This window comes from Nesoenas mayeri (assembly GCF_963082525.1).
Source record: "Nesoenas mayeri genome assembly, chromosome: 24".
NCBI classification, from domain to species: domain Eukaryota; kingdom Metazoa; phylum Chordata; class Aves; order Columbiformes; family Columbidae; genus Nesoenas; species Nesoenas mayeri.
This window is the reverse complement of record NC_137546.1, coordinates 4,781,003-4,917,847: the sequence shown is the minus strand read 5'-3', so window position 1 is coordinate 4,917,847 and position 136,845 is coordinate 4,781,003. Positions and strand designations below refer to the sequence as shown.

Below are 136,845 nucleotides of genomic sequence, written 5' to 3'. Positions count from 1 at the left end.
CAGCTGCTCCCACCCCACCAGGATTTCTGGAGCTATGTGCCATTGCAGCCTTATTATTTTTCCCTACACCGACGAGGAAAATGGGATTCACCCCTGCTGAACGTCACGGTGCTGCGTGTTCAGTGCCAGCCCTAGGAAGAGGACAAATCCAGGGCTGCTGTCACAGTGTGTGACCACAGAAACACCGGGACAAGGCAACACTTTCACCCCATCGCCATCCTCCCCTGTGAAGCTCAGTAATAGTACATTGAATCTTTCAAATCCTTCCTATACTGGGCATAGGAATTATGTGTACATACGGTTCAGCAAGCATCATGGGCAAGGCGTTCTCTTGTATTTTAGACGGTCTGTTGAAGCCCATGGCATAGACTCCTTGCAAGAGCTGTGGCTTCCTGAAAACAGAAGAATTCTCATACCGTGACCTATTAAAGTACATTTGGTTTTCATTTGTGTACAAAAAGCTGAGAAAAACCCTTGCAAGCAGACCTAGAGCTGCCTCTTTCTAATCGCACCGGTGAAGCGACTACGATCAGTGCCTGGAAGCTACAAGTGACAGCGGAAAGTTAGCAAAAACCCCTTGGTTTGGTAAATCAGCCTTTCACATGGAAAATCGGCTGTCACAGCTCAGAGGCAAGTGCTGGGTTCTTGTTCTAAAGCAGCTTTCAGACAATCCTGGGAATCCCAGAGCAGAGAACATTAATCCCATCCTTTAGGCCAATCCCATTTCCTCAGCCATGGCTAATCTCAGCGCCAAAATTATCACTCCTTGAAGACCCAAATACAGGACCGAGCGACCTCAGTAGAGGAGGAACAGAGTGAAATGTAATATCGTGGAATCATTGCAAGGATTTCAGTAAGTCATGCTGGATTCTGTAAGACAAACTGACATCTTAACACCAGAGCGATCTTGTCGTAGCACACAAAACCGGCAAATGAGCGATAAGCTTAGTTTACTGTGACTACACCTGTAGTTATAACCCAGCGCTCAAACCGACGCGTGTCCTCAAATGCTTTTTCTCAAGGCAGCTTCCTCGTCTCAGCAGATACTTGTGTAGACAAGGAGATCCAAGAACAACCTAAAATTCAGGTTATGGTGCCAGCAAACTCTTAGCCGATGACCTCCCAGCGCTCACTGGAGTGCTCTCAGTGCTGCTCAGTAAGGGCTTTCCTTTCAACACAGGTTACAGGTTTCCTGCCCACCATTTTTCGCTGTTAAGAACTTCCTATTCAGCCCAACGTGCTTTTTAAAAATTGTATATTACTTTCAGACGACGGCTGGAACAAAAGCTCTTTGAAAATGTAACCTTGTGCTGCTCAGAAGCAAGGACGTACAAAGCCCAATGCTGCAACAGTTGCCAAGGATACATCAAGTCATAACAACAAAATGAAGACTCAATTAGTCTGGCTCCCCCCATCATTAACTCACTGGGACTGTATGGCTTTTGAAAGACAGGAATTAGTCTAACAGGCACTACAGGACCTCAGGGGTTTTTTTGTAGACGTTCAGCCACTACCATTAACAAAGTGAAACGACATCCTGACATTTCACAGCTCCCATTTCCCTGTGGAGCTTGCAAAAGAACAACAAAACCGAGATCATCAATATAACCAACAAGAGTCCCAACAGCACAGGCTCTTCAGCACATAAAAATATATATATAAAAATCTGTCATGCCTTAAATACAGCTATTGTCACTCAAAAGGTCCACCGGTAATGGTATTCAATACGAAGGGTCAGAAAATACCAACACTAGTAGTACATAAATCCAGTATCGCCAGCAGAGAAGACATAAGCTTTTCCCTTCGGACTATTCCCTGCTGTTGGACCTTCACAAATAACTCTCAGAGAAGAGGAACAGAAGACGGTTGTGTTCATTACTTCTGCCAGTAAAACAAATCTCATGTTTTCCAAAACACCGCCGTGCTGCTGGAACACGTGCTCCAAGCCTCCCACATCTGCTGGAGAACCAGTGGCCACATAACCACACCTCCGACACAGAAAAGGTCTCACTTTGATCACACACGAGTCTCACTGTACATTTGAAGACCAAAAGCCATACATTAAAATCCAAAATAGTGTTGCCAGAGCTGATTCTAGAAAGCGATGCTACCTCTATACAGACCAGGAATTAAAACAAGTTGTTTCAGGGGAAACCTTCACATAACACCAAGATAAAATAATTCCCCTTGCATTTAAATCATACAATAAATGATATGCCAATTTATTAATGACAAATTTGCAGTAACTTGAAAGAGAACCCTATGCACTTTTAAGCATTATCATCTATGCAGCCAGGAAATGTAACGGGACTTACAGTCGCAGCTCCTCAAAAGACTTCACGGAGTAGAGAGGGGACGTGGGATCCCTCTGCAGCACCTCCACTTGATTCGTCGTGTCCACCAAGTTACTGCGGATCAGCTTGTTCAGCAAGGACTGGGCAGCTCTGTCCTCTGTAGAAAAAGGAGGGAGGAGAAAAAGGAAAAGAAATAAAATCACGGCCTGTGTCAGGTGTTGCTCCCACTGAAATGCTGCATGACTGAGCCAGTCAAAGAGCACGAGATGCATCAAAATATTGAATTCTCTGTTAGAGAGCAATGGCATAAAAAAGCCAAAGCTTCCTGAGCGAGACTTCTGTCAGGATATCCCAGAGATTCCCGTTTCATATCCAAGAAGACAAAGCAAAGCAAGCAAGACCTTAACAGATACAGAACTCTGCTTATTTAAGATATTATAGCTTAGCTTCTGCCTGGCAGGTGGGACAGGGTTGAAAACCTCTTAAACCTCACTATTATCTGACATGTGGGCAGCCACTTTTCTGTTTGTTTGTTTTCTTTTTAAGGGAAGTTTGAGGACAAACGGTACTTTGAAAGATCCCAGGGCTGAAACACAGCAAGGCCTGAGGATCAGCGAGATCGAAACTGCTGTGCTTTGGGGTCTTACTAATAAATCTGTTTTCTGAAGGCACCTTCTGAAGGATTTAGAGCCGTTACCCACCTCTTAACAGCCATTTCACACAAGCAACGTGTTGGTTGCTACAGGAATTCCAGCTCCAGGTTCTCCAACCGCTCCTGTATCCCATCCTGCCCTTGAGGACACTGCTATTCCCTTATTTCTCTCCACTCTAATCCACGACTCTCCCAACTTTTTACAGGCTTTAAAAACATTACGGAGGAAGGACAATGTCTGATAATTAAGTCCTTGGGGCAGGAGACAAGATCATCCATCCTGAGACATAAGGCAGACTCACTTAAATACATATAAAATTAATTTTCTTCAAAACTTTTCTTGCCAAAGCGTTTTTCAAGGTGGCACTTACCCTTCTCCTCATCCTCCGTCTTCTCTACGTTGTCATCCGCCTTGATGACAGCACCTTAATTAAACACAGACATTTTTGGGGGGGTCAGGCCTCAGAAGCAGCCCACACTCACCACATTTTACCTATTTAATACTGTGGGAAAAGCTACAAACCAGCTCATTTTCCTGTTGAGAACTCTGTTCTATCAGCGCGCAAAACAAACCCAAGTTACCGCGTGCTCTGTCCGGCCAAACTGCAGTTTATCAACCACACCAACAAATTTTTGCCCGCAAAGCTCCTTGAATACAGCAAAACACGACTGAAAACAAGCACGCGAGCCAGATATTTAGTCTACGCCGCTGTTTAATCCCAGCTTTATGTTTCAGCAGCAGCGTTCCAAAGCCCACGGGAAAACATCGCGCCCTTTGTAGGACCATTTCAGCGGCTGTAACTCACCGTTGGCATCTGGTTTGGTTTTCTCGTCTTTCAGGTGTAAACTGCTCAACTGCAAGTGAGGAAAAACACAAAATCAGAGTAATTCAAAGGCTGCCACACCAGCATTTTACTACTGGCCGGGAAAACCGGCGCTTTCACCAAGGTTTCCAGATTTTACCTTTATTGCACAGTGAAAATCTGTGCTCTTGTTTTCAAGAGTTTTAAAACAAATATCACTTTTTCTCAAGTGTAAGGGTGATGGGGAGAAGGGGGTTGTTTTCTGGCCCTGTATCTCTGCTCTGTAATAGTTCATCTTGACTGGAAATGAGAGAAAAATGTACATTCCAGGATGGAAACTGGAGCCAAGGGCCGTCCCAAAATGCGTTGGTTTTACCCCAGAAATACGACAGGGAGAGCCCTGAGGGTCTCACTGCACGTCCAGGGGCTGAGTTCATGCTCTCCATGCTACAGGGCAGCACTTGAGCATCACAGGAAAATAAGAATACCCACCGCCTTAAAAAAATATAGATCTTGTCACCAAAAATTGAGAGAAAATGGATATTTTTGGCCTCTGGATGAATACTTGAATGCTCAGTGATGTGTTCTAAAGCGGGGCTGTGTCTGGACATGGGGTGAGGGGAAGGACAGGGGCCTCCCTGCCCTTTGGAGAATCAGAAAATGAAAAGAAGGGGGAATTATCTTTTTAAAAATAGGAAGAAAGGGGTTTTTTTTACAACTAAAGAAAGACTTTAGGCCCAGGGACACCCCGAAGCGATGCTGCCACCAGGGCCCCGGGCGAAAGGGAAGGACAGGGCCCTCCCTACCCCTTGGATGCGACAGAAAATGAGGAGAAAAGGGGTTTATTTCGGCGCTCGCTGTTTCCTGTGAGGGGGCGGAGGCGGCAGCGCAGCCCCGGAACCCGCGCCCCAGGCCGGGCCCCCCGGCCACCCCCGCTCCCCACTCACCGACTCGGCCGCCGCCTCCTGCTCGTCCACGGCCAGTGCCCAGGAGTCGGTGGCCATGGCCGGGCCGGGGGGTCGGTGGCACCGGGGCTCACCGGGAGCAGCCGCAATGGCGCCGAGCGCGGGGATCGCGCCTGCGCCGCCCGCAGTCACCGCCCCGGCCCGGCGGGAACCGCGGCCGCGGAATCGGCGTTCCGGGAGCGGCGCGTTCCGGGGCCACGAAGCGCTGGTTAATAGGGGGTGCTGGGCCGGTGCTGGAGCGAGTGGAGAGAAGGGAACGGAGCTGGGGAGGGGCTGGAGCACAAAGTGATGGAGCGGCTGAGGGACCTGGGGGTTCAGCTGGAGAACAGGAGCTGAGGGGAGACCTTCTGATCTCTGAACTGCCTGAAAGGAGCTTGGAGCCAGGGGGGTCGGGCTCTGCTCCCCAGGAACAAGCGCCAGGAGCAGAGGAAACGGCCTCAAGTTGCGCCAGGGGAGGTTGAGGTTGGATGTGGGAACAATTTCTTCCCCAAAGGGCTGTGGGGCATTGGAACAGGCTGCCCAGGGCAGTGCTGGAGTCACCATCCCTGGAGGGCTGGACAGACGGACATGAGGTTCTCAAGGGTGGGTTATGGTTGGACTTGATGGTCTCGAGGAGCCTTTCCAACCAAAATGATTCAGTGACGGGGTGGACTCAATTAAAACACAGCACAAAGGTGACACAAGCTCTGTCACCTCTCACCATCACTCCAAGACACAACCAGGGGATGCACAGAAACCCTCCAGCCCCCACCTTGTGCAGGTTCTCCTTGTACTCGCTGCTCGGCTCCCGTCCCAGCGCCACCATCATCACTTTGTTCTTCCCGAAGAAGATCCTGGGGGTAGTGTCAAGGTTGGGTTAACGGTTGGACTCCATCATCTTGAGGGTCTTTTCCAACCAAAACAATTGTGTGATTCTATGGTGTGGGGCCTGGACCCCTGTGTGGTGTGGGGCTGTGACATTTGTGAAGGAATTGCAGCTCTTTCTGTCTCCGAAACAGAGATTTAGGTGAAAAAACAAGTTTGTAGAATGAGTCACAGAGGTGTTGAAGTGGCAGGAACATGGAAGAGTCGTTTTAGTCCCGCCTCTTGCTGGAGGGCAGGAGCCGGCTTAGACTCAACATCAAACCTGGTCTTTAAAGCCCCTGGAATAAAGGTGAGAAGAAGGGGAAGCAGAAATGAAAGATGTGTGGGAAGAGCCTGCGGGATTTCCTCGCTGGGCTGTCATTCCCTGCTCGGCATCTGTGCTTCCTTGAACCTTGCGTGGAAGGAACAGCCCTCAAGGAGGGTTTTAATTTGTATTTTTATGATATGCGGCAAGACTAGTAAAATGGCCAAGCCCGTAGGCGTCAGCCAGAAGTTCCCTGGTGATGGTGACTTCCTCATCTCAATACTCACCCTCCAGTTTAATGAAGACACGGAACCACTTTCTTTGCTCCCACAGCCTGAAACTTTCTATCTGAGCTGTTATTTCTTTTTGTGCACCAGAAATCTTGTCCAGACCTCATGCAGTTTTGCTGCTCTTGGTGCATTAACCCAGGCAGGACCGGACCCTTCACTATTGCATTTCTCTGTGATTTTTTAACTTTTTCCTTCCAACTAAAACCTGTGATTATCCAGTATTATTGTCTATTGCTTTCCCCCATCCATCTAATTCCTTTTCAGAGGTGAGAGGGTTGGGATCCCCCTTCCCAGCCACACATGGGAGCTTTGGCATCTGACAGTTTTGTTTGCAGAGGTGACATCACGGCTTTTCTTTCCATGGCAACTCGTCGTGGCACCCAGGAGGATGCTGAACGCAGGAGCCGAATGTGAGGGGATTTTCAATGGGAACAGAGCAGGCAGCCGAAAGCGAGTCTGAGGCATTAATTAATTAATTAGGGTAAAAATAAAAAGGAATATGAGAAGTCCCAGAGGCAAATGGGCACTTTAGGCACAGAAAGAAAGAGATGCTCGTGCTTCCCAGTGTAATGTTTTCTTGCAGGGACACACACCTCCCGTGGGAGTTGTCATGGGGATTAGACCCATTTTAGAGCTGGGGAAATCAAGGCACAGGGAACGAGAACTGCCCGTGGTCAGGCAGATCCCTCCAAACCCTCCTTTCTAATCCTCTCCCTCAGCTGCCATAATTTCTGGGGATTTTCAAGGATCTGGGGACTGTTGGAGGCACAAGCGGCTCTTTTGTGTTGTGTCTTCTGTACATGAAAAGACTCTTCTCCCTCGGGGGTGGGTTCTCAGTGCGTGTGCTCAGCCACCCGCACAGGGTCCTTGATTTTGCTGGAGATTCTGCTGCCCTATAATGAAATATATATTATTTCATATCATAGAATCATAGAATCATTTTGGTTGGAAGGGACCCTCAAGATCAAGTCCAACAGGTAACCCAGCACTGTCACTAAACCATGTCCCTAAGAACATTTCATTTAAAACATGAAATAAACATTTGGATTAATTTAACATAAAATAAATGCTTCATTCCCCTCCCCGGTGGGTGTTGGCTGTGCTGGAACTAAAGCTCTTGGCAGGGCAGATGTTGCACTTTGGAATTTCATTGGAATTAACAGTGGTTCTTACCCACCAAATAGGCGCTTTGTCCGCACACGTCCCTGCTGAGCTGCACGTTATCCTTTTTTACCATCACCATCTCCCAACAAGGCGATTTAGTTTGTTTTTCCCACAGCATTCCAGCATGAGGAAAACTGCATTTACACACAGAGATAATGAGAAGTGCTCAGCGCTCTCCATCTACCAGGAGATTTTGTTTAGGATTGGTCTTTTTTTGGTCTTTTTAAACGTTTTTATCATGCCCAAACCTCCCATTGACGCAGGCTGTGAGCAAACACCAGAGCACTGAGCTCATGTACTCGTGTAATATTGAAGCGTGAGTGAGCTGAATAATGAGAGGGCTGGGAAATCCTGTCCTCTGCTTGGCCACCGCCTGCTGGATGCCCTTGAACTTGTCCCTAACTCACCTGAGCAAGTCCCAGTCATGAAACAGGACTGGAAATACTCCTCTGCGGCACCTCACTGTTTAGAGATGCTGCACACCACCAGTTATTATCAAACCCTGGGTGAGTAAAGCCATGAGACGGGACTTTGGTGAGCTCAAAGTCTATTTTTAGCTTGTCCTCTCCTCAAATCCGTGTCTCATTTATGTCCCTGCTGCAGCACATCTGACTTCTGAGCTGCTGCCACCTGGGAGGAGGTGGCTCTTATTGATGTTGGGGTTCATAGAATCAGAATCACAGACTAGTTTGTGTTGAAGGGACCTTCCCAGCTCCCCCAGTGCCCCCCCTGCCATGACCAGGGACATCTTCACCAGCTCAGGGTGCTCAGAGCCCCGTCCAGCCTGGCCTGGGATGTCTCCAGGGATGGTTCATCCACCACCTCTCTGGCCAACCTGGGCCAGTCTCTCACCACCCTCAAGGCCAACAATTTCTTCCTCGTGTCCAGACTGAATCTCCCTTTTAGTTTAAAACCATCACCCCTTGTCCTGTCGCAGCGGACCCTGCTAAAAAGTCTGTCCCCATCTTTCTCATTGGCCCCTTTTTAGTACAGAAAGGCTGCAATAAGGTGTCCCTGGAGCTTCTCTTCTCCAGCTGGACACCCCCAGGCATGGCCAAGCTGGAGAGGATGAGGAGGAACAAAGACCCTTGTGAGCTGCACTGTTGAACATGACACTGATGCCCTTGGCGATGCAGCCTCACCTTCAGCACCATTTCTTCCCCCTAAAACACCTCTGGTTCGGTTCTCCCAAGGTCTCACATCTGCCTCAGCCTCCATGTCCAATCCCTCTCTGTTTTACAAATGAATATTCCCCAGCCACCAGATCTGTTGGTACAAATCCCAGGATTTTTCCTGACATATGTTATTTTCTTTGTAGGAGCCAAAAGCCATAGTAAGCAAACATTTTACCAGGCACTGGAAACACGGCACGTGGGCTTCTCCATGGCTGACTTATTTGTCTAGCAAGAACCATAAATTCTCAGGCTTCAGGGCTTAAATCAGCCCCTGGGAGCTGGGCTTAAATCAGCCCCTGAGAGCTGGGCTTAAGGAAAAGACTCTTGACTGGGTGTCTGCTCGTGGAGTTTCTTGCCATTTCCCCTAAGGCACGTCCTCCTTGGTGAAGATACGATGGTTCATTAGGGACATCGTACATCTGGTCACCCCGGTTCTCCTACGACACGGACGTGCCGCTTAGAGACGAGGAAGTGCAAGAAAATGCTGTGGGTTCATCTGAATGCAGACAGAAAGGGGCACACGGAGGAGATGTTTTGTCACAGAGCCCGGTGGGTGAGTTGAGGTGCTTGATCTGCCAGTGGATTTACTGGTGAGACACAAACCAGACAGATTTGCAGGTGGATCCGCATCTCTGCGTAGGACGAGGTGGGGCAAAAATCCTCTGTCCCACTGCAGGTCCCTTCTGCGCTGGAGAGCTTTCCCTCTCGAGGGAGACGGTGATATTTTCCGTGCTAGCGAGCTGCCTGGCAGCAGCAGCACCTTTCACACCGAATTTAGGTAGCAGCAAGGAGGAGCTTTACGCATCTGCGTGCTCTGAGCCAGGCCCTTCCTGCTGCCTCAGTTTCCCCTGTCATCTACATGTCGTTTTTCTTGTGTATAGATGTAAACTGCTTGGGACAGGGACCATATTCCGCACAAGCACATCCCGCTGTGACAGCATCGCTCCCCTTTGCCCGTGGGGAGGGTCCCCTTCAGACCGAGGGGCTTTGGGAGGAAAGGCTGGATGAGCAGAGAAGACAACAACAAGGGGGAAAAGAGGGGAGATCTGGCCTAGGGTTGCAGAAAATCCGGATTTTGGGGGGCTTTAGGATGCTTTCCTGTTTTTAAAAGAGGAAGAGGAGGACAGAAGTGAGAGGTGATGGGTTTTCCAGCAGCTGCTGCAGAAAATCTCACTCCGAGGAGGCAAGTCGTGGTGATGGGTTAGAAGAGTTTGTATCCCCCATTCTCTGCCAACTCGCCCACCCCAAGGGCATCTCCTCTGCCCCAGGGGCGGCTTCGCCCCTCGGCCCTTCCCCAGGAGCAGGAGAGGAGGAGGCGGAGGAGCCAGCGGTGTGTGTACAGGGTGATTGTCATGGTTACCTCCCTGACAAAACAAATGGCTCCACTTAATGATGGTCACCCAAACAGCTCCGCAAAGTGCGCGGTCAGCAGCGGAGAGCTGGCTGCTCGCTCCGGGAACCCAAAAATCCTCCCTGGCTCCTGGGCAGAGCTTCGGCACGGGGGGGCACGTGTTGCTGCGGCTGGGTAGGTAACCCCCTTCCCCACCCCGGACCCCATGGACCACCCCAGCATCCCTGGAAGCCCCAGCATCCCTAGCAGCCCCTGCATCCCTGGCAGCCCCAGCATCCCCCGCCTGATGCAGAGGTCCCAAGGGGGGGACACAAATGCCACAGGTCGCTGAGGTGGCTGTTGTGCAGTGCTCCCCACCCCAAGCCCTGGCGCTTGCTCTCTCTCCCTCCTTTCTTTTTTTTTTTCCCATCTCTCTCCTTATCTCCGTCTCTCGGTGTCTTTCAGAGACAAAAGCAGTCTGAAGCCGTGCCTGCTGCCTTCGGGATTTCTCCTGCCCCCCCAAAACTCAGCTGCGGGCAGTTGCAGGGACGGGCAGGAGTGGGTGAAGTTGCTCCATCCCCCCCCATCCCTTTCCTCCTCCTCTTCCTCCTCCTCTCTCTTCTTCCAGGAAAGGTAAGAAAAAAAGCAGTGGCTACTCTCCAGTTGCTCCCGCACATTTTTCGCAGGCTGGGCTGTGTGTGCTCTGCAGGGGTGTGTGTCTGTGTGTCTGTCTGTGCGTGTGTGTGTGTGTGCGGGCTGTTACTTCCCCAGGCTGTGCACAATCTCAGCACAAAGCCGCTCTGTGAAAAAAATCCTTGTCATAATATTTCTGCAGGCACAAGCCCACACTTTGCAAGCTGCTGCTTCCCTGCCTTGCCTTTTTTTTTTTCCAGCTGGATGATGAGCCCCTGAGCATCCCTCTCCTCCTCAGAATTTTACAGACATTCATAGCGACTGCCTTCATCTCCCTGCAGGCAAGGGACAGGGAAAGCAAAGGATGGGGGGGACAGTCCTGGGGGTGACGGGCTTTTGCTGTCTTGAGCAGCCGGGTGGGATATCCCAGCCCTTCCTTGGGGAAGGAAGGAGGACTCTAAGCCCCCTAGAAGGGTGAAAACACCAAGGACCTGGGTTGCAATCACTTGGCTGGTGCAGGACAGGGGTGGATTGAGAAGGGCTGTGCTCTCTTGGGTCCCCAGCGTATCTCTGGACGTGTCCCAGGCATGGGGTGGCTCTGTGGCATGTTTAGCCCAGCCGAAGGGTGTCTGGGCTAAAAATTCCCTCTCTGGCTCAGCCCAGAGATCTCCCACGCAGCCCAGCAAAGCAGGGGTTAACTAAACCCTGTATCATAAATGCTCTCTGCCCAGTGTTGTGATTGACGGCTCTAGAAACAGGAATTGTGGTCCTTGAGACCCAGCTCTGGAGCAGGACTGACAGCCCAAGGCACCTGCCGGGGGTGTGATTGACAGTCCCCAAAATCTGGTTGTCAATCACGCCTCAACCTGGCGCCACATCACCCCGGGAAGGGGCAGCCAGGTTGCATTTTCTGGGTGCCCTCTCAGCAGGGTGCTCCCCCCAGTCTCCATACCCAAGGCCTTGGGGTGCACTGTCCTAAAGGGACATGTCCCTCTGTCCCATTGTCACCGTGGGGTACCCCCGTTGCCCCCCACAGCAGCTCTGGGGTGAAGCACAGCAGCTGTTTTGCTGCTTTTCCCAGCAGATGGGACACCCAGCGCTTGTGTTTTGAGACAGGAAAACAGCTCCTGGAGCTTTTCATGAGAGGTTCCCACATGGTGGATCCGCATCTCTTCCAGGACGTGCTGCACTCAACCAGCAAATTCTCTCCTCCCTGCCCTGTGCAGGGGCTCAGAAAAGCCAGCTTGGACAGGAGAGGGCTGCGTGTGCTGTTTCAGACCCTATTTGTTCCTATTACTTACTAGAAATATTTTGTGGGGAACAATCCCTGTCCCCTGGTGAGGCTTGAGCCCTGTGTTTGGGAGAGAGGGGCCGGAGGGGTCCCACTTGTCTTAGGTATGTCCTGTGGCTGATGTGGGGTGAAGTCATGGGGTCCTCCAGCTGAGCTGCCGCTGTGAACTGGGGGGAAGACACCAAAGTGTGGCTCTACCTGAGAGCCCCAAAAGCTTTTTGGGAAGCGTAGGGCTTCTCCTGCCTAGGTTCTACAAACAGATGGGAATTTGCTTCCACGTGTATGCAGCTGAGCAGGTGCTGGAGATGGTGATGAAGGGGTTTGGGGTGACAGTTGAGAGAAGGGAATGGAGCTGGTGAGGGGCTGGAGCACAATGTGATGGAGCGGCTGAGGGACCTGGGGGATTCAGCTGGAGAACAGGAGCTGAGGGGAGACCTTCTGATCTCTGAACTGCCTGAAAGGAGCTTGGAGCCAGGGGGGTCGGGCTCTGCTCCCCAGGAACAAGCGCCAGGAGCAGAGGAAACGGCCTCAAGTTGCGCCCGGGGAGGCTGAGGTTGGATGTGGGAACAATTTCTTCCCCAAAGGGCTGTGGGGCATTGGAACAGGCTGCCCAGGGCAGTGCTGGAGTCACCATCCCTGGAGGGTTGGACAGATGGAGATGAGGTTCTCAGGACATGTGGCAGTGCCAGGGGTGGAATAACAGTTGGACTCGATAATCTTGAGGGGCTTTTCCAACCAAAATGATTGTATGATTCTATCACAGGCACCCTGCCAGCGGCCGGGGTGGTCTGTCTGTCCAGGGCTGTACATCTGCCCGTCCCCGCCAGGCACGCCGGCTGTAATCATCCTGGCAAGCCACTGGATGTCAGTGTTGATTGATACAGATGAAGTGGAAGGAATATTTTTACCCAGCTGCTGAAAAAACAAGTCACCCCTGAGCAGTGTGGCTGTCACCCAGGTCTGGCTTGGATCTGGAGGTGACATTTCCCAGGGAACCCAGTTGGGGCCGGTGAGAGGATACAGCAGGGGGGTGCAGCGATTCGGCAGCCCCTGTCACAAATTGTGGCACCAGCGTTGGTTTTCACACAGCGGCATTTGTGTTTGGGGGGAGCAAAAGCAACGGGGGATGCCAATGGACACTGGGGCCAGGTGGGGCTGTGCCGCCCTTTTATCCCAGCTGCCAAGTCTGATTTGGGTCTTACTGGCCCATTGTTGGCTGTGGGTGCCAGGGATGCTGTGGTGGTGACACTACTGGGACCCTAACCTGCTTTTGGGAGCTGGGCTATGTGCTCATGTCATGATTTGCTCTGTTCAACACATGAAAATACACCTTAGAAGAGCGTTATTCTGCCTCTGTCTTTACTACATGTGCTCAAAAAGCAGATTTTTTGGAGGCTTTGAGACGCAGACAGGCACCCAGGCAGTTCTGAGCAGCTCTCCAGGCATCACACCCTCTTTTCAGGCACTAAACCTCCCTTTTCCAGCCCAATTCTTTAAAATCCAGCCCCAACCTGTGTGTTGGGGCAGGTGGAGCAGCCGGTGCGAGCTCCAGGTGAGCCTGTGTGTTGCAGTGGGTCTGTGCTTCAAATCAGAGCTCTGTACATCACCAGGACCGTCCATAGTATCAGTAAATCCTGCACAGAATTTGGCCGGGGGTATAACCTGGAGCGGGACGAGCACATTTCCAGTGTCATTCCCTCCTCTGTAGCCACGAAGAGGAGTAGATTGTCAAGGAAAGAGTGTTTACAATGCAAGGGGAAAAAATTACAATGCTGGTAATTTTGGGGATGTGGAGTCCCGCCTGTTCCCATCCTGAGGGTCCAAGCCCTGATCAGAGACTGGTTGCAGGTCCCAGAGGAGCAAAGGCAGGATGGGGAGATGCTGAGGGGGGCTGTTTCAGGCTCCTGGGGGGCACAGGACAGAGATGCCAGCTCTACCCCTGCTCTCATCCCCTTTCCGTGCTGCAGTCACTTGATGGCGTTGCTGACACGATCTGCAAGGAGCAGCAAAGGGAGAAAGCAGTGAGGAAGAACTCTCCCAGTCCTTGTAGGATGGTTTTTGTAGCTCCTGTAGCAAGGAGGGCTGGTGCAGGTCTTGTCCGAGCTGCAGGAGAGGTGCAACTCTGCTGCTTTGCTTTATAGAGCACACAGCTCAGGGCTCTGCATCCCACCCAGGGTCCCTTAACGCTTATGCTGGTCTGGGGGATGCAGAAATCCTGTGGGAAGCACGTCCTGAGCTGCTGTGCGGGCAAGGAGGGGCTGCGATCCCAACTGTGGCTGTGCCATCAGCCACCAAGAGAGCTGTCAGGCCAAAGTCATGCTCCTGGAGCTCGAAATCACCTCTCAGACAGCCCCATAATGAATTCCCCCTTGCACCTAGCTGGCAGAGAGCAACCTCCCCATGGTATTTCTTGCTCCCTTTCTTCCCTAAGTCAAAATAATCTCCCCCTCCTTCTTCCTCCACCTGGCATTTAATCACTTCCCGATATCTTGATGGCCTCTGCCATGGCTCGGCAGTGAGACAACCTTCATTATCTCTCCCCGGAGCAGGTGAACTCCTGCCAGCTGCTGACTTTACAAGCCCCGTTAACGTGGCTCTGGGCATCCCATGCCAGAGCAGCCGAACTGGAAATGCTCCTGCATCTCCTGAGCATCCCCCGATACCCCTGGGCAGCTCCTGGCATGAGCACCCTTTGCAGGGGAAGGAGAGGATTGAATCAGGTCGTTGACTGGGAATCGGGAGTGTGCCTTGGGTTACAACCCTCCATCTTCTCCTCCCCTGTTTCATTTGCTCGGGTGCCCTGGCTGCTCTCTCTTGTTCTCTCTTTTTCCTCCCTTAGACCCATTTTCCTGCACATACACCCAGTGAGCTCATGGCCTCGATGTCTGCCGTTCGCATCTTCCGTGGCGTTTGCATATAAAGGTGGTTTTAATAAGGCAGGACAGCTAGGGAATGAGAAACTGATGTATTTCACTGCTGCTGGCTCCTCCTGGGCCTTGTAAATCATTGCATAAAGCATCGCAGAGCCAGGCAGGGAGAACTGCTGCCTAGCAACTTCTTCTGCTGCCCCAAGGGAGCTGGATGTGGCCCCAGAACCACCTGAAAGGTCTCCTTTGAAAGCCCAGGTCTGGCGGGAGATGAGCTGGAACTGAAAAAACCTGCTTGGGGGGAAGAGTTGCAATGTAATTGGCAGAAGTAGCCGCTTTTTGCATCTGAATGTCTCGGTGAAGGGAAGGGAGGGATGAGTCAGCCTTTGGGGAAGGGATCTGGAGATGCAGGGCAGAGCTGTGCCACCACCCCGAAATGCAGCAAGGAAAACTCTCAGGGTCATAGTCTTATCCTGGAGAAAGTTGTCAATTTGGAGGATAATGACATGCAGGAGAGCCAAAAAAATGCCATTAACCCATTCTGCCCAGGTTTAAGCAGTGGGTGGGTGTGGGAGCTGATGGGATGTGGGATCCACTACGGCAACATGGACCTCTGGGGCTGCCTGTCCCAGCCAGGTGGCTTTAATCTGAGCCCCCTGCCAGCTGCTGGAGGGGACATGGGGCAAGCATTTGCCTTGTGTCTTCCCACAAGGGTCTGCTCTCCATCTCCACCAGCGAAGCCATCAAGCCCAGGTCTCCTCCCATCCTGGGTCTGTCACCGTTCTGTCCTCAGGGCTGCAGAAACCAAAATGAATTGGCAGGGGCACACAAGCATTTTGGGGTCTCCTCTTTCATTCTCACCCTTGCACCTCTCTCCAGCTCTCTGCAGGTGACCTCCCCGTCACCGACAGACTCCCAGGAAGATGCCAGGGCTGATTAACCGGACAACCCGCTCCCCGCTCCCACTCACCGCGTCGGAGGTGACATCGTGTGTCAGCGGCTATGCCTTTGGGATGACAGCGTCCCTCACCTACCGCAACCCAGAAACACAGGCTGTTGAAGGCAGGTTCCAAGGGGTGAAGCTCCAAATGCCAGAGCTACTATGGGAGCTTTAGTGCCAGGGATATCATAGAAGTTTTGGTAGGAAAAGACCTTAATTGAACTAAACCTTTAACCCAACACTGCCAACTCCACCTCCACACCATGTCCTTAAGAACCTCTTTACACAGAATCACAGATGGTTTGTGTTGAAGGGACCTTCCCAGCTCCCCCAGTGCCCCCACTGCCATGAGCAGGGACATCTTCAGCAGCTCAGGTTGCTCAGAGCCCCGTCCAGCCTGGCCTGGGATGTCTCCAGGGATGGTTCATCCACCAGCTCTCTGGCCAACCTGGGCCAGGCTCTCACCACCTCAGGGCCAACAATTTCTTCCTCATGTCCAGCTCAAATCTCCCCTCCTTTAGTTTAAAACCACCACCCTTTGTTCTATTGCAACAAGGCCTGCTAAAGTCTGTCCCCATCTTTCTTATTGGCCCCTTTAGATGCTTGTGGGCAGAGCAGCCAAGGGCATTGTGCCCTCAGTTATACCCTTCAAAGTCCAAGGCTACAAGTTTTTAAGCAGAAAAAATCCCAGGAGCATACAGGGAGGAGCCAAGAGGGATCTGCCCTGCTGGGATCAGGGCTGGCGGGTCTGGACAAGTGCTCATTTTTGGTAAAAACCCTTCTGCTGGCAGGACTGTTCGTGTATCCCTTGGATGAGTGCACCACCGTGGTGGGGTTCGAGGCGGCTGTGTCGCGACGTGCCGTGACGGTGCAGATCAAAGACAAAGCCAAGATGGACGAGACATATTTTGATGGCTGCAGCCTCGCTGATGGAAGAGCTCGCGATGGAAGCGGTGAGGGGGTCAGGGGTGTTTTTGGGGGTGAAAACCAGGGGAAGAGGGATGGGGAGGTGGCAGGGGGTGACATATGCCATGGCATGGAGGGGGCTCCTTGTGACAGGCTGAGCCTTGGATTGTGGTGCTCGTGTCCTTTCAGGTTCTGCCAAAAGTGGTAGTTAAATCTGTTTTGGAAAATGCTGTTGCTTCTGGACAAGTGAAGGAGTGATGCAGGGGGCTGGGGGTCTTTAGAGAAGTGCTGATGTGTGCAGAGAGGGCTGGTTTGGGCATTTGGTCCAGGGCTGAAATGGTCACAGGATACCCAGAGTGGAGCATTGTCCATGGTTATGACCCTGCATCTCCCTGGTGTGGTCCTCTGTCTGTACAGGAAGGATCATGATGGATGAGGACTTGGAGAAGATAGTTTTTGTAGCTAACCTGGGCATGATTCCTCCCCTGGAAAGCGTCTCCATCTTCATCAGCACCTCCTCTGAGCTGCAGACACTGCCCAGCGGGGCCGTGAGGGTCCTTCTGCCAGCTGTGTGTGTCCCCAGAGTCCCCCAGCCCAGCCTGGAGAATGCCAGCAGCCTTTCCAGCCACCAGCTCCAAATGTACGAAAACCCACGGGACGGGGTCTGGCTGGGATGGAGCTGGGGGGATGCAGGACTGGGGGAGCAGAATCACAGAATCACAGGATGGCTGGGGTTGGAAGGAACCCCTGGACATCATCCAGTCCAACCCCCTAGTTCACCCAGAGCAGGTTGCACAGAAATGCATCCAGGTGGGTTTGAATATCTCCAGAGAAAGAGACTCCACAGCCTCTCTGGACAGCCTGGTCCAGGGCTTTGGCACCCTCAAAAAAACCAAAGGTTTCGCCTCATATTCGGATGGAGCCTCCTGTGTTTCAGTCTGTGCCTGTTGCCCCTCACCCTGGCATTGGGCACCGCTGAACAGAGTCTGGTCCATCCTCTTGACACCCATCCTGGAGATATTTATAACATAAATAAGATCCCTCTCAGCCTCTCTTCTCCAGCTGAACAGCCCCAGCTCTCTCAGTCTCTCCTCATCAGAAAGATGCTCCAGACCTGTCAGCATCTCTGTGTCCCTCTGCTGGACTCCCTCCAGTAATTCCTTGTCTGTCTTAAACTGGGGAGCCCAGAACTGGACCCAGTACTGCAGATGGGGCCTCACCTGGGCAGAGCAGAGGGGCAGGACATCCTCAAAAGCGTGAAATTGCTATGGAAGGCTGGAGAGCTGCTGCAGATCTGCAGTTCCTGGTGGGGTTGACTGGGGTTCGTGCCACCGGCAGGGACAAACGCTTCTGCAGATCAGGGAGCCCGGAGCGAGGGAGCAGGTTGTGCCTGGCTCAGCTGCTGGAGGACGAGGCCACCAACCCCTTCGAGTACGAGTTCAGCTTCCACCTGGAGATCCGAGGACCGTGCTTGCTGGCAGGTAGGAGCACCAGGCTGGGCTGTCACCACCTCAAGGCAATGGCCACATTCTTCCACCTTCTCTTGCGCCCCATGTGGAGTCTATTTTGGCAAGATAACTGTGCTGGGGTGGATTTACCAGTGCTGATGTTGATTTGGGGTGTTGATACAGCAGAAGCAGCACATAGTCTTCTTGTTTCCTGTCCTCTGCCATGTTGCTGCCTCTTCTAAGAACCTTGTGGTTCTTAGGGACGTGGTTTAGTGCAAGATTTAGGTTATGGTTGGACTCAGTGATCTTAATGGTCTCTTCCAACCAAAATGATTCTATGATTGTCCCTGGTCTTCCCCATCCCTAACTGTACCTTGGTTTCCCCGGGCAGGTGTCGAGAGTCCCACACACGAGATCCGAGCAGACGCTGACCCCTCCGCTCGCTCTGCCAAGAGCATTGTCATCACGTTGGCTGATAAGCACACCTTCGACAGACCCGTGGAGATCCTGATCCACCCAAGCGGTAGGTGGGCTCTACGTCCTCTCTGCTGCCCTTGCCCCTTCCTGCAATCTGGCTGGATTAGCTCTGGTTTTGCAAATATATCAGATGTTTCCTAGGAGATAAAAGGGGCCTGTCAGAAAGATGGGGACAGACTTTTTAGCAGGGCATGCTGTGATAGGACAAGGGGTGATGGTTTGAAACTAAAGGAGGGAGATTTGGGCTGGACATGAGGAAGAAATTGTTGGCCCTGAGGGTGGTGAGAGCCTGGCCCAGGTTGGCCAGAGAGCTGGTGGATGAACCATCCCTGGAGACATCCCAGGCCAGGCTGGACGGGGCTCTGAGCACCCTGAGCTGGTGAAGATGTCCCTGCTCATGGCAGGGGGGGCACTGGGTGGGCTTGGAATATCCTTTCAACTTAAACTATTCCATGATTCTATGATAATCCCAGCACCTCTCAAGGTTGCCCATGCTGCCCAAGCTCAGAGGTATTGCTCTTTTTTCCACAAATGGAGGTTTCTGCATCTCTCATAAACCTAAAGTTCAGCTCAGGCTGTTCTTCACCCGATTCTCTGCATTTCCAGAGCCACACATGCCTCATGTCTTAATGGAAGAAGGTGATATGACGCCTGCAGAGTACGAACAACACCTGAAGGGGAAGAATGATTTCATTAAAGGCACTAAGAAGGACCCCAGTGCTGAGAAAAAGGTGAGAAGCAAAAGCTGCAGGGGTTAGTTGAGGCTTTCCTTGGAACTGGAGATGTGCAAGTAAATAATTCCTTGCTTGCTTGCTTGCAGTACCAGATATTACACTGGCCCAGTGAGTTCTGCAGCATCCTCCCTCAGAGAGGTGCGTGTGTGGAGGAAGAGAGGAAAATTCTGCAGTGCTTCTCGTAAACTGAGTGTGGAAGAAGCTCTGAGATGGTTTTTGTGTGTATAATTAGTGCTAGTCTAGCATAGCACAATTAGATAGGTACATTGTTATAGCATTAAGGGTATTATAATTATTGCAGTGACATAGAATAAAATATTCTTTTAATTGCTTGGTAAATGTTTACTGTTTCTGGATAGCTGTCAGAGAGAAAGAAGTGATTTTGCTTGGAATAATGAGCTGAGCTGAAGACAAGGTAGGAGAAACTTCTCTTTGTTCTGCTGATCAGCAAATAGGAAACAAAAAGTCTTCTCTGGGATTTGTGCTTCGTCTTTTTGGCAATTCTGAAGTGATGAGTGACAGCAAATGCTTCTGAGCTGCCACATCAGGGTGTCTGGGATCCAGGGAGACAGAGCTCTCCAAATTTCCAGGGTGGGCGTCTCACCCACGGCACTTGTGTGACCGCAGCCCCGGGCTTTATGTGTCACGTCTCTGTTTTACATATACCCGGCTTCTCATTTGTGACCAGGGATGCTCAGTTCCCCCTGGCAAACACCTCAAACCCGCTGCGGAGCTGCCTCCTCACACTGCCGTGATTTCTCCTTTTGCATCAACCCATTTTTAATTCCTTTTCGCCCTTCGCTTTCTCTGGCAGCGCGACGCGGGGATGGGGACTGTGCTTGCTTGCGCAACCAGCGTCTCCTCTAATTGTGTTCGGCAGGTGGAACGAAAGGAGACTCCCACGCTCTGGCTCAGATGGCTCTCTAATTATTTCTGTGTCTTTAGCACGTCAAATTATCTGATGGGGGTATCATTCCAGAGCCGTTTCCCTGCAGGAAATCCACCTTTTTTACCTCAGGAAAGCAACTGCGTGGAGAAGGGAAGAACCGGACAAAACGCTCTGAATATCTGGGGGGGGATGATGGGCTTGAATTGCTGCTGCTCGGAGCGTGAACACTGGGCACCTCTCAGCTTAAATTAAATTAGCCCAGAAATTTCAGCAGTAAATGATAATTAATTCTCCTCCCTCGGTTTGTTATGCAAAAGCCTCAGATGCTTGGCAGCTAGCAGGGTGCTGGGGACGAATGTGCGCTGGAATCAGCTCTCGGTCGACGAGATCTGATTAGTTTACTGTAATTGGATAAGGGGTGATGGGGAACGGAGGGGAGGAGGAGAAAGGATGCGGGCGAGATGTTTGCTTTGCTGGCTGACCTGCAGCAGCGGCTCCAGGGCTGTTGATTGAAGCCTTTGCCTGTAAAATTTACACTGAAGGGAAATCCAGACTATGGGCTCATCCTGATCACGCTGGGATTTTGTGTCTTGGGTCCCCGAGAGCATCCCAGGGAACCCTGCGGTGGGTCCAGAGCCACAATTCAGTCCTTGAACAGGGAGACATCACTCTAGTCTGAAATGTGATAAACCTCCGTGCTGGGAAAGATGTTAAACAAAATAATGTCACATGGCTGGAGGAAAATGGGATGGAAAAAGCTCTTCCAGTTCCCAGGGACTGATAAATTTTAATTTATACTGCAAAGCATGAGAGGGAAATGCAGGAGGATGCGCGAGAGCTGGGGTGACAGCGAGGTGCCTGTTCCCGTGATTGGAACCGTCATTTCACAGGGGTCAGAGAAGCAGCACTCAGTTGATGTGTCGGTCCACAGGGACTCTTGAATTTAGTGATTTATGGAAAATAAAGGTTGGTCATTAGATCTAGGAATATGACTCAGGGCTGGAGAAAACAAACCCGGTTATTTGGGGTCTGGTTTACTCCCCGTGAAACTAGCAGCTTTTGAAAAATGAGGAAAAAAGGCAAATAAAGCCCCCGAGGACCGAGCTGCTTATTGCAGTAGATGTTTCAGCCCTGCAGACCCTGGGCTGTGCTGATGGAGTGTCCCGGGGCTCCCTGAAGAACAGCAATGGGCTGGGACCCTGAACTAGGGACTGATTTATACACCCGTAGCAGCAGATTTTACACCCATCACAAGAGGGTTTTTTTCCAGTTTAATTTTGTCACATTTTTAACGAAGATTGAAACTTGAACTAGAGCGAGGCAGAAAGCATCAGAGCTATGTGCAGTATAGAGACATATATCATGCAGGTTTGTATCGAACTGTGTCCTCAGCGGCCAGTTTGGCTTCGCAAAGCGTTTTGATCCGTACAAAGAAAAATTATAAAAGAAAAAGACAGGAAAAAAACCCAGCAAACCGGAGGCAGCGGGAATGAATTGAAGTGGTGAATACAGCACGCTGAGGGCTGTATCTGTCACTTCATTATTGAGCAACCACGGACAAAACCTCTGGTGTGCCTCTCTGGGGAATTAAACTCTGCTAATGAACCATGGTTTTGGGGAATCTCTTGAGTTCTCTCCTTTCTTGCAGACGGAAATCATCAGGAAGCGGCTGAACAAGGACATCCCCCACCACCCTGTCATTATGCTCAACTTCTGCCCTGACTTGAGGACCGTCCAGCCCGACCTCCAGCAAGCCCAGCGGGAGTTTATCTTCCTCGTCGACCGCAGCAGGAGCATGAGCGGGGTGAACATCACCCGCGTTAAGGTATCGCGCAGGCGGGGAGGCGCCTGCATGCCAGCCAGGGATGAGTGTTAGAGAGCAGCGGTGGCTGTTGAGCGCTGATGAGTGTTCATTAGGAGGGGATGGGGGGTAATTATAGGCTGTAGCTTTAGTCATCTCAATCGTGTGGCTTGTTAGGTACCTGCGGTGAAGCTGACTCTCCCCCGTGCTGTTCCTTTTCCTCTTTCTATCAGCACATCTAATGCAAAGATGTTTTCTTTCCCCCCTCTTTGCTCATCTCCTGCATCTCTTCTCCAGTTCTCCCCATCTCCGAGAGCTCCATGAGACACTTCAGGGCCACGTGCTGACCATGCATGAGGTGACATTTTGCCCATGGGCAGCTCTGTGCACCTGGAGAAGTTGTTTGAACATGATCCATCCCTTTTTCAAACATGAATGCCTGTGGGAGCTTATGAGAGGTGTGCTGAGACCTCTGGATAAAAAATGGGTGGTAGAAAGGTCTTGTAATGATATTTTGTGGGTCTGAGGTTCCCTGGTCAGGTAAGACCCATGAGAGCCGGGCTTGGCTTTGTGCTGCTGCCCAGAGGGGCTGGAGAGACTCCTGCCTGGAGCCCACTGGGGACCACCCTGTCCAGGAAAGGGGAAATCACTCCAGTAACTCGTTAATTATCGTTATCCCTGCCTAATGCACTTTGGAGGCCAGGTTGGTGTCCAGCTGGCAGGCCTTGGTGAGAAGCTGCAGTCTCTGTCAAAAGCATTTTGGAAAGTTTATGTCTTGATTTTGGGGGCCAGGTAAACCCCAATAACAATATTGCATCCATGTGCCGCCCTGTGCATCTTTGCTGAGGACAGCGAGGGAACTGCAGAGGCAGGTTCATCACAGGGGTTTGGTTGCATTTGGATGCCCGAGAGATTCACCAAGCAGCTGGTGTCCTGCTCACACCCTTTCCTAACACAAGCGCCACCCAGATTTGGACCCAAATGCTCCCCTGGGTACGGTTGCACCCGCTTCTGCAGGACTCGCCGCCCAGGGAGCATCTCGTGGTCCATCTCCTTGACCATCTGCAGGTGGACTCGCTGGCAAAGCACAGCTAATAACTGGGAATTGACTTCTCTGGAGGCAAACATCTCTCCTTGTTGAGCTGCTGTATAGATACTGAGTGCAATGGGATTGAGATCAATATTTACCACAAGAAGCAATAAATCTTTCTGCTTGCTGAAACAGAAAGCAGGCATCGGTTGCCCACTTTGGGAAGTGCTTTAAGAGAAATATTTTGAAATTATTATTTTATTTTACTTGTAATTAGTTCCAAGAGGGGATGTCAGCACTGAGATTTGGAAGAGCCGGCATCCCAGGAGCCATCTGGGAAGCCAGCGGTCTAAATATACTCTCGCCGGTTTGAGAGAACAGCTTGGTTTAAAGTGCTGTGGAGCCTGCGAAAGGGCAGCCCTGTCCTCGTATAGTATTTTGCAGATTTGCAGCGTTTTGCTGATTCTTATGGGGGTCAGGAACCAGGCTGACCTCCCACCCATCTCTCACCCACCCCCTGCGATGACTCTTGGCCACCACGTGTGACAAAGCAAAGATGCTGCTCTTGCTGGTTTGACCTTGGCAGCTCCTCTTTCGGGGCTGGCTGGAGGGTTTTTGCTGCCCCAGGCAGCCTGGCAGGAGTTTGCCTTCATCAGCACATACACAGAAAGCACCGACCTGCTCCTGAGCGCTGCCAGCACTTTTTGCTTTTAATTGACCTCCACGCTAATTGCTCCCACTGCCCCTGCAAGTTCGGGAGCTCGTTGTGTGGCTCTTGCCCTGTTGCTGCTGACACGAGCTCCATCCTGGAGCCCCATCACATATGCCTGAGACAATTCAAATTGCTCTTCTCTTATGTAAAAACCAGGAATAGGCAAGTTAGATAACCACCTCTGCTAAAGAAAAGAGCTTCAAACTGTCTCTCCTAGTTATTTTAATTGATGCCAGCTATGGATACAAGAGAATTGGGGATGGGGGAGGCTTTTCCTTTTGTGTAACTTGGAGCTGTTTGTTTATTTTTCTGCGGGTTTGGACATTGAGATGCATTGCGTGTCGCACTTCTCAATTTCACACTCTGCTTCTCACCCACCAGCTCCGTGCCGCAGCACCGTATTGCGAGCACAAATTTAATCAGCTAAAAACAAACAGAAAAATTTGTTCAGCTCTTTTTTTTTCTTTATTTTTTTTGAAGGCTCCCCATTTCCCTCCCTGCTTTAGGACTCAAATATCATTAAGGGACTTTGGGAAGAGCAGAGTAATATGCAGGGCTTTCTCAGTGCGGTGCACATGAAGGAAGTGGTTGTTTTATTATCAAATGCAGGTGAGAATAAGGTGTGATGGCTGTGAGCAAAGCTTTTTTACTGGTGAAACTGGGGCAGGCAGGCAGAGACCTGCTCTGCCTGATGTCCATTTGCTTCCAACCCTCCCAGGAGGCCCTGTTGGTCATTCTCAAGAGCCTGATGCCAGCGTGTCTCTTCAACATCGTTGGCTTTGGATCCACCTTCAAGACCCTTTTTCCTGCCAGTCAGACTTATTGCGAGGTGGGTGACGGGGGAGACACATGTCCCTGGTGCTGGGAGGGGGCTGGTGCTCCAACTGATGATTCTCTTTTGGGCAGGAGAGTTTGGCCATCGCCTGCGAGAGCATCAAGAATATCCGGGCTGATATGGGTGGCACCAACATCTTATCGCCTTTGAAGTGGGTCATTCGACAGCCCATCCACAGGGGCCACCCCCGCCTGCTCTTTCTGCTGACGGACGGAGCCATCAGCAACACGGGGAAGGTTCTGGAGCTGCTGCGGAACCATTCTTGCTCCACCAGGTATGGCAGCAGTGTAGAATCATGGAATCATAGAACAGTTTGTGTTCAAGGGACCTTCCCAGCTGCCCCAGTGCCCCCCCTGCCATGACAGGGACATCTTCAGCAGCTCAGGTTGCTCAGAGCCCCGTCCAGCCTGGCCTGGGATGTCTCCAGGGATGGTTCCTCCACCACCTCTCTGGCCAACCTGGGCCAGGCTCTCACCACCCTCAGGGCCAACAATTCCTTCCTCATGTCCAGCCCAAATCTCCCCTCTTTTAGTTTTAAACCATCACCCCTTGTCCTATCACAAAAGCCTGGCACAATAGGGGACACGCTTCTCCTCCAGCACGGCTCCATCTCACAGACATTCCCCCCAGGAGAGAGATTGCTGGTGTGGACCATGGGAGAACCTCAAAGGGTTTGGAACAGATCCCAGAAGTTCAGATGCTTTTTAAACAATCAAAAGCAGGATAATTGGGCTGACAGCTTCACAGGCTCTTGGCTGATGCTTCCTGCTAGGAGAGATTGACACATGAACAATCTTCCTTGCCTTTTATTTTTTTAATTTTTTTTAAAGCACATCTGGGTCTGGCCCCAGCTGCTTCCAGGATGGGGCTGCGCAGAATTGAATATGCTGAAAGAGAGCAATATAAAAGCAGCTAATTTGTGCATCAAGCTCCCAGCCTGGTTCCCCAGCCCTGATGCAGGCTGCTCTGGCTTCTCCTCTGCCTCTTTAAGGGGCATGAAACAGAAGAAAAATGTAAGAAAACCGTGTTCTTCTCGCATCCTTCAGACTTCAGGGCTTATCAGGGAAGCTGCTCTGTCCTTTTTTTTTCACCATATGGAGGTTTAACTGTTTAAGGCAACCCATCCCTCGCTCTGGTAGAGGCACAGGGGTGGGCTAAGCTAAATGCAGTCAGTTACGGCATGGTCTGTGTGTATGTGCCCTTGGTTCAAAAGAAGATCAAAGCTTTATTTAGGAGGGTGTGAGGCTGAACTCAGATTTGCAGCCAGATGGGGATTAAAAACCTCGAAGAGAAAAGCCCCTCATGGAGATGCAATTTGCTACTGGTTTCACCCTCAGCTCTCAACTGCCCTGGCTGAATGCCAGATCCCATCCACAGAATCATAGAATCGTTTTGGTGGCAAAAGCCCCTCAAGATCATGGAGTCCAACCGTTCCACACCCCTGGCACTGCCCCATGTCCTGAGAACCTCATGTCCGTCTGTCCAGCCCTCCAGGGATGATGATGCAGCACTGCCCTGGGCAGCTGTTCCAATGCCCCACAGCCCTTTGGGGAAGAAATTGTTCCCCACATCCAACCTCAACCTCCCCTGGCGCAACTTGAGGCCGTTTCCTCTGCTCCTGGCGCTTGTTCCTGGGGAGCAGAGCCCGACCTCCCTGGCTCCAAGCTCCTTTCAGGCAGTTCAGAGATCAGAAGGTCTCCCCTCAGCTCCTGTTCTCCAGCTGAACCCCCAGGTCCCTCAGCCGCTCCATCACACTTGTGCTCCAGCCCCTCACCAGCTCCGTTCCCTTCTCTCAACTCGCTCCAGCACCTCTAGGGCTTTCTTGGTGTGAGGGACCCAACCCCATCTCCATCCCATCCCATCCCATCCCACTCCCACCCCATCCTTCAGCCCAACCCAAATCCTGACTCATTTCCCTCAGCATCAGGGGAGCATCCTCGCCTGGCTGATTCCTCCCTCCTTCCTTGAGAAAACATTTATTTTAATTGTGAGCAGAGATAATTACTGGGTCTTTAGTGCTATTGACCACAGGCGCTCAGCAGGGAAAAGAGCTGAGCTGGCAGCAAAGCAGCTTGTTTGTCCTTGCAGGGAACACAGGGGCTTGGGGTCCCGCTGGGGAGGCCCCGAGCATCGTGGCTGGAGGCTGCTCTGCGGGGAAGGGTTTGGGGTTTGCTGAAAGGAGGGGGATGCTGGTTCCTGACCCTCCTGGCAGCCAGCTAGAAGAGGAGCTCGTTTATTTTTTTCCTCCAGACATGCTGGGCAACTGTACAGCAGTAGGATAATGTAAGAAAATATAGACAACCAAATAAATGAATAAAATAACAAATATTTAAAATTAAAAATAAAATTAAAATATAAAACTGTAAGGAAAAATAGAAATAAATATATAGAAAACATAAATAAAAATATAAATTATAAATATAAGGTGGGATCTTCTGCCTGCAGGGAGTGGGTGAGCTGTATGGGGCTGGTGCTTTGGATGGCTTTGCCCCCGCCACATTCTGACCCTCCCTGTCTCTTTGCAGGTGCTACAGCTTCGGCATTGGGCCGAACGCCTGCAGGAGGCTGGTGGGGGGTTTGGCTGCCGTGTCCAGGGGTATCGCTGAGTTCCTGGTGGACGGCGAGAGGCTGCAGCCCAAGGTAGGACCAACTTTCGAGGCTCTGAGGATGCTCCAGTTCAGCAAGGGGGTTTTATTCCTTGTCCTGGTGCTGCTCTGCCACCTCCCCCTCGGCAGTGGGAGGCGATGAAGGAGCATCTTCATCTCCAGCTGTCAGAGGATGCGGGGGGGGTGTTCACTCTCCGTGCTGAAATGGGTAGAAGTGATCACCACGATAACGGCGGCTTCGCCTTCAAAGGCAGCTGCTGCCTCCAACACCGGCGACAGCAGAGGAACCGGCATCAAAGCAGCCAATTAATTCTGAAGTCAGGCTCAGCCCTGGCTTTGCTCAGGCACAAAGTACCGAGGGTTGGAGGGGGGAGGAATCCACGGTGACAGCTTTGCTTATTAACTTTAAAGCAAAAGGGGGGGGCAGCCTCTTCATTTCCACTCTCCCCATGAAGACTGAGCGAACCAATGTGCCTCAAACATGCCGTACGAAGGGCTCTGTCCCGCGGTGAAAGCGCGGAGCCTGGTCCGTCATCCGCCGGATGACTAAACCCAGGGACAATTGGATCTTTAGCTCCTAAATATCTCCAAAAAGCTGGCTCCTGCGTTCTTGATCTCCAAAGGAGAAGTTCAGAAGTCCAGCCCCTCTGCAGGAACCTGGAGCACACAGAAACCTCTATGAGATAGAACAGCATCAGCATTTCTGATGTAAATTAAAAGCAAAGACAGTGAAAAGAGGTGTTGTTTTGTTTTGGTTTTTTATAGAGCTATTAATAAAGAGCTTTGCGGGCTGTGCAGCAGTCTGAGGCATCAACTAACGGCCTTATAAAACACAGCCTAGTGCGTCTTCCTGAGCCTGTGAGAAAGCAGTGAACAATAGAGAACGTTGGAGCTGTTCTGCCTCAAAATCAGGTGTTTGCTTCCCCTGGTGCACAGGGAAGCTTTTTGGGTGGCTCCCTGGTAGGTTTGTCCATGAGATATTCATGGATATTGGTTTTCTCCACATGTGTAATTGGTAACAGCATCACTGAGCAAGGACCTGTTCTCCCCTGGCTCCAAGCTTCTTTCAGGCAGGTCAGAGATCAGAAGGTCTCCCCTCAGCTCCTGTTCTCCAGCTGAACCCCCAGGTCCCTCAGCCGCTCCCATCACACTTGTGCTCCAGCCCCTCACCAGCTCCATTCCCTTCTCTCAATTCACTCCGGATCTGCTCTGCTGCCCTTGGTACAATCGCACCCCTCTGCTCTCTGCCTCAGATGATCAAGTCGCTGAAAAAGGCGATGGCTCCGGTTCTGAGCGACGTGTCCGTGGAGTGGGTCTTTCCTGAGAGCACCGAGGTCTTGGTTTCTCCCATCAGTACCAGTTGCCTCTTCCCTGGTGACCGCCTGGTCGGCTACGGCATCGTCTGCGACACCTCCCCGTACATCTCCAACCCCCGATCGGTGAGTCCCCCTGTGCTGGCTGCTGGGGCTGTCCCGGGAGTTGGGGGTGTCCATGCGCACAAGAATTACAGAACAGTTTGGGTTGGAAGGGACCTTCCCAGCACCCCCAGTGCCCCCCCTGCCATGAGCAGGGACATCTTCACCAGCTCAGGTTGCTCAGAGCCCCGTCCAGCCTGGCCTGGGATGTCTCCAGGGATGGTTCATCCACCACCTCTCTGGCCAACCTGGGCCAGGCTCTCACCACCCTCAGGGATAATAGTCTCCTCCTCATGTCCAGCCTGAATCTCCCCTCCTTTAGTTTAAAACCATCACCCCTTCTCTGTATCATCACAAATGTGCATCTCAACTCTTTGTGCATGCTCAGGAGATGTCTCTTGCTTTTTTGCTCTGCCCTCAAGTGAGATGGCAGGCGAGACATGGGGGAGAAATAGGAGTTCTAGGGGTCTGGTGCACAAACAGTCGCTCCTCTTGGCTGGGAGCCGGCTGACAGACACGATGGCAGGACCTCTTCCCTCTTTCTGCTTCCCCCCAGGACAAGAGGCGACGTTACAGCATGATGCGGTCCCAGGAGTCGGGCAGCTCCGTTTTCTTTCACTCCCAGGAGGAAGGAGCAGGCATGGAGAGCTGGAACCACTCCAGAGACTCGGAGAGCTGCTGCCCCGCTGAGCGTGGCCCCGATCAGCTGGTGGTGGGCAGAGATCCCGGGGGAGAATCCGACACAGACACCGGTCAGATTTTCCTCTGTACAAGCGTGGGTGTGATGCCTCTGTCTTTTTAATCAAACTTCTGTGCCAATTTGCTTGTCTGACAAATAAATCGCTTTGGCTGTATCTCTGCAAAGAGGTGGAGAGGTTTGCAGGAGGGATGACAGATCTCCCGAGGCCTGAGCGAGTCTATTTGGTTTGGATGTTTCATCCTAACCTGTCAGGAAATCAAGAAAAGCCCTAGAGAACTGGCTTCCTTGGAGATTTTCAAAGCAGCTCTGGCTTTGGCCACAGAATTATTTACAAGCTTCCCAAGCAAATGGGTGGCCTGTCCTCACACCTGGAAAGCTGTTGCTTCCCTGCAAGTCCTGAAGTTGCAGCTCAAGATCAGGAGAAGGGGAAAATGGAACCAAAGCCCAGGGTGTCACCCATCTCCATCACAGTTCAGCTGTGTGAGCAACACGTGGTGTAAAGCAGCTGCTTGCACCCCAGGACCGGTTGCACCCCATAACCGGTTGCATTTCCTCACAACAGAGAAACCTCTGTTCCTTGTGGGATGTTCTTCCCTTATCTTCAGCGAGGAACTGTGCTGCGCATCCCCCCAACCTTGTCAAAAGCAATGAGAAGTCGTGCCTAAAATGAAATTTTACTCTTGCTCTGACAGGAGAATGTCTGCGCTAATGAAATTTCATTAGTAAACGCTTTGTCTTCTCCAGGGAGGTTTAGGGAAATGCAGTCTGAAAACCGCTCAGACAAAACCTCCCCAATCTGCTCTCCTGACTTCCCCAGGAGTTTTGAGAGTAGGCTCTTATTTCCTTTTGTGGTTTATGTGCTTTGCTTAAAACTATGCAGGGCCAAGGCTGGATGGTGCTGGTGTTGCTCCAGAGTGGAGCTGATCCTCTCTCCCAACATACAGGCATGGACGTCAAGGTTTCCTCCAGGAGACGGGCATTCAGCACCCCCCAAATTGCCGACCACGAGCCTTGCAAGAAAGTGCCCACAGCCAGTGATCCCAGCAGCACCTTGGTGAAAAACCCCCTTCGGAAAACCCACCGGCAGGACCTGCAGCAGGTCAGCCCTGAGCCCTGGCAGGTGGATTTCCAGGTACGTGACACCCAGAGAGGCTTCGTCTGCAGCAGGAATATTGCAGATGCACAAGGGAAAGAGCCTGGCTCACACTAGTCCTCATATAGAAATATATGTGCCCATGCTTTGTGCTGCAGCACGTCACATCATCTGAGGGCTGAGACAGCTCTGCTGTGGGACAGGCTGAGAGAGCTGGTGTGTTCAGCCTGGAGAAAAGAAGGCTCTGGGGAGACATTATTGCAGCCTTTCCATACTTAAAAGGGGTCGAGAAGAAAGATGGGGACAGACGTTTTAGCAGGGCCTGTTGCGATAGGACAAGGGGTGGTGGTTTTAAACAAAAAGAGAAGAAATTGTTGGACGTGAGGGTGGTGGGAGCCTGACCCAGGTTGGCCAGAGAGCTGGTGGATGAACCATCCCTGGAGACATCCCAGGCCAGGCTGGACGGGGCTCTGAGCACCCTGAGCTGGTGAAGATGTCCCTGCTCATGGCAAGGGGGGCACTGGGGGAGCTGGGAAGGTCCTTTCAACCCAAACTGTTCTCTGATTCTGTGACCTCCTGAATGGTGTGATGTCCTTTGCCTGCAGCAGGTAGCAAGTGAAATTTGGGAAGATTTTTCAGCTGTGGAGGGGTAGGGATGATTTTCTCCCATCCTTGGCACTGCCAGGATGCTCCGCTCTGCAATCAGCATCTGCAGGGCTGGGAGGACCATCAGCACTCTGGTTCCCATGGAAACTCTGAGCAGGGAATGTTGGGGGCTTTCATTTCTCTTCCTCTGTGGGTTAGAGATGTGCTGGGTGATGGGGGGCTGGAGGTGAGGCAAGGTGAGGGGACCAAAGGGGATGAAGGGCCAGTGTTTCACAGGGAGGTATGAGACCTCTGCTCCCTCCGGATGCAGTGCTGAGGGTGAACAGCATCGCTTGACAAAGGGCAACCAGTGGTGGATTTTAGGGCTCCCTGTGACCTTGACAGCATCACGAATGTCCCCAGAGCATCCTCCTGCCCACAGGACGCTCGGTGCAGAGGCAGAGATGGAAACGACTCCCTTCTAGGGGGCAGTAAACAGTTAACAGCATGCATCCTGCTCTTAATTAATTGCAGCCTGGTTTTGCCATCCCTCCTGCTTGGAGGGCTCCCAGCGGCTCTCCCAGCTCCCACACCAGCTGCTGGGGCTTGACATTTTCAGGAGTGTGAACGTGAGCCCTCGGCTCATCTCTGTGCTGGGAAGGAAAGGTCAGCATGGGCGATGGGCAGCTGAAATCCTCAGCTCCATTCCTGGCCAGGTTCTTCTGGCTGAGAGGAGGGCTTGGGCAGGAGAAGGGGCAGGTTTTGAATGGAAAGGGTCTGGCAAAGGCTTCTGTGACCAGTTTGCTTTTAAGTATCTCAGTCCTGGCTTAGTGAGTAGCTCCTGGAGCTGCGTGCCTCCTGTTTGTGTGGTGGTTTCATAAAGCATCAAAGATTTAGTGGTGATAGAGGCCGTGTTCTTGCCTGCCACCCAAAAAAGCATCTTTCCATCTGTCACTGCAACCCACTGCTTTTTGCCACCTCTGTCCCTTGCTGGTGTTATGCTGGGAAAACAAAGAGGCTGTTGGTTTTAGAGACCTTCCCACAGCCATGAGGACAGGGACAGAAACAGCCAGACCTTGGGAGAGAGATGTCCATGTGGGATGTGGCACTGGAGATGCTGGAGGAGGAAATCATGTGTCCTGAAAGTGGAGAAACAGTCTTGTTAAAAAAAATAAAGAGATAAAAATTCCCTTCTTCTCATCTCCTGCGCCTCTCTCCTTTCGTTACTAAGCAACTGCTCCTTGATCTTTCTGTCTCTCTTCTTTCCTTTGGTTCCCAAGTGAAGTCATTAAAATGTCTGGAGGAAGAAAACTCATATTTTACCTTCTGCCTGTCTGGGGAAGGAGCCCCTGAGGCCGAGGTCCCTCGGGGACACCCCGCAGGTCTGATGGAAAGGGGGCTGAGCAGAAAGGGACCCACGTGTTTCATAGAATCTCAGAACCGTTTGTGTTGAAGGGACCTTCCCAGCTCCCCCAGTGCCCCTCCTGCCATGGCAGGGACATCTGCACCAGCTCAGGGTGCTCAGAGCCCCGTCCAGCCTGGCCTGGGATGTCTCCAGGGATGGTTCATCCACCACCTCTCTGGCCAACCTGGGCCAGGCTCTCACCACCCTCAGGGCCAACAGTTTCTTCCTCATGTCCAGCCTGAATCTCCCTCCCTTAGTTTCAAACCATCACCCCTTGTCCTGTCAAACAGGCCCTGCTCAAAAGTCCATCCCCATCTTTCTTATCAGCCCCTTTTAAGTCTGGAAAGGACACAATAATGTGCAAGCACACATTGCCAAGCACAAGTACCCAGTATCTCACACTGGGAGCGGCAGGGAGCAGACGGGATCTGCAGGGACAGAGCAAGTCCTTACTGGTTCCATCCCTCACACTTTCTCTTCTCTCAGTCCTTCGCAGCCACCTCGCTCATCTCTGCCACAAGGATCTCTGGCATGGGTGCCCGGAGGCCATCCCTGCTTCCCCGCAGCTGTGTGTCCTTCTGCCACGACGCTGACTCCTCACCGGTGCTGGACGGGCTGCAACAAGCAGATCCGGGAAGGGGCTTAGGAACGTTCAATGCCAGCGCAAGCCTGAGGTCTTCATCAGATAGCCGGAGCCCTGGGGAACTGGGTAACTGGGGACAGAGGGAGGCAGGGCCAGCGTCACCTGTCCGTGCCGGGGTTTTGGTGGCGTTGCATTGCTTTCTGTGCTTTCAGCTCCCACAGATCTGATTAATTATCTGCCTCTCTCCGCTCTGCAGACTCTGCCCAGCATCCTTCCTTCACATTTGAAACAGAGACCTCCTCTGACTGGGAGCCCCAGGACTGGGACTTTGGCTCTGCCCGGGGCTCCCCGCACTCCTCCAGGACCCTCTGCAAGGCGGTGGTGAAGGGGCTGAGGAGCAACGAGCCTGTGCAGTGGGAAGTCACCTTTGATATCCGCCCTCTCTTCCGAGAGCGGGAAAACCAGGCGGATGGTGACGCAGACCTGTGGACCGAGACCTTCCACCACCTGGCAGCCAAGTCGGTGATCCGGGACTTCGAGCATCTTGCTGAGAAAGAGTGTGAAATAGAGCATGGTAATGCGTGGCTCCTAGCCAGCCTGCGAGCTCCCTGCCCTGCCCCGGGGTGGCTTTCCAGCAGCTTCCCACGTTAATAAAAGGGCAGGCAGTGGTGGGATGTTAGGGAATGTCTCACCCAGTTCCCAAATGATGGCACCTTCCTTGAACTTGTCTTCTGCTTCTGCAGCCTTGGTGCACATTACCACTGTTAACTCATTGCATCTTGAATCCTGGGGTCAGTTTTGGGCTCCTCACTCCAATAAAGCCCTTGAGGTGCTGGAGCAAGTTGAGAGAAGGGAATGGAGCTGGTGAGGGGCTGGAGCACAAGTGTGATGGGAGCGGCTGAGGGACCTGGGAGGTTCAGCTGGAGAACAGGAGCTGAGGGGAGACCTTCTGATCTCTGAACTGCCTGAAAGGAGCTTGGAGCCAGGGGGGTCGGGCTCTGCTCCCCAGGAACAAGCGCCAGGAGCAGAGGAAACGGCCTCAAGTTGCGCCCGGGGAGGTTGAGGTTGGATCTGGGAAACAATTTCTTCCCCAAAGGGCTGTGGGGCATTGGAACAGGCTGCCCAGGGCAGTGCTGGAGTCACCATCCCAAGCATGGAGCTGTGTCTGGGAGCTGGGTCCAGAGGGTGGATGGAGCCCATGGAGCGCACAGCCTCTAACCTCGGTGTCTGTCTCGTGGCAGGGTCTGGGCGGAGGTACCATGTCAACGCTGTCCACACCAGCAAGGCCTGCAACGTTATCAGCAAGTACACGGCGTTTGTGCCGGTGGATCTGAGCGCCAACACCTACCTGCCCACTGTTGTCGAGTACCCCAACATGGGTAACATGGGGCTGGTGGAGGGGGAAACCTCACGGGAGGGAGGGTGTTATCTGAGAAACTTCGCTCAGAGCAAACCCCTCCAGACATGAGGAAGGAATTGTTGCCCTGAGGGTGGTGAGAGCCTGGCCCAGGTTGGCCAGAGAGGTGGTGGCTGAACCATCCCTGGAGACACCCCAGGCCAGGCTGGATGGGGCTCTGAGCAACCTGAGCTGGTGCAGATGTCCCTGTCATGGCAGGGGGGGCACTGGGGGAGCTGGGAAGGTCCCTTCAACCCAAACCCTTCTATGTTAGGTCTGGATGCCCAGAGATAACCAAACTCATCCATCTGTGGGCTTTGTTGCCATCGTGTGTGTGCCTGTCCCTCTCTAACACTGGCAATTCCCTTCCCTCGTGCCAAGGGGCAGCATCCAAGCAAGGCAGCCAGAGGAGCCAGAGCTCAGGAACCAGAAGACATCGTGGCTTTTCCCAGGGATGTCCCCAGTCAGCCTGTGGCCAGAATGGGGACGGTGGATTTTATGGCATGAGTAAGATTTCTTGGGGGTTGTCTCCTTCCTGGTGTGGTTTAGTCTATAAAAGGGACATATTCCCTGCTTTTTTTTTTACTTCTGCCTTTCTCTTTGAATATGGTGCTTACCAGACACTTGTCTGACCAGAGTTCACCTCCTTAAATGGGGAAGAAGCTGCAATTTCACATGAAACTCCCAAATCGCAGGCAGTGGCTGCTGACAATACTTGGAAGTTAATTGGCAGCCATAACACAGATAACGTGAGGGGTGAAACTGGCTGTAATTAGGGGCAAGGGGATGCGAGACACTTTCTTCTCGCCAAATCCTCCCCTAATGAAGATGAGTGGGATTGGACCTTGTCTGGCATTGTCGGATCTGCAGCTGTGTTAAAAATGCCCCTGATCAGGCTCATTAACCGGTTAATGCCACGGGGAGGGGAAATGACCGTGCTGCACCGTGCGGTGACATGGTGGCGATTTTGGCTGGGTCGCATTGCTGATGTGGTTCCTCCATTGCAGATGCTGAGGAGAGCAGCCTGACACCTTCCAGCACCCCATCACCCCATGGCGGGGAGCGCTGCGGTCTCCCCGAAGGTAGGGAAAAAGCTGATGGTGTTCGCCAGGATGCAGGTGCATTTAGTCTGTGATTTGGACTCTTCAGCAAATACTTCTACTGAGTTTTGGGGTTTTTTTATAAAACCTTATGACTTTAAAATTAGCCCTGTGAGCACAAGACCTGACTCCTTCCAGGGGTCAAAAGGACAGAGCCAGATGGGGCCTTTGCTGTCGGTTTCCCCCCAGGATTCATTTTTGAGAGGCAAGGGAATTTCATTATCCACATAGGAAAAACAGGGCAAGGAGGGAGGAAGGATTTTGCCAAAAACTCAGCAGCAGAACAAGACACCCCACGTCCCAGCACAGACTCTGCTCCCTTTTGTTCTCCTGTAGCACTTTGTTTTACCACAGCTTTGTATTTCTTCCCAGGGCTGTTACAGAGCCTGTCTGCTCCCTCTGCACAAGCCCAAAAATCCATCGAGAACCTCTTTGCTGCAAGGTATGGGCCAGCTCGACCTTCCTCTGCTCTTAGCAGTTGTCTTGCACCTCCATGGGTCCAACAAAAACACAAGTGAGCCGGAGAGGAAGGACTTAAATGAGGTTCTTAAGGACATGGGTTAGTGCCAGGGTTGGGTTAATGGTTGGATTCAATGATCTTGAGGGTCTTTTCCAACCAAAATGATTCTGTGATTCTGTGATTCTGTGATTCTACAACACCCCAGGGTTAGCAGCTGGAGCCAGGACCAAGTGTGATGCTGGTGGCTGGGGACTGATGATGGTTTCTGGAGGGGAGGGTGGGCATCAGGAAGGGACACAGAGGTTTTGGCCACCTTTTTGTCCTCCTGCAGGTTGACCCTCAATAAAACCAGGCTGCTGACCCGAGCCGCCAAAGGGTTCATGAGCAAATCTGCAAGCAGAGCAAGCGAAGCCAGCTCCGAGGGTGACAATGAGAACACCGACTACCTTCCTCTGGTGAGCAGCTCATTCCCAGGTCCTGCTGGGGTTGTGTGGTCACTGTGGGAGAGAAAAGGGCAGGAGAATCCCCCAGATCCTGCCTCTTGCTCTCTGGTGGCCACGTTCAATGGTCTGCTTAGAGATGGAGACCTGTTCCATCATGCATGCCTCTTTCCTGAAGCAGCTGGTATCTCAGAGCTCTCTCTGTGCCCACTGCTCCTTGCAGGTATCTCTGCAGCTGGCCTGTGGTGCCTTTCTCCTCAACTCGGCCTTCTGCAATGCCGTCAACATCCCCATGGAGAAGCTGAAGTGGACATCTCCCTTCACCTGCCACCGCCTGGCCCTCAGCCCCTCCAGCTCCTACAGCTCCAAGAAGACCAGCCCCACCGGGGAGCACAAAACCCTCAGCTCCAGCCGGCAGCTCCTGGTTCCCGATGGCCACGGGAAGAGTCCCACCACCAGAGACATCACTCTGGAGGGTGCAGAAGACACTGGCCGCCTTCGCCACTTCTCGGGCAGCGCAGTGGAGAGCATCTCCAAAGCCCTGAGAGCTGAGAAGGAACTTTCCCCACCAGCCATCACCATCCGCCGCTTCTCCTCCCCAGAGAACGCATCATCCTTGGCTGAATGGCAAGGTGACAGTGTCCGGGGCTCGGAGACAGATGGTTCTGAGGTCCAAGCGTTGCTTTTCGACATCGAGTTGCAGCAGCAGACGGAGCCGGAGGGGATGTTGTGGGCCACGGCAGTGGCCTTGGCTTGGCTGGAGCACAGCTCAGCATCCTTCTTCATCGAGTGGGAGCTGGTGGCTGCCAAAGCCAGCCTGTGGCTGAGCCACCAGGACTTCCCGCAGGGATACAGCCTGGCCACTGTCAAAGCTGCAGCCCAGCAGCTCTTTGTCCTGCTCCGGCACTGGGATGAGAACCTGGAATTCAACCTACTGTGCTACAACCCCAGCAGTGTGTAAGGAGGACAAGGAGAGGGGCTCGGGCAGCGCAGGAGCAGGGGTCCATCCCTGAGGAAACACCTCCAAGGAGCTCAGCTCCTCTGCTGCAGGAACAGTGTGTTTATCAGAGCAAACCCTGCAAACAGAACCAGCCTGGATGAAATTCTGCGCTCAGTGGTTGGTATTTTACCCCGGGAGGGCACCTGCTGCCTGCCTGCAGGAGGATGCGGTTTATTTTTAACTGAAGCAGCACCTCCAGCTACAGCAGATCCTTCTGATCCTTGTTTCTCCTGGTTTTCAACCCTGTTCCAGGGCAGGTCTTTCCTGCTTGGCTTGTCCTGTTCTTGCTTGGCTGCCTCTGCCCAGCCCCAAATCTCTGCCAAGCCCCTGCTGCTGTCCCCTGTCCCTGAGCTGCTGCTCTCCTGAGGCTCCTGCCATCTCAGATGCCTTTTGGTGATGGTGAACATCTGACAACACACTCATGTCATGGACCAAAGAAAATCCAGGCTGGGATAGACCATAGGAGCTGGAGCACAAGTGTGATGGAGCGGCTGAGGGACCTGGGGGTTCAGCTGGAGAACAGGAGCTGAGGGGAGACCTTCTGATCTCTGAACTGCCTGAAAGGAGATTGGAGCCAGGGGGGGTCGGGCTCTGCTCCCCAGGAACAAGCGCCAGGAGCAGAGGAAACGGCCTCAAGTTGCACCAGGGGAGGTTGAGGTTGGATGTGGGAACAATTTCTTCCCCAAAGGGCTGTGGGGCATTGGAACAGGCTGCCCAGGGCAGTGCTGGAGTCACCATCCCTGGAGGGCTGGACAGACGGACATGAGGTTCTCAGGGCATGGGGCAGGGACAGGGGTGGGGAACGATTGGACTCCATGATCTTGAGGGGCTTTTGCAACCAAAATGATTCTGTGATTCTAGGATGGTCCGTGCCAGCACATGCAGAGGATGACTCTCAAACTGGTTGCCTGGGACACTCCAGCAGGCATGGGGACACTCACTGTCACCACCTGCAAGGAGCTGGGTGCCCTCACCACCACTCCTCCTAATTCTCTGCCAGCTGGGGAGGCCCTGAGCTGGCTGTCCAGCTCCAGCAGCGTGAGGTCCTGCCCGGTGCCCCCCAGGACAGGCTTTTCTGCAGGATCCAGCTCCGCGGATCAAGTGCCTACGAAGGGAATCACCCATCATCACCTCCGGCGTGGCTGCAGCGCCCGTGGAGCCCATCCGAAACCTGTTGCCTTTCGCCCCCCTGCCTCTTGCTGTGTTTCAGCAGGTTTCTGTTTCGTGTCTGTGTGTCTCAGGGGGGAAAATGGGAGGGAAATTTGTGCTGGGGACCACGAGCATCCCTCTGCTCTCTGCTTGCGGTGTCACCTCTCTGGTGTCCCCAGCGCGGTGATGCTCGGTGACGTTGCGGGTTTGCCAGCCAGGTGTCTGGGCATGGTTGTGTTCTGTGTTGCAGAAGTGTTGTTGTCCCAGTAAATCACAGCCTGCTTGACCGCCCAGTGCTGGTCCTTTCTTTCAAGGTGGGGGGGTGGTTTCCCTTGTCCCCAGGGACACCCCAGCTGGCTGGAGCATTGTGTGACCATCCAGAAAAAAACCCCAAAATCCCATCCTAATTTCATGTATGAGTCAAGATCAGGATTTCAGAGGGGAAGCAGCTTCCATCGGGTTCTGGGGAGCTGTGTTTTGCAGACTCCAAATTGCACTTACGCTTCGTAAACTGATGGATCTGGGGATTTATTAATAAAAACCGGGGGCAAGCAGATTTAATTCTTCTATGAGGCAGAGACAAGGAGCAGAGAAATCCTGCTGCCATCTCTGTCTCCAGAATCAGAGATTTCAGCATTTATCCTGTCACCTGGGCCATCAGCAGGATGCTGAAGTTCTGCCTTCATCCTACACCTTCCTTAATTACTGTTGTTATCATTACAGGCATTAATAAAGCATCCATCGTGTTTTCCAGCCTAACTCAGGAGGTAGGAGCTATGTGATCCCTTATGTTCAAGTAAGGACTTGCTCCTGTTTCCTCTTGCCTTTGATGACCTGTGTATATATACACATATTTTTAAGAAATAGGCAGTTACAGCTCGATTTGCCCCCTCTGGACCAGATTAGAGGAGTCAGATGTTTCCATCTCATTCCCCCCATCTCTGCCTTCACCCATTGGGGAAGGGCACTGGGCCAGGAGTTGGTAATTGCTCTTTAATCCTCTTTTCCTTCCCAAATTCTCCCTGCTGCTCCAGTGCTGCCCATCTTTGCTGTTCCATTTGCAAAGCCAAATCAATGGAAAATGCAGTTTTCCCCATAATTTCACCCAGGACTGAGTTGAGGGACCCACCGTGTGCTAAAAAAATGCCCGATCCTGCCTTCCTGCTGTGCTGTGGCACCTCTTGGTTCATTAACTGCCTTTCAGTTAGCTAATTGGGCTGTTAGTGAGAGCAGGAAAGGCTGGGATCACCACCTTCTCCAGGGATGGAGTGGGGATGGGTCTCTCACATCTCTGAGGGTCCCCCTCACCATCCGAGGGGATTTTCACCCCATCAAGTCGTTGTCTTTAAGACATGGGTGCTCCGATGCTGTTGCCAGGGTGACTGCAAGTGCCTCATTAGGAGAAATTAGTTTGGATACAGTTGTCAGCTCGAGCTTAATAAATAAGCCCCTTTATACTGTGTAAATAAATATTTGCATCTACACAGGGAGGGAGAAGCTTCTCAGCCCCACTATCAGTGCCGAGGGGTGTTTTGGAGAGAGAGGTGCCCAAATTGGGGTAACTCTGGTGCAAAACACCTGGCGTGGGTGTCAGGGGGGTGACAGCAGGTGGTGGGACCCCACAGAGACCCCCAACCTGCCCTGACATGGGGAGATTCTGCTGCTCAACATCCCTGCCAGGGCTATTAGCCGCAGGGGCTCGTTAGCCAGCACCCGACGGAGCTTTTTCGTGCTTCGCAGGGTTATGAAACCTGTCGGAGAGGGGGAGGACAGGAGAGCTTAAAAAAGACCCGTCGTGTGTGTGTCCCCCACACACACCCCACAGCCGAAAAGGGCTGGCGACGTGCCGCAGCCATCCCAGCACAGATTGTGCCTCTGCCCCCGTCCACCCGCCAACGGAGTGGAGAACTTTGCTGGAAAATGAGCTTTTTTCATAGCGTTTGCTGTGTTTTGTGTGTTTTTCCCCCCCAATTTCTGCCGAGGAAAACGGGGAAAGAGGCCACAGTGCAGTGACAGCCCCCCAGGAGCATCCGCAAAGTGGTCCAGGGCTTCTCCGGATGCTTCTTGCTCCTGATTTCTCCGATAAGACGCAGCAGAGCAATATAGAATCTACCTATGATGCTTGAGGTCGGCAGCCCCCAAACAAGCCCTCACCCCCGAAACCCAGACCAGGTTGCAGCATGGTGTCATTTTATCTTAACTATATGTATTTTCTTTGCTTTGAGGATGTTTTTCCATTTGATTCTTTTTTCCCATCCCAAGAGCTCGGGGGATGCGGCCGGTTGGTGCCCGTGGGCTTCAGCGCTCCCGAAATAGAGCTCAGGGGCAGCTTTTTGGGTGTTTCAGAGGCATCTGAGCCGAAGTCATGAGGATGTTATGCAAGACTTGATGATAGGTTGTAAACAGCTATTAAAGTGATTGACAGGCCCAAGATGAAGTATTAAGGGGCGGGGGGGGTGGTAAAGAAGAGAAAAGATGAGTAATAATGATTAAAATAATTAGCAAATGGAGATGTTCCATAAATGAGGGGAAAAGTCGGTGAGGATGAAGGTGCAGCGAAGAAATGGTGTTTGAGCAGGGGGCTGGGTGGATGAGGAGGATGTTGGGGCTGATACTGTGCACAGAAAAGTTTAGAAAAGGGGCTTTTTTCCCAAGTTTCTGGGTGCCAGGAGGGTTTTGCTCCCTCGAAACCAGCTCAAAAGCAATTCCAGCCCCAATCTGGCAGATTTGGGTTCACGGAGTGCTGCCAGATCCCGGCACCCCCAAAACCCAAGGGCTGAGCAACGCGGCGAGCGCAGCCCCGAGTTAATTAGGAGAAACAAGCAGATTATGGGGAAGACAGCTTCTATTTATATATAAATACTCCAGTAATCAGCAGCGAAGGGCAAGGGAAATCCAATAGAAATATGTGGCTGTTTAAGAAGCTTTTGGAGCAAAACGTTACACAATCGGTTGCGTTTGTCTGGCTCCATCTCCAAGATCCAGAAATTAAGGAAAATAAAAAAGAGAGTAAACCCATGCATGAGGAAGGAGAAGGGATTTCCAGAGGGTTCTGCCCATCAAATAAGGGGAAACAAGGGGTCCAGGGAGCCCCTAAATTCAGCCCCCATGGGATGGAAGCTTCTGTACACCCAGCAGCTCCTTTTGACCCCAAACTCCCAAGCTTTCCACCCAAAACCAGCCAGCCCCACACCTTGCAACTCTGCTGAGCGCACAACATGGATAAGGTAGAAATGCATATATACATGTGGAATTTAATCTATAAAATATGCCCAGAGCTTTTGCTGTATTTCTCAGGGGTGCTCGTCACACAAGAAGCTGCAGGAGCAGAAATAGTTGCCAGTTGCCCCTAATTTCACACACCACCTTTTTTGCAGGAAAATAGGGGTTTTAGTGGGGTTTAGTGACCCCACACATGCACTTTGCTGGGCATAATCTTAATTATGTGTATTAGTGGGAATCACCTGGGCTGGAAGCTCTTTAAACACCTGGAGTTTGGGCCGTTTTGGGTTGTGGTTTTTTCCCCCTCCCTCTCTATACTCACACCCAGGACAGCTGCTCTGAGTTTCTTGGTCCCAAAGGTAATATAAGACCTAAAGCAGAGGTTTGGGGGGTTTGCAGGAGGGATGGGTGTGTGGGGAGCCTGTTTGTGTCCTCTTTTTGAGATGTTTGCACACCAGCTGGTGCTGTTCTTGGGCCATTCCCCAGCTCAAATGGGACAGGAGGATGGAAGTTTGTCCCTTTATGCTACAAGGAGCTGCTGTCACCACCCAAGGGTCACTGGTAAGTGTTTGTTTTGGCTCCGGGGATGCTGGTGGCTTTGCACTGTTGATTTTGGGTATTGCATTTAAATTGGTAGAATTCTATGCTCTGTGCAATGGCCTTTTCTGGTTTTCTGCTCTTTTATGCCACCTCCAAAGTCACCTTTGCCAGGGGCAGTGTGTGTCAGGTTGGGATTTACACAGGAGCACGAGTCCTGTGTGGTCCCTTCAGTTGTTCATGTCATTAAATCTCCTGAATGTGCAGATATTCTAGTGTAGATGTGCAAAAAACTCAGCTAAAGGTCTGTGAGCTCCCTGCCCATTAAATTAGGGGCTTTCTTGGCTTCTTTTTGTCTTGTTAACTCTTTCCATGCACAAAGAAGGAAGGCAAAGGGATGTATGATAAATACATGTGGATGCGCAGGGTTGGGGGAAATTTACACCTGGAATGTGGGGTGTAAATGCCTTTGGAAAGGTGGTCGGGTTGGGGCTGCAGCTCCTTGCAACCCTCTCTTGCTTGTGCAAGGTGAACTGATGCCAAAGCACCGTGATGGGTAGAAACAATATTACTTTGGTGCATCAAGATGCAAAATTACTGGGTGTTTTGGCCAAATGCATCTCTGTGTTGCTGATGTGTATGTTCCTGGGGTGAGGGCTGGGGGTCGATGGCTGCTGCTCAACCGTGTGTTTGCTGCCCTGTGGAGCCTCCCCAGGAGCGGGAGATGCTGCTCCCAACCTTCCCTGTCCCACACCCCTTCATGTTTGGTTAAAAACCTTTAAAAACTGGTTTGTCTTTGGAGCTATTCCCCAATCCCATGGCTTGAAGTGGCGGCAAGCGAGTGCTGGATGCTGCAGGGCTGATGTGCGTGCTGTTCACTGGCTTTGGGGGTTTCGGCAGCTTTTGTCCTGGGTTTGAGCTGCGGCGGGTTGAATTCCTCATTTATTGGGTCTCCCCGGTGAGGATGATGAAGGGATGGGGTTGGGGATGTCACCGCATTTAGGCACAACTGTCCCTGCTGTGGGACCCATGAGACAAGCCGGGCTCAGGCCATGGGTCCCACCCCGCGACGCAGCTCTGGGGCCGTGGGTCCTGCTGCTCTTTCCTCTCTCCTCGGGGCTGTGCGCACTGCTGCGTCTTATGCAAGTGCTGGCAGCCTTGTGTAACAGTGCTGCAGCCGGCGGCGCGGGGGTGAGCGGCTGCGGGGGCCCCCGGAGCATCCGAACACCCGCGAGCATCCGTACACCCGCCTGGGCGCCCTCCCACCCGCATCTGCCCGGCATGCATTATTTGTTTCCCTGGTGCTCAGGGTGAATGTTTTGAAGGTTTTGTGGCTGTTCGCTTCTGGCTGGAAAGGAAAGGTTAAACTGGGAAGGCTGAGCAGGAACTGTGCTGAGCGGTGATGGGATGGGGCGCACCTCCCCAAACCTCCCAATGGGGGTGTCCTGGGGGATGTCGCTGCGTCGTGGCCTCAGCTTCCCCTCGCGCTCGCTCCCGGCGCACTGAGATGCGAAGTTCTTTATTTATTTTTAATTATGAAACCTCGTTGTTTTGCTGTGCTGGGTGTCCTTTGGAGCCCCCTCCTCGCCCCTGCTTCCCCGGCACCCGCCGCCAATTTGGAGCTGAACCCTGTTGCCATGGAGATGGGTTGAGGATGCTGAGGATGCTGCGGGTCTCGTCCTGCCCGCGGTGCAGGGCCGCTCACCCTCTGCCATTCCTCACCTGCGTTAACCTGGGTGACCAGGCTGGGATTACCCTGGCCTGGAGAATCCCGGGAGGTTAAACCGCGTGGGTGGTTAAGCCTGGCTTGGCTTTGCACCATGCTAGATCTTGCTCACCATGGCACACAACATTTGTTTGCTCTAAGAGGCTCCCCCCCATTTATTTGTCCAGATCAGTTGAAAATAACCCCAGGCTGGCTTTCCAAAGGCACTCCTTCCCAAATAAACCCTGTTTCTGGCTCTTTTCCGTCCCGCTGGGGATGTCATAGGGTGCTGTGGCTTGGGAAGGGCTGGGACTGGCTTGCACCCAGCCTGGTCCCAGTTCCACCAGCACCCACCACCCCTCGCAATGGGGGTGTCCCAGTCCTGGTTCTTCATCCATCCCCTCAGCCAGCACCGGGCAGGGTCTTGGCTCCGTATTTTCTCCCTCTGCACACAACCGTGGGGAATTAGTCGGTGCTTCAGGTTTAAAACGATGCTAAGCTGAGGAAATGCTAATTAATTAGAGCTAGTTGGAAAATCCTGAGTGATTCCTTGTGGCGAGAACCTCCTGGGTGTGTGTCCCCCTCCAAAAATACATTTTGGTTTTTTAAGAGCCCCTTTAATGCTCCCCAAGCCTGGCTTTTGCAAAACGCTGGTGTGTCTGGCCCCGTTGTTGGGGATTTGGGGATGCCGGGGGGGTTAGGAGGGGCCACCACCATCTGAGCCCCATTGTGTTGTCTCTGAATCGCTGCCTATTTGTTTGTATTTGAGCAGGTTTGGAGCAAAACTGGGAAACGGGGGGTGTGTGGGGGGCAAACACAGCTGAGCGCGACTGACTCAGAGCTGGATTGGCCCCATCCCAGCACCGTGAGTCACCACCGGGTATTTCAGGGTGTTAAATCACACGGGCTGGTGCTGGGGGGGGGGGTGTATTTTTGTGCCTTGCTTATTTTGCTTTGCTTTTCTTCTGTCCCCCACTCTGGAAAGGGGCTGGTTGTTCCAAGCCATGGACACAAAGCTCTGGGGACCCCAAGAGATGCTCCTGGCAGCTGCTTTTCTCCCCTTCTTTCCATGTTTGCTCATCAAACAATAGGAAAGGATGAGTGGGATGGGGAGATGTTAAAAAGCCACCAGGAACAGGGGGGTCTTCAAAGCAAAGGGCTCGTACAGGTGTCACACACGCATGTCTGCAAAATTTTATATATATATATATATATATAAATTAATATATATTAATAATTGCAATGCCACAGCATGGAGAGGGAGCCCTAATTCCACAGGTTTCTTTTGTATCTGCCCACTGAGTATGTGAAAATGCTCCTGAGTTGGAAAAATATGAGGTTGTGCAGGCATCCCCCCCAAATAATAAAAATAACCCCCCTCTAACCTTGAATATTTAACCGATAAAACATCAGTAGGGTTGCAAACCCCCTCTAATGTTGGATATTGAACCGGTGGGGTTGCAGAGCCTGGTGCTTTGCTCAGGTTTGGGTTTTATTTGAGCATCTGCTTCTGCATTTAGCTCAGACTGAAACTTTTCTTCTTTTATTTGGTGAGGTGTCTCCCACTTGTTATTGTAAAGCAACAGTTTGACACCTTGAGCGATGTATAAATGAAGATGTCTGATGTTTCGCTTAGTCCTCATTAGCGGGAGCAGCTGTTGTGAATATCCTAGAAATTTTAACTCCAGGCTAAAAAGAAAAGAAGGAGCCTGGGGAGAGTGGCAGCTCCGCTTTGGGGCTCCCAGAGACGGGCAGCAGGAGGGATTTGGGGTGAAAAGCAGCTCTTTTAGCATCTCCCATGCAGTCTCTGATGCTCTGGGGGTACCAGTGGAGATGGGAGATGAGCCCCAAATTGTGCTGCTTGTGTGTTAGATTATTTTTCTCCCATCCATTTCGGCCTTTTGGGCGCTGATGTTGTGTCCAAACGTCCCGAGTGGCTGAATCGGGTGGGATCACAGAGCCCCAGTGGCCTCTAGTGGCTGTGGGACAGAGAGCCTGGGGATGGGGGACCCGCAGCACCCCAAAATCCCCCCAAAAAGTGGCGGTTTGGCCCCATCCTGCAAGAGGCCCTTCTCCTGGGGTGAACCCTAAAGGCAGAGAGAAATTCAGTGGAAAACAAATATTAAAAAGTCAAAAGAATGCCCAAGGCCTGCATCACCCCACACAGAACTTGGAGCTGAGATGGCGCAGCCGCTGGGTTTTTCTTATTCCCGTGTTAAAAAAGCGAGGGGAAAATAAAATAAAATAAATAATTTTCCTGCAGGGCAGAATTTCCTTCATGTTTTTGCCCATTTTTGCCCATTCTTCTATTTTCCTAAAGCGTACGTTATGTCGGTGGCGCCGCAATATGAACCATTAACGGTGCACGGCGGGAAGCAGCAGCGGTCTCGAGAGAATGGATCAAAGCGGGTTTGAGACCGTTAAAATGACCGGTTTCATGTCTTTTTCCGCTGAAATTCGCTTAAACCGCCTCCTTCTGAGTCATTGTGGTTTGTTGTATTTATTCTCAACAAGAGGAATAACTGACCCCATTTTCTTCCCCAAAACGGTGGCGTTTGGGGTCAGGATGGAGCATCCCTGTCCTGGACACGCTGCTCTGCGGCCCCCCATGAAAAATAAATCACTTTGCAGGGGAGCGCTGGCCTAGTTTAACATGCCCTAGTTTTGGTAGGATGAACAGAATAAAGGAGGAGTATTTATTTTGGGCGGTTGCTACATGGGCATCCTTTTGGGTGAAGCACTTTGGGGGGCTCTCCTGCTTCTCCCTGGCTGCAACCCACTGCCCTTGATTTTTGGGGTGTTTTCCTATGGATTATTACAAACTGATATGGGAAATGAGTGGCGGGGACACTGATACAGCCCCAAAATGGGCATCTGTGATGCTGGTATCATCCCCATGGGGGTTTACATGATGCAAAGGGCTGATGATGCGAGGGTTTAAATCCTGCAGAAAATGTGATGATTTTGAGATGGATAAAAATACCCCCCATGGATTTTGGGTGTGAGGGGTCAGGGTCGGGTTTGCTGGGGGAGCAATTGTTTTAGCACCTTCCCCCTAGTGCCAAAATCCCCGGGAATTTGGGCTATAAGTGCCTGTTTGGGTGCAGCAACCGCTCCGGGTGCCACCAGGACCTTTGCACCTTTGTCCCTCCACCACCTCCTCCTTCCAAAGGTGCCAAGTTTCAGTAAATAAACCCACAAACAGCGCTTTTTTTTAAAATTATTTTTAATTTTTCCTCCTTTTTCTCCCACCGCTGCCAAAACCAGCAGAACATATGGGCCAGAGTTGGGTGGGTGAGGATTTTGATTTCTTTTGTGGTTTCCATGGGGATTTGGCACTGGAGCTGCTGGGTACTGGCTCCCTGGGTGCTGGGGGGTGTTTTATTGTATTTTTTGGGTTGTTTTTATATATTTTCCCCACTGGTCCCGGTAACCAGATCCCGGCGGTGACACCGGCGTCTCCCGGCCAAGGTCACCGTGGAGATCGCAGGCAGCCGCCTGCCGGCGCTGGGCCATCTGTTAAATAATGTATGCAATAAACTCCTGTCCCGCGGCCGCCTTAATCCTTAAATCCTCCTTCAGAATATCATCTCCTGGCGATGCGTGGCTGGGGGATCCCCAGCTCAGCCTCTGGGGTGCATCTTTCCCCCATATACATCCCGCAACCCCCTTTTTATTGCTCCTCCATCCTCATCCTCGCCGGCAGCCGCCGCGTCGCTGCCCTCTCCTGCTCCATTATTGATGTGCTGTGCATGAAAGATGCAGATAAAAGAAGCGGTTTATAATTTAGCAGAATCTCCTCTCCTTTCAGCTTCCCTTCCCCCTCGGCTTTCGGGATTTTTCTGCTCCCTTCTGGGATGTCGAGGGGTTTTTTGGGGGGTTCCTGGCACCGCATCACTGCAGCACCTGGTCTGGTGCAGCTGGGTTTTGGGGTGTTTAGGTTGTTTTGGTGTTTTTATGTATGGGGAAGAAGTGGGTAATTGGGTCTGGCAGACCCGTAGATCAGGTTTTAATGCAAAACTGGGGCTTTTTGGTATATAAAAGCCCATGGTTATGTGTCTGAGCTGCTTGGGATGCAGGATGCTCTGCTCCTCTGTGGGCTGCGGCTCCGCACACCCAGCTGCTGGTTGGGGTAAAAACCACTAGAATAGGGAAAAAGAACCTTCCCTCAAGCCCATCTCGTGCTTTGCAGGTACGTGGGGTCACCCAGGATGGAAAATCCCAGGGCCAAATTGTTGGTGGTGTCACCCGAGTCCAACCCCTGGGACCTCGGAGCTGAACCCAATGGGCAAAGAATTCAAGTATTTGTTGTGTTTTGTTTGGTTTCATTTTGGTTGGTTTGGTTGTTTTTCCAGGGAGCGCTTGAGCAAATCTCCCCATCCCATCCCCTACCCGTGAGAGGCTGTGGGGGTTAGAAATGGAGAGATAAATAGCAAAGGAGCTGGAGCCTGAAAATGGGGGTGTTTGGCCAGCGCCGGCTCCCCATCCCACCCCAAAATTATCAGTTTTCCCCCTCCAGCCATCGCCGTATGAAGCAGCGCCGGCCCTGCTCGGCATCACGCTGCTTTTATTGCAATACATTGCTTTATTTGCAATAAAACCCTGTCCCCAGGACCCGTTTCCCATGGAATGATTGTATTCCCCCCCACCCGGCACAAAGGTTTGGTGGGAGCGATAAGGGCTGATTAACGCTGCTCCGGGGCAATGATTAACGATGCGATCGCGGGGAACCGGCCGAGATTTGGGTTTGAGTTTGGGATGAAAATCCCATTTCTCATAGGTTTTCCCAGCCGCAAAGCCGCCTTTTTGTGTCCCCCTCCCCATCCCCAGCAGCCGCTTTTGGGACCTCGCGTTGGGAATTTGTGCCCTGGGGGCGTTTTCCCAGCAACCAACCAACCACCAAATCGCATAAATTAATATTAATTATAATTAATTATTCAGGGCGCAGCATGACCCCAGTGGCGGGGGTCGTGGAGAGGTTTTTTCTGGTGTATTTTGGCGTTTTTGGGGTGGGATGCTGGCAGCGCTGGGCCCCGCAGCACACGGGGAAGCACGGCACATCCGCACTTATTCCTTATATATATATATATATATGTATATATTTTTCCATTTTGTTTCATTTTTCCTTTTTATTTGGACATTGCAGAAATAGCCCTGTGTAGTGGATAAAAGTGCAACATACACAATATTTAAGAAAAAGGAGGAAAGGAAAGAAAAAGACCCTGCCTTGAGGTCTGTTTTAGAGTCGCAAACAGGAACAAGGAACCGAACGCTGGCGCGAGAGGCGCTTTCTTTTTCCCCTATTTTTTTTATATGCAAGTCATGCAAAATAGTTAAAAAGAAAGATTAGAAAAGAGAAGTTAAAGAAAACCCCACGAGAGACCGACCGAGCCCTAGAAAGAGCAGAAAACCCCGAGCGCTGCTTGACTCGGGGAGGGAATCGCTGCCCTCCGGCATCTCCAAGTGTTTGGCACTCTTGTGATTACATTAGATTATTTCTTGTATATATATATATATGTTTTTAATACAATCTATTAAAGAAAGAAAACGGCCACAATATAAGAAAAATAAAACCAAGAGCACTCACAGTACAGACCGCATGGTGGTTAGAAAAGCCGAGCGTCCCCCCGCCCCCCCGTACATATAAAATCTGTCCCTTTGCTCACAGCAACCGAGAAGTACAAGCTTTAAAAAATAAACCAGCAATTCTTCCTCTAGGCCTTTCCTTTATAAAAGTTTTGTTTCTGTTGGTTTTTTTTTTTTCCCCTCGAGAACCTTAAAACGTGACTAAAATGAAATATATATATATATATTTTTATATATCATTTCCCAACATCCAAAGACATCAACATAAAAAAGAACGGAAGGAAGAGGGGAGAGCGTGGTACATCCAAGTGCACGGATTCATTTTTGCAAGATTAAATAATGTAAACAAGGTGCCCGCTGGGAACAACCGTCCCGGGGGGACCCCGGGGCCGCCCCCCCTCCCTCCATCGCTGCCCCTTTCCCTCTTACCCCCCGTCTCGCCATGTTCATCGCACCGAGAAAAGAAACCGCGGGTGATTCGGAGCCGCGACGCCTCCGTTTGTAGTCAGCGGGTTGGGGTGTGAGGGCGCTGGAGCGGGTCATTACTTTTCCAATTGATTTCTTTTCTATTTTAATGTATGATTTGATCTGTCGCCGGGCTTCGTCTCGCTCGCCGCTTTCCCTCTGCGTCTCCCCGAGGGCAGGATGTGGTGCTGGGGGCCGCGGGCTGGCGAGGATGCTCACTCGGTGCGGTGCTGCGGGGGGCTCTGATTTCTTTATTTGTTGCCGATAACCTGCGCCGTTGTAAAGCGACCCCACCACCACCACCCCCTGACCCCCTCAGCTCCAGCCGAGCGTCCCCGGGGAGGCTTTAAACACCAGGAGGGGCTTTTTCTGTGAGATTTTGCAGCACATCATCAATTCTATCGTCTTCAATAACCACTGGAAAGCAGAAAGAACAGAACGGTGATGAATATGCTGCCGCCGTGCTCCTCTCGCCCAAGGTCACCCCAGGGTGGTGGCACCTCAGGGTGGGCTTGGGGGAGTTCTGCATCCCTGGTGAAGCCTGGGGGGTATCGGTACCTGGTGCACGGTTCCTGAAACCCCCCAGAGTACCCAGCACATTGTGCCCCATCCCTGGGGAGGGTACCTGGTACCCCAACCCCGGTGCTGGTGCCTTGTCCCTAGGGAAGGTTCCTGTGCCTGGGGTACGATGCTTTGTCCCCAGGGACAGTCCCTTCTCCTCTACACCCTGGGGATGGTCCTGGGGGGACAACGTCTGTCCCTGGGGAAGGTCCCTGCTGATTGACCCTCCGGCAAAGTGCCCAGGAGGGTCCCCACTACACAAAACCCCTGGGGAAGGTCCCTTGGGCGTGTTGCCTGGTGCATCGTGCCCTGTCCCTGGTGTCCTGCGTGCCCAGAAAGGGTCCTGGTCCCCATGCCCCCCCGGGTGCCCTGTGCACCGGGGACGGTCCCTGCATCCCGGGCAGGTACCAGGGGACACGTCCCTGGGGAAGGTCCCTTGGGCACGATGCCAAATAGACCGCGAGGCGCCCGGTGCACCGTGCCCTGTCCCTGGGGACAGTCCCCGCTGTCCTGCATCCCCGGGAAGGTCCCTGGGGCACCGCGCCCGACATCCCGCCGGGTACCCGGGGCCGCTCCCGTCCCCGGGGAACCTCCCGCTGCCCCCCGCCCGGTCCCCCCGGCACCCACCTCTCTTGCTGCGCCCGATCTGCCCCAGCTTGGGCGGCCGCTTGCCCTGCCCGCCGGCGAGGAGCCCGTCGGGGCCGCCGAGGCGGACGGGGAACGGCAGCTGCCCCACGGCCGCGTCCCCCGCCAGCTGCCCCTCGCCGTAGGGCGGCCCCTCCGACATGGGGGCGGCGGGGGGGGGCCCGGGGCCGCCGCCGCCGCCCCCCGACAGCCTCCCGGGGCGCGGGGCCCGCGGGCCCGGGGCAGCGGCGGAGCGGGGCGCGGGGCGGCCGCCCCGTCACATCCCGGCCCGGCGCTGCTGGCGGCTCCGCGGCTGCGGCGGCGGCTCCGGCGGCGGCGGCGATAGAGGAGCGGGGGGCGGGACCGGGAGGGACGGGGCGGGAGCGGCACAGCCCCCGGGAACGGGACCGCCCCTCCCGCCGGGGCTGCCCCACGCACCCCGGGGATCCCCGCGGCTGCCCCACAGCAGCCCCGGATGCCCCACAGCCACATCTGGGGAGCCCGGAGCTGCCCCACAGCGTCCCCGGCTGCCCCGCACCATTCCTGGGGAGCCTGGACCTTCCCCACAGCATCTCTGGGGTACCCCACGGTATCCCTGTGAAGCCCACAGCTGCCGAACAGGCACCCCTGGGGAGTCTGGAGCTGCCCCACAGTATCCCTGGTTCCCCGGAGCTGTTGAACAAGGAGCCCTGCGGAGCTTGGAGCTGCCACACACCATCCCCAGTGTGCCCCACGGCATCCCCGGGGACCCTGGAGCTGCCCCACAGCCACATCTGGGGAGCCCAGGCTGCCCCACAGCATCCCTGGGGACCCCAGCACTGGTCCCCAGGGGACTCAGCCCCACATCTGCCCTGCAGACCCCAGCAGAAATGACTTGTCAATGGGCTTCTGGCACTTTTTGGGGGGCTGCGACATGGGAGTCGGTCTGGGCACTCTCGGTCTCCAGGACATGTCCCTGTACAAGCCTTTCCTGGGGACAGTGGGGTGGCTTTGGGGTCTCTGTGAGCATTCCATAGAGTCTGCCCCAGCACAGACCATCGGGGTTATTTCCCAGCAGTCAGACAGCTGGGGCTTCCTGGGAAGGCTGGGGTTACCATTTTGGGGAAGACCACAGCTAATTTGGGGGGTTCAGGCATTCCTGGTGCATCCCTGCGAAGCAGAGTTGGGGAGACAGTGGAGACAGCAGCAAAATCCACATTTGCGTGAGGCTGGTACAACATCTTCACCAGTGGATTTCTTCCAGAAGTTGGAGCCCAGATCATTTTGGGACCAAGCGGGACAGGGACATAGGGTCAGGTCCATCTGCCCCGGGGCTGTTCCCACCCCAAAACCCCTCGTTTGGTGACATCCTCAGCTCCCAGAGCCGCACGAGCCCCAATCCCGCACACCCCCGAGCTGTCAGCTCCTTACATAAGGTTCCATCTCCGCCCGAGATATCGCGGGGGAAAGCTTGAAAACAGGAGGCGAAAGGTAGCGGGGAAAGTACAGCCCCCAAAAAAGGGTATTTTTAGGCTTTACATGACAGCTCCATTCCCTGGGGAAAATGCTGGGGCTTGAGGCCGCGTCCCGCACTGTCTGCCTGGGGGGTGACGTCCCTGCTGTCCCCATCGAGAGAACGAGGCTTTTTGGGGTGGTGGGTCCCCAGAAAACCGCAACTGGGGAGCGAAGGGCAAAACCTTGGTATGGTACAGGGAGCGATAGGCAGCAATACTCAAGAAAATAGTCTCTAAATATGATTTTTACAGCAGAAAATTGCTTTTAGGGAAAAGAATCGGGGTCTCGGCTGGTGTGGATCTTAAATCCCGGCTGTCGGGATGACAGGTGTGATTTGGCAGAGCCCATCCCTCGGGGATTTCTTGCTCTTTGTCTTGGGAGTTTCTCGTTTGTTTTGGGGGTTTTTTGTGCTGATCAAAGGAGATTTTGATTCCCGGCAGCGGCGGGAGGGCATGAAGAGCGCAGGAGGGTGATAACCATGGGGACAGCAGGGAGATGCCTCCGCCAGCGAACCCCAGTTTGGCTTCTCCCCGCTGGGATCCCTGCTCTCCCCCCGCAGGCAGGGCCGGGCAGGCAGCCTGGCTGCGACAGGCAGCCACTGCCATCTACAGCCGGCGGGCCCTTCTCCTTAACGTTCAACGAGGAAATAACCCGTTTCCTTGTTTAACTCACCATTTTTTATTGGAGCTTCATGGAATATTGTGTATTTTTTAAACACGTGGGAGGACGCGGGTGGCTCTGCCCGCCTGCAGGCGCCAGATGGGGCGCGGGGGGTTCCCCCCGTGTCAGTCCTGGGTTTTTTGGCTGTTCTTGCTCCAGGCTCCCAAAACCAGGGGCTCCCCTCCCTGCTCCTGCGTGTCTCTAATTGAAAACTCAATGCCGCCACAGCAAATGTTAATTAAAGCATTGTTAATTCTCTCAGGTGCCATTACCATACGTGATTTACGGCAGAACGGGGGAGTTGGGGAAGGGAATTTTCCTCATCTGGGTGAATGTTTGGGGTTTTGGTACCACCTGCATTACATACAAGGGGACAGCAGTGTCTGTCACAACCGGTGTCAGGTTTGGTACATCCCCCTCACTACCCCAACTCGGTCCCCACTTGGCGTGATTTACGTTCCTTTGGCGTCGATCCGCGCATCATGTGCGCCCCGGGGAGCACAGATCCCGTCACCCGCCCAGGGCCACGGAACGATCCACGACAAACACGCTTTTCATCCTGGTTTATTCCTTCACATCGCATTTTCCACCCCAGCTCAAGCCAAGCGCAGCAATCGGCCGCAGCGTTTTCGCCTCCAGGTGTGACACGGTCACAACTCGATTTTGCGGATGGTCACAAAACTGATTGTGTTCACACAAGCTCTCTGAAAACTCCCCCTGCTCTGTGGCTCCTCAGAGCCAGCTGGCAGCATCACCCCAATTCCGCAGCCATAATACATCTTTATTTTTCCTCGCAATATTTTTATAAGGGACCACAAGCTCAGTAAACCACGACACAAACCCCAAGAGTCCAACTCTTAACAGAAGAGCTTAAAACAGCGCCTCCCAGCCGAGCACCGCGCTCTTTGCGAGGACTCCTCATCTCTCACCCCCCAAAAAACCTCTGGAGCTTCCCCAAAATCAACCACCCAAGCAGGCAGGCGAGAAAAAACCCCTTTGCGAGAGGCGGTTTTAATGCTAAAAGCTTCCCCCAGTGCACAGAAATTTAACTGTTGTACAAGGGAACCACCCTGGCCACGGGCTGTCGGCAGACGGGGCAGCGCTTGGGCTCGGGGAGCGCCCGGTAGCACTCGCTGCACGAGCAGACGTGGCCGCACTCCAGGAAGACGCAGGATTTGGCGTTGCTCAAGCAGACGACGCAGGCGTTTTTGAGCGTTTCGCCACCTTCCGCGTTCATCTCGCGCATCAGGCGCTCCTGCGCCTGTCGGAATTCCTCCTGCATCTGCTTGAGGTGCCGCTGCTCCCGGTGGTGCCGGTATTGCTTCCGTAGGATGAAGAAGAGGACGGTGCAGGTGGCGAAACCGAAAATGACGGTGAGGATTTTCCAAAAGCGGACGTTCGCCTCATGTTTTTGCAGCAAGGTGCTGAAATCCAGGCTGCTGAGGTAGTAGGGCATGCCCTGCTTGGGCGGCTGCAGCTTGATGGTGGCGTTGTCCAGCACCAGCTCTCCCACCCCAGTCAGCGCCGTCCCCACCTTCAGCATCTGCTCGGTCTCCTGGATGCCCTTGGGACGCTCCCCGCTGATGTAGTGACCGATGACGTCGGTGAAGGACTGCACCGAGGGGTGGAATTTCTCGTACACCGTCTCCAGGCTGAGCTCGGCGGCGTCCAGGGGCTTCATCACGCGGACGGTGACCCCAGCGCCTTCCTCGGGAGGGACCAGGTCGAAGGGGGTGGTGTTGGTTCGCTGGTGGATGATCTTCTCATAGTCGTTCCTGCGGGAGGAAAAGGGGATGAAGCCAATGGGAGCGTTGGCGCTTCCCACCAAGGCTGACGGGGAAACACCCGTCTGTTTTGGGGACTGCCAGGTGTCTCCTGTCCTGAGTGAAGCATTTTTGGGTGGGATTCTCTGGAGAACAGCGTTTTTTTCCCTCATGGCACCATCTGGGTGTGCACTGGGTCTTCCACCCTCACCTCTGCGCTTCCACAGTCCCCACAGAACTACCGTGGGCTTTACTGTCACCGGGCGAGCGCCTCATCCCCCCGAATTCCCCCTCATCTCCCCGTGGTGTTCCTGGCTGCCAGAAACCGCTCTGTGAGAAGCGCTGCCTGTCACAGGTACAAATTTGAGCAGCATCATCCGACGTGCTGAGGCTGGAAGAGCGTCACCATGTTCTTGTTTCCGCAGCTCTCGGGGCCAGGCTGCTCCCAAGACCCCTGGATGCGGGTATCGCCCGAATCCAACTACATTTCTGGTTTGACAGTGCCGTTTTGCTCGGGAAACACCATCCTGTGGCCACCTCTAAAACAGCAACATGATGCTGCTGATAAACGCTCTGCCCACCTTGAGTCACTCTACGTGCTCATCGTCTACAGCCCCTAGATGAGCTCTGAAAGCCTCCAGCCCCAAAACCAGCCAAACACGCCCCATTTTGGCAGTGGTAACAGGGCCACAGGGCCCCGTGGGGTTCATGTCTGTGTCATCTTGGTCACTTTGGCCACACTTGAAGTCATTTCCGTGTGTCAGGCCCTCCGAGGCCACCTCAGAGGGACATGGGTGGGCACTGGGCACATACCAGAGGTGGGTTGTTCGGTTCCAAACCATCTTGTGCTCCTGCAGCGTCAGCCGCTGCACAACGCCCTTGCAGTTCTCCACAAACTGGCTGCTCAGGGTCTCCTTCACGGACTGCACCACACCTGAAAGGCAAATCCGAAGGGTGTGTGAGGTGCTTGTTAATCATCTGCTTCCTTTCTTAGGGTGTACAGTGAATACGGGTAGTACTGGAAAAAGACAGGGAGACAGAAGAGCAGAGAGCTCGTGTTTTGAGCCATCAGGAGAGCCCGTGGCTGCCTGACAAGGGGGAGATGAGCAATGGGCAATGGAGCTGGTGAGGGGCTGGAGCACAAGTGTGATGGAGACTGAGGGACCTGGGGGTTCAGCTGGAGAACAGGAGCTGAGGGGAGACCTTCTGATCTCTGAACTGCCTGAAAGGAGCTTGGAGCCAGGGGAGTCGGGCTCTGCTCCCCAGGAACAAGCGCCAGGACCAGAGGAAACGGCCTCAAGTTGCGCCAGGGGAGGTTGAGGTTGGATGTGGGAACAATTCCTTCCCCAAAGGGCTGTGGGGCATTGGAACAGGCTGCGCAGGGCAGTGCTGGAGTCACCATCCCTGGAGGGTTGGACAGACGGACATGAGGTTCTCAGGACATGGGGCAGGGACAGGGGTGGGTTATGGTTGGACTGGATGATCTTGAGGGGCTTTTCCAACCGAAATGACCCTGTGACCCGATGGGGGCCGAACCGCGGGGTGGAGATTAAATCCCCGCCCAGGGATGACGCTTTGGGTCCCGCCGCTACCTTCGATGACCGCATACGGGACGCAGCGCCCCGGCGCCTCCAGCAGCACCGCCCGCAGGTCCCCGTCCAGCCGCACCGTCCTGGCGCCCTGCGGGGAGCAAACCGGGGCCGCGGCTCAGCCGAGGGGCCTAGGCCGCGATCGGGGCCCGGGCCCTTGCGCCCTCCCCGGGGGGCCCCTCGCACCCACCTCGAGGCCGCGGGCGACTCGGGCCTTTTGCCGGTACACGGAGTAGAGCAGCGCGGTCAGGGCGGTGCTGGTCGCCAGCAGCGCGGCCTGCAGGGCCGAGGGCCGCCCGCCGCCCTCCATTGCCGCCGCGCCGTTACCGCGGCAACCGCCCGCCGCCACCGGCGCACGGTGATGACGTCACCGGGACGCTCTAGCGGGCGGCACCGCGACCATCGAGACGCGGTCCGCCAGGGCTGGAGGGGGCAAAAAGCGGGACGAAGTGCCCTGAGCCCCCCAACAAGGCTTTTTTGGGGGGCAGGAGGGGCCCATATCCCAGCGCCACAGGGCCTGGGGGGGCAGGCAGGACAGGTCGTGTCCCCACAGGGCCGTGGGGGTTTAATCCCAGCGCTGGGGAGCAGGACAGATCCCAGCCCCCCCTCCAGGGGTCTTGGAGGGGAAACTAAAGCCCAGCCTAACAAGGCCTGGGGGTGGGATTATCCTAAATCCCAACCACTCCCTAGGATTGCTGTAGCAGGGCCCAAAGCTCAGTAGCCCTATGGCCTATGGACCCCCAGTGCCCCCCCCACTAGGGCCTTGGTATGAGGGGGGGACCCAAATCCACAGCTCCCACTGCAAGGACATGGCTCAGGGGGGGCATGCAGCCCCCAGCCCCCTTTCACCCCCCAGCCCCATTTTCAAGTGTCCTCCCACCCCCCAATGCCATGGCCGGGCTGGGGGGTCCCTGCCAGCCCCATGTTGGGGGGGGGACACAAGACCCTGTGTATCCTCCCCCCATCCCCTTCCCAGGGTTTATTCCGAGAAAGCAGCAAAAGAAGAAGATAAAAAATAGCAAATTTTGGTAAACTATTGACGTTCAGGGCCTTGGTGTTGCTTTTGGGGTGGGCAGCGGGGGCTGCAGATCAGCACTGCCCTGTGCTGGGGGTCTGAAGGGCCCCATGGCAGCCCCCCCCGGTTTGGGCAGCCTTGTGCCACCCCCCCAGCTCTATATTTAAAAAACCCGAGTTGCCATGACTACGCGTTGCAGCTCTCGCCAGCCCTCGGTGCCGCAGGGTGGGTGCGGAAAGACACAGGGACCCCGCAGCCCCCACCCCAGCTTATCGGGGGGTAAATTTGTTATAAACCCCCTGCAAAATTTGAAGCCAAGCTTAACTCTTCGTCTCCTGTTTGCCAGGGCTGGGGCTGGGCGAGACACAGGCGCCGTTACACCGCAGAAAACACACATTAATTTTATTATGGCTGCGGAGGAGGAGGTATGAGAGCAGGTTCATGTTTGGGGGGGTCCTCAGGGTGCAACCCCCCCCACACTCAGGGGTCTTCCTTGCAGACGAAGCCACCAGATTCCTCCCCGAGGGTCCACATTTGGCTGGAGGCACGGGGTGGGCAGCTTGTCCCCAAAACGCTCAGCACACGGGGGGCCGGGGGCCGCGCAGGCTGCACCCCCGCATCTCCCTGGCCAGGAGCAGCATGGCGGTGGGACCACCATCCCCACCGCAAGCTGCCCCGGCGCCGAAGGCTTCTCCCTCCTCCTCCTCCTCCAGGATGGAGCTGAGGCGGGGGGCACAGCGGGCTCTCTCGGCCGGCGGGCGATAGGGACACTTGGCGTTGAGCAGCCGGCGCAGGGGGACCAAGGGGACGATGGCGTCGCCCAGGAGCTGCTGCTGGACGTGTCGGAAATCGCTCTGCCTCTTGAGCCTCTTGAACTCGCTGAAGGCGGCGGCGGAGGTTTGGTAGAGGAGCAAGGCCATGGCGCGCGCCTTGTCGGCTTTGGGGAGCAGGACAGCGTGGCAGCGCAGCACCACCGCCTTGTTCTTCACCTGGTGCCGGTAAACCCAGGCGAAGATCTTGGGGTGCCGGCGGTCGGCGGCGCAGTAGGTGATGCGGTGCAGGAGGTACGCGTGGCCCGGGCGCCGCGTCCCCTTCTCGCAGGGGGTCATGCGGATGCCTTGGGGTCCCAACGTCAGCTTCATCTTGGCCCCGCCGGCCCCGCCGTCGCTTTTCGCCCAGATTTTACCCACCGCCTCCTCCGTGCAGCCCTCGCCCTTGGCGTGCAGGGTGACGGCGTTGCCCAGGTACCGCACCGTGTACGTCGGGTCCTCCTTGTTCAGCTCCACTTTCTGCCGTTTTCCGCGGAAAACGCTGCCCAGCCGCTCCAGCGGGCAGTCGGGCAGAAGGTCCGGGCAGGAGCGGAGGAAACCGGCCAGCAACGCCGCGTAGCTCAGCCCCGGCCCCAGGCTCTTGCTTTTGCATTTACGTTCATTTTCCACCAGCACGAACTTGCTCCGGCGCCAGGGCAGCATCTCCGCTCCCTCCGGCCGCCCCGCGCGCCTCCGCTAATCCCGACCGCGCCGCGACCCCTTTGCGAGCGGATACACCCCCCCCTCAGACCCCAAATCCAGCTGGGGGGGTGTCCCCACACCCCGCTTTCCCCACCCAGCGGGGATGCCCCTACCCCGGGATGCGGCTGCCGGAGCCGATGCTGTCTCGGAAGGATGCGGGAGCCCGTTTTTTGGCCGAGATGCTGCCGCCTGCGCCGGCTGCGGGGATGCAGCTCTCTCCGTGGGCTGCTCCACCTCCCCGCGACGCCGCGTCGCCCCGAGCACGCAGGGAAATACAAGATGCTGGTAAAATAAAACACACTTCCCTCCCCCCCCGCCACCTCCCCTCAGCCCTTAGACCCCCTGCACCAAACCTCACCTGTATGGGAGGAAATTAAAGCAGGATCTAGTGTGGGGGGGATGATTTTTGGGAGGGTCAGACATCAGCTTCTTACCCCAGCTCAACAAAACACTTTCCAGCCCCCCCACAAATCAGCGCTTTGCATGAGGGGCTGCGCCAGCGCTCACAGATCCTGTGGTTTTGCTGGTATTTTTTGCTTCAACCCCCCCATTCTTCCCCCTTTATTTCCAAGCCAGCCCCATCCTTCCTCTTAGACCAAGCTTGTGGCTTTTAACCTGTTGCTTTTAACTCCGGCCGAGGCCCCGGGATGGCTTCTCCCTGATAAATGCAACACCAGCACGACCTGGGGGGGATTTCTTGGGGAGTCTGAGGATGTTTAAAATTCAGCTAAACCCCTTATTTCCACCTTTTTTTACCTACTTTGGGCTTCTTGTGCTCGGTCCCCAGGCTCGGGGACCCACAAACCCTCTGGCTGCCTTGAGATGAAAAAACGGGGAGGAAAACAGGTAAAACAACAGCGTGTGCCCCCGGTTTGAGTCCATTTTGGGGGGGAAACCTGAGCGCGGTGTTGCAGGGAGCGGGAAGCCATTTCCCAGCCGTTTCCCAGTTTTTCTACGGTTTGAGCGAAGCAACTGCAATCTTAAAATAGCTGCTTTGCAGGCAGCGCGGCCTCAGCAGCCTCGGAGGCTTTTGCAGCCAAAATACTGAGATAAAAAGGCATGGATTTCTGTGTTTTTCAGCTCTGCTGCTGTGTGCTTTGCTCCTGGCGTGAGGATGGTCTTGGGGAGGTGGCAATTAGTAAATTAGTGCGAATGAGGAAGGTTTCTATCCACGCCAGCGCCTGTTTCTTGCTTCTGTTCTCGCTCTTGTCACCAGAGGTAAGGGCTCAAATTTTGTTTAATTGCTTGGGGTCCATATCGACAGGGCATTAAACCCTCCCCAAAAGCTTGTTTATTTATAGACACCCATATTATTTAGGAGGAGTTTCCTGGTTGTGCCCCCACCAGCTGCCTCAGGGCTGGTTTTCCTTTTCTCTCGTGTTTTTGTGCCACGTAACAGTATTGGGGGGACACAGGAGCATCTGTGTCTCCTTTTAGAGGGGAAGACAACGAGGATTTGCACTTTGAAAGCCTAAAAAAAGGGCTCCGCGCTGATTCAGGGATCCTAATCCCTCCTCCAGCTGCTTATTGCCTTGACTGGCTGCCCTTGCAAATAGCTGTCATCATTAGGTTTCAGGGTGAACAAGCAACTGCACAGAGTGAGGAAAGCAAGTCTCTTGGTTATCCCTTGGGACAGTAGAGACCTCAGCCTGCTGGTTTTGACTTTTTGGGTGTATCTGTGGTCCCCTTGCTGTCCCACACCCCATTTTCAGCTGCTGGTGTTTACATCGCACCAATTGGGGCGCCACATCCCGTCCCGTTCGGGGCTCATTGGCACCGACCCAGCGCCGAGGTTTGCTGCCAAAACCAGCGGGTAAGGTCAAAGTCCTCCCAAAATCCAGCAAACCGCACAAAAATCCCGGTGATAAATCAACGAGGGCTGCGACACCCGCACTCGCAGCCAGAAAATGGGGCAATGAGCTCCTCCAGCAAGGGCAAAAATAGAGATATCTTTAATTAAGAAGAGATCACTTTAATTAAAGATTCATTTCCTCATCCTGGGAGCCCTTTACCCCTCATGGCTGAATCTCGCAGAAGAATTTGGGCTCGAACATCCCTAAATGGGGTTTTATTACCTCTGCCTTCAACCAGCTGCCTGGCAGCTGGGATTTAAAAGACCTGGGAAAATGTAATATATCTATGTGGGTTTTTTCTGTTTTCAATCAAATTAATGTATTTCTTTTCATCTCACTGATCAGGAGCTGCTGTTCTACCCCCACCAGGAATGATTTAATGACATTTTCCCGTGGAGCCACGCAACCAGTTTTCAACTGGGAAGGATAACAAAACGCAACCAAACAAAACAGTGAGGAAAAACGCAGTGCCGGGACAGAGAAAAGAGGTAAAAAAAATTAAATAAATAAAAGGAGAAATAGGGAAAAACGAGACAAAAGGCAGGGAGAGGACACAGGACCCTCCTGTGCGTGAATCTGGGGGGTCAGGGCTGCACCCCGAGATGCTCCCCGGGGTTCGGCCGCTCAATGGGGCGTTATCCTGGTGGGGCCGGTCGCTCTATTTTCCAGGCGAGGAAATATTTAACCGCGGCGTCAGCGGGCAGGACAGGCAGGTTGCAGGCATGGAGGAGGGTGACAGGCAGCACCCGGCCCCCACTGCCCCCCCGGGCCGTCCCCATGGGGACAAACTGCAGCTTTTGCTTCGCCGCAGCCAGGAGGCCAAACATTCCGCTTATTGCCCCTACAGCCGCTTCCCGGTGGGCGCCGCGCTGCTCACCGCCGGCGGGGAGATCTTCTCCGGTAAGACGGCGCCGTGCAAACCCCCCCGTTGGGTTTTGGGGTCCCGCTGCAATGCTTTGGCCGTGGGTGGGGGTTCAGAGGGGTCGGCACAAGGTGCTGGTCCCCCCTCCCCGTGCCCCTTGGCAGCCGCCGTCGCGTAGCGAGCCAAAGATTGCGGAAAATATAGGAAATAAATCGAGGAAGTGAGGAATGCGTTGGTAAGAGGCCAGGATAGGGTGGTGCGCGTGAAAAATGGCTTTTTAATGTTTTTTTTTTGCAAATTTCTCCCCCCTAAAACATCACCCGGGGGTTTGGGGCTGGCTGAGCGGGTGCCGGGGGTGTCCCCGCAGGGTGCAACGTGGAGAACGCCTGTTACAGCCTGGGGGTGTGCGCCGAGCGCACCGCCATCCTAAAAGCCATCTCTGAGGGACACACCAGCTTCAGGGCCATGGCCATCGCCAGGTAAGTGACACGGTGCGGGGGACAGCGGGGAAAACCCAGCGTGACCCCCCCGCCGCCCCACACCACAGCAGCCTGGGTGTATTTTGGTGGGGAGGCAGGTGTCCGCGTGTTTTTTGGGGGGGTGATTTAAGGGGAAATCTGCTGTGGCTCTGTATTTATTGGCACATGAGGGTCTTTTTACAGGTGTCCCCCCCAGCTCTAAGCTCTGTGCCCTTCTCCTTTGGCAGTGACATGGGGGACAACTTCATCGTGCCCTGCGGCGCCTGCAGACAAGTGATGAGAGAGGTGATGGCTTGTGTGGGGGGTCCCGTGTCTCCTGACCCCCAACATCTCCCCCCAAAACACCCAGAGGTGCAAAGGGAGGGGGTTGTAACCCCCCTGTCCCCAGCCCCAGGGCTCTGGGCACCTCAAATTGCTTTATTTACTGGGAAAGGGGTATTTATTTCTTTATTCATTGCTCCCCGTCCCACAGGACCAGGTGACCAGTGGGAATCCATTAACTCACCCTCCCTGGGGGGTTTTATTCCTCTCAGGTGCAGAGTTTGACCCTAGAAGCCTGAAAATGTTCTTTTTCCTGCAAAAAACAAGCCCATCCTGCTGTCCCCTCCCTCCTCCCCAGCCCGGTTTTGGGGGGTTAATATTTTAGGGAATATAGGGCTCAGTTCAAAGGATGGATTTGATGGGTTTGGAGGCACCGGGTTTCACCCCAGGTGGGGCAAAACCACAGCATCTTAACCCAAAATACCCCCTGGGGGAGGTGATGCTGAAAAGCCGCCCCAAAACACATGCAATAGAGCAGGATGCTCCCTACAAACTCAGCCAAAAAACCACGTTATTTGGGTAATTTAAGGAAGAAGTGCAGGTTTTGCATAGGGCACTTTTTTCTCCTCTTCTTCTCCAGTTTGGCACGGACTGGGACATCTACCTGACCAAAGCTGATGGCACCTACATTGTCAAGAGGCTGGAGGAGCTGCTGCCGCTCTCCTTCGGCCCCGAGGACCTGAAGAAGGTGTGATCAGCGCGGCTTTCGCCCCTCGGCAGCCGGGGAGGATGGTTTTCCCCAATTTCCCCAGTATGTAAGCGGCTTTTAGGGCACGATGCAATGGGAAATGTGTTTATAGCATTAAGTGACTCGTTCCTCTCTCTCACTTTCTTGTTTAGCACTGATTCACAGACCCCGCTTTGCCCTGGGGTAGTGGTGCAATCAAATAATAGAAAATCCCTATTATTAGAAAAAATGTGTCCAGATATGGCTGTAATCAAGGCGGAAGTTCACAAGCGGAGAAGGGTTTGATGCACGGCTCAAGCTTGGGCTTGTTGGTGCAGAAACCACTCCTGAATGATGCCAAATCATTGTTTGGGAAAATGCTGCATTCTTCAGCTTTACATGAGAAGTGAAAGCAAAAAGGAAAAGCTCTATCACCCCCAGTAGTTATTAATAAGCCAATTCAGATTAGATGATTTGCTGGAACTGGATGGTTATCACCCTGTGTCCTTTGCTCGTTTTATCTGCCTTGTTTGCTTTCCTTTTATCTTATTTGTGGGGATGAAGAGGGAGAGGCATTTCTGAGGCCTTTTGGAGGGCTTTCTGCCTCCAGAGTAACGCCGTTTGCTGATTGTGATATTAATTACGCGCAATGCAAAACAAATGTGTTACGTTTCCTGACCTGCACTGCGCTGGGCGTTATTGCCCATGCACCAGTGGAATCAAAGCAGCCCTGGTTTTAATCCTACATTTGCAGCAAATGATGAATCACAGGGCAGGGGAAGCGGTTGTGGCCATGCACAAAGTACATTCAGATGGGCTGTGCACAATGCACACCCAGTGTGTGTGAATCCATGTATCATACAGAATCATTTTGGTTGGAAAAGCCCCTCAAGATCATCGAGTCCAACCATAACCCACCCCTGTCCCTGCCCCATGTCCTGAGAACCTCATGTCCGTCTGTCCAGCCCTCCAGGGCTGGTGACTCCAGCACTGCCCTGGGCAGCCTGTTCCAATGCCCCACAGCCCTTTGGGGAAGAAATTGTTCCTAAATCCAACCTCACCCTCCCCGGGCGCAACTTGAGGCCGTTTCCTCTGCTCCTGGCGCTTGTTCCTGGGGAGCAGAGCCCGACCCCCCTGGCTCCAAGCTCCTTTCAGGCAGTTCAGAGATCAGAAGGTCTCCCCTCAGCTCCTGTTCTCCAGCTGAACCCCCAGGTCCCTCAGTCTCCATCACATTGTGCTCTGTTGTGCAAAAGAATCATGAAATAATGGAACAGTTTGGGTCGAAGGGACCTTCAACGGTCACCCAGTGACCTGCCATGGCAGGGACACCTTCACCAGCTCAGGGTGCTCAGAGCCCCGTCCAGCCCGCCCTGGGGTGTCCCCAGGGGGGTTCACCCCCGTCCCCGTGCTCCGCCCCGCTCTCCCCGCAGTGTCACAGTGTGTCCCGCCCCGGCAGTGACGCGCTGTGTGTCCGTTCCGCGGCCCCGCCGCTCGGTGTCCGCCATGGCGCTGCGGCTGCTGCTGGCCCGCGCCCTGCGCCTGTTCCCGCGCTGCCGCCCGCCCCGCGCCCCGCTCCGGGACCCCCGGCCGGTCCCGCAGCCCTCGCCGTGGCGGCCCTGGCTGGGCTGGCTCCCGGCCGCCCGCCGCCTGCTGCTGAGCGGCCCGGGGGGCGGGCTGGCGGCCGCGGCGCGGCGTGGCGGCGGCGGGGCCTGCCTGGCGCTGGCCATGGCGCTGGGGCTGGTGGAGCCGCGGCTAGAGGAGCAGCGGCGGGCAGAGGCGGCGTGTCGGCACATCCAGGTGCGGCTCCGCGGGTGGGCGGCGGGGAGAGGCCTTCGGGCACCCGCGGGGGAGGGGAGGGGGGGGGTCACTGCTTTGGGGAGCCCTTCAGACACCCCCAGGGAAGGGGAGGGGGGGTTATTGCTTTGGGGAGCCCTTCAGACACCCCCAGGGAAAGGGAGGGGGGGTCACTGCTTTGGGGAGCCCTTCAGACACCCCCAGGGAAGGGGAGGGGGGGTTATTGCTTTGGGGAGCCCTTCAGACACCCCCAGGGAAAGGGAGGGGGGGTCACTGCTTTGGGGAGCCCTTCAGACACCCCCAGGGAAGGGGAGGGGGGTCACTGCTTTGGGGAGCCCTTCAGACACCCCCAGTGAAGGGGAAGGGGGGGTCACTGCTTTGGGGAGCCCCTCAGACACCCCTTATTAGAGGAGGAGAGGGTCCTTTTTATTGGGAGCCCCTCAGACACCCCCATGAAGGAGATGGGGTGTCTTTGCTGTAGGGAAACCTTTAGACACTCTTTATGAAGTGGATGGGGGGTCAGTGCTTTGGGGAGCCTCTCAGACACCCCCATGAAGAGGAGAGGGGGTCCCTGCTCAGGGGAGCACCTCATGCACCCCCAGTGGAGGGGACAGGGTGTCAGTGATGTGGGGAGCACCTCAGATGCCCTGTATGAAGGGGATGGGGGGATCACTACTTTGGGGTGCCCCTCAGACACCCCTTATTAGGGGCGAGGTGTCCTTTTTGTGCGGAGCCCCTCAGGCACCCCCCATGAGCGGGATGGGGGGGTCACTGCTGTGGGGAGCCCCTCAGACACCCCGCAAAGGAAGGTGTTGTTGTCACTGTGGTGATCACCCCTTGGCCGTGTCCCCAGGTGGTGACTGCAATGGGCAGCCCCACAGCCGCCCCCTCCTGAGGAACGTGTGGGGGTTCCCCTGCTGTGGGCAACCCCAAAAACACCCTTTCCTCCCCCAAAAAGTAGGGTATTGGGGAAGCTTGTCAGTCAGCAGCCTTACAGCAGGTACTGGGGATGTCATCACTGTGGGGAGCCCCTCAGTCCCTGTCCCCCTACAAAGTGAGGGGGCCCGGGCACTGGTGACGGGGGTCCGTGTCCCAGGAGGCTGCTGTTGAGCCCCCAGGTCTGTCCCCTCTCCCCATTTCAGACCCCGCAAGGCCGTGCTGGCAGGGCGCTGGGGACACACGGTGCTGAACATATTTTATGGGTAAAAATAGACATTTGGTGCTCAGCCAGCCGTCACCTGCCCTGCTAACCGGCAGACAAACACATTCCCGCAGGGGTTCTGCCTTCCCTGAAGCTTCTTGGGATGCTGGCTGATTAAATTTCCTGTTTTCCCCTTTCTGGCGTCCCTGGAGCTGTGTCCCTTCACCACGGGACACGTCCCTGGAGCAGCCACCGGCGTGTTGGGGTTGTATCTTGTGGAGAAGCACGCGGGTTTGTGTCGGTCCAGGTGACAGCCGTGACACCTCCGGACCTGTGGGATGGTGAACGCTGCGCTCAGACTCCAGAACAACCCTCCTGGGCTGTGTTTTCTCACATCTCTTTCCATTTCCTCCCCCAGATCTTTCTCCCATCAGTGATTCACTGTACCGCAAACTGTGCCCTCACACTCGGCTGCCACAACAACTCAGGGCATTGTTTTTCCATCTGTTGTCACTTTTAATTGGATTTTCTTTGAAATGCTGTTTGCCTGGTTTATTTATGGAGAAGGACAAAAGTGTAATAGTGCGTCTCTTTTTAGATGTAGTTAGACTTGTCTTTACAAAACATGTTTATATTCTGGATTAGCAAGTGAGTCCCCCCTCCCCATTCCTCTTCTTCTTGTGGATTTACAGCACCCTCAGGAATGGCATTTTTAGTAAAGACTCTTTTCGGGGTAATCTGTTTCAGACTTAAATATAGGGTCTGCAAATTATTTTCCCTGTGCTTACAGTGATTTGAGCTGTAGTGGCCAGAGCCTGGTTGTGGTTTTCAGGTCAGACCAACCCAATGGGACACTTAATACGACTTAAACAGTAAGGGAATTCTCCTTCCTTGGGAAATCTTGAATAACTGAGCAGTTTTTTTAATCATTGTCTTTTCTTATTCCTTCCAGACGGTGTTTGTCGGGAAGAACAAGCCGCAGAAGGATCCGCTGAGGTCCTTGCGCTGGCAGGGCTTCAAGCTGGAGGAATATCTCATCGGGCAGCCCATCGGGAAGGGCTGCAGTGCTGCCGTGTACGAAGCAGCGATTCCCTTCTCGTGCGATCGTGGCGGGTGTGCGGGGAGCAGCTGTTTCACGGGGCGGGAGCCGAGCGTGCAGCAGGATCGCGGCTCCGCTTCACCGCCGGCTGAAGAGGAACCCGTGCAGAAACAACCGTCGAAAGAGGCTTTTCCGTTAGCGATCAAAATGATGTGGAACATCTCGGTAAGGAGTCAGCTCTTTGTCTGTCACTTAGGAAGTCTGGCTGGAATGTTTTAACGCTTAAGCGCTAATTATGTAGCGCACGATGAGCGTGTCAAAACAAAGCTGTTGATGTGTGACATTGGAGGTGTCGATTGTGAACGAACGGTCCCAGAGCGAGGTAATTTGCGTTCGGCATTCGTCTGGAATTGGCACTGAGAGCTGCTGGTGGGGGAGCTGTTGGTGATGGGGGTGAAATTTCTGGAAAAGAGGCTTTTTGGAAGCTGGCTGTGATGGTGAGGTGTAAGAAGAGAAAGCCACTGCTGCCACAGCTTTGGGAATCAGTGTTCTTGTCGCTGTTGGGATAGAAATAGGTTCTTATCTGTGAAGTGTGGATTAGATGAGAGATCTGGTGGTCACAGGGGCCACTCCACATTTAAAAAACCCACCTCACTTTTCCCATGGAAGAGTTTTGTGGCGCTTGATGTGACAAGTGGATATTGTAAGAGAGTCTTCCAAAATGCCAACATCTATAATCCCTTGGCCTCCAGAAATACCCCAGCATTTAGCTGTGGCCTTTTCCAGCCAGGTTTTACAGTTGAAAGTGTTAACATATAGCTCAGAGCGCTGACAGTCAAGAATGCATTTAAAGAGACACACGGATTTCGTTCTGTAGGTAAAGGCCTTGCCATGTCATTAGGCAAATTATTTAAGTGTTAATTACCTTCCCTGATTTTCAAAGCAGAGAAGGGAGACCCTCAATCCAGTCTCGGTTGATCCAGCTCCAGATATGCTGCCAGCATCAGGATTATCAACTTTCAGGCTGTTTTGGGACTGGATTTTGGAGCTTAAGCCAACACGGTGTTTAATTGGTGTTGCAGGCAGGTTCGTCGAGCGAAGCCATCCTGGATGCCATGGGCCGAGAGCTCGTTCCAGCCACGGGCGCTGCCTTAGCTGGAGAATACGGAGCCGTCTCTGGCTGCAGGTACGGTCACGGTGGAAGTGACAGCGGTTCCCAAATGTTGACATGCTGATTTTATCCATCCATCCATCAATTTTGCAGCGCATCTGTGCTTTTAAGATGGCTGGGGCTTTCTCTAACAGTTCCTGAAAGCAGATAAAATGATTATTAGCGGCTCAGGAGACATGTGCATGTGTTTTGTTTAAATGACGGAGCCTTCAGAAGTCCCGCACACCTCAGTCCAGGAGGGCATTGAGAGGATGCGCCAATAATTGGGCACTCACTGGGGTCCTGCCAGCGGTCTGATGGGTGACTGAGGCTGATCCACTCTGTGCCCCGTGCCTCAGTTTCCCCATGTGTAAATTGCTTTGGTATCTGCGGAGTTAAAGGTTGGGAGGAGCTACTTGTGATTAACCATTTAAATGTGCATCATGGTGCTTTTTAATTACAGAAATATACAGCTATAATCGGTAACAGTTTGAACGTATTAAACATCAAACAATCTGACTGTAAAACAATTTGACTGTACAATTTTAGGACTGGTTTGGTTGTAAAACGCGTGCTGGGCAGGGAGGTGGAAGCTGTTCTAGTGCAGGGAAACTGGTGAGAAAGAAAATGGAAAATGAGCTGGTTCCCACCCTTTAACCCAAGTGAGAAGTGAACAAACAGTATGGAGGTGGAAAACCGCATGGAAACTCATAAATCATTTTGAGTTTAGCTATCTTTTTGTTCAAAAATGCATCTTTTTGCTCGATTTGAAACAATGGGGTCTGCAGTCTGTTTGCATGCTGCTTTGGAACCCGTTGGTGGGGAGGGCGGGCTATATTAATGAAAAGTAAATCCAGAAATAACAGAGATGTGTCCATGATAAATCAGAACTGACCCGGTGATCCATGTAACCTGCGGTACCTATACTTCTGTGCAGAAAACCCATCCTTGGGAGGAAGAAGTTGCAACCTCATCCGAATATAATCCAGGTGATCCGAGCATTCACATCCTCAGTCCCTTTGCTGCCTGGAGCATTCGCAGATTATCCTGACGTTCTTCCGTTCAGCCTGAATCCCAAAGGGATTGGCCACAGCCGCACGCTCTTCTTGGTGATGAAGAAGTAGGTAGAGAGAAGCTTGTTGTGTGACTCGGGGATTTGCTGACACTAACAGGGTTGCGCGTTGTGCTCCTGCATGGGTCCTCGCAGATATTTCACTTGGGTTGCTGCCAAAAAGCAGAGTCTCCTCTTGGAAACGCCTCCTAAGACCTGTTCTAAGTCCTTGAGGTTTTAACTCTAGTCTGATAATGAAAACAAGCTGTTCTTTTTAATAATTAAACCAAATTAAGGTAAGAAATGTGGAGCTTGTCCCCATTTGTCCGCCCCGCTGAGTCTGAACTTCACCCCTAGTCTGAACACGCCACTGGAGACAGGGTGGAATTGGTAATGAGATTTATCTGTGCTCAGCATCTCTGGCTTTCTCAGTTGGGTTTTGGTCTTGAATGGGGATTGTGGTGGCACTGATGTAAAAACACTTTCTGTTTTTATTCTGCCATTGTCTGGAGAAAGTGCTCTGGCCTCTCTGTATTTCAAGAATATGTTCTTTCTCCTGATTAACACATCTCACTTTGCTCATACGATCTGCGTTATTAATCTCCCTCTTATGTCATGCAAAACACAACACTGGTACATAGAAACCTCTAAGAATACCTGGAGCCCCTCCCCGTGCCGTTTGAGAGGTTTATTTTATTTGCGGTTGTCAAACTCGGGCGAGGGTGTCGGGTGTTGCAAAACAGAGGATTTGAGAACAGCAGATGGGGATTGGTGTCAGGTTGAGGCTGGGAGGTGGGAGGGCGTCACGAAGGTCAAGAATTTGTCACGTATAAATATGCTGTATCCCCAGCCAGCCAGCGCTGAGGTTGAACCACAAGCGCTAAGCTCCCACGATGCTAATTCACTGATTTTCCTTGTTTTTATTAGTTATCCGTGCACTCTGCGCCAGTACTTGAGGGAGAACAGCCCGGACGTTGTTCTCTCCACGATGATGATTTTACAGCTCCTGGAAGGCGTGGACCATCTTGTTCGACACGGAATCGCGCACAGAGACCTGAAGTCCGACAACATCCTGGTTGAATTTGATTCTGGTACGTAGATCACTGAGTATAAATGCCAATTAAGTCGCTCACGAAAGCAATGCGGTTGTGTCCTACGCAGGCGTGGATTTGTGGAAAAAAACGAGCATCAAACCTTTAGAAGAATCTCAGGTTTGGTTTTTAGCTTACTGCTTGCTGTCACTGTAGCACCGGGGATGTAATTTATCCTGTGCTTCAGGTTTTGGATCATTAAAGCGAACTTGAAAGGAGCATTTCGCTGTGATGGGGTGGAGGGATGGAGAGTGCGTTGCACGAGTGCAGTGAGTGTTTGGTGTATGATAATGTCATATGAAGGATGCTGGAGGTGCCTTTGCTTCAGGCGCTTGGCTCCGTCATCTCTCACTCGCCAAACAGCACAGGACGGTTCTTAAAATCCCCCCTCACGGTCAGTGCTGCTCCCTGGGATGATGAAACATCGGTTGGAGGGCAAAGGATCTGACAGCGTCAAAGCCAAAAGCGGCATTTTCATCATCTCGTTCTCCTGTCAGCCTCTCTAACTGAGATTTTTAATTACCTGAGCTCTTTTTCAGCATGATTTGAGATGCGGATGGGCAGGAGACAATAGGAGGCAGCCAGATCTGTGTGATTAAAGGTCTTGGTGCAGCAGCCGTGGAAGGTTTTCAGCGATACTGACGCCATCCTTCTTTTCTTGAAGGAAAAGCATCTCTGTAGCGATGCTTTAGATCACTCCTAACCACATTCAGCATTGATTTTTCCATATTGCAGTCTGGAGAGGGAATGATTCTACTTTGCAATGTTTGACTTGTCATCAGGACAAGAACTGATATAATAACTAACGCAGACTTTCTCCAGCCTTTTGCTGTAGCTGAGTGTATATCTATCTACATGTCGATAGCTTTTGCTGTAAATAAAAACAGAGAAAAAAGGGAATATATTGCTCCATCACGAATGAGTCTCTAACCTTATGTGTCTTTAATTTGATGATATCTGCCACGTTTCGTGACAACACACGTTCCATGGGGGGCAGTAATATCCTCTAAAGAGGAAACGGAATAACAAGTTTTAACATATCACCCAATAAAACCGAGGAGAAGCAGGAAAATAGCATGTGGTTGTGCTGATTCCCGGGGGGTTCTAGACTATTCCTGACTGTCTCTGGTGTCCGTGTGACGTGTCTGATACAGCTGGGTCCTCCCCAGCTGAATTGTCCGTCTGTCCTTCGCAGCTGGCTGCCCCTGGCTGGTGATCACTGACTTCGGCTGCTGTTTGGCAGATGAAACCGTGGGCTTGAGGCTGCCGTTCACCAGCTCCTACGTGGATCGGGGCGGCAACGGCTCCCTGATGGCACCCGAGGTGAATCCCCCCGTTGTCACCCTTTGTGTTGCTGGTTTTCTGCTCATCCTGCTGTCGGGACGAAAAAGTTTCAGGCCCAGCTGTGGTGCAGGGTGAGATTGGGTCTAAAAGGAGCAAAGGGTGTGTGTGCAGGTCGCTTTGCTGTCATTTGTCCCCAGTGTGCACACACCTGTACTTGCTTACGTGGTCTGTGCTCACAGTAACACCTGCTGAAAGCTGCGGTGATCAGATCGATCATTTTCTACCCATTTTTGCTTGTTAACGTAACTCAGTCATGCCAGACAGTACCACTAGTTGGTTACTGCGTAACTATCTTTAAATCTTTAATTTTAATATTTTAATTTTTAATCCTTAAAGGTCCCTTCTAACCTAAAGCAGAGATTTAGACGAAACTTAGCTTTGCTTTTGGTCTTTATTGCTGCAGAAATACTGTCTTGCCCCTTCAAAATCAGTTTTAGCGCAGAGCCCACGCTAGAGCTGGTTATTTGAACATCCTTATCTCTTTGGCAGGTGATCACAGCGTCACCCGGTCCGGGCACGGTCATCAACTACAGCAAAGCCGACGCTTGGGCTGTGGGAGCCATCGCCTACGAAATCCTTGGCCTGGGCAACCCTTTCTACGGCCCTGGGGACGCGGCTCTGGAGAGCAGAAGTTACCGCGAAGAGGATCTGCCAGCCCTGCCTGACCATGTGCCCCTGGAGCTGAGACAAGTGATCAAGATGTTGCTTCAGAGGGATCCCAACAAGGTAAAACAACCACTTTTTTTTTGGAAGAAGTTGTCTAGCTGGTGTTTGGGAGGTTTGTCTGTAGATTGTTTCTCCCGGGTGCAGATATTGCTGAATAACAGAGACCAACAAAATGTGTTTGGTGGTGGAGTTGCCATCCCTGGAGGGGTTTAAAAGACATATAGATGAAGCTCTCAGGGATGTGGTTTAGTGCTAGATTTAGGTTATGGTTTGACTCGATCTTAAGGGTCTTTGCCCAACCAAAATGACTCTAAGATTCTAAGTGCAGTGCATTCTTGCACAGTTTCAGGGGTTTCAGCAGATGTTTGTGTCAGGGACCAGACCTTGAATTAGGGGGGTGTCCTGATATTAATAATCACAAAGAACTTGTTCATTATTAACATGTGGTATCTCAGGAGGCCTGGGGGGCTGTTTGGGCTGGCGATGCCACAGCATCACGGCAGGATCAGCTCATCCTCCCTCTCCCTTTTTACGCAGAGATTGTCCGCCAGAGTCGCCGCCAACATTCTGCACCTCAGCCTGTGGGGTGGAAGCGTTTTCGCCTCCTCCACCCCAAAACCCGACCAGATGATCGCCTGGCTGCTCTGCCAGTCTGCGGCCGCGCTGCTCACCCACGGCCCGGCCGAGAAAACCCGCGTGGAAACCAAAATGAAGATGTGTTTTTTGGCCAACCTGGAGTACGAAGACCTCTGGGCGGCGATATTCCTGTTGCTGGCCTGGAGAAGCCGCTCCGGGTGAAGAACACGACCCGGGATGCGAGCGTGCGGTAGATAAACATCACTTTTTAAAGGAATCTGTCTTTTCTGTCTGCCGCGAATCCTGTAGCGCTTTAGGGAACAAACCTGCGGGTTGAAGAGGTTGAGTATCTCTAGCAAGCGTTAGGCGCTGCTTGTCCCTAGAAATCCCCGCGTGTTGTTGCTCTTGGGGAGGGTTTGTGGCCCTTGGGGGTGTCCTGAGCTCCGCGGTGGGTTTTGCTCACGTTTGGAATTCACCGTTGACTCGTAAGTCGCGTGTTGAGCGGACCAGGTTCCCTTTCAGAAGAGAAGAGTGAGAGGATGTACTGGAAGCACCACAGAATTCAACAACTCACCGAGAAAGCCGGGCTGACAGCGGGACGTGCGATCTTTCTTTTGTGTAGGGAAACCAATGGAGGTTTTAAAATGATGTTGAATGATGTTTAAAATGATGTTAAAATTTCTCCGCGGCCACAGACGTATCTCAGAAAGCCTCTTGCTGAGGTGAGCGGCAGCCGCTTGCTTCTTACAGTAATGCACATCGCGTATCTCGCTGCTTGTACGCAAAACAGCAAAAATGAGCCCAAAACCACTTATATTCATTTCTCAACTTGTGGTGATTGTGCGGTGGCTGCTGTGGAGTCCAAGGCAAAGTCAAAATGTGGCGGGTTGGAGATAATATCGCAAATGGGCTGAGCGGAGTTCAGTGGGATGTTCTGTTTGATCCACTTGTTTTTTCTGTTTAACAATGAAATAATGTCCTTTGCTCGCAAGGGTAGGACGTGGATTTTTGACCAACAGGAGTAATGTATGGAAACATGGTTGGATTTCATGTCTGTGATTCTGTTCTGAGGAATTTGGGGAGAAAGTAAGTTCTTTACACTTGTTGCACAATAAATGGAAGATGAAGCTCTGCTGCTGAGTGGATTCTGTAAATCTGGTTCATCTCCTGGTTTGGGATCGGGGTTTAGGCTGCAGCCCCGGTTCAGTGGGGTCCTAAAAATCATTCACCTCTTTCCAGGTCTGTCTGCGGGACTCGTTTTGTTTTATTTCACCAAGTGGAGTTTCCTAAAGACCTGGAACAAATTGCTGCTGGGGGCAACACATCTCAGGAAGGTGAGAAGTGGGACTGACCCCTGCCCAGCCAGACACGTCCTGCAGCCTGCGGCACAACCCGCCCCAAAAAGGGACGTATTTTGCCCCAAAGTCCCCTCTCGAAAATCAGCAATTTCACATCTCTGCCAAAGCTCCCCCCTCAGTGCAATGAGTGGGTGACAGACACACAGACAGACACGACAGACATATTATGGGGGACTAAAGGGCCCGATCCTGCAGATGAGTGGGGGCGGGGCAGGGGTGTGTCAGGGGTGTGGCGGGGGCGGGGCGGGGGTGTGAAATCGCTGATTTTCGAGCGGTGCATTGGGGCTAAAAAGGCCATTTTTGGGAGGGTTGTGCAGCAGTGAGTGTCTGGCTGGGCAGGTGTCTGTCCAGCTGTACGTACAAGTGTCCATCTGTCCAGCTGCACGTACAAGTGTCCGAGTTTTCTGTGCAGAGCTGTACGTCCAGCCGGACAGACGGACACTTGTACGTACGTCTGGACAGACACCAGCCGGACACTCACCTCCCGCACCCTGCAGCACAAGAACCCCAAAAATGGACATTTTGCTCCAAAGGACCGCCTCAAAAATCAGCAATTTCACACCCCCGCCCCGCCCCCGCCACACCCCTGACACACCCCTGCCCCGCCCCCACTGCAATGAGTGCGTGACAGACACATGGACAGGGACACGACAGACAGACGTATTATGGGGGACTAAAGAGCCTGATCCTGCAGCTGAATGGGGGCGGGGCAGGGGTGTGTCAGGGGTGTGGCGGGGGTGGGGCGGGGGTGTGAAATCGCTGATTTTTGATCGGGACCTTTGGAGCAAAATGTCCATTTTTGGTGCATTTGTGCTGCAGGGTGCGGGAGGTGAGTGTCCGGCTGGTGTCTGTCCAGACGTGCGTACAAGTGTCCGTCTGTCCGGCTGGACGTACAGCTCTGCACAGACAACTCGGACATTTGTACGTGCAGCTGGACAGATGGACACTTGTACTTACGGGTGGACAGACAGCTGCCCAGCCAACACTCACTGCTGCACCTGCAGCACAACCCTCCCAAAAATGGCCTTTTCATCCCCAATGCACCGCTCGAAAATCAGCGATTTCACACCCCCGCCACACCCCCGCCACACCCCTGACACACCCCTGCCCCGCCCCCACTCAGCTGCGGGATCGGGCCCTTTAGTCCCCCATAATATGTCTGTCTGTCATGTCCCTGTCTGTGTGTCTGTCACGCACTCATTGCAGTGGGGCGGGGCAGGGGTGTGTCAGGGGTGTGGCGGGGGCGGGGCGGGAGTGTGAAATTGCTGATTTTCAAGCCAGTCCTTTGTAGCAAAATGTCCATTTTTGGTGCATTTGTGCTGCAGGGTGCGGGAGGTGAGTGTCCGGCTGGTGTCTATCCAGACGTACGTACAAGTGTCCGTCTGTCCGGCTGGACGTACAGCTCTGCACAGACAACTGGGACACTTGTACGTGCAGCTGGACAGATGGACACTTGTACATACAGACACCTGCCCAGCCACTCAGCTCCTGCACCTGCAGCACAACCTTCCCAAAAATGGCCTTTTTAGCCCCAATGCACCGCTGGAAAATCAGAGATTTCACACCCCCGCCCCACCCCCACCACACCCCTGACACACCCCTGCCCCGCCCCCATTCAGCTGCAGGATCGTGCCCTTTAGTTCCCCAATAATATGTGTTGTTGTGTCCCTGTCCGTGTGTCTGTCACGCACTCATCGCAGTGGGGGCGGGGCAGGGATGTGTCAGGGGTGTGGCGGGGGCGGGGCGGGGGTGTGAAATCGCTGATTTTTGAGGAGGCCCTTTGCAGCAAAATGTCCATTTTTGGGGTTCTTTTGCTGCAGGGTGCGGAAGATGAGTTTCTAGCTGGTGTCTGTCCAGACGTACGTACAAGTGTCCATCTGTCCAGCTGGACGTACAGCTCTCCGCATACAACTCGGACACTTGTACGTGCAGCTGGACAGACGGACAGGTGTACGTACAGCTGGACAGACACCTGTGCAGCCAGACACTCACTGCTGCACCTGCAGCACAACCTTCCCAAAAATGGCCTTTTCATCCTCAATGCACCGCTGGAAAATCAGCGATTTCACACCCTCGCCCCGCCCCCGCCACACCCCTGACACACCCCTGCCCCGCCCCCACTGCAATGAGTGCGTGACAGACACACAGACAGGGACACGACAGACAGACATATTATGAGGGACTAAATCACCCGATCCTGCAGCTGAGTGGGGGCGGGGCAGGGGTGTGTCAGGGTTGTGGTGAGGGCGGGGCGGGGGTGTGAAATCGCTGATTTTTGAGTGGGACCTTTGGAGCAAAATGTCCATTTTTGGTGCATTTGTGCTGCAGGGTGCGGGAGATGAGTGTCCAGCTGGTGTCTGTCCAGTCGTACGTACAAGTGTCCGTCTATCCGGCTGGACGTACAGCTCTGCACAGACAACTTGGACACTTGTACGTGCAGCCAGACAGATGGACACTTGTACGTACAGCTGGACAGACACCTGCCCAGCCAGACACTCACTGCTGCACCTGCAGCACAACCCTCCCAAAAATGGCCTTTTCATCCCAAATGCACCGCTGGAAAATCAGCGATTTCACACCCCCGCCCCGCCCCCGCCACACCTCTGACACACCCCTGCCCCGCCCCCACTCATCTGCAGGATCGGGCCCTTTAGCCCCGCATAATATGTCTGTCTGTCATGTCCCTGTCTGTCTCTCACTCATTGCAGTGGGGGCGGGGCAGGGATGTGTCAGGGGTGTGGCGGGGGTGGGGCAGGGGTGTGAAATCGCTGATTTTCGAGCCGTGCATTTGGGATTAAAAAGGCCATTTTTGGGGTTCTTTTGCTGCAAGTGCAGGAGCTGAGTGGCTGGGCAGGTGTCTGTACGTACAAGTGTCCATTTGTCTGGCTGCACATAGAATTGTCCAAGTTGTCTGTGCAGAGCTGTACGTCCAGCCGGACAGATGGACACTTGTACGTACAGCTGGACAGACACCAGCTGGACACTCACCTCCCGCACCCTGAGCACAAATGCACCAAAAAATGGACATTTTGCTCCAAAGGTCCTGCTCGAAAATCAGCGATTTCACACCCCCGCCCCACCCCCGCCACACCCCTGACACACCCCTGCCCCGCCCCCATTCAGCTGCAGGATAGGGTGATTTAGTCCCCCATAATATGTCTGTCTGTCGTGTCCCTGTCTGTGTGTCTGTCACGCACTCATTGCAGTGGGGGCGGGGCAGGGGTGTGTCAGGGGTGTGGCAGGGGTGGGGTGGAGGTGTGAAATCGCTGATTTTTGAGGAGGCCCTTTGCAGCAAAATGTCCATTTTTGGGGTTCTTTTGCTGCAGGGTGCGGGAGCTGAGTTTCTAGCTGGTGTCTGTCCAGACGTATGTACACGTGTCCGTCTGTCCGGCTGGACGTACAGCTCTGCACAGACAACTCGGACACTTGTACGTGCAGCTGGACAGATGGACACTTGTACATACAGAAATCTACCCAGCCACTCAGCTCCTGCACCTGCAGCACAACCTTCCCAAAAATGGCCTTTTTAGCCCCAATGCACCGCTGGAAAAATCAGCGATTTCACACCCCCGCCCCGCCCCCGCCACACCCCTGACACACCCCTGCCCCGCCCCCACTGCAATGAGTGCGTGACAGACACAAGCATGGGGACACAGACAGACGGACACATTGTGGGGGACTAAAGGGCCCGATCCTGCAGCTGAGTGGGGGCGGGGCAGGGGTGTGTCAGGGGTGTGGCGGGGGCGGGGCGGGGGTGTGAAATCGCTGATTTTCGAGCGGTGCATTTGGGATGAAAAGGCCATTTTTGGGAGGTTTGTGCTGCAGGTGCAGCAGTGAGTGTCTGGCTGGGCAGGTGTCTGTCCATCCGTACGTACATGTGTCCATCTGTCCAGCTGCACGTACAAGTGTCCAAGTTTTCTGTGCAGAGCTGTACGTCCAGCCGGACAATTGTACATCTGGATAGACGACAGGCACCTCCTGCACCTTCCAGCACAAACTGCCCCAAATTGGCCTTTTTTCCTTGAAGTCCCTGCTCAAATATCAGCAAATTCACACCCCCGCCCTGCCCCCACCACACCCCTGCCCCGCCCCCATTCAGCTGCAGGATCAGGCCCTTTAGTCCCCCATCCCCCCATTCTGTTTTTGTGTCTGTCTGTGTCTCTGTCCGTGTCTGTCACCCATTCACGGTGCTGGGAGTGTGGCGGGGTGGGAGTGTGAAATTGCTCATTTTTGAGCGGGACCTTTGATGAATTAAGCCTATTTTGGGCTGGGGGGGTTTGTGCTGGGAGGTGGAGGACGTGAGTGTCCGACTGTGCGGCCGCCTGTCCATGCAAGTGTCCATGTGTCTGGTGGGACATACAACTCTCTGGCTGGACAGCCCTGTGTCCATCTGTCTGTCTGCAGCGCTGCCCCAACCCCAGCTCTGTCAGGGCAGGGAAAGGGGCAGATGTGACCATCAGACATTCACCACTTGTGTTTCTTGTTTTTTTCCGACTTTATAGCCCCCTCCTGGGAACAAACCTGCTGTTCAGGCTTTGCCATAAGAAATAAATACCATTTACTGGTAGAAAAGGTGACTTTAATCCGATATACTGTAGATTGGAGCAGCTGGTGTGCACAGCAGCGCAGGGAGATGAGGCTGATGCAGCTGCTCTTCAGCACTCACAGCTGCGATTCCTCCCCTGGGGGGCACAGGCGCTGTTAATTGTCGCGATAAAAGGGGTTTTATGATAAAATGCAGCAGGGGGAGAAGGGGGTTTATTCTGGGGTTTATTCTGGGACTCCCCAGATGTGCCAGATAATCCCTGGAGGGGTTGAACAGATGTGAATGAGCTTCTCAGGGACATGGGGAGGGTTATGGTTGGACTCTGAGTGGCTTTTCCAACCCAAACGCCCCTGATTTTATCACAATGAATATACAAAGGTGGCGCGAGGCTCACGCTGAGCACAGGGGAATATTTGATCTTATTACCTTTTGGGGACAACAAGGTGTCTCCAATGGCAGAAGTTTAGGGGTCCTGGGGATTTCTGAGCCTGCCGGGGAGGGGAGGGCAGTTTGTACAAGGAAACACCCAGAGTCGACTCGTCACACATTAAAATAGTTTTATTTCGGTTGCGAATCGTCTGAAAATAAAATGACATCAGCGTCCGTTCACAAATACAAATTAAAGAAAAAAAAGCAAACCAAAACACAAATAAAAAACCAAAATACCCCCCCAAAAAAAACCAAAACCAAAACCAAAAAAAGACAAGTTCGCCAAATAAGTTAATCCCCCCCCTCCCAGTATCAAAAGTGCAAAATATGTTCTAGCTTTCAGTCCTGTTTCTTAGTGTTCTGGCTCCTGGCAGCTGCTGCAGCCCCCGCTTGGGCCAGGGAGGAGGTTTTGGTACACACCTTTAATTTGGGGGCCTGGAGCCCTTTGCTTGAGCTGGGGAGCGGGGGCGATCACCGGGATTTCAACTAGAACCGTGCACTGGGACTGAACGGCATCAATCTTTGGATTACGAACCACCACGTGCATTACAGAAGGGCAAGCGCGTTTTGCTGATGAAATACGACGATTTGGGTCGGGCGCCGCTGGAGAAAATTAATATTAAAAATTATTGTGGCTGCTGGGAGAGGGTTTGGGGTGTCAGCAGCCTCCGCCTGTGCTATTCTACAAGAAATCAAGCACCCCGTGCTCGGCGACAGACACCAAAGCCAATGGACAGTCTGGCATTTGCTTCAGCCCATAAAATAAAGTTTTGTTCCATAAAACAGCGACACAGTTCCATCCAGGCACAGCCAGCGAGAGTGAGCTGCTGCAAGCGCTGCTTAACTAAACCCAGGCTGAAACGGGAGGCCATCTACACTAAAATAAAATAAATAAGGATTCCAGCACATTAACTGTAATTTGAAGGCTTTAAGGCCTTATCGTCTTACCCGGGTCAGGGCTGAATTTCTTGCTATAGCACAACTAGGCACTTCAATGTGTCAAAGGTTTTCTCCTGGTTTCTGATGAGCTGAAGAGACCACAGGGACCCAGAGAGTGGGTTTGCTTTTTGCAAACATTTAAAAAGTTACGTGGAGCCCTCCACTGGCCCACAACCTTATTCCAGCCACATCCTGCACGGCCAGCAGCGGGAAAAGCACAAAAGTGCTTCAGCAACTGCTCCAGCCACACGAAAACCAAGTTTAGCAGCGTCAGGCCGGTGTTTTATCCCCTGTCCCGCTCCATTCTCGCAGCACCTGTGCGCCTTGGAGATATTTGGCAAGGAGAACACTCCTCCTTCCTTCCTCCCCTCTATTCAGTGCCATGTTGGCGCAGCAGCACAAGCTGCTGAGCTAAAATTAAGTAACCGCAGGGTCAGTTGGTAGCAGCGGAGCCTTTATTTGGAAGGAGGTTGTACAGGGAGTCTGAGAACCTGTGGTGGCCGCAGCGGGTCAGGGGTGCAGCAAACCAGCGCTTCGGGAGCTGGGGAGGCAGTAAAACAACTTGAGCACCCCCAGATTTCCTACGGGATCAGCAGCTAGCTTGGTTTGGCATAGTTGTTCCTCCACTAAGGTGGTTAATTAAGGTGGTGAGGGCAGAGGGAGCTTTTAATTAACAGCATGTGCTCCATCAAGCACCAAGACAACTTGGTACCACGCAGCAAGGACCAGTCCGGGCGAAGGTGTCAGCCCCGGGGTGGTGAAAAGGACAATTCCCACAGGGTTTCGGTCCCGGCTGCGAAAATAAAACCCTGCTGCTTTTTATTTAATCACCTGAGGAATGGAAAACAGCTGCAAATCTGCAGCTTGATTTCCCTCTGTGTCACACAGGGCCACCTGTGGTGGTGACAGTTGTTGGAGCAAAGCATCAAGCCAACCCTGCGCTCTACGGTTGTCCTGGCTCCGCACAGACCTACGAGTTCCAAAAGACAAAAGAAATATAAAACCAAACCAAAAATACAAACAAATAACCCAAGGCAGCAGCCTGCATGGTGAGAAACAAGGGTTTGTGGCGAGAAGGAAACGGGTGAGAGGCTGAAAACAAGAGTCTTAACCCCATGGCCGAAGTAAAAGGAGTTTCACACATAAGTGACGGTTGGATGACACAGCACGTCTGGGGCAACATTTCAGGAATACAACCGTCGAAAAATTCGGTTCCTTGATACAAAGAAAGGTTGGTTTGTACTACAGATGTGAGGGTGTTGGACAGGAGCCAGAAGCGACTCCCTAGCAGCTAGGTAGAGTTTCTTTTACACATCTACTGGCTCATAGCAGCTCACGCCTACGATCTGAGGACACGGTTAAAGTTATGGCTCTAGGATACATCGTCTAAAATTGACAGAAGCAGAAAAGGCATCTGGAAAACAAATCAACGTGACATTTAAACGGCTCAACACCTTTACAGTATTCACGGCCGTGCAAAAATCCCTCCCCGGTTACGGTGTAGCCGGTGAAGCTGCACGTGGAATGATGACAGGAGGAGCATCAAACATGCAGATCGTCCACGAGCCCGCACCATGGGTGAGTCCCAACTACAGGTTTGCTACGAGGGAGATGCTCCTGACCGTATTCTAGCTCACTTACCACGGGGAAAGCCGATAAAAGTACGAGTGCCTGGTGGCAGGAGGCCTTTCGGAGGGGTCTGCAGGGTTGTGCCGCTGTGACACCTCGGGCCAAGCACATTGGGAAGGGGACAGAGAACCACGACCCGACCTGTGTCACCGGCCGCGTTCGGTCCGGACCGAGTCACCGCGGCAGAGAAGTCACGGGGTTGGTTTTGTTCTTCAACCGAGGTAAAACAAGAGATGGAACGGGGGCGACTCGGGAAGCAGATGCAGCAGGACAAGAAGGGAAAAATGGGTTTCTTGGCTCTTCGGTAGCACGGCGTCCAAACGCACGAAGGAGTCGGCAGAGGGAATTTTGGTGCGCTTGGCTGTGCTCCTGGGCTTTAGTCGCTGGCCCGAGGAGAGTTCATCTAAAACCTAAAGGTCCATTCGTCACGCTTGTTCGCTTATTCCTGGAAAGAGCTGTCCCTTGTCATATCTTCATAAAAAGTTTGTCCGTTAGAATCTCTTTAAAATCCCTCAGTCTAACGCGGGCCACGAGGGGATATAGAACCTCTGTAAGGAACCCTCGAGGAGGCGTTCCATCCAAAAGGACAATTTGTGTAATTTGCTTTTAACAGATCTAGATCTTGGGCTGCAGGAGGATTTCCCTCTGCCTTCTGTGTGCAGCGAGGACTCATAATCCTCACACGATCCCAGGGTTCCCCCCTCGTCCCCCGATTTGTGAGGCTTAAAGAGGCAGAAATATTTCTTGTGGCCGTTCAGAGCCAGGACGTAGCCCGTGTAGTCACGCTCGAGGAAATGCTTGTCATACTGGTTTGGGATGGGGGCCGCATCCTGCGCGAACTCTAACAGGTATTCCAGCCACTCCCGGTGCTTGTCCAGGCTGAGGAAGGAGAAGTGAAGGGAGCTGCTCCTGGGGGAAGAGCAGAGGGGAAGCAGGATTAGCACGTTTCCTGAGTCAGGCTGGATTCCCACCAGACAGTTGTTTGTAAAGAGGCACAGAGCAGTGTCACCAAGGCTCATTTTTTAACCTGGTTTGGCGCAGGTGACAACTACCACTGCCAGACCCATCCGGAACTACCTTTCGCCTAAAGGTTTTCAGCATCTCATCGCCACTAACAAGCACGGAGGCTGCTTTGCTCGCCAGGCAATCGAGCCAACGCCGCTCCTAACTTGTCATTGGAGCAGCATGACACACGGGGTTAAAATGGCCACAGAAACTCAGGAGAGAGCCCCAGCCTACCCAGTGAAGGTGTAGACTTCCAGTGCAAACTTCTGCAGGAGGGCGGTTTTGGTTGAGTTGGACAGGATCAAGACCACGTTCATGTGCCCCGGCCTCAGGCGCACCAAGTTGCTGGTGTAGTTGATGCCCGTGAGCTCAGTCACCTCCACGAAGCCCTTTTTGGGAATCCTGCCACAATGAAACGGTGACCGAGTGAGAGGGGAAACGAAGGACCGACCCACCAAGGATGGAGAAACCAAGAACTCGTTCCCTGCCTGTGCCCTGCAGCTAAAGCCAGTTTAATTTTCCTCAACAAGTCAGCCAGACCTTTGCCTTTCCCTGAGGATGTGGTTTGGGGCAAAATCAGTGGGCATTGCTTAATAACTTAAGTTTGGGCCCCCCGTCCTTGCTGGCCTCATGGTTAACCACCATCTCCTCCTGCCCGCGTTGCCCTGCGCAGCTCTGGCCCTTCTCTGCCATCCACCCGGTGCTCTCTGCATCCTCTCACTGCACAGACCCTCCCCAAGCAATAACTCAAGAGAAAACACATCTGGGAAAATCAGAGAGGGAACCTGTTACTCTCTTTGCTGAAGCTCGTGTTATTCTTCTCGGTCTTTGCGGCAGTTTCTTCTTTCTCAGAGGGAGGAGAGTCCCTTGTATCGCTTGAATCGCTGCAAAGGAAGATTTTTGTGTGTGCGTTTAAGGTGACAGATTGGGCTGAGGTGATATTTGCTCCCTCAAAACATCCCTCAGCACGTTTTCGCATGCACCCACCTGAAAGCCTGGACAATAACGGTGCCAAAGAGAATGAAGAGGGCGGAGAAGAGCAAGGACAGCAGCGGCATCATTTCTCGCCTGCGGGGAAGATTCACAAACAGCAGTCAGGTCTGTGAGTTGATCAGTTTCTGCTTGAATTTGAGTTCCTATCTACCTGCAGTTTTCCTAGAAACCCAGTTCCTTTCCTGAGGTCTTAAAGACAATCACATTTTTGACCACCACCCTGCTCCCACCCAAAAGGAGGGGAAGAAAAATGGATCCATTTAAAAAAACGGTGACAGGGAAGTGGTGAAAAATTACAACTGACTTGTGTTGATGAGCCTCGAGGCAAAAGCACCAAGCACAGAAGTTAATGTCACTGTGGTGTCACCGCTATTTGCCTAAATCTTTAGAAAATACAGGCATTTTTGATATGTTCTCAATTCTGTTAATAAGAACCTGGTTCTACTGCGCGTCTGAACAAGATAAGAAAATCCTGCTCCTCATCAAGACTTGTTAACACTCAACCCGTACCAGTTACTGTGAAACACGCTGTCCCAGCAGTCTGAGATGTAGTCCAGCGTGGAGTAGAGCCATCGGATAAGGAACATCTGGTTAAAAAGGAGAAGATATCAAATGACAAATCCTCTATGCAGAGCCCTGATGGGATCCCACCCCTTAAACAGAATCCTGGGCTGAATCAGGTGAGGAGTACCAAGTGGAGCAGGCCAGGAGTGAGAAAACTTTTAAGACTTGCCTTGATATTTTAAAATATAACCAGTGGCTGTAACACGAGTGTGCAGGAAGATAACGTGGTTGGAAGGGCCGCGCACTTACGGGAGCGAGTTCATCGTTGAGGTCTGCCAGGACAGTCTCAGAAGACAGAAGGCCAGGGTCTGTCCTCAGCTGGTCCAGGAGATCCAGGAGGATGAAGTTGTCCTCTTTGCTGCCCTGCCAGGCCTCCTCCAGAGTTTTATAGGCGACCTTCCCCGCCGTATTGCGTCTCTCCAAAATGACCACCTGGACGAGCCAATAATACGGCAGATGTCAGAGAGGAAGGTACTTTTCTTTGGACAGATGTTATGCTTCAAATCACCACCCAGAAGTAGGTGTCAGATCAGTGTATAGCATCCTACATCAACGGATGTGAATTAGAAAAGAAAAAGGAAAAAAAAAAAGGCAATTCTCACAGCTGATTTTCCCCGATACTTCTCGTCATCCATCAGCAAAGTGTCCGCAAAGTCCGGCTGCCGGTCATTGTAGATGTGCACAAACTTCAGTGTGTCTTTGGTGTTGGCCACAGCAAAAGTCAAAAATGCCTCGTAAGCCTCAGCAAACTTTTCGCCTTCTCCGGTCAGCAAGACCACACAGTGCCTAAGGAACACAAGGAGACAAAGGATTAGGAGTCATTCTGGATGCAAGAGGAAACAACCTTCCACTTTCCACTACTCAGAATGATCCTGATGAGCCAGAAACCCATCAAACAACACAGATACCCAGCATGATCCCACACAGTCATTTCCCTTCTCCCTCAGAATCAAACTAAAAGTGGCTTTAGGAGCAGCCTCAGGGAACAAAATGAGGGGATGTGTCACCCCCAGAACGTTACTTTCGCTGACGGTGAGTCTTCTTGACGGGACACAGCTCTTGGAACAGCTTCTGGTTGGTGAGTCTGGCCACCATGAGGAACTTATTCTGGGAAAGGAAGTCATCGATGAGCTGCTTCTTCATTTCTCGTGCCTGGTGAGGACAAAGAAAAGAGGGGTGAGAAATGAGCAGGGTGAGGAGAGTAAAGCTGTTGTGATGTTCTCGCTCCTTGATGGAATCACCTGAGATGTTCTGAGGCCCTGAGACTGAGAAGTGACCTGCAGCCCCCCTCCTTTAAAGGTCAGAGATCACCGCTAAAGCCAATTGAGCTTCCTGCCTCCTAATATCCTCTCTGCATCTGCTAAGCCTGAGTTTCTGCTGAGAACAAATGCTCCTTACTCTGAAACACACCACCAACCAACCCCCCATCATAAGCTCGGCCAGAAAACCTCAGCGTCCGTTTCATGGAAGCTCTTGGAGAGGACTGAGCGATACCTGCACAACGTCAGCGGGCTTGTCGATGTTCTCCTTGAAGATCATCATGGTGGGGGTGTAGACGTTGATGTTGTACTGACTGGACAACTCTTCAGTGCCTCGGAGCCCAACGTACACGTAGCCAAAGGACAAATAGTCGCGGTATGCGAAGGCGGTTAGCTGGGCGGGAGCAAAAGAACATTAGAGAGCAAAACCACCATTTTCTTCCCCGGGTTCCTGTGGTGACTTTGCTTCGAGAACAACTCCTGCTGTTCACATTGCATTGCAAGAAGTAAAAAACCTTCCTCTCCCTCGCTGAGCTGCAGTTTGCATTTTTATAGGCATTTTTTTCATTAGTTTACTTCGACAATTGCCACCTTTCAGGTGGTGACTGAAAGGGACAGGTACCTCCTGTACTAACCCTTGGACCAGAAATGACACACATTTAAATTGTCAAATAGACGACGTCCCACAGTGATGAAGAACAACAGCTTGAATTTCTTTACAATGTAATTGTGTTAGCATTACGTGTGAAAGTAGAAGCCTCCACTGCATTTGCTCAACATTGTATTCCTATTTCGACTAATTTATTGCAATGAATTAAGACTTTTCATTCACAGACATGTAAAAACAATTTAGCAGCACTTTAACAAGTTGCTGCCTCCGAAACCCACCTGCACCTTCATATTCACTCAGACACAAACTCCTAATGAAGTTGGTCACCTGGCTGAGCCATTTCCAACCAACACAAATCAACCTGTTCTCTTCGAACCAGTCAATAGTATTTAGAGGCATCATTCTGCCTCTGCTTGCAGTAAAATCACGTTTTTTTTTGGAACAGCTGGATTTATTAGCAAGACAACGATAGAAATCAGATTACCTTGTATAATAATGGCACAACTGGCATATGATCAAACAGAAGGACGTGAGGCTTGTTTTCTTTCTTCCAGTTGGAGAGAAAGCGAATGTAGTTTTTATCTGTAATCTTTAAATAGAATCAGCACGTTAGTTTAATCTCTGAGCCATTAGACACATACAGTATTGTACAATTAGGTGCCTGCATGAGAATTAAGTGTGGAAAAGCTGCCCAGGTGGGATAGAAAGCAGACGGTGGGTTCTTCTTTCCAACAGGTATTCCTGATCTGAATTTTTCTGACACAAGAAATGAGCTAAAAAACATCAATCTTGACCCCACCAGCCCTCTTAGTTATTGCACCCCCATCGATGCTGTTTCAAGTCAATGCTGGTGCTGGTCTGAATTAAAACCGGACAAAACAAACAACAGGTCTCTGTGTGGGTCAGTTCTAGCAGACAATGCCTACAATCAGTGAGTGGTGTTTAATTTGCTGGATGAAACACCAAGAAAGGAGAAGGGAAATGAAATCCAGCAGGCAGGTAGGGCGCAATCACAGATCCCTAACCCAGGGCAGCTTTCCTACTGTTCTGGCAGCTGTAGGAAGTTACAACCAGGAGGAGCAGGCATGTAAAGTTGCCAGCCTGACCCCATAGTAGCACAATTAGCAAGGAGAAGCGTTACAGAGCCACGTTGCATGATCACTTCCAACAGCTCCAGGGTCTGTAGCTGTAATTACAGCTCTTAAAACACTTAATTTCCGCAGCCTCAGTCAGACCTTCTCATGTTCATGACATAGATCAGCTCAGGGGCTGAATTAAACAGATTAACCACCAAAACAGCTAAGGAGCAATGAATATCCAGACATGAGAAGCAGCATACAACACTTGCACTAGAAATTACCTTTTCCACGAGATTCCCTGGTAGAAGGTTCTCCACAAACTGCCACAGGTTTTCTCGAACGACAGCGTTGTGGAAGAAGGTTATTTTCCCGTTAATGAGCCCCAGGATGGACGGGGTGCTGTGTGCCCCCAGGTGATGGGCCAGGCGCCTTTCGTAGCCAGCGTGAACCACTCCGATTCCCACTCCTGAAAAAGGGACACAACAAATCAATGATGAACCAAAGCACACAGTAGAAAATGGAGGCTGAACACCTGTTCCCTTCCCCAGCATCCTGCTTGGGAGTTATTCATGAAATAGTCACTCCTAACTCTGTGCTTTCCTCCTCTTGCAATCCCCTGAAAATTGTATTTAAAACTCTAGAGGGAAAGAGCGAACACGCTGTCCTCTTCTGTCCACCGGTATCTCATGGGCTGCATTAAAACCTCAAGAAGAAAAGTCTTATTAAGCAGGAACTACAATGCCTCTGGCTCCCACTGTCTGTTGAGGTTGTGTAATGTCTGCAGGGAAAAGAGGGGAACTGGGGATGGAAGGACAAGTATAAAATATCTCCTTGGCATCCAACTGTGTTCAATAAGTCTCCAAACTTATAACAGGTAACAGAACAAGAGGAAATGGCTTCAAGTTGCGCCAGGGGAGGTTGAAGTTGGATATGGGAACAATTTCTTCCCCAAAGGGCTGTGGGGCATTGGAACAGGCTGCCCAGGGCAGTGCTGGAGTCATCATCCCTGGAGGGTTGGACAGACGGACATGAGGTTCTCAGGACATGGGGCAGTGCCAGGGGTGGGGTAATGGTCTGACTCAATGATCTTGAGGGGTTTTTCCAACCAAAATGATTCTGTGATTCTACAAAACTGCAGGATGAAGAGCAACGCAGCATTTCTGCTGGTGGCCTGAGCTTGTGGTGCAGCGATCGTCCCTTGGCCGCGCCATCATTTATTCTCATCAGCACTGGACTAAGCCAATAGCTGTAGGGACAGGAGAAAAAGCATTTTGACCTAGAGATCTACAGGACTAGTTTTTTCGTAGCCTCATCAATTATATTAGTAACATTCAAGAAAGCCTCAGGATAAATCCCCAAGGTTAATCTAGAGGTTAAATGAGGGACACACGCCCGGCCTTGTCCTTACCCAGCGCCTCCAGTTCCTGAGCAACCTCCTTCCACACAGGCTCAATGTGAATGCAGCTGAAACACCAGTCCGAGGTTATTTTAATGAGGTAAGGTTTCTTGAAACTATCTGGCACGATTTCGTTGATGTAGTGGGAAAAATGGAGCAAATACTTCTCGTCGGAGGTGTCGCGCCTCTCGGAATTGAAGGGGAAATGGAAGAAGGACTCGTCGAAATAGAAACCTTCGTGGAAGTGGTGGAACTGGCGATGCTGGTGCTGAGAGTAGCCCTGGCTTTCCCCGGCATCTCCGTAGCGATCAAAGTTTGCCCGTTTTTCCTCGTTGGAGAGAATCTAGGAAGTAGATGATAGAAAAATAGTGGCCTGAAACCGTGAGGTGGAACTGTCCTGACAATAATCCTATGGTAAATAACTGCAGCTGCATAAAGACGGGCTACGAAGGAACATGCAGTCTCTGTTACATCTTGAAGAAATAAATGTTCTGGAAAAGGGAACCATCGCATCACCTTCAGGCTCACCGTTGTAAAAAAGAGTAAAAAAAGACAAAACCCAAGGAAAAGGAGCCTATAAGGCAAGGCTGCTGTACAGTTTCTGACACCAACAGTCCCCTGAGCCCGAGTGTCATGTCGTCTGAGCATGAATGCTCTTTTCTGGAGCAGCTTTTGCTGCATCTGCTCGAACATTGAGGTTTTCTCAGCGCATCAGCACCACAAGTTTTACTGAGCAGCCAAGAGCCCCACAGAGAAACTGCATTTTTTGGCTGTGTAATGATGATTTATTTCCACGGGCTCAGCTCGCTTGCCACGGAAGTACCAGGTTGGCCGCTGCAAACTGGGGCAGCCAATTTTGAGAGCAGCGCAGGAGCGATGTGCAAATAACTACTTACACAGAGAATAACTTGAACCAACTAAAGTAATTAACGTTGCTTGTGTCACTCTGAAAATACTCATGTGTAGGTGTGACACAGACAAGATGCCACCCGGCTGTCAGGACTAGGGGAATATCTGATCCTCCCTTGTTTGAGGTTTTTTAGCAAGAACAGGGCTGACCTGTAGCAAAATATTTAACAGAGAAATCACACCGGTGTCATCCAGAAAGCAGAGGAAACTTTTTGGGTCAGTAGGGCTGAGCATATTTCCCATGGAGATGCAGGCAGAAAAAGCGCAGAGCCACGTACGGAAAAATAAGGTCACTTAACTGTTAACAACAGCAGGAGTTTAGCAAGAAGAGCGCGTTACCTCATAGGCCTTGCTAATCTGGATGAATTTATCTTCTGCTCCCGGGTCCTTGTTTTTGTCAGGGTGCCTACGAGGCAGAACAGGAGGAAAAGGGGGTCAGTGGTTCCCCGGAGGGCACAATAATCTGTCAGCCTCTGCTCAGAGGCGAACGGGATGGGGACAGTCGGGCGTGAGATCTGATTCTACACCCAGCACATGCTCTCCCCACCCAAACCCCATCTCAAAAGGCAGCAGCGGGACATGCGCCTTGAGCCCACGGACCTCTCCCTCCATCCCATTCCTTGTCAACGGTGTCTGTCTTTCCTACCTGCTACAGCGACACATCCCTCAGCTGCTGCCCTACATATCTACCGAGTTCTTCCTGTAAAATACCTCCCACCACAGCCTTCGGAGATTCCTCAGACAGAAACATGCAGGCTCTAAAAGCTCTAGATAATGCTATTTTCTGTGACAACACTCCTCAGCACACACCACCAAAGCGAGGGGCACAGCATTTGTGGATCCAATGTGTTTCCCTTCGGCATAGGAGCTGAGTTGTCTGTGAGCATCAATGTACCAAACCAAGACCCAGGGGCTGGCGAACTAAAGGTTCCCAGTTGAGTCAGGGAGAACTTTTCTGCCCCTGTAGCCCAGCTCTAGGAGGGTTTTCCAGCATGGATTACTGACGTGAAAGAGTTTGTTTGGTTTTAGGATGATTCTTGGGCCATGAGGAGACCCAGTGCTTATCTCTGACCACTGGAATGGAAGCCAGATAAGGGGATAATCACAGAATCTCAGATGGTTTGGGCTGAAGGGACCTTCCCAGCTCCCCCAGTGCCCCCCCTGCCATGAGCTGGGACATCTTCACCAGCTCAGGTCGCTCAGCGCCCCGTCCAGCCTGGCCTGGGATGTCTCCAGAGATGGTTCATCCACCACCTCTCTGGCCAACCTGGGCCGGTGTTTCCTAGAACCATTTTGGTTGGAAAAGCCCCTCAAGATCATCGAGTCCAACCGTTCCCCCAGCCTTGTCCCTGCCCCATTTCCTGAGAACCTCATGTCCGTCTGTCCAGCCCTCCAGGGATGGTGACTCCAGCACTGCCCTGGGCAGCCTGTTCAATGCCCCACAGCCCTTTGGGGAAGAAATTGTTCCCACATCCAACCTCAACCTCCCCTGGCGCAACTTGAGGCCGTTTCTTTTCATCCTATCACTTGCTACTCAGAAGAAAAGACCAACACCCCCCATGCTGTAAGCTCCTTTCAAGCAGTTCAGAGAGCAATAAGGTCTCCCCTCAGCCTCCTGTTCTCCTTTTCACCGCCCTCATTGTAAAAAATTTCCTCCTCACATTCAGCCAAAATCTCCCCTTCTTTAGTTTAAAATCACCACCCCTTGTCCTATCGCAACGAGCCCTGCTCAAAAGTCTGTCCCCGTCTTTCTCATGGGCCCCTTTAGGCACTGAAAGGCCGCAATAAGGTCTCCCCGGAGCCTCCTCCCCTCCATGCTGCCCCCCAGCTCCCAGCCTGTCCCACAGCAGAGCTGTCCGTGTCCCCATCGCCACCCTCAGCAGCGCTACCAGCTGCCCCTGCTCTGACACCCCAAAGCACGACACCGTGTGTGTCCCCGCGTCCCGCCCCGCTGCCGGGGGCGGCTGAGAGCCGGGCGGACGGCGACACTCACCACTCCCGGGCCAGCCGCTTGTAGGCCTTCTTGATGTCGGCCTGGCTGCAGCTCCGGCCGACCCCCAGGACGCGGTACGGGTCGAAATCCCCCACCGCCGCCGCCTGCGCTGCCAGGGCGGCCAGCAGCAGCGCGGTGGCCCAGGCCAGGCCCGCCCGCCCCATGGCTCCGGGGCAGGGACGGACGGACACACGGACACCAGCGCTGAGGCCGCGGGCACCGGCCGGGCCACTCTCACTCTTCCCCGCGCCGCCACTTCCGGCGCGCCCGCCCGCGTTACCATAGAGACGGGGCGCCGCTTCCGGTGCGCGGCGGCCATGGAGGAGGCGCAGCGGCGGGCGCTGCGGAGGGCGCGGGCGCGGCTGGTGGCGGCGCTGCGGGTGGCGCCGCTCTGGGAGCCGCTGGAGCGGCGCGGCCTCTTCACCCGGCCCATGGTGGAGGAGATACAGGTGGGATGGGGCCCCGCGTGACCCTCAGCCTCGGAGGTGGGGCGGGGGGTGGCCCCTGTGTACCGTGGACAAGGCCCTGTGTCCCTCACCCCGGTGACAGGCCCAAGGGAAAGGCCCCATGCCCCCCTCAGAGCCAGTGACAAGCCCGAAGGAGGCCCCTGTGTCCACTCACCCCAGTGACAAGCCCAAGGGCAAGGCCCCGTGTACCCCTCAGGCCTGGTGACAGGCCCAAGGGAGGTCCCCATGTCCCCTCACCCTCCAGTGCCAGGCCCAAGGGATAGGCCTTGTCCCTCCTCACCCCAGTCCCTGCAAACAGAGGCATAAGACCCCCCACATCTCCTTGTCACTTCTTGTCCCCTGCCGTAGCTGGTGCGAGCCATGGGATTTCTCCTGGGGTCCCCATCCCAGCCTGGTGACAGACACCTGGGGGTGACTTACCTTGTTCCATGACCTGATGATGGGCCAGGGGATGCCTGTTGTCCCCTGGGGACCCTCCTCCTTGTCCCCTTGAGCCATTTTGTGGGCTGCAGCTGCCCATCCCAGTGGAGGCTCCTGGGCTGTGTGCCTGGAGGGTGTCACAGCTGAGGTTCAGTGGCTTCTGGGGGTCCCTGTGACTGTGTCTTGGTGTCCTTCACCCTGTGTAGACATTTTCCGCACAGATCCCTGTGTTTCCCCTCACTGGGTACCAACGGGAAGGGCTGGGCAGGCGGAACACCTGTGCTGGGAGTGAATGCACCTTATCCTGAGCTTTTCTCCTCCGCAGAGTGCTGGCAGCCGAGGAGACCAAGCCCGGCAGCTGGTCATCGACCTGGAGACTCGAGGGAAACGGGCTTTTCCTCTGTTCCTCTCCATCCTGCGGGACACCGGGCAGGGCGACCTTGCGGACATGCTGATGCAGGAGTGTGGGCACCTTCCAGCACCGCCACAGCTAGGGGACCTGAGGCCAGTTGAGCTGGACCTGCGTGGAGAAAAACATAATAAAAGTAAGTATTGAGGGGGCAGTTAATTTGGAGCAAACAGCAGCTCTGGGGGTGGCAGCAGGGATCCCTCTCGCCATCTGTCAAGTCATGGTTTTTATTATCTTGGAGCGTGGCTCTTAGAGGCGACCATGCAGAGCTGTTGGGAGAATGCTAGGCTTTGCAGTAGCAGAAGCTTTTAAGCTCAGACTAAGTGCTTGTGGCATTAGGAGCTTCCTCCTCTGTATTTTTGTACACAATCTCTGCGGTACGTTGGTGAAAAATTGATTTTGCCACATCCTCGCCAGCTTGTGCTCTGCTCAGTGTGCGTGTGGATTCAGTTTCTGTGGTTGTTGGAAGAAATTTAGTCTGACAGACCCTGAAAAGGGGAAAACAGATGCGATGTTGTTGTGTTGCTGCAGCAGGTGGGTGTTGGTTTGAGTCCTTCTGAGGCCCCCCGTTGGTTATTGTAGCATGAAATTGGAATGGGGAGACTTTAAGTCCCTGCTGTCCTGTGTTGTGACAGATGTGAGCTTCCCTGGACGTCTGCCTGTGCCGGTCCAAGCTGAAAGCGAAAGACCTCAAATGCCTCCCATGCCAGCCCAGGGTAAGCTGTGTCCAGGCTCTTCCCAAGAGATGGGGTGTGAAATGCTCATTTCCAGGGTGCATTGGGGTGAGAAGAGGGAATTCCTACATGTCACTGATGCACAGGGCAGGATTGACATTAATTCCAGGAAGAACGGGTGTAATGTCTCATTGTGGAGTGCAGAGATTAAATACTGTGTCTCTGTTGTAGGTTTGGCTGTTGACAAGAGGAACCGTGACCTGGTGAGTATTTGGGTTGGACCAAAAGTGGTTTCCAGTGAAGGCTCACGCAGCTTCTTGTGATCTGAGCGATCGCTGCAAGGCTGACTCTGAGCTCATCAGCCCCATTAGATCAGTGGAGATCAGTCATTATCCAGCTTCTCCTTAGAGTGACCGTAGCTGTAGCACAATCAACATATAGAGCTAAAGGTTGTACAGAAACAGTTTCAGTGGTAAAGCTGAGTCTCTAAGAGATTTATCTGCTCATTCTTTTGGCTCTCTCGTGGTGAGGTTTGGGGATGTTGCCTAAAAACCTCCTGGAAACTTCAGCTTGCTGCAGGTAAAGAAGCAGGTGGTTTTCTGCAAAGGCGGTCCCTGTTTTGGCAGTGTTTTCCCAACATGCATGTGGAGAGCAGATGCTTTTACGCATCCACAGGCCTAAAGAAATGAAAAAGCTGTGAAACAAGTTACTCTCAGAACTCCCATTCTCACTGGATTAGCCAGCAAGCACTCTGAGTAGGAGGGGTTTTAATTGCGACATGTGCTGTCAGGTTTATGAGCTGAAATCAGACCCGTGTGGCCGCTGCCTGATCCTCAACAACGTCAACTTCAGTAGAGACTCGGATCTGTCGGCCCGAGACGGCTCCGACGTGGACTGCGAGAAGCTGGAGAAGCGTTTCAAGGCTTTGAGCTTTGACGTCCTGACTCGGCGGGATCTCCCAGCTCAGGTGACGCCGGTTGTGTTCAACTGATGTGAGGGACAAGAGAATCAGAGAATGGTTATGTTTGGGAAAGAACCTCAAGATCATCATGTGAAAAACTCTTTTTGTGACATTTTCCATCTAGAAAATGGTTTCGGAGCTGCAGGAGCTGGCGCGGCAGGACCACAGCGCTCTGGACTGCTGTGTGGTGGTGATCCTTTCCCACGGGTGTCAGGTGGGTTCATCGCATCTCTCCCTTAGCTCATTAGCTAAGATTACCTGTGTGGGAAGGGGTTAATTCCCTGTGCTGCTGTCTCACAGAGAATGGGAGGGAAATTTTTGGTCCTGAGTGATCTGATGGCTGTTCTCAGCATGTTGCAGGGGGTTACACTCTTGTATCTGGGTTGAAGAAAACAGGAGCTTCTCCAGTGTTGCCTGTGGAGAAGTGTTCTCCATTTTGGGGTATATAATTCAGAACCGAACAATGGGCAGAGAGCAGAGGCTGTGCTGGCCCTAATACCGTGATCATTGAGTCTTTCCTGTTTCTCCAGCTCTGATGAGGGAGATACTGTTAAAAGTAAAGGCCGTTTATCGCAATCAGAGGCCTCAAAGAACAAGGAGAGCAGTTTTTAGGGAAATGGTGTGTGTTACCTGCCCGTTGTCCCAGAGGATGAAGAACCCCGTGGCTGGAGGAGGCAGGATAGGAGCTGGATAAAAGGAGGAGTTGGATTGTTGGGATTTAGGGTGTTTCAAGTGTCTCTTGGGCATCCCTTCACCTTGATGCATTTGCACAAACATGAGGAAATGAGATTTGTTCTGGTAACTTGAGGCTACAAAGCACCCTCAGGACTGGCCTCACCTCCCACCTGACTAGCTCCTGGATTTTCCTCTTGCAGACGAGCCATATTCAGTTTCCCGGAGGCGTTTACGGAACAGATGGAAAAGCCATTCCCATAGAAAAGATTGTGAACTATTTCAATGGGTCCCATTGCCCGAGTTTGAGAGGAAAACCCAAACTCTTCTTCATCCAGGCCTGTGGTGGAGGTGAATCTTTGTTTTGGCTCCTGTAGGGAATTGACTGTTGAGTGTAAGGCTTCGGAGATGTGGTTAGGCTTTGACTTCTTGTTCCTTTTGTGTCCATCACGTGTTTCTCCAGCTGTCTTCTCTTTCTCTTGGTCACACCTTCATACTACTCGCGTGGACTGAGTCCAGCGGCTCAAGCACGAGCCTCTTGTAGGAAGACAGTTCCGATTTGCGTGCGCTGGAGCGGTTTTTCTGCACAGCAGGGAGATGCAGGGTGGAAGATGAATTTCAGAGATTGTCTCCTTGCTACTTTTTGCAGAACAAAGAGATCGAGGCTTTGTCGTGGATGGTGATTCACCCAGCGACGAAGCTCCCGGAGGTTCTTTAGAGTCAGACGCGACTCCTTTTAAGACTCCAGCAGGTAATGTGGACCAGCCGGATGCCGTCGCCAGTTTGCCCACGCCCAGCGACATCTTGGTCTCCTACTCAACTTTCCCAGGTGAGATAAACAGCACAAATTCCAACGGGGGAATTAGCCCAAAAGTGGGAGCTTCCTGGTCAAAGTTTGGGCTGAGTGGCTTTAGCAGTGATCTTCTCACTCTTCCTCTGAAGGTTTTGTCTCCTGGAGGGACGCATCGAGTGGCTCATGGTACGTGGAGACGCTGGACAGCGTGCTGGAGCAATATGCCCGTTCCGAAGATCTGCTGAACATGTTACTACGGGTAAATGTCTTATTTTTTTCCTGCTTTGCATAGTCATGAAAGTGATGCAGGAAATAATCAGAGCTGCAGTTGGTCAGGGCATGGAGCCTACACTTAAAAAAGGAATGAGGATGTGGAGCATTCAGTTTACAGGCTGGCTAATTGAAGGTACTGTGGAGAGGTCTAATTATTAAGAAAGTGTCTGGCATTAACCTGCCAAAAATCTCTTTGAGGTTTCTCTAATAAGAAATAGTTCTGAAAATTCAGGCTTTAATCTTTGCCAAGGAAGCTTCTAAAAAATCACCCTAGACCAAAGCATAGTTTGTCCCATACCCAAAGTGTGGGACAAACGTTTGTGCTTCCAGACACTTTATTGTTCCCCGTGAGTGAGACAAAAGTCTTTTGTGGAGGTGGCAGGAGACAGAACCTACTCTTTGTTGTTTTCCTGATGTCACGGTACTTCCTCGGCACGTGGTGGCACAGAAGCGGTTGATCTCAAGGGAGGAGCATGAGACCCTCTCCGCTGGCTGGCACTGAGTGCGAGGGCAGAGACCTCGGGGAAATTACAGGAATATCTGGAAGAAAATGGGTGGAAAGGGAATTTGCTTTGAAGTAACCACCCGAATGAGCTAGGGCTTATGCTGAGAAGCACCAGCTGGAGGCAGCGGTGGCTGGTACAGCCTAGGTTTCTTGAAAACATGTTTTTCCTCAAGTCTCCCTTGCGTATGTCAGCAAAAATGTCTCATTTTAGGAGATCTCCCTCCTCTCCCATCCCACAATCCCATTCCCCGTCCTCACCACGCTCCCTGCAAGATGTCACACCCCGGCATGGAATAGTGTCCTGCTCCTCAGCTGCTCTGCTTCTGTTCTCAGGTGGCAAACGCCGTCTCTGCCAAGGGGAGGTACAAGCAGATCCCGGGATGTTTCAACTTCCTCCGTAAAAAGTTGTTCTTCAGGTGCAAATGACCTGCGGGCTCCGAGGTCCTGTCAAGAACCAGAGTTACTTCCCTGCGGCCGGATGAAATCTGCGCCTGTTGTGACTCGGCATCGATGTTGCCAGTGGCTTTTGTCTGTCGAGATGTTTGTCTTGAGCAATGTAAAGCTGTGAGAGCTGTCCTTGCTGGGAAACGTGGATAAAAAATGGGAAACGTTAGTGGTGGAGCAGGGATATATGAGAGAAGCCCATTTGCTGGGGCTCATGCCAGCCCGGAGCATCTGTTCTCATGACTGCATTTGGCCTCCAAGTAAAACATCTTGGTGATCATGGTGTTTGTGTCCTTTGCTGGCCCAGATGGGTGGAATCAAGGCCTAGTGCTTGAGTGGAGTAGTATGATTTTTTCAATCAATATTTTTAATTTTCAATAAAATGCAATGAAAAAGGAAAAAAAAAATCTTTTGTGTTGTATTCCCTTGTCCAGTCCGTCTGCTGAATGCCATTTCGGCATCTCCCGAAGGCATCTTTGAAACGGGAAGAGCAAGAAAAACCTTACCTGAGTTATTTTTTAGCCTCCTGCTGTTCCTGGTACCATTTCCACTGCAGTTGTGCCAACATACAGAGGAGGCAGCTCTTGTCCTTTCAAGGAGTTGACATTGAACAGGAGTTATAGCAGGAAACTGATATCCTTTGGATATCAGAGCTGAGTTAAAGCGCTCGCCCTGATCGTTAAGATGACACAGTAGAAATGTGACAGAGGAATATGGAAAACAAAACAGATTCTAGGTACCGCCTGCCTTTGTCCTCTTGGAGGAGCGATCGCAAGGTCCTGCAGCCGCAACTGTTACAGGTGCGAGTGGAATTTGTTCTGCGTTTCATCCCTGTCCCCTCCCCGTCGTAGCACCGAGCTCCCTGTCCCCTCAGGACAGCTGGTGGTGCCGGTCACAGCTGCAGCGCTGGCACAGGACCGGTGCCACCTTTGCTGGGGTACACGTCACAGGGCGGCTGTGGGTCCCTACCAGGGTGGGAACCACTTTGTGTGCCCGTCCTCGGTGCCGTGGGGTGCGGGTTCCCTGCCATGCCATCGGATGGGATGCTGGTGGTGCCTGTCGTACCTGGGGAAGCCTGGGCGTGCACATGGGGTGCGAGGCCAGGGGGTGGGTGGCTATGAGGGGTGTGCATGTGAGCTTTTAGGGGGCTTTTGCTTTAATTGTTAGTTTAGTTTATATCTATGATTTGGAGCTACAGACATTCATTTTGCTTGGTTTCCCTTTGGTTTTGGCTTTCCTGGGGGCAGCGGGTGCCCCAGGGCTCGCCTTGGCTCCCCACCAAGCATTCTTAGACCTACCTGGTGTCCCACATCTCCCCAGAACCAACCAGCCCCACTGCAGCCCCCCAGGGCCACCAGAGCCCAGCCCTTTTCCCCCAGAAACTTCAGCCAAGCCTGGAGCCCTTTGGTGCTATGGGCATGGCTCCTCGTCACCCCCCTGCCCATAACTAGGGACAGCTTGTGGGGCAGCCCAAGGACCCCCAACCAGCCCCACTGCATGACCTGGGAACCCTCCTGAGCACAGGGGCTGTACCCTGACATCAAAACGAAGAACAGGAGCTGAAGAGAGACCTTCTGAATTGCCTGAAAGGAGCTTGGAGCCAGGGGAGGTCGGGCTCTGCTCCCCAGGAACAAGCGCCAGGAGCAGAGGAAATGGCCTCAAGTTGCGCCAGGGGAGGTTGAGGTTGGATTTAGGAACAATTTCTTCCCCAAAGGGCTGTGGGGCATTGGAACAGGCTGCCCAGGGCAGTGCTGGAGTCACCATCCCTGGAGGGCTGGACAGACGGACATGAGGTTCTTAGGACATGGGGCAGTGCCGGGGCGGGGGGAAACGGTTGGAATCCACGATCTCAAGGGGCTTTTCCAACCCAAACAATTCTGTGATTCCATAACCAACACAACCCCAGTAGTCCACCACCTGCTCCACCACGTGTCCCCCCCAAATAACCAGCACAACACACAAATGAGAGCAGCACTTGTGCCTTTATCACAATCAAGACTCGTTGCATCACACACCACGTCCTCAGTTTGTGCTTATTTTCTGCCAACGACAAGACATGGGAGGGCTCAGGGTGAGACCCACAGCTGGGTGGGCTCAGGGGGACAAAGGAAGGGGCACCCACCTCGTTGATCCAGTCAATGAATGAGGACACCCGTGTGAAGACCGTCGGCTTCCGCGCTATGTTGCAGCCCCAGGAAGAGCCAAAGCTGACGATGCCGTCCACCTCCCAGAGCCCGCCACGCTGGCAGTTCAGGGGACCACCCGAATCCCCCTGTCCGGACAGATGGACACTCAACACCCCCACAACGTGCCCCCACCTCCTTCCTGCCCCACACCACCACCCCTTCTCCTCCCACGGGGGTCACAGCACCGCACCACCCACAAACAACCCACCCCCTTTCCCCTGCACCCCGACTTTGCCCGGGGACCCCCACTCACATTGCAGCCGCTCGTGACGCCGTCGCCCCCTGCGCACACCATGTTGGGGAGGACGTAGTCGCTCCACCAGTTTCTCTGCGAGCAGGTCTCATAGTCCACCACAGGCAGCAGCGCCTGCTGCAGGACATCGGCCAAGGGCCCGTACGCTGCAACAACAGCCCCGTCTCACACCCTGCACCCCCGAACTGCCCCGGCTCCTCCCTGGGGAACCCCCCAGCTTACTCCAGAGGCGTCCCCAGCCGGTGACATAGCAGGGGTAGTCGTTCTCCAGGACTGAGCCGGCAGGCGGCAGGCAGGCGGCTTGGATGGTCTCACTCTCCTCCACCTCCTGCGCCAGCTTTATCAGGGCAATATCGTTGCTGCAGGGAGAGAAAAATCTCATTGCAGCTTTTTTGTACTTAAAAGGGGCCCATAAGAAAGATGGGGGCAGATTTTAGCAGGGCATGTTGTGATAGGACAAGGGGTGATGGTTTTAAACTAAAGGAGGGGAGGTTCAGGCTGGACATGAGGAAGGAATTGTTGCCCCTGAGGGTGGTGAGAGCCTGGCCCAGGTTGGCCAGAGAGGTGGTGGATGAACCATCCCTGGAGACATCCCAGGCCAGGCTGGACGGGGCTCTGAGCACCCTGAGCTGGTGCAGATGTCCCTGCTCATGGCAGGGGTGGAACCAGATGAGCTGGGAAGGTCCCTTCAACACATACCCTTCTGTGATTCTATGTAGATGATGTTCTTATGGATGTGGTTTAGAGGTGGACTTGGCAGTGTTTGGTTAATGGTTGGACTCGATGACCTTAAAGTTCTTTTCCAACCAAAACAATTCTATGATTCTATGATATTTGAAGGTCCCTTCAACTGAAACTATTCTATGATTCCATTCCATGAAAGCCAAGCTGACCTCGACCAAAGGACCCTGAGCCATGGGGACAGGTGAACCAAAGACATGGGGACCCCAGTTGTGATGCCCCCGCCCATCCCCGACGTGTCCCATCCTACACAATGAGGTTGGGGTCCCAATCCTCATGCACGATGAGCTTTTCCACACCGACGCTCAGTGAGCCTGGCTCGTCCTCCTCCGACAGGACCTGCTTGCCCAGCAGCACACGGTACGTCAGGCTAGAGCTGCCGGCGGAGGAGGAAAGAGGGGGTGTCAGGCTCCCCAAATGTCTTGCTTCCCCAATCCAGGCCCCCCCTCGGCACCCCAGCACCCACCTGATGCAATGGGCGGCTGTCAGCACCCAATTGGGAGCAATGAGGGTCCCGCCACATGTGTGATGCCAAGCCCCTGAGCGGCTGTACTGCAGCGAGATCTGTAACAGCGGAGGCACCGTGTCAAAGTGAGGGTGTCCCCTTCCCTGTCCCCCCCTCCCCATCCCCGTGTCCCCTATACCGTACCTGCCATGGCCAGCTGTGGGCCAGGGCATCTTCGCCACCCACCACCCGGTGGCTCAGCTGTGGCGGCACGGCTGGCTGCCCGCATCCATAGGCTGTGTGACACCCCAAGGGACCTCAGCATCCACCTGTGATGGGGTCCCGGCCACCCCACCCCGTCCCCTCCCTGCCACCTGCACCCACCGTAGCCCAGCAGCACAGTGAGACACACGGCACCCAGCATAGTTGTGCTGTCACAGGATGTTTTTGGGGGGCCACCCGCCCTCTTATAGCAGCTGCCACCACCGGGGACCTTGGCATTGTCCCTCCTGCCACCATCTGGCTGGTGTCACACGCCCAGGGGGGCCTGGGGGCTCCCTGAGCCACCCCTGCCACATCACACTTTCCCATCCCTCCTGGGAATGCCCACACCTGCCCTTCCTGCGCCTGCACCATGTCACCGCAGTGTGACAGGGACAGGTAGCACCAACCTGGAGACAGGAAAGCTCCCTCTGGGGGGTCAGCTGGCAGGCAGCCTCCCCCAGCTGTCCTCATGTGCCCGGCAGCCCCCCCTGCACCCCAACCCAAAACATCAGCCACCCAGGACATGTCCCCTTCACCCCTACGGGGACAAGGGCTCCTTATCGCACCCCCAAGGTGACACGCTCCATGGGCACAAGCACAGATGCCAGCGGGGACACAGAAAACCTTTTAATAGCACCACATCCCCCACACCTGGATCAGGCCCCGCTGCTTCCCACGCTCATGTCCCCACACGCAAAGGTGACCACAGTTGGTCCCCGCGCCCCAGCGGTCACTGTCACCCCTCCAGACATGACCCCAGCACGGCTGCACCTCAGCCCCTGCACAGACAACCAGCGCTCTTACGAAATATAATATTTATTTGGGATTAAAATAAAAAAAATCATAACATTCCCCCCGCGCCGTACCATCCCTTGGGGACACTGCAGGACAGACAGACACCTCTGCACAGCCACCCGCACACACAGGAGCCCCCACCGACCGATGGGAACCGATCATGGCTACAACACTCGCCCTCCCGGGCAGAACACAACACGGAAAAGAACATAAAACAGCTTGGCGAGCCTTTCTGTACGGCTTTTACCACAAAAGAAATAAAGGTACAGGCAGATGGGTGCAGCGCTGCATGTCAGCGGGGGGGCTGCCACCCCCGAGCATCACACACGGACCCTGGCACAGACACACGGACGCTGGCACAGACACACGGACACGGCACCGTGACGTGGGTGTCACCACGCTCCCCCCCAGCTTTCGGCACATGGCATGGAAGAGGGGACATCGTGATCCCCAGCAGCAATGCCAATAAGCAATAAGCCAGCGCAGCCACCGGCGACACCTGCCCGGACAAGCCCCCCCATCCGGCGAACCTGACAGCGCATGCACAACACAGGACAGCGTGGGGACAGGTGGCCCCTGCACGGCCCCCCCGGGGACACCGCAGCCCCCGGCATGGCTGAGGGCAGGGGACAGGGTGCTGCTGCCCCTCGGGGATGGAGCAGCTCGGCAGTGGACATGAACAACACCTACAGACACCACAGTAAGGGGACAGGGGGACAGGGCCACCTGGGTGCTGCGTCCAGCCTGGACCAGGAGCCCACTGGTGGCCCGGCCATTGGGGGGTCACAGGTGACACGCAGCTGGGATGTCACTCCCGGCACGTGGCACACGCAGTGTGTTCCCATCCCGGGCACCGCAGACCAGTCCTGCCCGGCCCCCCAGCGCCCCCCATCACTGCTTGAAGGTGGATTGCAGCTCCTTGAACGCCGCCTTCCTCTGCTTCAGCTCCTCCGCCTGCTTCTTCTTCTCCTCCTGCTCCGCCTTGATCTCCTCCTCAAAGCGGCTGGCGTCGTGGATGGCTTGTACCTGCGGATGGTGGTAGGTGTGGCTGGGACCCCCCCTGCGCCCTGCTGCCCACCAGAATATCTCCATCTCCCACTCAACATTCCAGCACCAAACCACCCTCATGCATCGCTGCCCCACATCGCGAACTCTCATGCCCTCGGAATTTGCCTCACCTTGGCCTCAAAGAAGTTCTTGGCACCTTTCACCCCCTCCGTGGAGACGTCGATCTCAGAGAGCCGGGCCAGGGCATGCAGCCCGCTGTCCTCCTGCAGCTCCCCCGCCGCCGCCTTGCGGAAAATCAGCAAGAACTGGGAGGGGAGATGTTGGCATCAGCTCTCCTGAGACCTAAAAGCCACCAAAGCTCCCTCCCCATCTTAGAATCATAGAGTTGTTTTGGTTGGAAAAGCCCCTCAAACTCATCCAGTCCAACCGTTCCCCACCCCTGTCCCTGCCCCATGTCCTGAGAACCTCATGTCCGTCTGTCCAACCCTCACAGGGATGGTGACTCCAGCACTGCCCTGGGCAGCCTGTTCCAATGCCCCACAGCCCTTGGGGGAAGAAATTGTTCCCACATCCAACCTCAACCTCCCCTGGAGCAACTTGAGGCCGTTTCCTCTGCTCCTGGCGCTTGTTCCTGGGGAGCAGAGCCCGACCCCCCTGGCTCCAAGCTCCTTTCAGGCAGTTCAGAGATCAGAAGGTCTCCCCTCAGCTCCTGTTCTCCAGCTGAACCCCCCAGGTCCCTCAGCTGCTCCAATCACACTTGTGCTTCATCTTAACTCCAGCCCAGCCTGGCACTGGCCACAGCGGTACCATTGCCCTCTGCCACCACAGAGACCCCCCAGCCCCTCACCTCTCGAAAGCTGAGCTTGCTATCCAGGTCTTCATCCACTTCCTTGATCATGTTCTTCAGGCCCAGGTGTGTCTGCGGTGCCCCCAGCTTCTCCATCATCAGCTTCAGCTCCATCAGGTCAATGAAGCCATCCTTGCCTGCGTCGTACCTGTGGGATGGAGACACGGGCCTGTCAAATATCAGGCAGCTGGCCAAACCACGGGAAGCTGCCGGTGAACCGCTAACAGTCCCCCAGAGCATCATCCCAAATTGTTTCAGCTTCTGTGCGGCACTTGGCAGGAAAAAATCCCCGGGATGCTGCCAAACCTGCTGCCGGCTCCCTGTGCCAGAAGCCCGAGCACGAGCTCCCCTTGGCTGCTACAAGGGATAACAGCCCACAGTGCTGCACCCACCCCTTGGGTGCATCGCCCTGTGGTCACAACCCATCCTCCTCCTGGCTCCCAGGGGTTTGGCACCCCCTGCCCATTTCATAGAATCATAGAACAATTTGGCTTTGAAGGGACCTTCCCAGCTCCCCAGTTCCCAACTGCCATGAGCAGGGACATCTTCACCAGCTCAGGTTGCTCAGAGCCCCGTCCAGCCTGGCCTGGGATGTCTCCAGGGATGGTTCATCCACCACCTCTCTGGCCAACCTGGGCCAGGCTCTCACCACCTTCAGGGCAACAATTCCTTCCTCATGTCCAGCCTGACTGTGGGGACCATGAGCCCACCCTGCGCTGCCACCACCTCCTACTTCCTATGCCACCTCCAGGTGACTTTTATCTCCTGCCCACAGCCCCTTGACATCCGTGCTCCAGCCTTGGTCACATTGCTTGGCCACGCAATCTGGAGCAATGCAGAATTACACAAGCAGCTCCCCAGCTGCGCCCATCCAGAACAGAGTGTATTTTTGGGGGTGACTTGCCTTTTCTACGCCTGCAGGCGCTGCAGCAGCCAGGCAGAGCAGCACGCTCGCCGCGCTGCAGGTCCATGACTCATTTGTACCTTCTCTGCTGTGGTCGGCTCCGTCCGTGTCGCAAACGGCACCTTCCTGCTCTCCCACGCGGCCCCGAAATAGGGCTGGCCCTACTCAGCTCTGCCTGTCACCCCGAGAACCAGGCTGGGGGAGCAAACCCCACGTGCTTTCTGCCTCCAGACCCCTCTCGGAGCATCACACAGAGTTTCTCTGCAAGGGGCATGTTTGCTGCCGCCTCGTCCCATGCAAGCCGTACCCCAGCTGTAGGGCATCTCCTCGCTCTCATTCCGCTCCTCTCTGATTTTTGGGATGCAAACATCCCTCTGCTTCTCCTGGGGATGCTCCCAAAGAGTAACATCTCCCCTCTAGCAAGAAAACACCCTTTCCACATATTGCTTTACACTGTACAGCCAGATTGTCACATCATGACAGGGTTTCACTTGACAGCATCCTTTCCTCGGGAGACCCCCCCCCGGCTCCCAGACCCCCAGGGGCCGCCTCCACAGAGGGTGTGCAGCCCCAGCGCTGCTCCTTTTGCTGCAGCACGATGCTGCGAGTGTCAGAGCAAACACGTCTGCTTCGCCCACCCGGCTCCCCCGTCTGCGCGGCGCCGGCCAGACTCTCACCACACAACGCTCCCCCCAGCGCCGCCATCTGCACCGTGGCCAGAGCACCTGCGGCCAGGGCCACTGTCACCAGAAGAGGATGCTCTGCCCCTGGGGACCCCAAATATGGTGTCCCCCTCGCCACAGGCTCCCTTCTGCTATGGTCCATGAGACTGCCAGTAGCAACCTGCTCATCTTGCTGCCACATACATGTAACGGGGTGACAGCCCTCCGGGAAGAAGTGGGGAACAGGGGGGCTCCTCACACTGCTAGGGATTCTGGGAGGGAATAGTATCATAGAATAGAACAGTTTGGCTTTGAAGGGATGTTCCCAGCTCCCCCAGTGCCACCCCTGCCATGAGCAGGGACACCTGCACCAGCTCAGGGTGCTCAGAGCCCCGTCCAGCCTGGCCTGGGATGTCTCCAGGGATGGTTCATCCACCACCTCTCTGGCCAAGCTGGGCCAGGCTCTCACCACCCTCAGGAGTACCAATTCATGTCCAGCCTGCACCCCAAACAGCCCCCCCAGCCTTGTGCTTTGGAATTTGCTGCCTTCATCCCCTCTGATTTCCCCAGCACTCGGCCATGCTCAAGCAAACCATGGAACACAGACACCTCCACGGCGGAGCTGGCCGGGGCGAGGGGCAGCAGCAACGCTGCAGCCAAGCCTTTGCCTTTGCCTGCACCGTCTCCCTGCAGCCGCGCCGCTTCCATCCACGCCGCCTGCACAAAGCGCCCAATGCTCTGCGGGGATGCTCCGGGCCGTCCCACTCGTCCCCAGCTACTCACGCGCATCCTGGCGTGATCGTGGTCGGAACCAGCCTGATTTCTCTCTCTCTCCCCCCCTGGAAATTTCCAGGGCTCAATGCTTGCTGGCCCAGCTTTTTCCCCCGGGGGCCGGGGGGCTGAGCTCGCAGAGTCACGCTGCACTGTGCGCGGTGGCACGCAGCACAGCCAGGGATGCTGGGGACACGCCACAGCCCTGGGGGACTGCACTGCTGCTGGAGAAATAGTGGCTCCTCGGTGCTGCAGTGGGGGGAGAACACGGGGGTCCCTTGCCTTATCCTCCAGTCCCCTTCCCCAGCCTCAGCACAAGGGTCCCTCCTCTCAAGAGGGGCAGGGGGGGGTCCCTTTTGCAAGGATTTGGGGGCGTGCAGAGGTCTCTCCTGCAAGGAGCTGCGGGGAAGGTGTCCCCAGCATCCTTCCTGCAAGGTGCTGGGGTTGTGGGGGAAAGTCCCTGGGATCCCTCCTGCAAGGAGCCTGGGGGTCCCCCTCCTGTAAGGGAGTCTCTGACATCCCTCCTGCAAGAAGCTGGGGTGCCTGGGGGTCCCCTCCTGCAGAGATTTGGGGGTCCCCTCCTGCAAGGAGCCGGGATGCAGTGGGCCCCCCAGCCGGGACCCGGCGATGCCACCCCTCTCCGTCCCCGTCCGCACTCACTGTCGGAAGAGCCGCTCCATGTCGCGGAGCTGTCGCCGGGAGAACTCGCGGAACTCCCCGGCGGGGCTAAAGACGCGGCGGCCGCCACCTCCGGGCGAACCTTCGTTCCCCACCCGCCCCAGCGGGCTGCCCGGTCCCGGTCCCGGCTCCGGTGCCCGGCCCCGCCGCCCCGCCAGCTCCTCCGCCGCCGCCGCCATGCTGCCCGGATGGCCGCTCCGCCCCGCTCCGCCCCGCCGGCGGGGGCGGCCCCGGGGCCGGGCTGCAGCCCCCCTGCCCGGGATGCTCCTGGCCCGGGGGGATCCGGGCTGCAGCCCCGCACTGTGCTCACCCTCCCCCGGGGGCGTCCGGCTGCCCCCGCTCCGCATCATCCCCGCCCTGTGTCCCCATCACCGGCTCTGCGGGGGTCCCGGTCGCATCCAGGCGTGGGATCGCTCAGGGATGCAGCTGCGAGTCCATAAGATCAAGGGAGGAGATGGGGGCTTCTGCAGCCCCAGGTCCACCTACAGACACCTGCGCACCTTCCAGCTCCATCCATCAGGATCAGGGCTTTGGCAACGGTGAGATCTCTATGATAATCATAGAATCATAGAATGGTTTGCATTGAAGGGACCTTCCCAGCTCCCCCAGTGCCACCCCTGCCATGAGCAGGGACATCTTCACCAGCTCAGGTTGCTCAGAGCCCCATCCAGCCTGGCCTGGGATGTCTCCAGGGATGGTTCATCCACCACCTCTCTGGCCAATCCGGGCCAGGCTCTCACCACCCTCAGGGCAACAATTTCTTCCTCATGTCCAGCCTGAATCTCCCTCCTTTAGTTTAAAACCACCACCTCTTGTCCTGTCACAACATGCCCTGCTAAAAGGTCTGTCCCCATCTTTCTTACCAGCCCCTTTTAAGTATTGAAAGGCCACAATAACGTCTCCATGGAGCCTCGTCCAGGTGGAACATCATATAGCTCAGCCCAAAACCACCAGAAAAACACACAGAAGATGCCCACAGCATGGACAGACAAGCTCACAGCACAATATTCAACTTATGCAAGCATGCAAGGCCATGCTTTGCCCCTAAACAAGCCCAGGGCAGTGCACAGATGGAAAACCAGATAACCGATAACCAGAGCCCTGTAGCACAGCTGCTCACTGCACAGTCCACACCAGAAATGAGGCATCGGCCCCTGTGCACCCCTGGGTGCCCAGGGAGGTTCTGCCCACCAGCACACCAAGGACGATGCGGTTCCTGCATCAGCAAGTCGCAGTTCCTCTGTGCTGCTCTCAGACCTTTTTATCCTGTTAAAGAAAAATCCAACCCTCCCTCCTCCCGGGGTTTTGCTCACATCCAAATTATCCTCGACTGAAAAGATCTGCTGAGGACTCAGCACCGACTGCTCTGAGTGATGCTCAGGCAGAGCTGCTGCAGGGGTGATGTGTCCTGGCACTGCCTGTTCCCTGCAGAGACTCCCCTGTCCCCAAAACACCCATCCTCACTCTACTGCGGTGATGATGATGCTCCTCTCTTCCCTTCCCGGTACACCGCGGTGGCTCAGTGCTGTGATCTGGCATTCCTGGGGTGCTATGTTTCCACATTTCATCATGCCTTTTGTTCCAAGGCCCTCGTGACACCACGGGGACTGGAGGGCTCAGGAGTTGCAAGAGCAAGGGACAATTAACCCAGCTGGGCTCCACGTGCTCAAGCTCACTTCAGCAGAGACAGGACAGACCCCACACCATTACTGTATACAATGGGCTGTATTCACACACATACACATATTTATAGATATATTATATACACTGGGCTGTATCCACACCAACTTTTCTATTGCCAGAAACCCCACCGTGCAGTACGGGACACATATTGCTGGAAATTAAGCTCCTACACACCCTATGGCCACACCAGCGTGCCCAGGGGCTCCTCCAAGTGCACCCACACCTTGTACCACATCCAGCATTGAAGTCCATGGTGGGATGACTTGTTCCCACCTTTGCCAACCAAAGGCCCATGTGTTGCCACTGCTATGTGCTTCCCTTCTTGAAGCCTCCTGCTGCATGGTCTTTGGCCTTCGGTTTTCCCGAGCAGAAGGGCTTCTTGGCTCCAGGCTGCAGAACAGAGAGACAGTGAACATCACGTTCGCCTGCCAGAGCTCAGTGCTGCAAGAAGTACCAGAGTTAAGCATTGCCTGCAACCAAGTGACCAGAGGACACCATGCCTTCCCCCTCTGCCTTCTGGAGAATGGGCACAGCCTGGAGGCTCCTGCAACTGGTCCCCTGAAAGGCTCTGGGTAACACCAAGAGGCACCTTCTTTCTACTTGCAGGACTCATCTTGGGCACCTTAGCACTGGCTGAACATTCAGGCTGTGCACTGCATCTCCTCAGCCTTCGTACATCATCGGGGCAGACACATCTTGTAGCACCTCACTGAACTCAGAGGTGCCTCCTGACCACCACGACCAAGGAAGGGCTGTGGGGCATTGGAATAGGCTGCCCAGGGCAGTGCTGGAGTCACCATCCCTGGAGGGGTTGGACAGATGGAGATGAGGTTCTCAGGACATGGGGCAGTGCCAGGGCTGGGGAACGACTGGACTCGATCATCTTAAAGGGCTTTTCCAACCAAAATGATTTGAAGATTCTATTCTATGATCTGCCACTAAGCACTCAGGGATGTTGAACTCCAGGTGTCATCCTGGACTGTGCTCGCCTGCTCCCGTGTTCTCACCTTCTGCAGTTTGGCCGCTCGCAGCAGCCGCTTCTCCTGGCTCAGCTGGAGCTGTGTCCTCTCCAGGGCCTCTCTCAGCAAAGCCTTCTCTTCTGCCTCCTTGTAGACCTCAGCGTCCAGCTTGGACATCTCCTCCTGGCACCTCTGCAGAGACGCTTGGTTCAACCTGTGCAAAACAGGAGGGAGTGAATCTGTCACTGCGTTGACCCCCCTGTCCCCAGCCGGGCTCTGCCTGGGGGGGTCACGGCTACTGAGCAAACCCAGATCCCTCTTGTGTCTCTACTAGGACCCCCCCCATACTATGGGGTGACACCAAAGGGCATCAGAGTGCCTCACACCTTGCAAGGACCTGCACATGTTTTAGCAAACCTCCCCCCTGCGCTGTGCAAAACCTCACTCCTCTTGCCTTTGCCAAGACCCAGATGCCACCTCTTCAAGGCGTCCCCCTCCTTGCACCCTCAGTGAGTTTGGAGATTGTTATCAAACCTCTTGCCTAACTTTGAATACTGAAGCATATCAACACCAGCCCTGAAATATCTTTCCACACCGTGTTTTCCAGAGCTGCGGGCAGGCAGACTTCTGCATTTGTGCTGCAAACAGCAGCAGGGCTTGCACAAGCCTGCTGGTGGGTTCAAGACCATCTCAAGACCCCCAAGACCATCTGCACCACTCCTGTCCCTGAATTCCCTGTCACTTTGCATCCCAGGACCAGGTCTCACCAGTAACGACCACTTTGCCCTTTGCTACCTGAGTTGCTCCACGTTTGACTCGTAATCTTTCAGCATTTCTTCTTTTCTCTCCAGACAGCTCTTGAGGTGCCTGATCTTATCATACAGCAGTGCCAGGTCCTTCCGTCTCTGCAGTCCCGCTTCCTGCCTCCCCTCCCGAGGAAGATGCTTCAGAGGCTGCATTCCAGACAGCTCCTCCATCTTCAGCAGCCTGCCCAGAGCACCAAGAACATCCAGGTACTGTGGGGGTAAGAACAGGGAATGCTTTATTTACTAGGGCCTGCCAACTCCTCCGCCACATAACATCACACCGCTAAGCCATCTGCTTCCATTCTGCTCTACAGAGGGAGATGAAAATATCACAAAAGGAAACTGCTGCGTGCCTTCCCCTTTGTTTAATTTCCACTCGTGCTTTCCCTGGGTGAGCTTTTTTGAGTGCTCCTAAAAAATACGGCTGCCTGGGGTTCATCCGTGTCTTTGAGGTGCTTGGAGAGGTGACACATCGCAACCTCTCTCACATCTGGAGTCCCATTCTCAGCAGCAGGACTCCTTGGGATTGAATTGTTTTCCAACATTCAATTGTGCTGTTTTCCCTAATGGAATTTATTCTGTACCTTTTGGAGGGAAGAGACCAACTGACACAACCCCTCCTCCTCCAGCAGCCACCTCCATCATTCTGCAGCTTCTCTCAGAGAATCATTTTGGTTGGAAAAGACTTTCAAGATGATCAAGTCCAAACATTCCCCCACCCCTGGCACTGCCCCATGTCCTGAGAACCTCATGTCCGTCTGTCCAGCCCTCCAGGGATGGTGACTCCAGCACTGCCCTGGGCAGCCTGTTCCAATGCCCCACAGCCCTCTGGGGAAGAAATTGTTCCTAAATCCAACCTCAACCTCCCCTGGCGCAACTTGAGGCCGTTTCCTCTGCTCCTGGCGCTTGTTCCTTGGGAGAAGAGACCAACACCCTCCAAACCTCACATCATCTAGTAGGCACATGCATTGGTGAAGGTTTCCATCCTCCCCAATCATCCCTGTCCTTGAGGATCAGCCCTGAGTGCCCAAGGGAACACTCCCAAAAATGTTAGGTGGGAAGGGGAGAAGGATGGACCACAACATGTTCTGGGGTCCCAGAACATCCTGGCAGCCCCTGGCACGCCCCAGGTTTTGCACCACACAGCTCACCCTTCACCACAGCCCTGGTGATGATCACTTCCTCCAGCAATGAGTTTGAAAACAATCTACCCTCTATGAGCGCCGGGTACCACATGAACACGTCTGTCACTGACATACCATCTTCTCACCGAGGTCCATCTCATCTGCCATCTCTGAGCTCGCTGCCCCATTGGTGGCTCCATTCAGACCAGAGCCAGGAACCTGCACAGACAGGGAAAGACCAACAGAGCCCACAGATCTCCTGGCTTCGGGTTGAGCTGCCTCGAGCACCCTTTCTGCTGCATAGGATGACGGCCCTGGCAAGATGAGGATGACCCAAAGCCTGGCAGGAGCTGCCAACCCCCCTGCAAATGCTGCATCTTATAAGCTGCACGATTATATACATCTCTCCCTCGCTTCTCATCTTCTTATTCAGCATATATGGAAGCCTAATTCTCCTTGCTCCAGGGCATACTTTTCCAAAGAAGCCACAAGCACCATGAACCACAAAAGTGCCTTCTTACCTTGCTGGTTTTTAGCTTCGCTCCTGACATGGCTGTAGATTCCTTCTCAAGACCTGTTTTCTGGACTATTTCCTCTGGTAGGTCTTTCATCAGGACCACCAGTGGCTCCAAAACCTTGTTCATGACAACTGGGGGCAAAAAACCACCCAACAAGTCATTCCACTCTCCATGGGACATGCTGGGGTTTCATACCACAAACACTTTGAGACTCACCAGGTTTCCCCTTCTAGATAGATGCACAGGCTACAGAGTAAAGCTGGCACCAGCCTTTCCCACTGGCATCTTTGTCCAAGCATTTGGGAAATTGCTTTCTCTCCATAAAACAGAAGCAAAACTATTTTCCTGCTGACAATTCAGAGATTGCACCACAAACTGCTACTCTACTTGTAGCTTCTAACAGAGATGACACCGCTTTTCCATACTGCTCTCAATACAGGGATAATGTGAGATGGAAAGGGATCAGACCAGGAGGAGTTAGGACAAGCAGAAGATTCTTACAGCGTGCAGTATTTGCAAGGTTATGCATGGCCAAGGCTCAGTTCCCTGAGGTGACAGCCACACTTACCTGAGGGCTGCATCTTCTCCAGCATCTTTATTCTCTCCCGGAGCTCACCCAAACCTTCTTTTTGGCGCTGGATCGTTTCCTCGTGCCTGAGGCCTCGGCATTTCGCACCGAGGTCAGCCAAGTCCAACGCCGGCTCCTGGAAGAAGCCCAGCTGGTTCTCGCCCAGGCTGCAGCTTGGCTCAATGTGAGCTCAGCTTAAACCTGCCTTAAACACGGCCTTGCTGAGAGATGCTGGTCACTTGGCATGTGCCAAGAGCAAAACCCACGGAGCGTCTCATCCTACACCCTCCCCGTGAATTTGTGGGGTAGAAGAGCAGTGTTGGAGATGCTTTGGATACTCTGCTGTGCCAGCCACACTCTGGTGGGGACATCAACCTTGCAAATGCTCCAGAGAGCTGGCAAAGGCCATGTCAGCATTTTTCTCTTGCATTTCGTGCTACCGCAAAGCATTTACTGTTTTCTACACACCGATACACTTGGTGTCTTGCATTTATACATGATCTCATACATTATTCTCTTTCAAACTACACCCATGTGCACAGACGTGCATTCCCCTATTCCAGCCCCAATCAGCTCGCTGCATTGTGACAAATACTCAAAGATCTAGGACAGAGCAGGGCCAACGCTACAACCTGCACGCAGCTAATGACAGCTGCAAATGGCCCACCAGGGTCTGGCCGCCCTTGTTCCCCAGCACCGCTCGGTGAGATGCAGTTTGCTCCTGACCCACAGATTTGGGTGGGCTGCACCTCCTGCTCCCCCTCCCCATCGCTTCAACGCGGAACAGGACGGGCAATACCTCCCGCTTGTCATCTGGCTGTGAGTCAGCGCTTGGCCCCCACGCATCCAGCCTTCCTCGCTGGCAGGCTGGCTGCCACCGCTGCGGAACGGGCTGTACGATCCCTCTACAGTCCCTCCATCTGCTGCTGCACCTACCTTTGAGTTCTTCCCATTTCCATAACTGGGGAAATCAAAGAGGAATTCAGCACAAGAAGCATTTATTCTTGTCCTGTGCAACAAGCTACCCCTAACTCCTGCGGATTCAATCCTATTAAATAAAACAACACAACTGCTTTTGTGTCACCAATACAGCCAGCATCAGGCTGAGCAAGGTTGGGAATGCTCGCAGAACTTTCAGCACGCTGCTATCCCATCTAATTGGCAACTACCGCAGCCCATTAGCACACACACAACACTTCATGGCTCCAAAGTGCTGTGCAAACATCAGCTCATCTGCCAGCAGCAGGAGCAGCCAGCGATCCTGCGCTCCGGCCAGCTTCGAGCAGAGCCCAGCCTTGCCTGGACATCACCAGGTCTCACCACAGTGCTGAGAAACACCATGCATGTGATCGATACTCGCAGAAAACCATGACTTACCCTCTCGGAGGCTTCACCCGCCTGCACGGGCATCCCAGGAGCATCCTCCGTCTTTTCGGCCGTTTCTCGGGCGGCATCCCTCAGTGCCTGGCAGTCGGCTCGGGCTCGTCTGTGCCAAGAGACAAGACCCTTGTGGGATGTCGTGATGGATGAGGGTCACCCAAACAGCTTGTGGAGAACAGCGCCCTGGGTACCCACTGGTGACTAGCACAGTGTGGGTGGGAACATTCACATCCACTGGCTTGAGCTCCACTAAAAAAAGCCCATTTTGGTTCACATGGCACTTCCATATGGGCATTGCTGAGCTCAATGCAGATGCTCTCACATATGCCTTTTGCTCCCGGGGAGATACCAGAATAGAATTATAGGATCATTTTGGTTGGAAGAGACCCTCAAGATCACTGAGTCCAACCATAAACCAACAATGTCACCTAACCATGTCCCTGAGAACCTCATCTCTGTCTGTTGAACCCCTCCAGGGATGGTGACTCCATCACTTCCCATCAGCTGCTGGGAATCTACAGAGCAGCTTCGGCAAAGCATAAGGTCACAGAAGCATGTACCTTAACTCTTCGGCTGCTGCTTTCAGGGCTCCATCCTTCTTCTCCACCAGGCTGGACATCCGAGAGAGCTTCTCTCTGAGCAGGTTCAGTTCCCGCTCTTGACGTTTCACCTGGCTCAGGTTCCGCTCCAGTTCCACCTTCTGCTCCTCGCCCAGCTCCCCTGGACACACAACAGCTCGGTGTGTGTCTGGTGGCTCCTCACTCAGCCCTGGGGCATCTGCAGTTCTCCATGAAACGGATGCGACCCCTTTCCCCAGAGCACCATCACTCATGTGTTGTCACTACCCCACGTCCTGAGAACCTCATGTCCGTCTGTCCAGCCCTCCAGGGATGGTGACTCCAGCACTGCCCTGGGCAGCCTGTTCAATGCCCCACAGCCCTTTGGGCAAGAAATTGTTCCCAAATCCAACCTCAACCTCCCCTGGCACAACTTGAGGCCGTTTCCTCTCATCCTGGCGCTTGTTCCTGGGGAGATGAGACCAACACCTTCCAAAACTCAAGGGCTTTCTTGGCATGAGGGGTCCAAAACTGAACTCAGTCACTTAGCCAAGAACAGTGAGGAATTCACCTACCCAAAGACAATGAGACCGCCTGCTTTGCCCTGAGAAAGGCAACAGCATTGCTTGAGAACAGTGACATCTATTTCCCATTATCTGCCTGTACCCACCCTTGTTACTGCTCAGAGGAGGGATGGGAAGTTGGAAACCACCCAATACAATTCACCCACCTCTCATGTCTGACATCCTGGCCCTGGTTTCCACTAACTCTCTGGTGAGTCCAGCGATGACGGCCTCCTTGGACAGGAGGATGCTCTGCGCCGCTGCCAGCTCCTCCCTGAATTTCCTGAAAAAGATAATTGCAATGTCACAAATTCATTTGAAAGAATCATGTCATGGAGCCTGCATGTGCTTTCTTGAGCTGCATCTCATGATTAATCAGTAAACACCAGTTTTCAGGCACCTTTCACTCCTCTGGGTTCACGCCTGTGGCATCGGTCTTTCCAGCTCTCTCTTACCTGGAGCCGCCCAGGCAGGACAGAGGTCACTCACGTTGTTCTGCATCATTTTGACACTATATGCACTTCAGACTGTCTCAGCCTAACGAAAGGACTCTTTTCACCAAAAGGCCTCAAGGCAAGTTGCAATCAGCCCCTCAGGCTCCCTGAAGCTCTCATTGCCATGGCTGCCCTGCTCCTATCTATCCCCTCCAAACACAACCATCATCAGCAAGTGCTGCTTACACACAACCGGGCATCTCTGCAGCAGGAGAAGCCTCCAGACAAGTTCTTGATGTTGACTGGTGAGCATCGCCCTGAAAACCTATGGGACAAAATAAGAAAAGCAAATTACTTCTGTGTAAAGCATACACATTTGATCTGTTTGCTCCTGCTGTGCCCTCTCCTTCACAACAGCTTTGAAGACTGAGGATGTTCATTCTTGGAGACCTGGGTCTCTTAGGCTCCAGTTCCAACAGTGTTTAGACAGTTGATGGAACCACAGAATAGTTTGGGTTGAAGGGACCTTCCCAGCTCCCCCAGTGCCCCCACTGCCATGAGCAGGGACATCTTCAGCAACTCAGGTTGCTCAGAGCCCCGTCCAGCCTGGCCTGGGATGTCTCCAGGGATGGTTCATCCACCACCTCTCTGGCCAACCTGGGCCAGGCTCTCACCACCCTCAGGACCAACAATTCCTTCCTCATATCTGGCCTGTTCCTTAAATCCTTCCTTGCTCAGGATCACATATGCTTGCCTGCAGCCAGAAGTGCCCCAGTCTTATGACTTTAGCAGGCTCTTCTCCAGCAGGAACAACCAACAGCAGTCCCCAAAGCCACAGAACAACACAACTCCTTGTGAAATGGCTTCTTCGGGGGCTCACAGAGCTTGTCCTGCATTCAGACCAACCTCAAAACAACAACTTGCTGCTGTGGGAGGCATTTTGTAAACGCATTCCTCCATCTCTATATAATTTCACATCAGCTGAGAGGGCTCTTAATACAAACTCACCCCATGCAACCCTTAGCTACCTTCTAATTTTTCCACAAGCGCTGCATTTTCTTCCTCCAGCGTCTTCTGCTGCTGCTTGGTCTCCACCAACTTTTCCTCTAAGGCCACAATTGTCAGGGAATGTTGCTTTATTTGCTCTTTATATTCCAGTATTTCTTCTTCCAGTTTCCGCCTCTGAAACTCATTCTCCTCCTGAACGGTCTTGAGCTGCTCATCTCGCACGAGAACCTGTTGCTGCAACGTTATCTAGGAAAGAAGATGTGTGGTTGGAAGTTTTGCATGTGTTTTCCTTTGGGATCATAATCTGCATCATCTCTCCTGGCTGGCAGTTGGACAGACAGAGGGAAGGGAAGGATTCTGGCCCCAGGTCAGCAGGGACCGGGAAACCTTCTTCACCAACACACATCTACGTGCACACGGGGGTTGCTGGAGGTACCTCTCGTGTCGCAGCTTCCTCCAGGTTGCTCATAGCTTCTCTCAGTCTGCAGTCTGAAACCTCCTGCTCTTTTGCCTTCTTTTCCATTACCTATATGAGGAAATTAGCAGTAATTGAGAAGGTAAAAGGCTTGCAAAAATCCACTTTTCTCTCTGCACATGTGCATCTATGCTTATTTTGGTGAATAAAACCCACCACAGTCCACCGATGGCCTCTGACCAAATGCATCACCATGCTACAGAGCACTTTCAGATTTAACTATTCCAAGCATGAAAAGTTCTGCTTTACGTCCCGTGCGTGCCACTGACCTCGGTCACGCTTCGCAGGTGGCTCTCCAGGTCTCGGGTCTTCTTCTGTTCTTCCTCCAGGGACTGCTTGCATTTGTCCTTCTCCTTGGAGATGGTGCTCTCCAGAATCTGAGAATGGACAGCCCTCAAATTCATTGAAAAAAAAAAAACAAACCCAAACATACCTTGTGGAGTTAAAACCACACATATCAATACAAGAAGATATCTGGGTTCTTGGTGCTGCACCCAGACAACTTAGGGCTGGAGGTTCCTTCCTCTCACTAGGCAATGCTACTATATACACCCATTTTTCCTGCATAACAGTAGTTTTCCTAAGAAACAACCATGTCGACATACCTCTTTGTTCTCCTTGTCCTTTTCCAATATAATTTGATTTATTTTTGTCTGTAGGTCTTGCTCGTGTTTTGCTTCCAGCTCCTTCACGTGTTCCTGCAGCAAAGCTGCCTGCAACTCCTGGACCTTCTCTAATTGAGCCTATGGGGAAACAGTAGATACCGAGGAGCTGGAGGAAGCGTCTCAGCAGGAGAGCAAGAAATAAACATCCTGAGCACATTCAGTAACAATTCAAGAGAGAGAAATACCCTCCATCCTTGCCGCATTAGGGATACGGACACTTCATGCTGACAATGGGCTTTGTCTTCTCCATTCTCCTGAATTTAGTGCAGACCCAGGGACCTCTGCTGCCATACATTCCAAATTTGGGTCCCATACTGGCTCATTTGGGACTACGATCATGTTTACCAATAGAAAGATCCCCAATTCACTCGGTTCACATACATACACATTTCTGTACCTGTAATAGCCTCTTCCTCTGTGTGGCTTCCTGATAATCCTCCAACAATTCCCCGAGAGCAGCCAAGAGCCCTACAAAAACCAACAGAGTCTCAATGTATGAGATGCTCACACAGCCCACACATCCCACCTGGAGCATTCTCTGGGGCCCCCCTCACCTAAGGATGGAGGTCCAGGTTCCTCCAGGGGCAACAGGGAGAAGGGACCACCAAAGGCACGGGCACCGCCCAACGCTAGTTGGGATACCCAGAAAACACGCTCAGCATGGGCTGCCCTTCCAGGCTGGGACAATGGCCTCAGGTTGAGCCAGGGGAGGTTGAGGTTGGATCTGGGGAACAATTTCTTGCCCAAAGGGCTGTGGGGCATTGGAACAGGCTGCCCAGGGCAGTGCTGGAGTCACCATCCCTGGAGGGTTGGACAGACGGACATGAGGTTCTCAGGACATGGGGCAATGCCAGGGCTGGGGAACAGTTGGACTGGATGAGTTTGAGGGGCTTTTCCAACCAAAATGATCCTGTGATTCTGTGTGCTGGTGTCAGCTATCAGTGGAGACCAACTCCACCTGGCACCCACAGATCCTCACCAGCCTCTTGCTGTGGGATTCACGCTCAGAGGTGCCCTCAGAAAGGCTCCTGGGGCCAGCCAAGGGTTTCCTCTCTGCACTTACTGGACCCACGGCACATTCCCACCCACAGGAGATTGCTGAGACATCTCTGGAAGGGATCCTGGCTGCGCACACAGCCCAGCTGCCTGCGCCCACCAGCAGACTTGTTTTCCTTGTCACACACTGTCACCCGTTTTGCTGCGTCACCTCGTCTTCTCTAAGCCCGACGCTTTTGCAAGAGCTGAGGACGGCTTGCTGCTGCAGGATGCTCCTGGTGCTATAATTACTGCTCTGCTAACCACAGCGGCCTCACAGCTCCTCCTGCACCCTCGCCAATGCTGCATCGCCCCAGCGCCGCCCAGCACGTCCTGCACCCCTTTGAGATGCTCAGTGCTGCCAGGAGAGCGATGTTCCCCCTCCCACGCTGCTGTCACAGCCATCACTCCTCTGCAGTGACACTCCACAAGACAACATCAAAGATACACAGAACAGTTTGTGTTGAAGGGCCCTTCCCAGCTCCCCCAGTGCCACCCCTGCCATGAGCAGGGACATCTGCACCAGCTCAGGTTGCTCAGAGCCCCGTCCAGCCTGGCCTGGGATGTCTCCAGGGATGGTTCATCCACCACCTCTCCGGCCAACCTGGGCCAGGCTCTCACCACCCTCAGGGCCAACAGTTTCTTCCTCATGTCCAGCCTGAACCTCCCCTCCTTTAGTTTAAAACCATCATCCCTTGTCCTATCACAACAGGTACTCCTAAAAAGTCCATCTCTGACAATGCTTTGACACAGATTTGTGCTACTACAGCTCCCATGTTTTCCACACGCTGTTCACCTAAACTTGGTTTTGGCAAACTCCACACAGCAATTGCTCTGCTGCTCCACTACAGATGGGGCACAGGAAAGGGAAGATAAAATAATTTCTAACCTTGAGACAAAGGGTTCGGATCTCAGCCAGCACCACAGCCACAATCACAATCAATAAGCATTTCCTAGATGCCACCATGGCAAAAGTCACTTTGACTGAATAACCACGATGGCAGTAGGTCAGGTCCACCACACACAGACATCCCAAAGACAAACCTCAGAGTCCTACATCTGGCACTGGCTACACGGGGTGACCGGTGCGCAGAGGAATATGAGCATGCACACTGAGCAGGATTCTTTGATGCCCAGACTCCCTGAGATTTGCACCAATATGTAGGGCCTGGCATTCCCAAGCTGGATGTTCTCTTCTATGGCTGGCTGAGTAGGACATCCCACCTAGAGCAGGTTTGTGCCCAAGGACACCCCGTGTGACACAGACCTTTGCTGGAGGCATGCGGGTCCATCCCTGCGCTGGCCAGGAGCTGCTCTGTGTCCTCCAGCCAGGACAGGAGGACAGATGCCATCTCCACCACTGCCACTCCAATGGCCGAGACGGAGGGGTCCAGGATTGTCACCTCCAGCCTCCCCAGCTGCCCTCGCAGGCTGTCGCTGCTGCAGGAGCTCCTCAGGCACTCCTGCAGAAAATACAGCAGTGAACAAGGTGGACTCCATGGGCTTCTGGGACCTGGGTAATAGCACAACATCTCTGAGAAAGTCCTGGGTACAACCATAGAATGGTTTGGGTTGGAAGGGATCTACAAAGGTCACCCAGTGCCACCCCTGCCATGAGCAGGGACGTCTTCAGCTCAGGTTGCTCAAAGCCCCGTCCAGCCTGGCTTGGGATGTCTCCAGGAATGGGGCACCCACCACCTCTCTGGAGGTTGCAGATGAACACTCTGAACCACAGAAACACTTTTCACTTCATGGGTCAGTATCTTGGGTGGGAACGGTTCCTGGCAGGCCCAGAGGAGGACACTTCTGTGACACATCCCATTTATTTCCAACCAATATTTCTGGGGGCTACACTCACCTCTCGTTGATCTGGAGAGCTGTGCCCTTGCTGGTGCTGATGCACAAGCACATCTTTTCTCTGACCTACCCTCAAGCTGCTGGAACACCCTGTGCCACTTATCTCCTGGCTGCCATCTTACCCGCAGTGTTTAAAACACTGACCTGGAGCCCACACACGGATTTCTTGAACACCTCCAGATTTGCAGACATCTCCTTTTCCTTCAAGAGCCTAGAGCTTAATTCCTCCTGCAGACCCTTCTCTCTCTCATGACTTTGTTGGTTTTCTTTGCAGATCTCCCCGACCTTCTCTATCACCTGCAAAAGCACGTGAAGGTAAACCAGAATAAGATATTACATTAATACACTTTTTCAGCTGAGGGACCACAGATTGTTTCAGTGAGCGATGACTGAGACTTGCTGCAAACCACGCCAGACTTCTGGGCCTCTCCCTGTTGCAGCCCATTGATCCCATCCAAGCTTTTGGGGGTAAAAAATACCACATCCCCTTGACATTCTGGAGCAGTATCGATAACCTGGAAGAGCTGCGGCACGACTTACAATCTAGAGAAGCTTGGATGCGACCAGCACTACTGTGCATGGAGCAGGCACTGTGGCCATCCTGCAGCGGCCAAGTTGAGCAAATGTGGGTTTTGGAGGCAGCGAGCATCTCCGTGCGCTGGTGTCCAGCCTCACCTGCTGCTCCGTTACGGCTTTCCCTGCAATGCACGCTGCTGCTGGAGAACAGGCTCGCATCACTCGGGTTTTGAAGGACTCCAGCTACAGCAGAGACGGACACAGGAGAATCGATACTGGCTCTGCTGCTCCACTCTCCCCAGCCCTGCACCCATCAATGCAAAAGGTGTCCTGGTACCTGCCACCTTGGACACCTTGTGCACCCTCCTGCCATCCCCTCAGGACATCGTGTTAGCGCATGCACCATTCTCATCACGCAGCTTTGCAAGGGTGCTCTGACACCCCTTTCTTTGCCCCTGACGCCCCTCTTTTGACCCTGACTGCTTGCACCCCACCAGAGGCGAGGCACAGTGGTTATTCACATCCCTCTCTCGGCCTACAAGGTGCAAGGTGTGACCACCAGAACCATGCATCGCGGAGGCCACGGACAACGTGACTCCTGAACATCTCCTGCTGCTTTGCTCTTGCTGTGGCAGGGTTGTAATGACTCAAGGCCAGTACAAATTGCGAAGGATGGACAAACTGAGCTCAGCAGCTGCTCCATCCCACGCTCCAGCAGGGATTTCTGATGGCCAACTCCTATTTTCTCCTGCGGAACAGTTGGGGCAGGCTGGGGATGCCACCCCCAGCCTCTCTGCAGGAGATGACAACTGTTTCCACTGAGGTTACTGCTTTACACTCCCGTATCACAGCTCCTCGACACGTGGCTGCCTCTGTGCTAACCTACCAGGCAGCACACAGACCCAAAAAGTCTCCATCTGCCCTTAAAAGCTTGAGGTCGCCCTTTGGCTCAGCTCTGCACAAACACTGGGTTTATTTTCCAAACATGTAATCAAACTGTCCACAGCTTTTTTCTACCTCCCATTGACCAAGTCTGCTACCAAATTCGTGCTAGTAAAACTCTGAGTTGCAGTTTAATGGGGGAACATGACCTTCTTGTGCAAAGCACGGCTTTATCCCGCTGCGATGTTGTTCTGCAAAGGGCTGTCTCTGCCCGGAGCAGCATTGCCCAGGCATGGAGGAGGGTTTGCATGGGTGCCAGACAACATAACTACGATTACAGAGACTATAGTGCATCTCTGTATCCTATTAAACCCGCTGCATCTTCCACGCTGCCTACACAAATCCTGTGGATAAGCCTATTATACTGCACCCGATGACAAGTTAAGCCCCGTGCCAGGGTTTGGACGCTGCATTTCCTTTCCTGCACTCAACCACAATGTTCTTCCCCATGGGAAAATCTGTGTTTTTGCTGCCTCCAGCCCAGCCTGGGGGATGCTCCCCTCCTCCCTACCTGCTCCTTGCCCTGCCCCAGCTCCGCTCGCAGCAGCCGCTCCCTGCGCCCCATCTCCCGCAGCTGCAGCACTTGCCTGGCACAGGTTTCCTTCAGCTCCTCCTCAGCCTGCAAGGACAAAAAAAAGAGCATTTGCACATCAAAGCAACACCCGGCAATCATGCTGAAAGCACTTTTTACCCTAACTATTCCATATTCACATCAGATGACTCCAAATACTGTACTTAAAAGAGGCCTATAAGAAAGATGGGGACAGACTTTTGAGCAGGGCATGTTGTGATAGGACAAGGAGTGATGGTTTTAAACTAAAGGAGGGAGATTCAAGCTGGACATGAGTTAGAAATAGTTGGCCTTGAGGGTGGTGAGAGCCTGGCCCAGGTTGGCCAGAGAGGTGGTGGATGAACCATCCCTGGAGGCATCCCAGGCCAGGCTGGACGGGGCTCTGAGCAACCTGAGCTGCTGAAGATGTCCCTGCTCATGGCAGGGGTGGAACTAGATGAGCTGGGGAGGTCCCTTCAACACAAACTCTTCTGTGACTCTATAATTCTATGAAACAGCAGAAGACGGGAGCAATCCTTTAGCAGGGGGGTGGGTTTGCAGCATCAGACCCTTGACGCTGCAGTTTGCCGTGGTTTGGTCCCTGAGCCATCATCCATCTGTGACTTTTTAACCCACCGCTCGCTCAGGTTACCTTGGCTTTCTGGGCCAGCTGGTTTCGGGTGCTCTCCTGTTCAGTGCTACACTTCTGGATTTCTTCCTGCAGCCTCCCCAGGTCACGTTCCAGCTCCCCGATGCGCTGCAAGAGTCCCAGGACAGAGCAGGGTCTCACCATTGCCTCTCCGCAGGATTTTATTCCATAAGCAGTACATTCTCCCCCTTCTATCCCATTTAACTTACCTTAACTTAACTTAACTGCATTAACTTAACTTAGAATTTTCTTCTAAACTATATTTACTGTGGTTAGATTTGCTTTCAAGTGGAATTTCAATCTTATTATAAACACTGTTTCCCTGCACAGTAATGCGGTATTACAATTTTTACAGGAGTTTGTGTTTCTCTGGTTCACTATGCACATCAGGTGCCTTCTATTACAAGAATCAGATTCAAAACGACTCTCTTAAAACGCCCAGTTAATTATTCTCTCCATGATGCATTCCCATCATTGCTGCTTTCCCGTGTGCTCCGTCACCCCGAATGACTTGCAACTCACATTTCGGCACGCAATTATTACTTCTCGCTCTCCGAGTTCATGTTTCATTTCCTCTTTAATTCTAGAGCACTAGAACGAACGGCAACACAAGGAAAAAACAAATCATCAGGACAGGCAGATACAGTCATTTCTGCAGGAAATGACAATGTGAGCGCTGTGGGACACCCAGTACCGAGCAGGATGCTTCCCTGGGATGCCTGGTTCCCCTCCCACGCATGAAGGCTCAAATATCCATATATATCCCTTTTTCCACCAGTTAAAGGGTTGATCCTCATCACTGACGTCCAGAGAGCTGCTGGGGAGGATGCTCGGCCAGGTACAGCGACCTCTGCCTGCACCCATGGGCCCCACGGATCTTTTCCACCGTTAAAATTCACTATAAATCACTGAAACCTCATGGAACAGCCCCTAGTCAGCCAGCCAAAACCCAGCACTGGCTCTGTGCTTATTATGCAGATGATGTGGCTCTGCCGCTTAAGGGGGGAGCTGCAAATACAAAGAAACAACCTGCTGCACAGGCTGCTTTATTGAAGGGGGAAAAAAAAACCCCAGGCTGGGCTGCAGGGAGCCACATCAAAACGGGGTTTCCATGGCTCCTCGCGAGGAACTTGGCACGAGTATTTTGTGCGTAACAAACAGCCACTGTGCCATGAGAAATCCAGGGTGGACAGCACCTGAATGCAGAACAAGGCGGGGGGGATTTGGCTGGGGGAGGCGACATGGCTCCGTGGGCATCACCCGGCACCGAGACACAACCACAGCCCCAGTGCTGGCACATCCCAGGGGAAAAGTTGTTTGCATGCAGGCAGGACCCCCACGTTCCAATAAGCAGCCACAGAAATAGCTGCTACACCCCTTAACACAGAGAATCAAGCCTTCTCCGCCTGCTTTCCCACCTTAACCCTTATGCGAGATGGTAAATTACCGAGCCCCCTCATTAGGATGTTAACCTTGGCAGAAACGACCGCGAGCTGATGGTCCTTGTCCCTGCTTTCCCTCTTCATTTTCTCAACGTCATCCTTGAGCTGCTGGATTTTCTGCTCCTTCCCGGTGATCTCCCGTTGCAGGCTGGTCACTAGACCTTGAGAATAACAGCTCCGGTGAGACGCTGTGCAAGAGCATCCCTGCAAAAAACCCCTGAGCGACTGTCCTTCCCCCTTTTTTGACAAGCTTGGAAAGCAAATTCAGCTTTGGGCATGCCATGCTGGCCATTGCTCCGTGACAGCATCACTAACAGGCTCCTCAGGGCCTCGCAGCAGATGCTCCCTGGACGAGTGGCTCCTATGGATCCATTTTTGCTGCGTTATTATATCAGATCCGCGGCTCCGCTCCCTGCCAGGCACTGATCCTACTCCCTTATCTTGGGCAATGAAACCGAGCAGAACGCTTGTGCTAATCTGAACGTTTTACAAAAGCAAATATTTTGTGTGCACGCTGCATTCCTTGTGCCTGATAAAGACCATTGGAAAAGGTTTATGGTCCAAGGTGGCCTTTGCAGGCGGGTACAGCCCCGAGCAGCTCAGAACCTGCCCTGCAATCCACACTTGAGACTTTTTTTTCCCTTAAAAGTTCTCAGTCCCATCACTTTAGTCCCCAAAGTGTCCCTCACTCTATGGCGCTCATCAAGTCAGAGCTTCGGTGCACAGAAACACAGGTCGGATGATTTCTACAAGCCGCTACAAATCATTTGTTGCCCTTACAGCTTTACCAAAGCTCGTTTATTATCAACATCAGGCACCAAACTGCTTCGTGCCCTTACATGGAGCTCCAGGGATAAAATACCTGCAGCCAAAGCGTGGTCCCTCTTCAGCTTCTCGCCTTCTTTCCGCAGCCTTCCGATCTCCAGGTCTCTTTCATAGAGGGAATGGCTGAAAACCTGGCTCGAGCCTTTCTGCAGGTTGCTGATCTGCAAAATACAGGTTCACCTGCCATATAACTTATTAATAAAGCCCCGTTTGGAGAGGGAAATCCAGTGCTGCCAGGTCCCACTCCGATAGGGTTACTCTTGAGCATCTTTGACTGTCAGCAGTCATTGCTTTGGATCGGATGAACTTAAATTCATTTTGGTTGTTCACACTCAAATCCTAATATCAAAAGTGCACAGAAGCAATGTGTTCGCTGCCTGCGATGCCATGAATCCACGGCTGGGTGACACTAACGTGGTAATGGGCAGAAACACCTGCAGATTTGCCACCTTCTCTGGGCATACCTATACATTATCACAAACACAGATCCAGAGCTGCTAATAAATCGTGTTTCTGCTTCAAAGACAGTTTGTCCAGCCCTCACTGGAAACGGGGAGTAGGGAATAGCTTGTGCTATCCACTCCAGGCAACACCGCTCTGCAGATAGCGCCAATTTGCTTCCCACTGCTCAAATGACCGGTTTCACAAAGCAATTACTGGAGAGTATAGAAGAGAGAATAGAGGGAATCCACAGGTGGAAGACGCTTTTGTCAGAGAAACGAAAGCCGCTGGGAAGACAGACACTGCATGTTTCATCTCATAGAATCATTTTGGTTGGAAAAGACCCTCAAGCTCATAGACTCCAACTGTTCCCCAGCCCTGTCCCTGCCCCATGTCCTGAGAACCTCATGTCCGTCTGTCCAGCCCTCCAGGGATGGTGACTCCAGCGCCGCCCTGGGCAGCTGTTCCAGTGCTTATAGTCACAGGGAAACTTGCACAGAGAGCAAGCAAATGCACAAAACAAAAAAATTTGAAGAAAACCCAAACCTACCTCATTTCCCTTGGTTTCAGATATGCAACCTGCTGCTCCTAAAAACCGAGTGCTAAACTAGAAGCACATCTGTATCCGAGGTATTTTCCCTGCTCAGTGCCCATCGAGGTGTTCAGTACCTGTTCCCTCAGGGTTTTGATCTCCTCTGTTTTGGCTCCCAGCTCTCGGTTGAAGGTGAGCAGCTTCTGGCTCAGCTCCACCTCGTTCCTCGCCGCCGCCTGAGCCAAAGTCTTCGCCATCGCCGCGATCTCATCCTGCAGATCCCTTATCACAGCGTCTTTCTGCTTTGATTCTGTTTCCAAACCAGATAGGTGACTGATTTCCTTCTCCGATTGCACAAGCCTTTCACCCTGTGGGCAGATTATGGGTGACATCTGTCACTCTCTGGCTATGGAGACACCAGGCTGCCTGCTCCAGGGGTACCGATGCATGGACACGCTCGCCCCGGCTTCCCAATGTATCCATGTCCTCTGTCCACCCAGCAGTCCTCATCCCCAGGAGCCTTTGGTGACAGTCCCTGCATCCTGCTGGGACTCATGGCCGGACATACAAACAGGAGTGGGACAGGGATGGTGACACTCACACCTTCCCCAGCATCACCTTCTCCTGCAGGACATCTGTGTCATGAGTTCCTGGGGAAGGGGCTCCCCCCACACCACTCGCACCATTGCCTGAGATGTTGGTCGAAGCTGGAAGAAAGCAAACACGACAGCAGCAAATGTCAGCATGAGAATCATGGAATCATAGATCACTTTGCTTGGAAAAGACCTTCAAGATGATCGAGTCCAACCATTCCCCACCCCTGTCCCTGCCCCATGTCCTGAGAACCTCACGTCCGTCTGTCCAGCCCTCCAGGGATGGTGACTCCAGCACTGCCCTGGGCAGCCTGTTCCAATGCCCCACAGCCCTTTGGGGAAGAAATTGTTCCCACATCCAACCTCAACCTCCCCTGGAGCAACTTGAGGCCGTTTCCTCTGGTCCTAGTGCTTGTTCCTGGGGAGCAGAGCCTGATCCCCTCCATGCTATGCAGCAGTAGTGCTTCCTGCAGCATCCCTCTCACTTGACTCACAACTATTCTAAGGCAGCAGCTATTTTACAATCCATGAACTTGGTTCACAACTGGAAAACAACTATTTGGCACTAAAAAGACACCGGTGCCGTCAGTCTGCACCACAGAGAGGAATAATACACCTCTGTGAACAAAAAAGCCTCAAGGCCAGCAGAGACAGAACAGATAAAGGCTCCTTGGATTTTTCAGCATTGCCCAGCCCCCCACAGAAAGCAGCTTCACATTTAACTTTGCACATACTAATAGCCACGTTCACTGCGATTAGCACATCTGGATCCTCTTGGCTGTATTTCCCCCAAATCAGATGCGTACATGCAAACCTGGAGTACGTTCTTTCTTCCCTTTACCTTCACGGCAACTTCAAGTTCTGCCCCTGGACACGTCTTTCAGCACCGCTGCTGGCACAGCCTCTGCTCTGGAACACCCGTCGTACCTTGGCACTTCAACTATTGACGTTGTATTAATTACAACTGTGCAAACAACCCAACCCCAAACCAGGAAAACCACCAGATTGTGTCTCAGGCCATAACAAGCTACGTTTGTGGCAAAAAACTCATTCTCTAGGTGTACTGTTCTCACAAATCCATTCCTCTGCTCTGGTGCTATTGCATGCTTTATTTTCAGAAAGGTATTGGCTATTGATCTAGTTTATAGTCCCTGCACACAAGGCAGCCAGTAACTGCACTTCAAAGGAGGAAAAACCATCACTTCAAGCAGGGGACGGCAATAAGTGCATGAGTCGCCGGTGCAGATACAGTTATCGCCCTTCCCAATCACACACAAGGAAGAAGGAAGAGGAAAAGTCCCTCAGCTATGAGGGCAACAGCATTCCTGTGCATGAAATCACAGAACCCTTTTGGATGCAAAAGACATTTAAGATCATTGAGTCCAACCATTAACCCAACGCTGCCTCTAAACCATGTCCCCAAGAACCTCAGGCCAGATATGAGGAAGGAATTGTTGCCCCTGAGGGTGGTGGGAGGCTGGCCCAGGTTGGCCAGAGAGGTGGTGGATGAACCATCCCTGGAGACATCCCAGACCAGGCTGGACGGGGCTCTGAGCAACCTGAGCTGGTGAAGATGTCCCTGCTCACGGCAGGGGTGGCACCGGGGGAGCTTTGTAGATCCCTTCCAACCCAAACCATTCCATTATTCTGATTCTCATCTACATTTCATGTCACAGCCCATTTCTTAACTGACCCACATGCCACCAAGGACCACACACGGTCTCCAATTATATCCACTGGACACGGACTCACACCTGATCTCTGGCAACACTCGTCACTGCTCAGCTCATATCAAAACCACCTCTGCTTGGATCAACTTTACCCAACACTGAGTTGCTCCAGGAGGTGACCTGGCTACCAATGACCCAATTTGGCATTGGGGAGTACCTGGCCTCACCATGGAGGTCCCGCTGAAAGCGTCCGGCGGGACGGTGGTGGCCACGCTCCTAGCCCAGGCACTGAGCGGTCGCTTCCGCAGCGGTGGATGTGGCACGTGGCCAGCTGCTCCGGGAGCCCGGTTGCCCGGAGAGCTGGGGGGGTGCGGCCCCCGCAGCGAGGGGAGGTGGGACGGACATGCAGGAGTCCGGGGCTTGGGCTCTGCAACCAACTGGAGCTGCCCGCTCCATGCTGTGCGACGTTTCACGGGCGGATAGGACATCTGCAGTGCGAAACAAAACCAAACACAACATCAGCAAGATTTTAGGAAGGTTTTTAGCCCCTGATAAGCGTGCATTATGTGGAACAAAACATAGGCAGAGATCTGAGTAGCGGTAGAATTTCAGTCCTTTCCCGTTTCCATTTGCCAAGTGCCAGGTTTAAATCAGGAATCCCAAATATTTTGTGGAAATCAAGATAAATTATTAAGGTTTGCTGCTTTTTGAGTTCTTCCCTCTCTACATTTGACTACCCTAATTCCGCATGCCGTTTGCAAAATGGGGACGCCCTGGTTCACGCCTCTCCTGGCTCGCACACCAGCTGTCCTGCCCTCTCATTTCTCCCATTCCTCACGCTGAACCAAACCCTCTCATTGCACTCCTGGCTCGTTGTCACATTTTTCAGACCTATCAGACATGTAATTAGGACAATATCTGCTCTTCTCCTTATGAGGAAAGCTTCCCGGTGCAGAAGAGACAAGCCACCATTGAGGTTTAATGTCAGGTTACAAACGCCCTTTCTGGACACTTGTCCTGAGCTCTGGGGCACTGCAGATGTGACTCACAGCTGGATGTTACTCCTCCTTATATCATGTTCCTCTGAAACTAGAGAAAATGAGAGAAAATTCCCTATATTATAGACCATTGACACCTCACGGGGTGCAATGCACAGGTGATTTACTCTCTGCATTCAGAGGCTTCAAAGCTGTTCCACCAGGGGAGGATGAAGAAGCGTCAGAAGCACCGCAGGGCTTCCTCTGGGTCACGCTGCAGAACTGCTTTCTGGGTTCATCTTACTTTTGGAAATTAAAATGCTCCCTGTTCCAGCAAGAACCAGCTCTACCTGAGCAGCACGGGCACCCCGGCTGCTCTGCCTGCATTGGGGAGCTGAGCGGTTTTTAAATGTCTCTCGGCCAAGGCTTTCTGGATAACTTTGGATTCACTGGCTCAGTTGCTACACCAGGAATCTTGCTGAGACCCCTAAACCCAGTATTTGGGTGAAGATTTATTTGTGCACAGGCACAGCTGGAAGACCAGGCTCTGCGTCTCTCACCACCAGGTACACAATACACATTCCCCGGACTCTGTCTTAGTATCTATTTTCTGGTATTCCTCAAGAGTCAAAATATTACAAATAACACCAGATCTTATCAATCCTGAACTGTGTAATAACCCAAAAGCTCCATGACCTACACAGACATCCCTAAAAAAGCTGTTCTCCCACAGACAGACTGCCACTATGTTTGACAACACTCTTTCCAAGTTTACAATCACTTTGGATTTCTCTTGAGCTCCCAAGTCAGCTGCGATGCCCTGGCCACGCTGTGCAGGACAACACAGCATCTCAGCTACGCACAGCCCAGCCCAGCACCTTCTAGTTTGCTCTTGGTGAGATCCAAAAGCAAACAGCTGTGTGAGTAAGTAGAATCATAGAACAGTTTGGGATAAAGGGACCTTCCCAGCTCTCCAGTGCCCCCCCTGCCATGAGCAGGGACATCTTCACCAGCTCAGGTTGCTCAGAGCCCCGTCCAGCCTGGCCTGGGATGTCTCCAGGGATGGTTCATCCACCACCTCTCTGGCCAACCTGGGCCAGGCTCTCACCACCCTCAGGGCCAACAATTCCTTCCTCATGTCCAGCTGAATCTCCCCTCCTTTAGTTGAAAACCATCACTCCTTGTAGTAACTCTTGAGGAAACATCAAAACGCAAATAGAGGAAAAGGACGTTTTCCAGACCTCATGTCCAAATTACTGTTGGGAAACCCGTCCTGGGCTTTTCCTTTTTTCCTACTGAACTGCCCGAGTTTCTGCAGCAGAGGGAGCTCCAGCTTTTCCTTTTCTCACCCTTTGCTTTTCCCGAGATCACCCAGATGAGTCTGGGAGCCTGATCCTGCTCCTGGGGAGCAGCAGCACCCACCTGTACCTGGGTATCCCCTTCCATCCTTACCTGGGCAGCCCCGTCCACCACCAGCTCGAAGGATTCTCCCCCCGCTCCGAAGCGCAGGATATCTCCCGGACTCACTTTCACGGCCGCGTTTTGGACCTGGCAGCCATTGACGAAGGTGCCGTGGGGGGAGTTGAAGTCCTGCAGGACAAAGCCGTTGTCCCAGGCGGTGAATCTGAGGGCTGCCTGACGATCGGCTACACCTGCGGACTGGCACGGGCAATCAACAGGCAAGCAGGGAAACCTGCCGGAAAGCAGCTCGGGTTTTGTTACTGATTTGCCGAGCCCTCCCTCTCATTGCTGTACATCCCTGCAGAAGCGAGCTGGTAGCCCTGGGCGACCACGGTGCACCCTCCTCCCCGCATACAAACCACCATCCATCTTAGGACCATGGACTTCCTCGACCCTACCTGCAGGACGATGTCGGACCCTTCGTGTCTGCCTATCGTCGTGTGCGGTTTCAGCTGAAAACACCCCTCCGAACTCTTTAGAAAGGCTCGCATCGTCCAGCCCTTGCACCTGCAAGGCTTGCATTATAAAACACAACAACTCCTCGTTTAGCAACGCCCCTCCAACACAGGCAACCGAGTCAAGGACGTCCCGACCAACTCATGCACTAGAATTGTGCAAAATCAACCCAAACGCAGCTCTGCCATGGCCAGTGGCGCAGCCACAGCTTCGCGGTAGCCTTGGAAACCCCAGCCGGGACGGAGTCTGCTGCCACCCTCATTTTTCTCTTTGTTTTGGATTTCTTTTCCCCCTTCTCCTTTTTCCAAGCAACCGGTCTGGCAGCACAACACAGCCCTGTGCCAGCTGCGGCTCTCCCTGACGGCAGGTGACACACATAGGAGCATTTCCCCACCTATCAAAAAACTCACAGGGATCCATGCAAGTTGCCACTGAACATTTTTTCCCCCTTTCTTACTTATTTTTTGAATTAATCCCATGCACGTATGCACAAACAGGTCTTGCAGCCTCAGGTGACTGGATTAACATTGCCACCTGGTGCTGAGGGCGCTGTGACCCGTTGGCACGCTTCTCAGTCGACTCGCCTTCATCCCAACCTGCCAAACGCCCTTTCTCAGCAGAAAACAGGAAAATAACACACCCGCCACCAATACCCAACCCAGCAGCCTCTGTTTTGGCCACTCTAATGTTGGTGACACTTGAGCTGCTTTCATCCCATCCCCGCACCCCCTGCCCCAAATCCCTCCATCTGGGCCATATTCTTCTAGTACTTCTTCCTTCCCTTCAGTCAGGGAGTGCTTTATTCAATGACAATATTTTGAGTTTGTGCTGCCCACTGCGACACAGCACAGTGGAATTCATCTAATACGACCACAAAAATCAAGAGATGCAATATCAAATAATAACTAAACAAGAGAAACTGTGATACAGATTTGGAGCAGCATCTCTTCTTGGTTTCCATTTTGCCCGTTTGTGCTCCTCTTACACACCTTTTGCTAACCAAGTCAACCTCTGTTGAAGGGACAAATCTACATCAATATCAGCATTGAACCAACACAACCACATCTGTCCCAGCAGCCCAGAGGGCAGATTGGCCAGGAAACATCAACATCTACTGCAAATTCAGGAGAGATTCTGCTCTCTACCCACACCATCAAAATTCAGACCATTGAAGGGAGCCCGTGGCTGCACATCATGATGTTTTTGTCATCAAAAGCTTTGCTGGAAGCCCAGAATTTGGGGATTTATTGGGATGTCCATGGAGCAGCATCCACCCCAAACCAGCCGATGGATTTCAAACCTTGGGAAGGGTCAGCCACACATGAGCGCACACACACACACAATGTACAAAATATTTATTTGGAACAGGTCTGCTCGCACAGCATCCTCAGCCATTTCAGTGCACTCAGCCCCCGACCCCTGGATTTCTCCACTCGCCTCAGACCATCCCCTGGGAAACACAAAACGCAACAGGGAAAGCAACCGAGGCAAGAAATCCAAACTCTCCCTGGGGAACACGGGGCTTGTTCCATCCCAATTCCCACAGCAAAGACCTTGGCAGGAGTTGGGGCTGGCCCTGGGCCATCCCAGCCCCGGGCGGGAGCGGGGCAAGCTGCAGAGCTACTCTGCAAATGCCATTTCCCATACTCAGAAAGAAAAGGCACCAAAGAAAAAAAGGAGTGCTGCCCCTTTTCCACTTGCAAAATCCTTGTTTGGTATCCGTTTGGTGGCTCGGAAAAGCCTTGTTGGCGCAAGGGGGAGAGGAGGTGAGAAAACACATCAGGTGGTCCTTATGTAAATCACCGCAAATTACATTTTTGGTACTTCCAGCCTTCATTTACTTCACAGCAGCAGACCTATTGGCATTCAGGTTTATCTGCCCGTGTTCCATCCTGGGAAAAGCCCATCCTGTCCCCACGCCACAGCGCGACGCGTCCATCGTGTCCTCCACATCGCGGCGTCCAGGCAGCCCCGACCGCTCCTGCGCCCACAGACCGAGTCCCTCTTAGTGTGCTTTAAAATAACAAACCAATAAAAACCCCAGCAGCAACGCATATTCCTCTTCTTTTAAGTCATTTGCCGGCTCTCTGGCGCTTTCTCCTGGATCTCCTCGTACTTGGGCGGAGGGGTGAGCGGCTCTATTGTGACGGGGACGCTGTTGTTCCCTTCGGCCAGGTTTAACCTGATGTCCTTCAGGTGCAGCTTCTCTGACTTGATCCTCCGGACCTTGAGCGGCTTCAGGCGTTTGCTCAGGCGCGAGTTGTGGCGGCTGGGGTGCCGTTCCGTGCCGGGCTCCGTGCCGGCGGTGGCCGGTGTCTGGGTGCTCTCGTCCAGCCCCGTCAGTGACTCGTAGGAGGGGAGGGAGACGCTGAGCTGGGGGCCCCTGTCCAAGTCTCTGGGCTCGGAGTAGCCCGAGTTCATCACCTCCTCGTAGCTGGGGACATAGTACTGGGAAGATGCGTCTTCATCCTCTTCTTGACTAGAGGAAAAAAAGAATTAATAAAATAAATAAATAAATGAATTTAAAAAAACTAAAATTCAGGCTTTCAGGAGCACATCATTTCAGCTTCATCGTGGGTTGGGGATGGAGCGAACGGATAAAAAGATCCACCCAAAACTTTAGCAAATTACAGGGTGTTTCAAAAAGTTGGACCCCGTTTGAATCAGCCTCAAAAGAATCACAGCAGTGGTGACCACGGTGGGAGGAAACACTTTGAGAGGCGTTGGGTCCATGCAGCAGGGGAAGGGAACACAGAGCGCTTATATAAAGGTTCCTAAAATTTGAAGCTCATTAAACCCTTTGTGAAGTTTCGTGTAGTTGTTATATGCTGCTGTTGTGGAACACGCTGCTTTGAAATCGGGTCCATCTCTTTGAAACACCCTGTATTTACCCCTCTACATTCTATAGCGCTTCCTTTTTGTTTGACGGAACAGATCACAACCCCACCTATATTCACACACGTTTTTATGGCCTTGTGACCTACGTCCACTTTCTTTGCTCGCAAAATCCATTTTTCTATTGCACAGCAGTGACTTCTTTCCCCAGCAGAATACTGATTTCCCCCCTCCCCTCTTGACAATCAGCCAAAAGACATTTGACAGGGACATCACCCCTCTGTCTTTGCCATCTGGATGTCTTTTTGGTGGTGTATGTATTAATACCTTGAGTTTTTCTGCAAAAAGATTCAGCTCTGCAATACATCACCATTTACGCATGCGTATACTTGGTGTTCCCTTTGCATTATGAAGTTATCATCACAATTTCATGGGGAAAACCTGCGCCCGGTGAGACAGGACACCCTCCATCTCCCTGCTCGCACCAGCAATCTCACTCTTCGTTAACCATTAACCACCGAGTCCAGCGCTCCCTCCCGGCGTGCTGCCTGTGTGCCGGCAACGCCAGGAGCGGCCACGGCTCCATCCAGACCCCGGCTTACACACAAACAATGCTCCCTGTCACCTATGGCACCATAAATACAGCTGGAGTTGTTCCTACCCAATCGCCATCATGTATTTGTGCCCTGAGCCACGAGCTGTGCGTGCCTTTGTTTTAGCACACACTGCTATCGGCCTGGCTCTCCTTGCTCCTGACCTTCTTGAGGAAGGGTAACAGCTCTTGGTTTCATTCCTACACTTGATTTCGCCCCATAATGAAAAAAATATTCACAGAAAGGGCTGTGGAGCATTGGAACAGGCTGCCCAGGGCAATGGTGGAGTCACCATCCCTGGAGGGTTGGACAGACGGACATGAGGTTCTCAGGACATGGCTGGGGGAACAGTTGGACTGGTTGATCTTGAGGGTCTTTTCCAACCAAAATGTCCCTGTGATTCAGGCTCACCTGTCCTCCTGGTGCGAGGGCTCTACAGACGCTTGGTGCTGCACGTGAACCATGTCTTCGCTTTGCCTCTTCCTGTCGCGGATATTCAAGCAGATGGAGAGCAGCAGCAGCAGCACCCCGGCTCCCACCAACACGTACGCCACCGAGAAGGTTTTACTCTTCAAAATGCCCCCGGTGCCGCGGTCGGGCTTGCTGCTGTTCCCGGCGTGGGTGGCGGGCTTGTCGGCGGGGCCAAAGCCAGGGACGAGGTTCCAGACGGCCATGATGATGCCGAGGACGAGCATCCCCAGCCCGATGGCTGTCAGGGCGTAGTGCGAGCCGTTGGTGCGGGACTGGGCCATCGCTGCCGCCACGGGCTGGCCGGCTGTGCTGTCCCCACCTTATCGCCTGGCTGGGTTTCGGGGGGATGCAGGACCACTGGCATGCGTGCGGTCCCCTCCCCTGGTAGGCGGCGAGCTCTGGGGAGAGATGAAAAGCAATAATTAGCACGTGGCGGGATGCAAAGGCTACGCAGCGGCCGTTTCAACCACCATGACAACATCGTTGTATTCCACTAATGCTGGAAATCTAATTCCACCGTGTCTGTGGAGAGTACGTCGAGACACAACACAACCATCGGCAGCAGGATTGGATCTGGGGAACAATTTCTTCCCCAAAGGGCTGTGGGGCATTGGAACAGGCTGCCCAGGGCAGTGCTGGAGTCACCATCCCTGGAGGGCTGGACAGACGGACATGAGGTTCTCAGGACATGGGGCAGGGACAGGGGTGGGGAATGGTTGGACTGGATGATCCTGAGGGTCTTTTCCAACCAAAATGATTATAGGATTCTTCCTATAGGATTCTACAATCCTTCCCGGCTGTTCTCATCACACCTGTTTGCTACTTTCTCTACTTTAATACCCACCAACCTTAGGAAAGAATTGAATTATTGACATTTGCTAAGGACTTAAATTAACCATCCTTAGGAGCACGATAACTGACCTCTTCACAGCACCAAAGAAACCCCACCAAAATAAATCTCCCTGCTTGGAAAAATGCTCCGTGCTTTATAGAGCTTGGCTGCCTTTAGACAAACAGCCATTGGCAACGCAAACTGACCTGAAACCACCCAGAAATAACCCTCCGGCTGCACAAGTTCTGCATTTCCCTGTTGGGGATGGAGCGGGGCTGCCTCGGCACTGGCTGCCTGCCCTGCAATGCCTCCCTGCCCGGGGAACAGAAAGCAAAACCGCTGCTCTCCCAGCCAACTTTTCTGAGCTCAATTCTGCCTCTCCTGAGTCACCAGGACCAGATGCGCTCTCTTGTCAAAAATAAACACATGGAAACACATCTCCGGGCTGCTCACCTCCCTGACCCTGGCTTGGAAGATGCAGCTGCGAGTGCAACCCCTTCCTGCA

General features: G+C 53.3%; 13 protein-coding genes across 14 annotated transcripts in view; 4 read left to right on the top strand and 9 right to left on the bottom strand.

The window, feature by feature from the left end:
• Positions 1–4,845, bottom strand: part of LOC308049269 (ATP-dependent RNA helicase DDX19B) — a 10,960-nt gene extending 6,115 nt beyond the window's left edge. The window contains exons 1-5 of the mRNA XM_080358812.1: positions 4,697–4,845; positions 3,753–3,801; positions 3,318–3,371; positions 2,316–2,451; positions 300–392 (exon numbers count right to left, since the gene is read on the bottom strand). Of these exons, the coding sequence (XP_080214938.1) occupies positions 300–392; positions 2,316–2,451; positions 3,318–3,371; positions 3,753–3,801; positions 4,697–4,753 (389 nt within the window). The 5' untranslated portion in view covers positions 4,754–4,845. The remainder of the gene's footprint in view (positions 1–299; positions 393–2,315; positions 2,452–3,317; positions 3,372–3,752; positions 3,802–4,696) is intronic.
• Positions 4,846–15,495: 10,650 nt separating this feature from the next.
• Positions 15,496–37,088, top strand: VWA5B1 (von Willebrand factor A domain containing 5B1; the record flags this gene model as incomplete). The annotated part of the gene is made up of 21 exons (XM_080358992.1): positions 15,496–15,634; positions 16,304–16,465; positions 16,836–17,058; positions 17,757–17,899; positions 18,258–18,389; positions 18,950–19,074; positions 21,615–21,791; positions 24,228–24,338; positions 24,416–24,618; positions 26,870–26,984; positions 28,204–28,389; positions 28,922–29,117; positions 30,010–30,197; positions 32,635–32,857; positions 32,988–33,305; positions 33,973–34,110; positions 34,509–34,634; positions 35,135–35,209; positions 35,600–35,669; positions 36,019–36,142; positions 36,351–37,088. The coding sequence occupies 21 exons, from the start codon at positions 15,496–15,498 to the stop codon at positions 37,086–37,088; spliced, it is 3,912 nt and encodes a 1,303-aa protein (XP_080215118.1).
• A 12,884-nt stretch (positions 37,089–49,972) lies between these two features.
• CAMK2N1 (calcium/calmodulin dependent protein kinase II inhibitor 1) lies at positions 49,973–51,139 on the bottom strand (the record flags this gene model as incomplete). Its single annotated transcript, XM_080359010.1, has 2 exons — positions 49,973–50,208; positions 50,980–51,139. The coding sequence occupies 2 exons, from the start codon at positions 51,137–51,139 to the stop codon at positions 50,138–50,140; spliced, it is 231 nt and encodes a 76-aa protein (XP_080215136.1). The 3' UTR covers positions 49,973–50,137.
• Positions 51,140–53,712: 2,573 nt separating this feature from the next.
• Positions 53,713–56,802, bottom strand: MUL1 (mitochondrial E3 ubiquitin protein ligase 1). The gene is made up of 4 exons (XM_080358983.1): positions 56,673–56,802; positions 56,486–56,573; positions 55,707–55,827; positions 53,713–54,905 (listed from the first exon to the last, which is right to left on the bottom strand). Exons 1-4 carry the CDS (start codon positions 56,790–56,792, stop codon positions 54,176–54,178), a joined length of 1,059 nt encoding a protein of 352 aa, XP_080215109.1. The 5' UTR covers positions 56,793–56,802; the 3' UTR covers positions 53,713–54,175.
• A 1,270-nt stretch (positions 56,803–58,072) lies between these two features.
• Positions 58,073–58,969, bottom strand: FAM43B (family with sequence similarity 43 member B; the record flags this gene model as incomplete). Its single annotated transcript, XM_080358910.1, has 1 exon — positions 58,073–58,969. The coding sequence occupies one exon, from the start codon at positions 58,967–58,969 to the stop codon at positions 58,073–58,075; it is 897 nt and encodes a 298-aa protein (XP_080215036.1).
• Positions 58,970–59,127: 158 nt separating this feature from the next.
• On the top strand, positions 59,128–63,217 carry CDA (cytidine deaminase; the record flags this gene model as incomplete). Its single annotated transcript, XM_080358775.1, has 5 exons — positions 59,128–59,293; positions 61,531–61,761; positions 62,091–62,202; positions 62,430–62,487; positions 63,104–63,217. The coding sequence occupies 5 exons, from the start codon at positions 59,128–59,130 to the stop codon at positions 63,215–63,217; spliced, it is 681 nt and encodes a 226-aa protein (XP_080214901.1).
• A 1,341-nt stretch (positions 63,218–64,558) lies between these two features.
• PINK1 (PTEN induced kinase 1) lies at positions 64,559–74,167 on the top strand. Its single transcript, XM_080358859.1, has 8 exons — positions 64,559–64,987; positions 67,078–67,389; positions 68,247–68,350; positions 69,252–69,434; positions 70,293–70,456; positions 71,652–71,779; positions 72,290–72,526; positions 73,004–74,167. The coding sequence occupies exons 1-8, from the start codon at positions 64,694–64,696 to the stop codon at positions 73,262–73,264; spliced, it is 1,683 nt and encodes a 560-aa protein (XP_080214985.1). The 5' UTR covers positions 64,559–64,693; the 3' UTR covers positions 73,265–74,167.
• Positions 74,168–79,293: 5,126 nt separating this feature from the next.
• DNAJC16 (DnaJ heat shock protein family (Hsp40) member C16) lies at positions 79,294–91,989 on the bottom strand. The gene is made up of 14 exons (XM_080358811.1): positions 91,752–91,989; positions 90,098–90,164; positions 88,862–89,192; positions 87,735–87,919; positions 86,859–86,963; positions 86,000–86,158; positions 85,527–85,657; positions 85,108–85,291; positions 84,755–84,937; positions 84,452–84,528; positions 83,936–84,016; positions 83,734–83,832; positions 83,183–83,350; positions 79,294–82,852 (listed from the first exon to the last, which is right to left on the bottom strand). The coding sequence occupies exons 1-14, from the start codon at positions 91,913–91,915 to the stop codon at positions 82,456–82,458; spliced, it is 2,331 nt and encodes a 776-aa protein (XP_080214937.1). The 5' UTR covers positions 91,916–91,989; the 3' UTR covers positions 79,294–82,455.
• A 77-nt stretch (positions 91,990–92,066) lies between these two features.
• Positions 92,067–97,758, top strand: CASP9 (caspase 9). Of its 2 annotated transcripts, XM_080358801.1 has the most exons (10): positions 92,067–92,200; positions 92,964–93,183; positions 93,683–93,763; positions 93,953–93,984; positions 94,512–94,688; positions 94,807–94,896; positions 95,558–95,705; positions 96,004–96,183; positions 96,297–96,406; positions 97,259–97,758. In XM_080358801.1, exons 1-10 carry the CDS (start codon positions 92,069–92,071, stop codon positions 97,349–97,351), a joined length of 1,263 nt encoding a protein of 420 aa, XP_080214927.1. In that variant the 5' UTR covers positions 92,067–92,068; the 3' UTR covers positions 97,352–97,758. The 2 variants fall into 2 exon arrangements, with proteins under 2 accessions (XP_080214927.1, XP_080214928.1); XM_080358802.1 differs by lacking the exon at positions 93,683–93,763.
• Positions 97,759–98,261: 503 nt separating this feature from the next.
• On the bottom strand, positions 98,262–101,418 carry LOC308049234 (chymotrypsin-C-like; the record flags this gene model as incomplete). The annotated part of the gene is made up of 8 exons (XM_080358774.1): positions 98,262–98,444; positions 99,492–99,641; positions 99,809–99,954; positions 100,031–100,167; positions 100,800–100,925; positions 101,016–101,113; positions 101,199–101,290; positions 101,379–101,418. The coding sequence occupies 8 exons, from the start codon at positions 101,416–101,418 to the stop codon at positions 98,262–98,264; spliced, it is 972 nt and encodes a 323-aa protein (XP_080214900.1).
• Positions 101,419–102,944: 1,526 nt separating this feature from the next.
• EFHD2 (EF-hand domain family member D2) lies at positions 102,945–107,102 on the bottom strand (the record flags this gene model as incomplete). Its single annotated transcript, XM_080358607.1, has 4 exons — positions 102,945–103,079; positions 103,232–103,366; positions 103,909–104,056; positions 106,906–107,102. 4 exons carry the CDS (start codon positions 107,100–107,102, stop codon positions 102,945–102,947), a joined length of 615 nt encoding a protein of 204 aa, XP_080214733.1.
• A 1,810-nt stretch (positions 107,103–108,912) lies between these two features.
• On the bottom strand, positions 108,913–131,644 carry FHAD1 (forkhead associated phosphopeptide binding domain 1; the record flags this gene model as incomplete). Its single annotated transcript, XM_080358773.1, has 28 exons — positions 108,913–108,996; positions 109,614–109,779; positions 110,361–110,581; positions 111,631–111,714; positions 112,017–112,144; positions 112,582–112,717; positions 113,959–114,067; positions 114,522–114,681; positions 115,249–115,364; positions 115,762–115,840; positions 116,544–116,769; positions 116,960–117,049; positions 117,268–117,375; positions 117,604–117,741; positions 118,061–118,131; positions 119,966–120,161; positions 120,700–120,852; positions 121,231–121,314; positions 122,525–122,632; positions 123,216–123,320; positions 123,735–123,803; positions 124,685–124,815; positions 125,517–125,640; positions 126,590–126,820; positions 127,071–127,159; positions 128,933–129,203; positions 131,145–131,351; positions 131,552–131,644. 28 exons carry the CDS (start codon positions 131,642–131,644, stop codon positions 108,913–108,915), a joined length of 3,777 nt encoding a protein of 1,258 aa, XP_080214899.1.
• Positions 131,645–133,676: 2,032 nt separating this feature from the next.
• Positions 133,677–135,789, bottom strand: TMEM51 (transmembrane protein 51; the record flags this gene model as incomplete). Its single annotated transcript, XM_080358727.1, has 2 exons — positions 133,677–134,088; positions 135,449–135,789. The coding sequence occupies 2 exons, from the start codon at positions 135,787–135,789 to the stop codon at positions 133,677–133,679; spliced, it is 753 nt and encodes a 250-aa protein (XP_080214853.1).
• Positions 135,790–136,845: the final 1,056 nt, after the last annotated feature.

Bases quoted from the DNA above. Each gene is read 5' to 3' on its own strand.
- MUL1 (XM_080358983.1), bottom strand. From the start codon at position 56,792: ATGGAGGGCGGCGGGCGGCCCTCGGCCCTGCAGGCCGCGCTGCTGGCG. The intron at 55,828-56,485 runs GTAGCGGCGGGA...TTTGCCTTTCAG, and splicing joins CCCGTATGCGGTCATCGAAG to GTGTGGTGCAGTCCGTGAAG. The intron at 54,906-55,706 runs GTATGTGCCCAG...TTCCTCCCGCAG, and splicing joins AACCGAACAACCCACCTCTG to GAACGACTATGAGAAGATCA.
- PINK1 (XM_080358859.1), top strand. From the start codon at position 64,694: ATGGCGCTGCGGCTGCTGCTGGCCCGCGCCCTGCGCCTGTTCCCGCGC. The intron at 70,457-71,651 runs GTACGTAGATCA...TGTCCTTCGCAG, and splicing joins CCTGGTTGAATTTGATTCTG to CTGGCTGCCCCTGGCTGGTG. The intron at 71,780-72,289 runs GTGAATCCCCCC...TCTCTTTGGCAG, and splicing joins GCTCCCTGATGGCACCCGAG to GTGATCACAGCGTCACCCGG.
- DNAJC16 (XM_080358811.1), bottom strand. From the start codon at position 91,915: ATGGGGCGGGCGGGCCTGGCCTGGGCCACCGCGCTGCTGCTGGCCGCC. The intron at 85,292-85,526 runs GTAACGTTCTGG...TGTGTTCCTTAG, and splicing joins AAGACTCACCGTCAGCGAAA to GCACTGTGTGGTCTTGCTGA. The intron at 84,017-84,451 runs GTACGGGTTGAG...TCTTCCCCGCAG, and splicing joins AGCGTGTTTCACAGTAACTG to GCGAGAAATGATGCCGCTGC.
- CASP9 (XM_080358801.1), top strand. From the start codon at position 92,069: ATGGAGGAGGCGCAGCGGCGGGCGCTGCGGAGGGCGCGGGCGCGGCTG. The intron at 93,985-94,511 runs GTGAGTATTTGG...ATGTGCTGTCAG, and splicing joins ACAAGAGGAACCGTGACCTG to GTTTATGAGCTGAAATCAGA. The intron at 94,897-95,557 runs GTGGGTTCATCG...TTCCTCTTGCAG, and splicing joins TCCTTTCCCACGGGTGTCAG to ACGAGCCATATTCAGTTTCC.